At 46.3% G+C, this 143,401-nt stretch overlaps 1 protein-coding gene, 2 non-coding genes and 1 pseudogene across 9 annotated transcripts; 3 read left to right on the top strand and 1 right to left on the bottom strand.

Moving 5' to 3' along the window:
- Window positions 1-35,107: 35,107 nt before the first annotated feature.
- On the top strand, window positions 35,108-35,211 carry LOC126929889 (U6 spliceosomal RNA). Its single transcript, XR_007717326.1, has one exon. It is a non-coding gene; the product is annotated as a U6 spliceosomal RNA (small nuclear RNA).
- Window positions 35,212-52,567: 17,356 nt separating this feature from the next.
- SLC9A8 (solute carrier family 9 member A8) lies at window positions 52,568-137,501 on the top strand. Of its 6 annotated transcripts, XR_007729353.1 has the most exons (17): window positions 52,683-52,798; window positions 54,864-55,045; window positions 63,774-63,854; window positions 79,794-79,852; window positions 86,209-86,292; window positions 90,662-90,763; window positions 91,906-91,940; window positions 96,642-96,785; window positions 104,807-104,945; window positions 106,611-106,716; window positions 119,548-119,664; window positions 123,212-123,294; window positions 126,485-126,596; window positions 129,378-129,598; window positions 132,110-132,256; window positions 133,168-133,356; window positions 134,732-137,501. XR_007729353.1 is itself a non-coding variant. In XM_050807466.1 (16 exons), exons 1-16 carry the CDS (start codon window positions 52,773-52,775, stop codon window positions 133,273-133,275), a joined length of 1,746 nt encoding a protein of 581 aa, XP_050663423.1. In that variant the 5' UTR covers window positions 52,568-52,772; the 3' UTR covers window positions 133,276-137,501. The 6 variants fall into 6 exon arrangements, 5 of the variants coding, with proteins under 5 accessions (XP_050663423.1, XP_050663425.1, XP_050663422.1 ...); XM_050807466.1 differs by having other exon boundaries at window positions 52,568-52,798; window positions 133,168-137,501; XM_050807468.1 differs by having other exon boundaries at window positions 52,569-52,798; window positions 90,662-90,762; window positions 91,863-91,940; window positions 133,168-137,501.
- Window positions 63,863-76,305, top strand: LOC126964382 (cytokine-like nuclear factor N-PAC; annotated as a pseudogene). The gene is made up of 2 exons (XR_007729354.1): window positions 63,863-65,700; window positions 66,009-76,305. The product of XR_007729354.1 is annotated as a cytokine-like nuclear factor N-PAC (transcript).
- Window positions 69,189-69,250, bottom strand: LOC126929906 (U7 small nuclear RNA). Its single transcript, XR_007717339.1, has one exon. It is a non-coding gene; the product is annotated as a U7 small nuclear RNA (small nuclear RNA).
- Window positions 137,502-143,401: the final 5,900 nt, after the last annotated feature.

Raw genomic sequence — 143,401 nt, 5'->3', positions numbered from 1 at the left:
CGGGCCATGATCACTCATATTTGGGTCAGAATAAACTTCTTCAAATATTTTATGGAGTTTGACTTTTTTTCATCAAGAATACTTACCTGTCCCTTGCTTCAAACCCTCCCATGGCTCCCCAGTACTTTTTTAGGTTTTTTTTTAAGACGGAGTTTTGCTCTTTTTGTCCAGGCTGTAGTGTAGTGGTGCGATCTCCGCTCACTGCAACCTCCACCTGCTGGGTTCAAGCGATTCTCCTACCTCAGCCTCCTGAGTAGCTGGGATTACAGGCACCCGCCACCATGCCCAGCTAATTTTTGTATTCTTAGTAGAGATGGGGTTTCAATATGTTGGCCAGGCTGGTCTTGAACTCCTGACCTCAGGTGATCCATCCACCTTGGCCTCCCAAAGTGCTGGGATTATAGGCATGAGCCACTGTGCCTGGCCAGTCCCCCAGTACTCTTAAGACAGAGTTTGAACTCCTCACTGATAAAGATCTGCAAGATCTGGCACCTCCTGGTCCCCTGCCATCACCCACGACCCTTCCCACTTCGTACTTGTTCCCCAGCCAGACTGAACTGTTTTTAGTTACCTAATATTATTTCTAGAAAGGGGTCCTGATCCAGACCCCACGAAATAATTCTCTCACAAGAAAGAATTCAGGATGAGTCCACAAAGTAAAGCAAAAGCAAGTTTATTAACAAAGTAAAGGAATAAAGACCAGGCGCAGTGGCTCACGCCTGTAATCCCAGTACTTTGGGAGGTCGAGGGAGGGGGATCACCTGAGGTTAGGAGTTCAAGACCAGCCTGGCTAAAATGGCGAAACCCCATCTGTACTAAACATACAAAAAATTAACTGGGCCTGGTGGTGCGCCCCTGTAATCCCAGTTACTCGGGAGGCTGAGGCAGCAGAATTGCCTGAACCCAGGAGGCCAAGGTTGCAATGAGCTGAGATCGCACCACTGCACTCCAGCCTGGGCGACAGAGTGAGACTCCATCTCAAAAAAAAAAAAAAAAAAAAAAAAAGAAAAGAAAAAAGAAAGAGAATAAAAGAATGGCTATTCCGTAGGCAGAGCAGCAGCACGGGCTGCTTGACTGAGTATATTTATGGATACTTTCTGATTATGTGCTAAACAAGGGGTGAATTTTTCATGAGTTTTCCAGGGCAGGGTTGGGGAGCTCCTGAAAGTGAGGGTGTCTCCTCTTTTTAGATCGTATAGGATAGCTTCTGGACATCGTCATGATGCTGGGGAGACTGTCTTTTCACATGTTAGTGTATGATGAGCAGTGAAGACAACCAGAGGTCACTTTTGTTGTCATCTTGGTTTGGATGGCTTTTGACCTGCTTCTTTACTACCTCTTGTTTTGTCAGCAGGGTCTTCATGACCTATGTCTTGTGATACCAATCCTGCTGGCCTCTTATCTCAACCTGTGACTAAGAATGCCTAACCTCCTGGGAATGCAGCCCAGCGGGTCTCATCCACATTTTACCCAGCCCCTATTCCAGACGGAGTCACTCTGGTTCTAACACCTCTGATAATATCCTATATTACCTCCAGACATTTGCATATGCTAATTCCTCTCCCTCTTCCCCCATTTCATGTGGCTATCTCCTCCATCCTCAGGTCCCAGCTCAAATGTTTGCTCCTCCAAGAGGCCTTCCTTGATTTCTTTTCTTTTCTTTCCTTTTCTTTTCTCTTTTTTTGAGAAGGAGTCTCACTCTGTCACCCAGGCTGGAGTTCAGTGGTGCGATCTCGGCTCACTGCAACCTCCGTCTCCTGGGTTCAAACAATTCTTCTGCCTCAGCCTCCTGAGTAGCTGAGATTACAGGCGCCCACCACCATGCCCAGATAATTTTTGTATTTTTAGTTGAGACGGGGTTTCACCATGTTTTCCAGGCTGGTTTCAAACTCCTGAGCTCAAGTGATCCACCCGCCTCGGCCTCCCAAAATGCTGGGATTACAGGCATGAGACACCACCACCTTTCTTGATTTCTAGGCTGGATTCTGTAACCCCTTGGGGCTCCCATTGCACTTTGTGTTTTCCCTGTTGAAACACCATCAAACTGGATTATGGTTGTTTTCAGGACTGCTCTCTGCTCTTTCCTATGCTACCTCTAGCTTTTTTTTTTTTTTTTGAGATGTAGTCTTGCTCTGTCACCCAGGCTGGAGGGCAGTGGCACTATCTCAGCTCATTGCAACCTCCGCCTCCCAGGTTCAAGCAATTCTCCTGCCTCAGCCTCCCAAGTAGCTGTGACTACAGGCGCACACCACCATGCCGGCTAATTTTTGTATTTTTAGGAGAGACGGGGTTTCAACATGTTGGCCAGGCTGGTCTCAAACTCTTGACCTCAGGTGACCCACCTGCCTCAGCCTCCCAAAGTGCTGGGATTACAGGCGTGAGCCAATGCACCTGGCCTCTAGCTCTTTTTCCTAATTGCTGGCCTGCTTTCCAAAAGTTGGCTTAGGCCCATGACCCGGTTCTTGGCTGTAGACTCACAAAGAACTGCTTCCCAGAGACCTCTCCACCACCTCCCTTTCGCAGTTTTACTCCAGCAGCTGGATGTGTTTGGTTTCTCAATCTGACTGGTGACTCTTCTCTGATCCTCTAAACCCTTTTTTGAGACAGAGTCTTGCTCTTTCCCCTGCAAATTCCGGGTCTAGGCATTTTTCTTTCTCTTTTTTCTTTTCTTTTTTTTTTTTTTTTGAGATGGAGTCTTGCTCTGTTGCCCAGGCTGGAGTACAGTGGTGTGGTCTGACTCACTGCAGTCTCCGCCTCCTGGGTTCAAGTGATTCTCCCGCCTCAGCCTCCCGAGTAGCTGGGATTACAGGCATGCCCCACCATACCCAGCTAATTTTGTATTTTTAGTCCAGACGGGGTTTCTCCATGTTGGTCAGGCTCGTCTCGAACTCCTAACCTCAGGTGATCCTCCCACCTCGGCCTCCCAAAGTGCTGGGATTACAGGTGTGAGCCACTACACCCCGGGGCCTTTTTTCCTTTTAGAAGAAAATAAAAAAAGAATCTAGAGGATTGGTGAAAAATAAAAAATGACAGTAGAAATCTAGGAAGGGGTTTTAATCGTTACTTAATCCAACCTTTTTTTGTTGTTGCAGAGGGGAAACTGAAACTCAAACAGGGGTATGTAACTTGCTCACGATCATGTGGCCAAGTTGTAGAATCAGGTTGCACTCTAGCCTGGGCAATAGAGGGGGACTCCATCTAAAAAAAAAAGGAAGAAAAGAAAGAAAAAGAAATTATTAACAATGAAAATTAAAACAAATAAAAATGTTAGAGGCCAGACTCCACAACCAGCCCACTCTCACCCTCTGTGTTGTAAATGTTTGCATGAGGCTTCAGGCAACTTTCAGACTGACAAGGAAGTTTACAGCACCCAGTTCATAGTGGGAGTATCCTAATGAATGATGAATGAGAATGCATAATCTGAATCTGATCACAAGAAAACATCAAACAAGCTCAAAAGGAGCATTATTCTTAAAAAAAAAAAAAAAAAAAAAAAAAAAAAAAAAAAAAGATGGTGAGTGGAGAAAGAGCATTCTTCAAAAATGTCATAAAATACAAAGAAATGCTATGAAATGTTCCAGATCAAAGGACACTAAAGAGACATGACAACTGAATGCAATACTTGACACTAAACTGGATTCTGTACTGAAGGAGAAAAAATCCCTTATGACATTATAGACTCAATTAACAAAATTGGAGCCGGGCGTGGTGGCTCACACCTGTAATCTTAGCACTTTGGGAGGCTGAGGCTGGCAGATCACCTGCGCTTAGGAGTTTGAGACCAGCCCGGCCAACATGGCGAAACTCCATCTCTACTAAAAATATAAAAATTAGCCGGGTATGGTGGCAGGCACCTGTAATCCCAGCTACTCAGGAGGCTGAGGCACAATAATTGCTTGAACCCGGGAGATTCTGTCTGGGTGGTGAAGGTTGCATGAGCTGAGATCGCGCCACTGCACTCCAGCCTGGGCAACAGAGTGAGAATCTGTCTCACAAAAAAAAAAAAAAAAAAAAAAAAAAAAAAAAATTGGGCTGGGCACAGTGGCTCACCTGTAATCCCAGCACGTTGGGAGGCTGAGGTAGGCAGATCACGAGGTCAGGAGATCGAGACCATCCTGGCTAACACAGTGAAACCCCGTCTCTACTAAAAATACAAAAAAATTTAGCCGGGCGTGGTGGTGGGCACCTGTAGTCCCAGCTACTCGGGAGGCTGAGGCAGGAGAATGGCATGAACCTGGGAGGCAGAGCTTGCAGCGAGCCAAGATCACGCCACTGCACTGCAGCCTGGGCTACGGAGTGAGACTCCATCTCAAAAAAAAAAAAAAAAAAAAAAAATTGGAATACAAGTGGTAGATTAAATAAACTAATTATAGTAAGATACCAGCCAGGTGTGGTGGCTCACACCTGTAATCCCAGCATTTTGGGAGGCTGAGATGTGAGGATCACCTGAACCCAGGAGTTCGAGACCAACCCGGCTAACATAGCAATAGCTCATCTTTACAAAAAATAGAAAAAAAAATTAACCGGGTTTGTTGGTGCACACCTGTGGTTTCAGCTACTCAGAGGGCTGAGATAGGAGGATCACTTGAGTCCAGGAGATCCAAGCTGCGGTGAGCTGTGATTGTGCCACTGCACTCTAGCCTGAGTGACAGAGTGAGACCGTGTCTCAGAAAAAAAGAAAAAAAAAAAGACACTATGTTGATAACTGTACTTGGGTTGTGTACGATAATAGCCCTATTTTTAGCAAATACACACAGAAGCATATAGTGGTAAGGGGTCATGATATATATAATTTACCTTCAAATGGTTCAAAAAATTATGTACACACACATATACACGTTGCAGGGGGTGGCAAGAAGTGATAAAGAACATGGAATAAAGTATTTACAATAGGTGAGTTTGAGTAAAGGGCGTATAGATATTCTTTTTTTTTTTTTTTTGAGACGGAGTCTCGCTCTGTCACCCAGGCTGGAGTGCAGTGGCCGGATCTCAGCTCACTGCAAGCTCTACCTCCCGGGTTTACGCCATTCTCCTGCCTCAGCCTCCCAAGTAGCTGGGACTACAGGCGCCCGCCACCTCGCCCGGCTAGTTTTTTGTATTTTTTGGTAGAGACGGGGTTTCACCGTGTTAGCCAGGATGGTCTCGATCTCCTGACCTCGTGATCCGCCCGTCTTGGCCTCCCAAAGTGCTGGGATTACAGGCTTGAGCCACCACGCCCGGCCTAGATATTCTTTATCCTATTTTTATTTGTACAACTTTTCCATAAGTTTGAAATTATTGGCTGGGCATAGCGGCTCATGCCTGTAATCCCAGCACTTTGGGAGGCCAAGGCAGGAGGATCACTTGAGGTCACAAGTTCGAGACCAGCCTGGTCAACATGGTGAAACTTGGTCTCTACTAAAAATACAAAAATTAGCCAGACGTCGTGGCGCATGCCTGTAATCCCGGCTACTCAGGAGACTAAGGCACAAGCATTGCTTGAACCCAGGAGGCGGAAGCAGTGAGCCAAGATCATGCCACTGCACTCTAGCCTGGGCAACAGAGGGAGACTCCATCTCCAAAAGACAAACAAACAAACAAAAAAACCCAGAAATTATTAACAAATGAAAATTTTAAAAAAATAAATAAAAATGTTAGAGGCTAGACTCTCCACAGCCAGCCCACTCTCACCCTCTGTATTGTAAACACTTGCATGAGGCTTCAGGCAACTTTCAGACTGACAAGGAAGTTTACAGCACCCAGCCCGTAATGGGAGTGTCCTAATGAGTGATGAACGCTTATGGTGTGCAACAGCTCTTTCTTCTTCTTTTTTTAAATGACCTGGTCAGCAGGAAGTAGCAAGAGCTTCTTAATAGAACATTGAGGGAGCCAAGTGGGAGAGGCTCAACCAGCTTTTGAACCGGAATAGTCTCCAAGAAGTCACAACCTTTTTTGTTCTGCCCTCTTTACCTGCAGGTGGATTCATCAGGGTGCTTTGGGTTGAATGTCACTAGACTGGGTCAAGACGGCCTTAAGTGACTAGAGCACTTAGTATCACCTCAGGTAACAATACACCAATAGGTGGGCTGTTTCAGGGTTGGCTGTTTCAGCGTCTCAGTTCTGGGGTATTGGATTAGCTTGTTACTGGACAGGGGTCCCAATCCAGACCCCAAGAGAGGGTTCTTCGATCTCGTGCAAGAACAAATTCAGGGCGAGTCCGCATAGTAAAGTGAAAGCAAGTTTATTAGGAAAATAAGGGAATAAAGAAAGGCTACTCCATGGACAGAGCAGTCCTGAGAATGACTGGTTGCCCATTTTTATGGTTATTTCTTGATCATATGCTAAACAAGGGGTGGATTATTCATGCCTCTCCTTTTAGACCATATAGGGTAACTTCCTGATGTTGCCATGGCATTTGTAAACTGTCAGGGCGCTGGTGGGTGTGTAGCAGTGAGGATGACCAGAGGTCGCTCTCATCGCCATCTTGGTTTTGGTGGGTTTTAGACGGCTTCTTTACTGCAACCTGTTTTATCAGAAAGATCTTTATGACGTGTATCTTGTGCTGACCTCTTGTCTCATTCTGTGACTTAGAATGCCTAATTGCCTAAGAACATAGCCCAGTAGGTCTCAGCCTTATTTCATGCAGCCCCTACTCAGGATGGAGTTGCTCTGGTTCAAATGCCTCTAAGCTTCTGAAGGATTCCTCATGGTCTCAAAATGGCTGCTGCAACTTCAAATGTCACATTCTAGCACAGCAATTCCAAAGGCTGGAAGAATATGTTTATGAGAGAAAAGAAGTTGGGAGGTGGGAAAGTCTCTCTCTTTTAACAGAAAGGAACATCCTTCCCAGAAACCCTCAGCAGACCTCCACCAAAGCCTCAACTGCCAGGACTGCTTCCAATGCTTACTCCAAGACTGTCCACAGGATTTCCATGGCTGGCTCAGACCAATCGGAATTAATTTCCTGCTCCTGACGTGTTGCGTTTCATTCCAACAAAATTAGGTTCTGTTGGCAGGGGAGAAGGGGAGTGAAGTAATCAACAGAATCTCTTTTAGGACTTTATAGGTTGGTACAAAAGTAGTTGTGGTTTTTACCGTTTCTTTTTAAAAAATGGCAAAAACCACAATTATTTTTGTCCTAACCTACTATTTATTTATTTGTTTATTTTCTGATACAGGGTCTCATTCCATCACCCAAGCTAGAGTATAGTGGCATGATCATAGCTCAGTGCTGCCTCGACCTCCCAGGCTCAATTGATCCTCCCACCTTAGCCTGCTGAGTAGCTGGGACTACAGGCACGTGCCACCACGCCTGGCTAACAGTGGTATTTTCTGTAGAGATGGGGTTTCGATACGTTGCTCAGACTGGTCACAAATTCCTGGGTTCAAGTGATCCTCCATCCTTGGCCTCCCAAAGTTCTGAGATTACAGGCATGAGCCACCACACCCTGCCATATGGCTTTGATGATTTCCTGAGTGGGCACCATGGATCTGTTTTTGTGATCTGGACCAAAAACCAACTTGGACTTCCCAGAGTGCTGAGATGCCCAGAGCACCGAAACATGAGAGGAAGATTTATGGCCTAGACTAGACTATACTGGACACCAATTTCTTTGGGAAACTTCCCCTCCCTCGCTTCCACTCCCTGCAGTTCAGGTGAGGCTGTTTCTACCCCTTGGTTCCACCAATAAGCATGTGACCAGGCCTGGACAATCAAAGCATTGCCTTCTTTGAGTGACAATGATTGGTTCAGAGACGCGCCATGACTTGTGTTCGTCCAATCAGAGTGAATGCTGCAACTTCAGCAGCATTTCCAGGAAGTGACCTCCTTTCCCACCACACTCATACCTGGCAGGATGCAGGCCTGGAGCTAGTGGTTGCCAGCTTGCTATCAAGTAGAGACTAAGACTGGAGCCAACTCACTGAAGAGCAAAGCCAAGAGATGGCGAGAGACTATGTCTGGTAACCTCATTTGAGTTCCTGAATCCAGCCAGGTCTGAAGCCAGTACTTTTCAGTTACTTACTCCAGTACTTTTCAGTTACTTAAGCCAATAAATTGCTTTTTGCATATAAATCAGTTTCAAATGGGGCTTCTGTCATTTACAAATAAAAGAATGCTAGGCTGGGCACAGTGGCTCATGCCTATAATCCCAGCACTTTGAGAGACCAAGGTGGGAGGACTGTTTGAGCTCAGGAGTTTGAGACCAGCAACATAGCGGGACCCCCATCTCTATCTAAAAAAGAAAAAAAAAAGTATACATACAAATAAAAGAATCCCAAGTTTCTCAGTGTTTTGAGAAATATGTTTGAAATACAAATTGAAAATATGTTTGAAAGACAAATTCCCAGGTGACTGAGACACCTGTCCTGGGACCTGAACCTCCACCTTTGGAACAAGCTCCTCCAGGACCCCTAACAAGTAGGTAGTCCTGCCTTTATAGTCTGAGACCCTCTGACGCAGAGTTTGGGGAAGGATGGTCTCTTAATTCTGCATGGGAGACAAAAGAGACCCAGTCCTTTCCATCACAAAGCCCCAACTACCTTCTTGGCAAAGAGTAGGGAAATGCCTTTCATTCTTTCCCAGTGACCCTGGAATTGAGTAAATGAAAGACAGTTGGTTTCCCAATCAGGTTATTCCACCACGTTGAACTTTTGGTAACTGTCCTTGCCCCATCGTGTTGCTAAAGCATTCAGGTTGAACAGTGTTCAGGAAGAACACTCAAGCAAAAACTGGTTTGCAGCCAAATCCAGAGACTGCAAACCCCAGTGGTTTCAGGGGCCAGACAGGGAGAGTAAACATGTGAAACAATAGGGAGTAGTCCTGTCTGCGGGGGACAGAAGAGTTCTCATGCCCCAGCCTAATAAATGAAAAAATTATTTACACTGCAGCGGAACCAAAGATGCACCTAAAGCCATTGGGATGTGGTTTCTCTTTTTCATCTCACTGCTCTGTGTCTGATGTGGCTTCATTCTCAGAGGATTGTGGGCTCACAAGCCAACATCCTGACAGTTTAGAAACCACAGCAGAAATGTTTCTCTTTCTCAATTGTTTCAACATCAATCCTGGATGAAACTGTTATTGGCCTTGTTTGAGTTCAGGTGGTCATCCCTGAACCATCACTGTACCTGAAAGAGGTATGGCGGTGTCGTTGGCCAGACCTGAGTCTGACGCATCCTGGAGTGGAGTTCAGGCCCACTTTAACCACATAGACTGAGAATGGGGAATGGGAAAGTAGGTTTCATGCCTTTGTTTGGGCTCCCTCAGAAGCAGACTCTGAGTTGAGGATTTGAGGTGCAAGTGGATTATTTGGAAGATGATTCCAGAAAGCACCATTAGGTGATTGAGGGAATGAAACAGAGAAAAGAAGCCTGCTGAAACAGGAAGTATTATCAAGCAAGTTACCACTGTGGACAACTGGAGCACAATCCCATCAGTGAACTCTGCCAGCCAGTGTAGAGCATCGTTTTAGTCTATTTTGTGCTGCTATAACAGAATACCACAGACTGGGCAATTTAAAACAATAGAATTTTATTTGGCTCATGGTTATGGAGGCGGGGGAGTCCAAGGGCATAGTGCTGGCATCTGGCAAGGGCCTTCGTGCTGTATCATTCATGATGGAAGGTGAAAAGGTAAGAGAAGGCAAGGGTGAGCAAGAGATTGAACTCGCAGCCTCAAGACCTTTCACAATCGGCATTAATCTGTTCTCATGAGGGCTCCATTAGGCTCCACTCTCCAGCACATTTGAATTGGGGATTAAGTTTCCAATACATGCTTTTGGGGGCACACATTCAAACCATAGCAAACATAGACTTCAGTGTTATCCCATCTTAAGGCTGAGGTAGCTGGGGTATTTATCTACCAACTCTGTCAGTCATTGTCTGACAGTTGCTACCAGGAGTGTTTTTGCCCCGAACTTCCAGCATGGAAGAGCAAAGTGGTCCCTGCTGGTCTGAGAAAGTCCTCAGACAAAGAGATGAAGCTTGGACCAGGGTGCATTGAAGGTTAGGACAATGGCCAGGGCACCAATAGCCTTTGCTTCATTGTCTGAAGGAAAATTGGGGTGCTAGGATCAGAAGAAGGCACTGATGTTGTACAGGTCAAACCAACATACGTTCATCCAAGGAGTGAACTGGTTGGCCCACTCACTGTCTGACTCCATTAACCAAGCAGTGGCAGGGAAGGGTATACTCTGTTGCTTTAAGGAACTGGCATGGAAGCTGCACTTGTCACTTTTGTTCACATCTCATAGGCCAGGATGTGATCAAATGACCATATCTGTATGTGGGGAAATGTAGCTTTTGACTGTCCAGCCAAATCTCAGGGATTATGGCTGGGTGTGGTGGCTCACTCCTGTAATCCCAGCACTTTGAGAGGCTGAGGTGGGAGGATTGCTTGAGCCTAGGGGTTTGAGACCACCCTGGGCAGCAAAATGAGACTCTTGCCTTTACAAAAAAACAAAAAAACAATGTTTAAACTACCTGGGCATGTTGGCACATGCCTGTAGTGCTGGCTACTTGGGAGGCTGAGGCAAGGGAATTGCTTGGGCTCAAGAGTTCGAGGCTGCAATGAACTATAATCATGCCCCTGCACTCTGGCCTGGGTGACAGAGTGAGACCCTGTCTCAAAAAAAAAAAAAAAAAAAAAAAAAAAAAAAAAAATTACAGGGACTCTGCTACTTAAAGAAGGGGAAGGAAGGGCCAAATGTTTTTTCCTGCCAGACTTTGTGTTTATATTTCAGAAGGAATGCCTTCCCAGTGGACTTCAACCTACATCTCATTATCCTGAACCGTGTCTCACTGCCTCCACTGGAGAACCAAGTATTTAGCTTCCTGGTCTCTCTAATAGAAGAAGGCAAGGGGAAGGGGATTGGGAGTGGGCAGTTTGGGCAGGATGATCAATGATCCTAGTTTGCCTGGGACTAAGGATATTCTGGAGACATGGGATTTTCAGTGGTAAAACCAACCTCCAGGATCTGCAGCCATACCCCATGTGGCTTGAGACCTCAACTCCAGTTGGAGAGATGTTATCGTCTCTGTCACCTCCTCCTCCTAACAACCTTCTCTTTCTCTTCACCACTTCCTCTTCAACTGAAAGGTGGCCAGGTCCTCTGCTATGCCCTACATCCACTTACACTCTGTCCTCATGGTTGGACCTCCTTGGCCCTCAACTCTGCCCTGACTTCTGGAAACTTCAGTGGTGACAGAGCCTCTGTCCAGCTCTCAGCATCTCCCTCACCTCCGCCATCTTGTTTCCAGTCATCTTGGGGCCTTGGAGTCCAGAGTTTGCAGAAGTGGAAATGGAGAAGCTGGAGAGAGAAGGTACTTGCTGATCTCACTGAAACAGTCAGGACTCAAGCTCTCAGCCCAAGGTTCTTCGCTCTGCACTCCTCAAAATCTTTGGTGCCTGTTGTTCAACTAGCTTGACATTTCTCCACCTCCGAGGTAATGACCTCCCTCCAAGATGCCTGCAGTCAGAGGGCAGGAAGCTTGGCACATAATGGGGCCTCAAGAAACACTGCAAAATACCACTAGGACCCCCTTCTGGCTCTCAAATGATCTCGGGGACAACTCGGCCTATCCAAACAGAAAGAATTCAGGATTATTTCCCTCCCAAAACCTGTTCCCTTACCACCTCCTGAGCGGTAGGGGTGGTTTGGACCCCAATAATGACATTTTTATATAACTTGGAGTTTATTATTTTTTCTTTCTTTCTTTCTTTCTTTTTTTTTAAAGACAGAGTCTTGCTTTGTCACCCAGGCTGGAGTGCAGTGGCACGATCTCGGCTCAATGAAACCTCCACCTCCCAGGTTCAAGCAATTTTTGTGCCTCAGCTTCCTGAGTAGCTGGGACTACAGGCATGTGCCACTGGGCTGGGCTAATTTTTGTATTTTTAGTAGAGACAGGATTTCGCCATATAATTTGGAGTTTCACAACACCAGCACTATTTACATTTTGGGTCAAATAATTCTTGAATGGGGATGGGGGTGCGGGCTGTCCTGTTCACTATAGGAGGTTTAGGGGCAGGCCTGACCTCCACTCACTAGATGCCCAGAGAACCCTCCTCCCCAATGATGTCAGTGCCTCCAGACATTGCTAAATGTCCACTGGGAGACAAAAATCACTCCTGAACCACTGATCTAGACAGTCAGTATTTTCTTAATATAAAAAGTGGGGCCAGGCGCAGTGGCTCACAAAGTGCTGTAATCCCAGCACTTTGGGAGGCCGAGGCGGGCGGATCACGAGGTCAGGAGATCGAGATCATCCTGGCTAACACGGTGAAACCCCGTCTCTACTAAAAATACAAAAAAAATTTAGCCGGGTGTGGTGGCAGACTCCTCGCGTGAACCCAGAAGGCAGAGGTTGCAGTGAGCCAAGATCACGCCACTGTACTCCAGCCTGGGTGACAGAGCGAGACTCTGTCTCAAAAAAAAAAAAAAAAAAAAAAGGGAGGGGAGCAACAAGCAACTTCAGAAAACGAAGTCCCTTTCATTGAGTGATTGAGTGCCACCTTCTGTGGAAAAACCTCAAGCTCACTACTCAAGTGCAGCTTGGAACGAAGGCCCTGGCAAACCCTGCCATTCAGCTGGCTTCTCTCAGTGGGTCACACTCAGAGATTTCTGGCGCCACTGCCACTCTCCCCACCCCCTCTCATGCAGAACAATGGGACTCTCTCTGCCTCTGACCTTCTTCACACCCAGCACTTTACTCCATTTTCCTGGACCTTTATGTTGTGGGCAACTTTGTTTGTGCTAAGTCAACAGAAAATGCTTCTTGGTCCCTACCCTCCCTGAGAGCACATGGTGCATTAATAAGTTTAACCCAGAGTTTCCCAGCCTTGGTGCTACTGACATTTTGGGCTGGCTCATTCTTTGCTTGGGGGGCTGTCCTGTGTGTTGTCTGATGTGTAGCAACATCCCTGGCCTCCACTCACAGATGCCAGGGGCAACACCACACCTGGTTGTAACCAAAACTTTTTCCAGACATTGTCAAATATTCTCTGGGGAAAAAAAAATCACCCTCAGTCGAGAACCATTGTCAACTCCTAGTAGGAACCACTGAGGTTAGTAATACTATTATTTATTTATTTATTTATTTATTTATTTATTGAGAGAGAGTCTTGCTCTGGTATCCAGGCTGCACTGCAGTGGCACTATCTTGGCTCACTGCAAGTTCTACCTGTCAGGTTCAAGCGATTCTCCTGCCTCATCCTCCCAAGTAGCTGGAGTTACAGACAGCTGCCACCACGCCCGGCTAATTTTTTGTATTTTTAGTACAGACAAGGCATCACCATGTTTCTCCGGCTGGTCTCAAAATTCTGACCTCAAGTGATCTACCTGCCTCGGCCTCCCAAAGTGTTAGGATTACAGGTGTGAGCCACTGTGTCCAACCATATTATTATTACTTTAGAGATGAGGAAATCAGGATTCTAGAAGTGTGATGACTTGTTCAGGTGTATGGGGCAAAGTGAGGAACTGGAATTTCTCCCATGCCAGTGATTTTCTTTTCTTTTCTTTTCTTTTCTTTTTGAGACGGAGTTTTGCTCTTGTTGCCTAGGCTGGAGTGCAGTGGCATGATCTCGGCTCACTGCAACCTCAGCCTCCCGGGTTCAAGCAATTCTCCTGCCTCAGCCTCCCGAGTAGCTGGAATTACAGGTGCCTGGCACCACACCCAGCTAATTTTTTGTATTTTTAGTAGAGACAGGGTTTCACAATGTTGACCAGGCATGTCTGGCACTCCTGACCTCAGGTGATCCACCCGCCTTGGCCTCTCAAAGTGCTGGGATTACAGGCATGAGTCACCGCGCCTGGCCTAACCCGGTGATTTTCAAATTCACTGGCAGATAAACGTCACTGGGGCCTTTGCTAACAGAGGCCTGGCCCCATGCCAGACCCACCGCATCAGAACCTTTAGGAAAGGGACCAGGGGTTCTGTATTCCCTACAAGATCCCTTTCCTGACAACCTGCAAGCATCAATATTTCACAGCCAATATCCTCTGTTTTTACAGCTTTTCTCACATGAACCCCCACTGTTTATTTTTTACTTTTTGTTGTTGTTGTTATAAATGAGACAGGGTCTCATTATGTTGCCCAGGTTGGTCTCCAACTCCTGAGCTCAAGTGATCCTCTCACCTTGGCCTCCCAAAGTACTGGGATTATAGGTGTGAGCCACTGTGTCTGGTCTTTTAACTATTTTTAGAGTTAGGGTGCACTGGCTATTCGTAGGAGTGATCATGGCACACCACAGCCTTGAACTCCTGGCCTTAGCCTCAGAAGCTGGGACTACAGACATGCTCAGGATGTTCAGCTTGCCATTCCCACTTCAGAGAAGAAACTGAAGCACAAAGAGATTGTGACTTACCTGAAGCCATATAGAAAGTGAGAATAGGCCGGGTGCAGTGGCTCAAGCCTGTAATCCCAGCAGTTTGGGAGGTTGAGGTGGGAGGATCGCTTGAGCCCAGGAGTCGGAGCCCAGCCCGGGCAACACGGCAAAACTCCGTCTCTACAAAAAATACAAAAATTAGTCAGGTATGGTGGCACTCACCTGCAGTCCCAGCTATGTGGGAGGCTGAGGTGGGAGGATTGCTTGAGCATGGGAGGTCAAGGCTGCAGTAAGCCATTATTGTACCAGTGCATTCGAACCTAGGTGACAGAGCGAGACCATCTCAAAAAGAAAAAAGAAAAAAAAAAAAAGGCCAGGCAAGGTGGCTTAGGCCTGTAATCCCAGCACTTTAGGAGGCTGAGGCAGGCGGATTGCCTGAGGTCAGGAGTTTGAGACCAGCCTGGCCAACATAGTGAAACCCCGTCACTACTAAAAATACAAAAATTAGCCAGGAGCGGTGGCGCATGCCTGTAACCCCAGCTACTCAGGAGGCTGAGGCAGGAGAATCGCTTGAACCCGGGAGGCGGAGGTTACAGTGAGCCGAGATTGGACCACTGCCCTCCAGCCTGGGTGACAGGGTGAGACTGTGTCTCCAAAACAAAAAAGTGAGAAGAAAAATAAATAAAATTTAAAATAACAAAAAATAAGAAACAGAAACACACACACACACACACACACACGCAAAACCAAACCAAAGAAAACTAGAAAGGGAAAAAATGAAACAAACAAAAATAAACCAGAAAAAGAAAATGAGAAGAATGTAGAATGTCATCTTGTGCCTAGGCCATCCCTCCAGGAAGATGTCTTGGAGCTAGGATTCTCGTAGATAAACAAGATGTACACATTTTCCTGTGTGCTTGCAGCTACACACACACACTCGTGCATGCATTTGGACACACAAACACTGGGGCCGGAGAGAGGCCCAGCCTCCCCTTAGTCACATTGTTGTCCAATGTCCCCCACCCCCAACTGGGGTTCTGTAAGTAAAAAAGAAGGAACAGGATGAGTATTCAACAGGCAACCTTTAGATTTTCCATGGACCTCACCTCATTTGATAGACAGAAAAGTTTATACAGCAAGTTCATTGGCAGGACTAGACTTTCTGGGCCAGCAGACTCCACACCACCTGTTACAACTGGAGATTGAGTGCCTGCCGGAAGCTGTTTCCTGGGGAACTGCAGCCAGCTGCTGACTGCCCAGGAGCTCTTTATCCCTCACCAACCCACCTTCCTGGGATCTACCCAGGACCTGCCTGCTCGAGTAACAGGATGCGACCCTATGTCCCCTGGGCACTTACTGCCCATTGAAAGTCCTTGTGAGTCATTCTCCAAGTTTCCAAGGAAAAAAAAAACTCCTAGATAGGGGCCTATCCCAGAAATAAATAAAACGTTGGCCCAGGGCCCAGACTTTCAGAGAAATCAGCTGGCCCGCTTGTGGGTGGGAGGTGGCGAGGGGGGTCACCTTGAACCGAGGTCTCTCTGGACAGAACTGTTTTCTTATTCAATCATTCATTCATCATCTATTTATAGACATGACATTTATTCATGCATTCAGCTAATATTTATTAGAGGGGCAAAATACCTCTCACTTCTAACCCACACATTTTTGAGTTGTTTATATTCGTTATTACACAAGTATGTGCTGCTTTCATTTTTTTTTAAGCTTTGCTTTTAATTAATTAACTAATTTATTTATTTAGCAATCCCAGGATGGAGACAGATTTGATTATTTTAAAATAACAGGCCAGGCGTGGTGGCGCACACTTGTAATCCCAGCTACTCAGGAGGCTGAGGCAGGAGAATCGCTTGAACCCAGGAGGTGGAGGTTGCAGTGAGCCGAGATCATGCCACTGCACTCCAGCTTCAGCCATAGCCTGTCTCAAAAATTCAAAAGAGAGAGAGAGAGAGATGCTGCTTTCTGATCCAGAGGACATACGTGCCCCACTGGCAAGACAGAAGATCCTCAATTTGGACAGCTACCTGGAGAAGTTGACCTCTAAGCTGAAAACTCAGGGATGAACGTTGCCAGGTGATAGGGAGGAAACGCCCAGAAATGGTGCTCTGGGCAAAGGGAACAGTATGTACAAAGATCAGGAGGTCACGTCTTGTTTCCGAAAATGCAAGTGTTTGAGACGATACTGTAGGAAGTGGAAGAGGAAGTGATGAGGCCAGAGAAAAAGACAGAAAGGCAGGGAGCCCACTTAAAGGAATTGCTAATTAACCACCCCCATTCCACCCTTCCCACCAATCTTCCCACCCTCACCCCACTCCTCGGGCCATGACTCAGTCATGGGGTTTTCACACTGTCTCACTTCAAGCTGGGCACAGTTTCTGTATGTCAGCCAACGTGTCATTCATCCGCAGATCATGTCATCCCCCCAATCCACACCATGGTTCCAGAATGTCAGCTGATTCTCATTAATTGGACCACAAATCTTCCAGAGTTTTTTTTTTTTTTTTTTTTTTTTTGAGACGAGGTCTTGCTCTTGTCCGTCAGGCTGGAGTGCAATGGCGTGATCTCTGCTCACTGCCTCCACCTCCCGGCTTCAAGCAATTCTCCTGCCTCAGCCTCCTGAGTAGCTGGGATTACAGGTGCCTGCCACCCACATCTGGCTAATTTTTGTAGTTTTAGTGGAGATGGGGTTTTGCTATGTTGGCCAGGCTGGTCTCGAATTCCTGAACTTTTGATCTGCCCGGCTTGGCCTCCCAAAGTGCTGAGACTACAGATGTGAGCCACCACTCCTGGCCACTTCCAGAGTTATATATGGCAAAAAAATCTTACACTGAAAATCAAGGGAGCATTAGTAAATATTATACCGCTGGATGCATTGCCCACAGATAGGCAGGCAAGTTTTGTTCAATTGGAGGCACTTTATGACTAGGTCTCAAGTCGCCATTTAGCTGAGAGTGTCCTATCTCTAGCAGCCGGGTCTCATTTCATGCTCAGAGGAAACTTATGAGGAAAATGCTTTTGCTATCCCTACTTCACAGAAGAGAACTGAAGCCTAGAATGTAAGACACTTGCCTCAAATCTCATATACCCGATCACTTTTTTTTCTTTTTTTTTTAGACAGGGTCTCAAGCAGCCACCCCAACTGGAGTGCAGAGGCTGGAACACAGTTCACTGCAGCCTTGACCTCCCCGGGATCAGGTGATCCTCCCACCTCAGCCTCCCAATTAGCTAGGACTACACGTATGCACCAACACACCCAGCTAATTTCTGTATTTTTTTTTTCCCGAGATGGAGTCTTGCTAAGTTGCCCAGGCTGCAGTGCAGGGGTGCAATCTCAGCTCACTGCAATATCCGCCTGCTGAGTTCAAGTGATTCTCTTGCCTCAGCCTCCCAAGTAGCTAGGATTACAGGCATGTTCCACCACACCCGACTAATTTTTGTATTTTTAGGTATTTTTAGGAGAGACGAGTTTTCACCATGTTGGCCAGGCTGTTCTCAAACTCCTAACCTCAGGTGATCCACATGCTTCGGCCTCCCAGAGTGCTGGGATTACAGGTATGAGCCACTGCACCCAGCTGCCTAGCTAGTTTTTAAAAATTATTTGTAGAGATGAGGTCTTACTATGTTGTCTAAGTTGGTCTCTAACTCCTGGGCTCAAGAGATCCTCTCAGCTCAGCCTCCCAAAATGCTAGAGTACAGGCGTGAGCCACTGGGCCCAGTCATGATCTTTGTTTAATCTTTACAATAGAACATCCCCATTTATGATAGGGGAAAACTGAGGCCAGAGAGTTGCAGCAACTTGCCAGAGACACAGTAAAAGTAAGGGAGTGCTCCTACACTGCTGATAGGAATGCAAAGTGGGGCAGTCACTTTGGAAAACAGTGTAGCAGTTCCTCAAAAGGCTAAACAAGCCAGGTGCAGTGACCCAAGAGCCTGTAATTCCAGCACTTTGGGAAGCTGAGACGGGAGGATCACTTGAACTTAGGAATTTGAGACCAGCCTGGGCAACCTTGATACTGAGACCCCCTCTCTGCTGAAAAAAGAAAAGAAGTGTAAACACAGGGTTACCATATCATCCAGCAATTTTCCCCCAGGTATGTACCCAAGAATGGAAAACATACATCCTCACAAAATTTGTACATGAAACTTCACTGCAGTATTATTCATTATAGCTCAAAGTGAAACCAATCCAAATGTCCAACGACTGATAGATGGATATATATATATTTTAGACAGAGTCTCCCTCTGTCACTCAGGCTGGAGTACAGTGGTGCAATCTCAGCTCACTGCAGCCTCCACCTCCTGGGTTCAATCAATTCTCCTGTCTCAGCCTCCCGACTAGCTGGGATTACAGGTGTCCGCCATCAAGCCCAGCTAATTTTTCTATTTTTAGTAGAGATGTGTTTTCACCACGTTGACCAGACCGGTCTTGAACTCCTGACCTCTGGTGATCCGCCTGCCTCAGCTTCCAAAAGTGCTGGGATTACAGGTGTGAGCCACCACGCCTGGCCTATAAATGAATAAATAAATGTATGTATCCATACAATGGAGTCTTATTGAGCAATAAAAAGTAGAGGCTGACACTTACTACAATACAGATTAACTGGAAAAACATGTTAAACAACAAAACTGGCCGGGTGCAGTGGCTCACGCCTGTAATCCTAGCACTTTGGGAGGCAGAGGCAGGCGGATTGCCTGAGCTCAAGAGTTTGAGCCAGCCTGGGCAAGAGGGTGAAACCCCATCTCTACTAAAATACAAAAAATTAGCTGGGCGTGGCAGCACGGGCCTGTAGTACCAGCTAGTTGGGAGGCTGACGCAGGAGAATTGCTTGAACCTGGGAGGCGGAGGTTGCAGTGAGCCGAGATCATGCCACTGCCCTCCAGCCTGGGTGACGGAGCGAGACTCCATCTCCATAAAACAAACAAACAAAACACAAAAAACAAATGAACAGTATAAAGGAGCATATGTTACATGATTTCATTTGTGTGAAATGTCCAGTATAGGTAAATCTGTAGAGGCAGAAAGTAGATTAGTGGTTGCCAGGGCAGGGGGATTTGGGAGAAAATGAGGACTGACTGCTAATGGGGTTTCTTTTGGGAGTGGTGAAAATGCTCTAAAATTGATAGGGGACTTGGTTACCCAACTCCAAATGTATGAAAATGTATGAAAACCCATGGAATCATACACTTTAAACAGGTAAATTATATGGTATCTGAATTATATCTCAGTAAAGCTGTTACAGGAAAAAGTTTTAAAAAGTGATAATAATAGGGGCTGGGCGCAGTGGCTCATGCCTGTAATCCCAGCACTTTTGGAGGCCAAGGCGGGCAGATCACCTGAGGTCAGGAGTTCGAGATCAGCCTGACCAACATGGCAAAACCCCATCTCTACTAAAAATGCAAAATTAGCTGGGCGTGGTGGCACACACCTGTAATCTCTGCTACTTGGGAGGCTGAGGCAGGAGAATTGCTTGAACCCAGGAGGCAGAGGTTACAGTGAGCCAAGATCGCGCCACTGCACTCCAGCCTGGGCAACAGGAGGAAAACTTTGTCTCAAAATAATAGTAACGATAATAGGCCCAGCACAATGGCTCACGCCTGTAATCCCAGCACTTTGGAAGGCCAAGGCAAGTGGATGACTTGAGGTCAGGAGTTCGAGACCAGCCTGGCCAGCATGGCAAAACCCAGTCTCTATTAAAAGTTCAAAAATTAGCCCGGTGTGGTGGTGCATGCCTGTAGTCCCAGCTACTTGGGAGGCTGAGGCAGAAGAATTGCTTGAACCCGGGAGGTGGAGGCCACAGTGAGCCGAGATCACGCCACTGCACTCCGCCCTGGGTGACAGCACAAGACTCCATAATAATAACAACAATAATAATAATAATAATAATAATAATAATGGGGTAGGCTGTGATCATGACCTAAACCATGTCTGTGTTTGAACATCTGCACTTATGTGCTCAACTAGCCTGAGCCAAAAAGAGCAAGGAGGGGAGCAGAATATATTAGCTCATACAATTCAAAAGTCCAGGAGTATTTCAGGCATGGCTGGATCCAGGAACTTAAGTAATGTCAGTGAGACTTTGTCTTGCTCTATTTCTCCAGTTCAGATTTGCCCTGTGCTGCCTTCCTTTTTAAGTAGGTGACAAAGATGGCCTTGCAGCTCTAGACTGCTGAGCTCTTATTATCCTGAGGGAGGATCTTTTTCCTTATAGTGTTTAGTAAAGATCTGATGGAAGGTTCACATTGACCTGACTGGGGTCATCTTTGAATTAATCACCATAGCCAGAATAATTTTCTGCTCTGGTGGGCTAAGACTGGGTGACACAACCCATTCTAGAGCCAGGCTTGTGGTCAGCTTCACCCAAACCATATAGATTATAGCGGTGGGGTGGTTCCCCAAGGAAAAATTAGGATTCTGGGCAGGCTCAAGTCACAAATACCCATAGTATTCGGACACTGTGGACTCTGCTGCCCAGGTTTGACCCTTGCTTTTTCCACGTGCCGGCTATGTGACCTTGGCAAAGTTCTTCTTCTTTTTTTTTTTTTTTTTTTTCCTGAGATGGAGTCTCATTCTGTCACCCAGGCTGGAGTGCAGTTGTGTGATCTTGGCTCACTGCGACGTCTGCCTCCTGGGTTCAAACGATTCTCCCACCTCAACCTCCCAAGTAGCTGGGATTACAGGTGCCTGCCACCACACCTGGCTAATTTTGGTATTTTTAGTAGAGATGGGGTTTCACCATGTTGGCCAGGCTGGTCTCAAACTCCTGACCTCATATGATCTGCCTGCCTCGGCCTCCCAAAGTGCTGAGATTACAGGTGTGAGCTACAGCACCTGGCCAAAGTTCTTAACCTCCCTGTGTTTCAATGTCTTTGTCTGTAAAACGGGATAACTGTACCTCTCTTGTAGAAGGGTTGTTCTGAGGCTAAAATGAGACTCTGAGTAAAGGGCTTAGAATGATGCCTAATGCTCATTACATTGGCTGATATTATCATGCATGTACTATAGAGCCAATGTCAGCTACATCATTTTTGGGACAGCAAAGAAGCAGGTAATAAAAATATTATTTGCTGGTCAAATAGGAGTTTGAAGACAGCTGTGAGGAAAGGGGGAAAGACAGCACTGAAACTCCCTGAATGACAAGACTGGGGCCACCAGTGTTGCCTCTACTTCCCCCATCAGCCTGCACGTCACTGTGGCAATCACTCAACCCCATCAGACTTCCGGCTCATCTTTAACTCTTGGCACCTGATAGAAGGCCTGGCCCAGCCGGGTTGCATCCAGGGTTATAGGTCCTAAAGTTCATGAAATTTTACAAAAAGAATACAAAACTATAAATATGAACTAGATAAGAAAGTATTTATAGACAAAATAATCATTTACTTCAATTTATTGGACACTTGAAGAGTCAGAATCCTTTCATCTGAGATCTCTTTGGGCAATTTGCCAGAGATGTAAACACAAAGGCTGACCCTCCCTCACCCAAGAACACTCTAGAACTCCCAACACCACCCAGTACTGGTAAATTACAGTAAATTTGCCTTTGGAGCCAATATAGATTCTAAATAAATGTCTGTTGGATGACTAACTAAGTCCCTAGCTACACCCTAGATTATCCTTTTTTTTTTTTTGAAGACAAGGTCTCACTCTGTCACCCAGGTTGGAGTGCAGCAGTATCATCTCAGCTCACTGCAACATCTGCCTCCCGGTTCAAGCAATTCTCCCACCTCAGCCTCTGGAGTAGCTGAGATTACAGGCGCGTGCCACCACACCTGGCTAATTTTTGTATTTTTTGGTAGAGACAGTGTTTCACCATGTTGACCAGGCTGGTCTCAAATTCCTGACCTCAGGTAATCTGCCCGCCTCAGCCTCCCGAAGTGCTAGTATTACAGGTGTGAGCCACCGTGCCTGGCCTCCTCAGATTATTCTTTTTTTTTTTTTTTTTTTTTGAGACGTAATCTCACTGTGTCACCCAGGCTGGAATGCAGTGGCACAATCTCGGTTTACTACAACCTCCGCCTCCCAGGTTCAAGCAATTCTCCTGCCTCAGGCTCCTGGGTAGCTGGGATTACAAGTACACCACGCCCGGCTAATTTTTGTATTTTAGTTAAAGACGCGGTTTCACCATGTTGGCCAGGATGGTCGCAATCTCCTGACCTCATGATCTACCTGCCTCGGTCTCCCAAAGTGCTGGAATTACAGGCTTGAGCCACCGCGACTGGTCCCCCAGATTATTCTTTACAATGGACAATCCACACCCACAAAGCTAAGAGCCAGGTGCTTGGTGTTTTGATTTTTGGTTTTTCTCTTTAAACCGTGAAGAGGGTTTCAAGGAATCTCTCCTTAAAGGCAAATATCCTGCCCAACTGGGTGTTGAGGCCTTTGTAGGGGACTGACCCGGGTTAATTTCTGACTCTGGGTTCTGCCTTGGACAAATCAGTTTCCTTCTCTAAGCCTCAGTTTCCTCCTGCATGCAATGGGCAGAGTAGAGGGCAATAAATGAGAATCATCTCAAGTATTGACTAGCTCAGCACAGTGCCTAGAATCTGTGTCTAATACATGAACTTTTATTTTCCCTTTTTTTACTTGTTTGTTTGACTACATGAATATATTCAAAAAGTACAGAGTGAAAGTAAAGAGTGAAAAATGGGTCTCTCTTCCTCCATGTTCCTTTACCCACCCACTTCCCTTTCAGAGATACAATCAAGATTACAGGTTTCAAAACAGTTTTGAATTTATAAGACTATAACAAGAATAATTCAGAGAATTCCATACACCCTTTACCCAGAATCACCTATCTTCACTATTTTGCCATGTTTGTTTTATTATCCTTTCTTTCTTCATGTGACTATGTTTATTATTATTTTTCTGAACTATTACAGTTTTCATACATCACACTGCATTTACCTCTTAATATTTCAGTGTATGTTTACTAAGAACAGGATATTATTTGCTGTAACCACGGCACTGTTACCAAATTCAGGAAATTTACCTTGATGCCCCATTTACCTCATAATATTTCAGCATGTATTTCCTAAGAACAAGATATTATTTGCTATAGGCTGGGCACAGTGGCTCACTTCTGTAATCCCAGCACTTTGGGAGGCTGAGGTGGGTGGATCACCTGGAGGTCAGGAGTTCAAGACCAGCCTGACCAACATGGCAAAACCCGTCTCTACTAAAAATACAAAACTAGCCGGGCGTGGCGGCGCACGCCTGTAACCCCAGCTACTTGGGAGGTTAAGGCAGGAGAATCGCTTGAACCCAGGAGGTGGAGGTTACAGTGAGCCGAGATTGTACCACTGCACTCCAGCCTGGGCAACAGAGTAAGACTCTGCCTCAAAAAAATAAAATAAAATAAAATAAAATAAAATAAAGATATTATTTGCTGTAATCACAGCAGTGTTACCAAAAAATTTAACTTGATTACTCTACCATCCATACTCCAATTTTGTCAGTTGTGGTTAAAAAAAAAAAAATCCCTTACAGCATTTTCCTGCCTAGTGCAGGATTCAGTTCAGGACCATGTTTTGTCTTTCTTTCTTTTTGAGATGGAGTCTTGCTCCGTCACCCATACTGGAGTGCAGTTGCTACAATCTTGGCTTACTGCAACCTCCGCCTCCCGGGTTCAAGCAATTCTGTCTCAGCCTCCCAAGTAGCTAGGACTACAGGCGCCTGCCACCATGCCCAGCTAATTTTTGTATTTTTAGTAGAGACGGGGTTTCACCTTGTTGATCAGGCTGGTCACAAATTCCTGACCTCAGGTGATCCGCCCACCTCGGCCTCCCAAAGTGCTGGGATTACAGGCATGAGTCACCACGCCCGGCCTAATTGTCTTTCATCTGAAATGATGCCTCTGTTTTTCTTTGTCTTTTATGACCTTGACATTTTTTGAAGAATACAGGCCAGTTATTTCATAGAATGTTCCTCATTTGGGGCTTAACAGATTACCCCAAATTCTTGTAGGATAGGAATTCAGGAAGGGCATAGTGGGGAAAAATTCTATCTGCTCTAACATATCTGAGGCCTCAGCTGGAAAACTCAAAGGCTAGAAGCACTCTGTCTGGCAGCTAATGCAGGCTGCTGGGTGGGGCTTAGCTGAGGCCCCACGCACAGCGTCTCTACATATCCAGCGCTTCCTTCCAACTAGGGCGGCTGGGATGGAAGGGCAAGCATCCAAGTTAGAGAGAGAATGCAGAAAGCCATATTGTCTTTTTTTTTTTTTTTTTTTTGAGACGAAGCCTCGCTCTGTCGCCCAGGCTTGAGTGCAGTAGTGAGATCTCAGCTCACTGCAACCTCTGCCCGCAGGGTTCAAGTGATTTATGTGTCTCAGCCTCCCAAGTAGCTGGGATTACAGGCGCCTGTCACCATGACCAGCTGATTTTTTTTTTCGGAGACGGAGTTTTGTTCTTGTCTCCCAGGCTGGAGTGCAGTGGCATCATCTCAGCTCACTGCAACCTCAGCCTTCTGGGTTAAAGTGATTCGCCTGCCTTAGCCTCCCGAGTAGTTGGGATTACAAGTATGTGCCACCACGCCCAGCCCAGCTAATTTTTGTATTATTACTAGAGACAGGGTTTCACCATGTTGGTCAGGCTGGTCTCGAACTCCTGACCTCAGGTGATCCACCCGTCTCAGCCTCCCAAAGTGTTGGGATTACAGGTGTGAGCCACAGCGCCCGGCTGCTAATGTTTGTATTTTTAATAGAGACAGGGTTTCACCATGTTGGTCAGGCTGGTCTCGAACTCCTGACCTCAGGTGATCCACCCGTCTCGGCCTCCCGAAGTGTTGGGATTACAGGGGTGAGCCACAGCGCCCGGCTGCTAATGTTTGTATTTTTAATAGAGACAGGGTTTCGCCATGTTGGCCAGGCTGGTTTTGAACTCCTGGCCTCAGTGATCTGCCCATCTTGGCCTCCAAAGTGTTGGGATTACAGGTGTGAGCCGCCGCACCCGGCCTGTCAATATTGTTTTAATGATGGTTGCTCCTTCTCAGGCTTTCCTCACATACTTATTTTTTTTTAGACAGGTTTTGGTTCTGTCACCTCAGCCTCCTGAGTAGCTGACGTTACAGGTGTGTGCCACTAGGTTGGCTAATTTATTTATTGTTTTGTAGAGATTGGAGTCTCACTGTGTTGCCCAGGCTCATCTCAAATTCGTGACCTCAAGCATTCCTTCCACCTCAGCCTCCCAAATGGCTAGGATTACAGGCGTGAGCCACCGCACCCAGCCCTCCCTCGTACATTCAAATGGCCAACTCCCTTGGCTTCTTCAAGTCTTTGCTTAAAGGCCACCTTCTCAGGAAGTCATTTTCTGAACACTCTATTAAAAATTGCAACCTGCCCCCAAACACGTCTTCCACTCACCATCCCTGTCTCTGCTTAAATTTTCTCCATAGCACTCATACCATCTAACATACTGTGCATTTACTTGTTTATTTTTATCTTTTTGAGACAGGGTCTCACTCTGTTGCCCAGGCTGGAGTGCAGTAGTGTGATCATGGTTCACTGCAACCTCTGTCTCCTGGGCTCAAGCAATCCTCCCACCTTAGCCTCCCAAGCAGCTGGTACCACAAGTGCACATCATCACACCTGGCTAATTTTTGTGTTTTTTGTACAGAAGGGGTTTCACCATGTTGGCCAGTCTGGTCTCAAACTCCTGGGTTCCAGCGACTACCTGTCTCAGCCTCCCAAAGTGCTGGGATTATAAGTGAACCATCGCGCTGGGCAACTTATTTATTTATTTTCTATTTCCCTCCACTAATAAATCAGCTCCAGGAGTGAATGGACCTTGTCTGTTTTCTACACAGATGCATTCCCAGCGCCTAGCACAGTGCCTAGTGGGTACATGAATGAATGAATGAATGAATGAACGAATGAATGAATCCATGCATGCATGAATGAAGTATCTTTGTACAAACCATGAGCCATGTACATGTTAGGTGCCTACAACTTGTCATTTGAATTAACGAATAAAAGAACAGGCAAGGCGCGGTGGCTCACGCCTGCAATCCCAGCACTTTGGGAGGCCGAGGAGGGTGAATCACCTGAGGCTGGGAGTTCAAGACCAGCCTGACTAACATGGAGAAACCCTGTCTCTACTAAAAATACAAAATTAGCCAGGCGTGGTGGCGCATGCCTGTAATCCCAGCTACTTGGGAAGCTGAGACAGGAGAATCGCTTGAACCCGGGAGGCAGAGGTTGCGGTGAGCCGAGATCGTGCCATTGCACTCCAGCCTGGGCAACAAGAGCGAAACTCCATCTTAAAAAGAAAGGAAGGAAGGAAGGAAAGAAGGAAGGAAGGAAGGAAGGAAGGAAGGAAGGAAGGAAGGAGGGAGGGAGGGAGGGAGGGAGGGAGGGAGGGAGGGAGGGAGGAAGAAAAGACAGCACCAACCCTCCTTGTAAGTTCAATCTGAGGTTGATCTGAGCTGCTGTCCAAGGGTACTGATTGAAATTTCCTTCTCAACAAGTCTGTCCTACAGTTCCGGCATCTGATAATAATGGACAGTCAAGCTGGCTGACACCAGACTGGACCCGGATGAAGGAATGGAATCAGGCCACACTACAGGGGCAAGAGGAGCCCTGTGGCCAGAGGCTCTAGGAGTCAGCAGCAAGTCACGCATCTGAGGAGGAAGTTGATTGCTGTACCTCGAGCTGAAACAGAAACTGCGGTGGCTGGCAAGGAAGGGTCCCTACCTGTGCCCCTCAGCCCCTCGGCCATTGCCGGCTTCCAACAGACCACAGAGACTTTTGGGAGGAAGCTTTTTTTATTGAAGTATAGCAGACATACAGAAAAGTGCACAAATAAGGAAAGTGCACAGGGGAGCGATGGCTTGATACATTTTCACAAAGGCAGCACAGCGGGGTAACCAGCCCCCAGCTCAAGGAACAGAACATTCCCCGCCCCGGAGAAGCTCCCTTCAAGTCTTTCCCATCCTCAGTGATAACCGTTATCATGATTCCAACAGCAGTGATGATTTTTGCCGGTTTTTGAACTTGATGGAACGGCAGCACATAACACGAGTTCTTTTGTGTATGACTTACTTGCTACAAACTTCATATGTTCGTAGCAACAGCCTTTTGACCCCGTCTCTTCCTCCATGCCCTCAAAGAGAAAAAGGAACCTAATAATAACACAAAATAAAGCAAAAGAATACTTGCTTGACTGGTTTAAATGTACCATCTGGCCGGGCACGGTGGTTCACGCCCGTAATCCCAACATTTTTAGAGGCCAAGGCAGGTGGATTACTTGAGGTCAGGATTTCGAGACTAGCCTGGCCATCGTGGTGAAACCCCATCTCTACTAAAAATACAAAAATTAGCCGGGCATGGTGGTGGGCACTTATAATCCCAGCTACTGGGGAGGCTGAGGCAGGAGAATCACTTGAACCTGGGAGGTGGAGGTTGCAGTGAGCAGAGATCATGCCACTGCACTCCAGCCTGGACGACAGAGGGAGACTCCATCTCAAAAAAATATAATATAATATAATATAATATAATATAATATAATATAATATAATATAATAAATAAATGTGCCATCCATTCTTTCACGCTTCAACCACCCAGTGGGCTGGAACTGTTACTGCTTCCATTTGAAAGATGGAGAGGCTGAAGCACAGAGAGGTTAAATAATTTGCTCAGCCAGGAAGTGAAGGTCTGTATTTAAAGCCAGGTCTCTCTGATCTCCAAGCTCATGTTCTCACCCAGCATACACTCCTTATCAATAAAATAACCATGTATTGAACACCCTCTTTAGACTGAATACTATACTTCAGCTTTATGTCCATTGTCTTATTTGATTTTCCCAGCCCTTGATGAGTAATATACCATTGTCCTTGCTTAGCAAATGACAAAAGCAGGGTTCAGAGAGGTTAAGGAATTTTCCTAACGTGACACAGCCCAGGAAGGCATGAAATAACAATTTAAACTCTATTTTATTGATTCCAAAGTCCAGTGCAGAACAATATCAGTACCCAGCATATATGTGCATCTTTCAAATATACCTTCTGAGGCCCTGCATGGTGGGTCATGACTGTAATCCCAGCACTTTGGGAGGCCAAGGCAGGAGGATTTATTGAAGCCAGGCATTTGAGACCAGCCTGGGCAATATAGTGAGACCCCTATCTCTACAAAAAGTTAAAAAAAAAATCAGCTGGGAGTGGTGGTACATGTCTGTAGTTCCAGCTTCTTCACATCACTGCACTCCAGCCTGGGCAACAGAGCATAGCCCTGTCTCTCAAAAACAAAAAACAGGAAGATATGTATTAGGGTTACCTTGGGTATGGATTGGGAGAAGGAGCTAGGACAGGAAGGACACTAATGGGTTTGTGATGGGTAAACAAACTCTGTTTATTGGAAGACCACCTGCTCCAGGAGAAAAGACACCACATGAAGACAGGAAGCTGCATGCTGCTCACTGAATGAGCTGGGACAAGGCCCTTCCCCTACCTGAGGATAGATAATAAAAAATATTTCATTGTGTGTGTGTGTATATATATATATATATATATATTTTTTTTTTTTTTTTTTTTTTGAGGCGGAGTCCTCTCTCTGTTGCCCGGGCTGGAGTTCAGTGGCACAATCTCAGCTCACTGCAAGCTCTGCCTCCTGGGTTCACGCCATTCTCCCGCCTCAGCCTCCCAAGCAGCTGGGATTACAGGTGTCCACCACCACACCCAGCTAATTCTTTATATTTTTAGTAGAGATAGGGTTTCACCGTGTTAGCCAGGATGGTCTCGATCTCCTGACCTCATGATCCGCCCATCTCGGCCTCCCAAAGTGTATTGTATATTTTTAAGGTAGTAGTTCCTTGTCTGCAGAGTGGGGATTTAGATTACATCTATCCTTTTGGTTTTGTCTACTCACTATGAATTCCCCCATCATAATAGCGCCCCAATTTCTCTGGGAGCCCCTTTCTTTACTCCCTGTCCTTGTGAAAGTCATGCAGCACTAACTTTATCCTTGGCTCCAGGAAGGCCAAATGCTCCATGCTGGCCAATCAGCACCCCTCATTTCTCTGCCCATAGGGGTTGGCTCAGAAATGGGCACCTGGCCCAAGTGGACCAGTGAGTCCTTCCTCAGGTTTTTGCTGGGATTGTTTTGCTTCTGCTATGCTAGGCCAGTGTGAAGAGGGTCTGAAGCTCAAAGGTAGCCACCACTGTGAGAGTGACAGAAAGACTGAGCCCTGATAACTTATGAGCCCCAGCTGTACCTGAAGGCAGCCACATATTCCTGAACATGTTATTCTCCATGAGTCAATATGGTTCCTCTTTGTTGTTGTTGTTTTTTTTTTTTTTGAAATGGAGTCTCACTGTCACCTAGGCTAGAGTGCAGTGGCACCATCTCGCCTCACTGCAACCTCCACCTCCCAGGTTCAAGCAATTCTCCTGCTTCAGACTCCTGAGTAGCTGGGACTGCAGGCACATATCACCACGCCCAGCTAATTTTTTAAATTTTTGGTAGCAACAGGATTTTGTCATGTTGGCCAGGCTGGTCTTGAACTCCTGACCTCAAGTGATCCACCTGTCTTGGCCTGCCAAAGTGCTGGGATTACAGGCATGAGCCACCACGCCCATCCTCAATATGGTTCCTCTTTGGACTTAAGTCACTGTAGCAGATGACGTGGCTTCTGTGTCCAAATCCCCTTGGCATTCACTCTTTTGACGCACAGTGACTGGATGGCTTCCAGTTTCCACACCTATGCTTGCAGCCTGAGGACTTTGCTCTCATGCACGCTCTGCACACACAGTCTCAGAATGCTGGGTATTCCCCTCCTCTACTAGCAGCCCTTAACCAATGAGTGACAGGGGCTGGTGGACAAATGTCCCCACTCCCTTGCCCTTCACCTGGATAATTCTGAGGTGTATTGCACTCCGTGTCCCAGAGTTCCCCAGCAGGGTTGAGCCCCAGCTGCCCAGAGTGATAACCTGCTCTGTAACTTACCTTCGATTGGCTTCTTTCCCTTCCCTGTCCTACTTCCCTCCCCCACCAGAGCTTCCTGGGATCATTTCTCAAGTAAACAATTTAATATCTGCACACAAATCCTTGTCTCAGATCTGCTTCTGCAGGAAACCAACCTAAACATTTCCTAAGATTGCTTTTCTGTCACACACAGCTAAAGCTGCTCTGGCAGACACATGGTTCAAGCATTCTTTTAAAATATTTTCCTCATAACTGTATTTTTCCAGCCTGCTTTTCAGCTCAAGGGAAGTGTGTGCACCGTGAGTTGACTTATCCGTGTGCATAGCAGAAAGAGACTCGGTGAGAGAGAGGCCCCTGAGTGACCCTGGAACAGCTGAGTGATCCACCCTGGGTGCCTCCTCTCTACCTCATTCTCACACACTAACCCTTTCCCAAGCCTCTCCATCCTGAGGCTCCTACCCAGCTCCCCCGCCCACCCTAGGAGATAACCCCAGTTCCTTCCTCAGATTCTTTCATCTGCAAGGCCTCGGTGTTCTGTCCGGCCAGTGATAAGGGTATTCAACGTCATTTTCCTGTCCCTGACCTTTGAAAGAACCCTATCCAGCCAGGGCCTGTGATGTAGACTCAGACTGAGATATTCCATCTTGGGGGTATAATCATTAGGAAAGAGAGAGATTCCTAAGAGGTCATCATTCATTCATTCATTCATTCAACATTGTTGAATGAGTGCTTGGGCAAGGAATTATAAATTGTAGAGTCAACTAGAGCCAGCTTAAGCAGAAAGGGATTTTTTTTTTTTTTTTTTTTTTTTTTTGAGAGGGAGTCTTGCTCTGTCGCCCAGGCTGGGCTGCAGTGGCGCAATCTCGGCTCACTGCAACCTCTGCCTCCAGGGCTCAAGTGATTCTCCTGCCTCAGCCTCCCGAATAGCTGGAATTACAGGTATGCACCACCACACCTGGCTAATTTTTTGTATTTTCAGTACAGATGGAGTTTTACCATGCTAGCCAGCCTGGTCTTGAACTCCTAGCCTCAAGTGATCTGCCTACCTCAGCCTCCTGAAGTGCTGGAATTACAGGCATAAGCCACTGTGCTTGGCCCACAAAGGGATTTATGAAAAGTAGGAAGTACCCCAGATGTTAAATAGCCACAAACGGTGCAGCCAGGAGCATCAAAGCCAAGAGTAACACTCACCTTCACTGTTGAACTGTTCTAACCAAAATATCACTGCTGCCGCTGCCCACCCCGCCCCCCTCCAACTCAGGACCTAGGGAGCTAGAGACAGGCTGCTAGGACTGCCCCATGCTTCCCCAGAAGGACCAGATACCTCTCCCACTGTGCTTGCTAGAAGACTCCAGCACTTGGCGTCCTTCTGCTTGCTTCTGTCTCCAAGGCTTACTAGGGGAACCCAGATCACATAAGGCACTCTTGCTGCAAAGAAATCTTAGGAATGTAGTTTTCCTCTGTCTGGCCTGTACAGTGCAGGAGGTCACACTAAAGGGGACTGGGATAGGTGAGTGAGCCAATCTGTAGTGCCTGCCATAGGCTCACAACAATGATAAAGTCAGGGCTGGGCACAGCGGCTCATGCCTGTAATCTCAGCACTTTGGGAGACCAATGTGGGAGGCTCCCTTGAAGCCAGGAGTTTGAGACCAGCCTAGGTAACAGAGTGAGACCACCCCAGCTCTACCAAAAAGAAAAAAAAATCAGCAGTGGTGCATGCCTGTAGTCCCAGGCTGAGGAGGGAGGATTGCTTAAGCCCAGGAGTTCGAGGTTACAGTGAGCTACGATCGCACCACTGTACTCCAGCATGAGTGACCGGGCAAGACCCTGTTCTAAAAAAGAAAAATTAAAATTAAAAAAAAAAATTAATGATAAAATCAGAAGAGTCTCTTGCTTTCCAGGAGCTCACCATTGAGAGGGGGATATCAACACCAAGTAATTATAGGAGGGAGAGCATTCCAAAAGGGAAATTACAGGCAGTCACAAACAGACCAAGAAAACTCAACCTATTCTAAGAGGACCCCCTGAAAGAGGTGCCATTGTACATGATGTGTGAAGGTGTTCAGAGGATAACCAGGCAAAAGAAGGGCAGGAGGGAACGGCATTTCAGGCAAGGGAAAAGTTCATGTGCAAAGGTCCAGTGTCAGGGAAGGTGAGGGGTGCAGGAGGAAGTGAGAGAAGGCCACTTCCCTCTGACTGGAGAACAGAGAACAAGGGGAAGAGAGGGAAGGAAGAGGGGCGGTAAGGGAATAGACCATGACCTTGTAGTCCACGGTGTGGAATTCAAACTGTCTCTTAAGGCCAGTGGTGACCACTGAAGGCTTATGACATAATAGAACTGCTAATATTTGTTCATTTATTATCAATATTAATATTATATCAGGCAGTGACATAATAGAACTGCTAATATTTGTTTATTTATTATTTAAAGATGGAGTTTCACTCTTGCTACCCAGGCTGGAGTGCAATGGTGTGATCTCGGCTCACTACAACCTCTGCCTCCCAGGTTCAAGCAATTCTCCTGCCTCAGCCTCCCGAGTAGCTGGGGTTGCAGGATCCCTCCACCACGCCCAGCTAATTTTTTGTATTTTTAGTAGAGTCGGGGTTTCACCACGTTGGCCAGTCTGGCCTTGAACTCCTGAACTCAGGTAATCCCCTCACCTTGGCCTCCCAAAGTGCTGGGATTACAGGCATGAGCCACCATGCCCTGCCTGCTGATATTTATCGACCACTTATTCAGTGCCAGACTTTTTTCTAAGCTGTTAACATGTATCATTTAGTATGTATTTGCAACAACCCTGTAAGTAAGGTTCTCCAGACCATGAGCAAATTACTCAGCCATTCTGTGCCTCAGTTTCCTCATATGCACAATGGGAGTAATCATAGAACCTACCACAGAGAGTTAGTATGAGGGTTACAATGAGGGCTTGGCACATGGGAAATGTTGTGTATGTATTAGCTTTTGGTACTATTATTTCCATTTTATAGATGAAAAAGCTGAAGCCCAGAGAGATGAATCAGTTTGTCTGAGGTCACACTACTAATGCTAATAAGGCATAGAATGAACAGGATAGGTGTGGCGAAGGTGGAAGTGCTGGTGGGCATGGAGAAGCCACACCTTTATCCTAGGAGTGATGGAAGTGTGGACCACCCATTGGGACCCACATGGCCAGCCTCTGTTCTGACTGGTCAGTGCCTAGGTCATGCCAGTTCTTCAGTATTTCATTATCACCCATGCTATTACTACATATATGACATTGTTTTGCAGATTTAATACTTACACAAATGGTATCATACTAAATGTTAACTTCCTTTTCTCACTCAACATTATTGTATGTTTAAGATCTGTTTTGATCTAGTTCATTAATTTTATTTTATTTTTAGACATGGGGTCTCACTGTGTTGGCCAGTCTGGTCTTGAAATCCTGGGCTCAAGTGATCCTCCCATCTTGGCTTCCCAAGGTGTTGGGATGACAGGCGTGAGCCACGGTGCCCAGCCATTCATTCTTTTTTTTTTTTTTTTGAGACAGAGTCTCACTCTGTCACCCAGGCTGAAGTGCAGTGGTGTGAACTCGGCTCACTGCAACCTGTGCCTCCTGGGTTCAAGCAATTCTGCCTCAGCCTCCTGAGTAGCTGGGACTATAGGCACATGGCATCACACCTGGTAAATTTTGCATTTTTAATGGAGACAGGGTTTCGCCATGTTGGCCAGGTTAGTCTCAAACTCCTGACCTCAGGTGATCTACCTGCCTTGGCCTCCCAAAGTGTTGGGATTACAGGCGTGAGCCACACCATTCATTGATTTTAATTGCTCACTAGTATTCCTTTACAGGAACATGTCATGGTCTCTTTGCCCACTATCCCATGGATGCCTATTTAGTCCATTGCACTTTGAGCCCATTAAAGGCAAAGCTGCGACACCCAACTTTGCATATGTTGGAGCTTCTCTAGAGTGAATACCAGGAAGTGGGATCACTGGTCTCAGAGTTCATACGTTTCAATTGCCAAGCAGCAGTGCATGAAGAGTTCTTGTTTCTGCACTTCCTTAACGATGAAAATAATACCACTACCCCACATGACACGTACTATGTGCCAGGCATCTTTCTAAACATCTAACATGAAATAACTCATTTAACCTCTCAAAGGACTTTGAGGTGGGGTACTATCATCATCCCCACTAGACAGATGGAGAATGAAGACACAGAGAGGTCAAATAACTAGCCCAAGGTCACTCAGCTAGGAATAGCAGAGCATGGCATGAACCCAGAGAGGCTGGTTCCAGAGCCTGGGCTGTTCATCACTCTTGTAGGTCTTGGAATTTTCCGGTTTTCAAGTTGCTGCCAGTTCGTGGCTGTGAAATGTCTCTAAGTACTTTAACTTGCATTGCCTGCTTAGAAGGGACCTTGAGGACCTTTCCATCCATTTGTGGGCCAATCAAGCATCCTCTTCAGAAAAATGCCTCTTTCTAGCCTTGGCTGTCCCCGAGTTTCTGATCTTCTCTGCAAGTATGCCTGGAGGCCAGGACTTGGGGCAGGGCCTGGCGCAGTGAGGGCACTTGGTAAAAATGTGCCAAACTCAGCCAGGCATGGTGGCTCGTGCCTGTAATCCCAGCATTTTGGAAGGCCGAAGCAGGCAGATTGCTTAAGCCCAGGAGTTCAAAACCATAATGATCAGGGTAGTGAGACCCTATCTCTACAAAACAAAAATTAAAAATTAGCTGGGTGTGGTGGTGCATGCTTGTACTCCCAGCTACTCAAGAGGCTGCTGAGATAGGAGGATGGCTTGAGCCCAAGAGGTTGAGGCTGCTGTGAGCTATGATGGCACCACAGCACTCCAGCCTGAGTGACAGGGTGAGACCTTGTCTTTGAAAAAAAAAAAAAAGTGCTCACTTGGGCAGCGCATATACTAAAATTGTAACAATACAGAGATTAACATGGCCCCTGTGCGAGAATGACGTATAAATTTGTGAGGTGTTCGATATACAGAAAAAAAAAGGAAAAAAAAAGTACCAGACTGACTGGTGGTGTCTCTCATGTCTCTCAACCTCTCTTCCTCCCAGGAGGCCAATGCTGATTAAAAAAGCTTCTGCTTAAGTCATTGGCCCACATCGGTGCTGTGCTGGGCATGCACAGTGGCTCCCTTGCCTCAAGCTCATTTCCTCCTGTGTGATCTGACTCTAACCTAGTTCATGATCTGACCTCACCTCCTTCGACTCTCCTTGTTCCTTGTTTCTCATGAACCCCACTGGCTGTCCTCCTGTCCCTTCAGTAGCCAAGTTCATTTCTACCTCAGGACTTTTGCATGTGCTGTTCCCTCTGCCTGGAACACTCTTCCTGTGGTGGTTCCAACTCATCCTTCAGGCTCAACTCAAATGCCACCTCCTCAGAGAGACTTTCCTGATCACTCTGTTTAGAAGAAACAGAGGTATGAAGAGACTGAGCATAACTGTCAAAAGTTGTACAGCTGGCTTATTGGTGAGATTTTGAATTATGTTACCTTATTATGTGCTTATACTTCTAAGTGTTTTCTACAATGGTGATGTATTCCCTGTGTGAATTTCTTAAAACTCAATTCAAATTAAAACCAAATTAAAACCAAATGAATTAAAACCAAATTCAGGCTGGGCATTGAGGCTCATGCCTGTAATCCCAGCACTTTGGGAGGCTGAGGCGATAGGATCACTTGAGCTCGGGAGTTCAAGACCAGCCTGGGCAACATAGTGAGACTCTATCTCTACAAACAATTTTAAAATTAGCCAGGAGTGGTGGCATGCACCTATAGTACCAGGTACTCAGGAGGCAGAGGTGAGAGGATGTCTTAAGGCTAAGAGTTGGAGGCTGGAGTGAGCTATGATCACACCACTGCACTCCAGCCAGGACAACAGAGCAAGACTGGACTCTTAAAAAAAACAAAAAACAGGTTGGGTGCAGTGGCTCACGCCTGTAATCCCAGCACTTTGGGAGGCCAAGGTGGGTGGATCACGAGGTCAGGAGATCGAGACCATCCTGGCTAACATGATGAAACCCTGTCTCTACTGAAAATATTTTTAAATTAGCTGGGCTTGGTGGTGGGTGCCTGTAGTCCCAGCTACTTGGGAGGCGGAGTTTGCAGTGAGCCGAGATTGCGCCACTGCACTCCAGCCTGGGTGACAGAGCGAGACTCCATCTCAAAACAAAAACAAAACAAAACAAACAAAAAAATCAAAAAAGAAAGACCTCAATTTTTGTTGTCGTTGTTGTTGTTTTGAGATGGAGCCTCACTCTGTCGCCCAGGCTGGAGTGCAATGGCACAATCTCAGCTTACTGCAACCTCCGCCTCCCAGGTTCAAGCGATTCTTCTGCCTCAGCCTCCTGAGTAGCTGGGATTACAGGTGCCCACCACCACGCCTGGCTAATTTTTGTGTTTTTAGTAGAAACAGGGTTTCTCCCTGTTGGCCAGGCTGGTCTCAAACTCCTGACCTCAGGTGATCCGCCCACCTTGGCCTCGAAAAGTTCTGTGATTACAGGTGTGAGCCACCACACCCAGCCAAGACCTCAAATTTAAAATGAATTAAGAGCCAATTCTGAGAGAATATGAATGAGTGTCTGGGCTCTGTTTCTCAAGCCTCCTGGGTCAGGATAAGATCCTAGCATTCTGCATCCTCCGGGATTTCCTTACTGCCCGCTTTCTCACACCTTTCCGTCTGACCATCGTCCCTCTTGGCTCTGAATCAGAAGCCTGAAAACAAAGCATAGGTCCACAATCCACTCTGATAATCAGCCTCCCCTTCCCTACAGATGTTTCTCATCTGCAAAATGGGAATAATGCCGGGTGCGGTGGCTCACGCCTGTAATCCCAGCACTTTGGGAGGCCGAGGAGGGAGGATCACTTGAGGTCAGGACTTTGAGACCGGCCTGGCCAACATGGTGGAGACCCATCTCTACTAAAAATACAAAAATTAGTTTGGTGTGGTGGCGTGCACCTGTAATCCCAGCTACTTGGAAGGCTGAGGCAGGAGAATCACTTGAACCTGGGAGGCGGAGGTTGCAGTGAGCCAGGGTTGTGCCACTGCACTCCAGCCTGGGTGACAAAATGAGACTCCGTCCCAGAAACAAAAGGGATAATAAAAGACCTACTTCACGGGGATTCAGCATGATGGGACTGAAAAACATTTGGCTGAAGGAAGACTATTGCTGTGTGAGAACTGTACTGCGTGGTGAATTTGGAGTCAGATAAACTCTGGATCAAAGGCCAGCTCACTGTGTGATCTCAGGCAACTCAATCTCTGAGCCTCACCCTCCCTGTAAAATAAAGATAATAAAAATACCTACTGAGCTCTTTAGAATGCCCTTCGCTAGAAAGAAGCGGATAGCCGGGCGTGGTGGCTCACGCCTGTAATCCCAGCACTTTGGGAGGCCGAGGCGGGCGGATCACAAGGTCAGGAGATCGAGACCACGGTGAAACCCCGTCTCTACTAAAAATACAAAAAATTAGCCGGGCGCGGTGGCGGGCGCCTGTAGTCCCAGCTACTCAGGAGGCTGAGGCAGGAGAATGGCGTAAAACCCAGGAGGCGGAGCTTGCAGTGAGCCGAGATCGCGCCACTGCACTCCAGCCTGGGCGACAGAGCGAGACTCCGTCTCAAAAAAAAAAAAAAAAAAAAAGAAAGAAGCGGATAATAAAACTCCAGCGTGCTTTACTGGAACAGGCTCCGTTGACTCCCCACATAAGACATTTCTAGGACTGGGTAGCAGGAGATCCAGCAGCCTAGTGATCTCATCCTGGAGTCAGGCTTTTTCCATGTCTCCGTCCACAGTGTTGGTTTCATCCTCAGGCTGGTCCTCCTCGTGACCGCAGGATGACTGCCAGGAGCTGTCAGGGCCACGGGCATCCTCTTTCATGTCCAGCAGGAAAATGCATTCACTTCCAGGCCATCTTCCTGGAAGACTGAGGAAGAACTTTCCCAGAAGTGTCTGGCAAACTTCTCTCCACTTCACATTAGCCCGGGGTAGCTCAGAGGCCCATTCCGGAACCAAACTCTGGCAAAAAGATGCAAGTCTCATGATTAGCTTAGACTCATTGGTTCCAGTGCCTGTGGCTGGGCTGGGATCGTTGTCAAGGAGTCAGTCAACAACATCGTCCTCTCTATCTGCCTCGAATGGTTACTGGGAGAAGAAAATGAGATCATGCTTGCAGAGTTTAGCACACAGTAGGCGCTCAACAAATAGTAGCTTTTATTACTCTTACAGGCTGAGTATCCCTCATCCAAAATGCTTGGGACAAGAAATGTGTCAGAATTCAGATTGTTTTGGATTTTGGAATATTTGCATTATATTTACCAGTTGAGCATTCCTAATCTGAAAATCTGAAATCCAAAATGCTCCAGTGAGCATTTCTGTTGAGCATCACATCCGTGCTCAAAAAGTTTGGGATTTTGGCACATTTCAGATTTCAGATTTCAGATTTTCAGATTAGGGATACCCAACCATATTATTATTATTTTCTTTTTTGAGGCAGAGTCTTGCTCTGTCTCCCAGGCTGAGTACAGCAGTGTGATCTTGGCTCACTGCAGCCTCTATTTCCCAGGCTGAAGTGATCCTCCTGCCTCAGCCTCCCTAGTAGCTAGCTGGGACCACAGGCGCCACCACACTGGGCTAATTTTGTTTAGTTTTTGTAGAGAGGAGGTCTCACTATGTTTTGTAGAGGGGAAGTCTCACTGTCCTGGACTGAAGCGATCCTCCTGCCCGGGCCTTCCAAAGTGCTGGGATTACAGACATGAGCCACCGCACCCAGCCTTCAACAGTATTCTGGTTATTATCAACATCACCATCATCCTTTGGGGGCTTTGACCTCAGGCAGCCTCTGATCAAATTCCAGTTTCTCCACTTCTTAGCTGTGCGGCCTTATGCAAGTTGCTGAGCTTCAGTTCCACCCTGTAAAATGGGAATGATAAGTGCTCCTATCTCTTGTCATTACTGTGTGGCAATAGTTAATGCTCCGTATGTGCTGATAATGCATTCTTTGGCCTTCCCACTGGGAATTTGGGTGGCCTTTTCCCACCCTCAGTAGATGTGGTTCAGGTGAGGGAGACTCTCCGTTCTGTTCCAGAAGTGGGCACATTCTCCTCACTTGAATTCTTGAATCCCTCAGGTCAATATGATTGGCTCAGGGAACCAGGGAAAGAGAGCCTCTCTATCCTCTAGAATTGCTGGCTGGAACAGTGGAAGCTAGGAGCTGCTGGAAACCATCTTGGGGAGAGCTGGCTTGAAGTGGAGCCAACAAGAGGGGAAGCAGAGATGAGAGATGGAGAGGCAGAGGGCTGTTGACTCTGTTGAGCTCCTGGATCCAGCCATGCCTGAATCGGATTTACCACTGGACTTTTCATTATGTGAGCCGATACGTTCCTTTTTTTTTTTTTTTTTTTGGAATAAGCCAGTTTGAGGCAGGGGTTCTGTCACTTGCAGTGATGTGTGTGGAGTCTAGTCCAGACCAGCCAGGATGGGGAATTAGAAAAGGAGATAGTCCTCTGAGGGCAGAATGATGCCCACCTAAATCAGCTTGGTATTCCAAGAGCTTTGCCCAGGCCAATGCAGAGAATGGAACTCTAGACGCATCAGGAGTTAAAAGCATAAGTAGGCTGGGCCTATTTGTGCCCTATAATCCCAGCACTTTGGGAGGCCTAGGTGGGAGGTTTGCTTCAGCCCAGGAGTTCAAGAGCAACGACAACAGCCTGAACAACATAATGAGACCCCCATCTCTGCAAAAGCAAAAATAAAAAATCAGCTGCGCATGGTGGTGTGCACCTGTAGTCTCAGCTACTGGGGAGGCTGAGGTAGGAGGATCGCTTGAGCCCAGGAGTTTGGCACTGCAGTGAGCCACTGCACTCTAGCCTGGGTGACTGGGCAAAACTTCATCTCTAAAAGTAAAAAAAAATAAAAATAAGAACACAAACAGAGTCTAGTAAGTATCCCTCCAGACTTCTTCTCTGTGCTTATAATAGTCATATACAGACACAGAATAATATTTTTACAAAAATGGAAGCACACTCTACATTTTCAGTTCAAACGCTACCTCTCCAGTGACCACCCCATCTGAAGTGGCTCCACCTCCATCATGCTTTCTTGCATGCTGGCATGTTTCACTCCCTAAATTAACTTATTCAGAGCAGACATTTTTCTCTGTTTGCCATTGCTGTGTCGCCAGTGCCTTTCACAGACTGGCCAAGTATCCAATACACATTTGTTGAGTAAGTATCACTCTGTAGTTTGTGTGTTTGTTTTAACTTGTAGGGAAGTAGACACGAATCTGTTTTGACCTTTCAGACAAATGCATGGAGATCTATTGATTGGATGGGCCACGCTTGTTTCTCACACTTCGTTGAAAAATTGGGGGTGAAAAAAGCTGGGAGTGAAAAAATGGCCAAACAAACCAAAAGAAGGGTGAGTCATTCCTTCCTCCCCCAAAACACAGAGGAGGGGAGGAAGAAGGAGGACCGCCCCTTCCCGCCCCAATAAAGCCTTTAACAGGCCCATCCTGATTCACAGGGAGTGGACTTGGTTTCCTGTTCAAGAATTTCCAAGGCAAAAGCAGCCCTCAAACACATAAAGATGAGGTTGGGAAATAACTCATTGATGGTCTCGACTCTGGAGGGCAAAGTTGTTTATTAAGCTCCCGACCCTCAAAGGGAATGAACTTAAATTTTTGTCTTGATTATAAAAGTAGTATTCCAGCCTGGGCAACAAGAGCGAGACTCCGTCTCAAAAAAAAAAAAAAAAAAAAAAAATTGGCTCATCACTATGAAAAAGCATTTTCAGAGAATACAGAAAAGTGTGAGGAATAGAATAAAAAACAGTAATAATTTTGGAGCATTTTGTAAATTAGCCCATAGATTTTTTTAATGCATACACGTGCACTTAATTCTAAAGTGAATCTGTGCTATCTTTTTATTTAACGGTAACCGTAAGATTTATTGAGTATGTACAATGCATATGCTAGTTGCTCTCTGTGTATTAATCCATTTTATATTTACAGTAGTCCTGTGTGATAAGCACTATTATCAACTCCATTTTATAGATGGGGAAATTGAGGCACAGAGAGTTTAAGTGATTTACCCAAGATCACACAGCTGTAGGTGGCCAAGCTGGAATTCAGAAATAAGTAATGTGGCTTCAAGGCCCATGACCTTAACCACTGCACTACATTGCCAAGGCAGAGCAGAGGCCCCTCCCAAGTTAATACCCATAGATAGGAGTCATCCTTTTTAGTGTCTGCACTTATTCTTTTATTACTAGATAATTGGTTTTTTTTTCTAGTTTCCCCCTACTAGGAAATAGAGAGAAACTTCCCTTTTGGTTTTTAAATTAGACAAGAAAACATGTGGTTAGATGTCACCACAACTTGTACTTTTTTTTTTTTTTTTGAGAAGGGGTTTTGCTCTGTCACCCAGGCTGGAGTGCAGTGGTGCGATCGCAGCTCACTGCAGCTTTGCCCTCCCAGACTCAATCTATTCTCCCACCTCAATCTGTTCCCCCACTTCAGCCTTCTGAGTAGTTGGAACTACAAGCGCTTACCACTGTGCCTGGCTATTTTTCTTTTCTGTAGACACGGGGTCTCACTGTGTTGCCCAGGCTGACAACTGGTATTTCTAACCCAGGAGAAGCAATGAAGGGCTCAGCCCTACTTTGAAGCGATCACCCCATTATGCACATATATATTGACTGGGGGAGGTTATTTTACTTAAGAAACATCCATGAAGTACTTATGTACCAGACATGGCTTCAAGAATTTCTGATAGGCCAGGCACAGTGGCTCACACCTGTAATCCCAACACTTTGGGAGGCTGAGGCGGGCAGATCGTGAGGTCAGGAATTTGAGACCAGCCTGGCCAACGTGGTGAAACCCCATCTCTACTGAAAATACAAAAAATTAGCTGGGTGTGGTGGCGGGCTCCTGTAATTCCAGCTACTTGGGAGGCTGAGGCAGGAGAATTGCTTGAACCCAGGAGGCAGAGGTTGCAGTGCAGTGAACTGAGATCACGCCACTGCACTCCAGACTGGGCAACAAGAGTGAAACACCGTCTCAAAAAAAAAAAAAAAAAAAAAAAAAACAAAACCTTCTGAATATTAGCTCACTTCACCCAAAAATAATACTCTGAAATACATACCAGGGAAACTGAGGTACAAGGAGGTTAACTTGCCCAACATGACAGAGGCGGTAAGTGGCAGTGCTGAGATCTGAACCCTGGAAACTTGGCTCCAGTGTCTGGATTCTTAACTCCTAATCAACCTCTCTGTCTACCCCTTGGCCCAAGAGAGCTGGCCAGCCCTGGGGTACTCAAAGCAAATCCACTTTCAGCTGAGGACTGAAGGCAGCAAAGTGAATATATCTATTTTTCCTTTTAAGTGAGACTCATGTATTAGCTCCCAGTTCTGTAGGTCCTAAGTTCATGCAGGCTCTGCTGTGCTCCATGTTCAGGGCATAACATGGCTGAAGCAGAGATGTCAGCTCACTGGAGTCCTCATCTGGAGGCTCTGGGAGGAACTGGCTTTTCAGATTGTTGACAGAATTCAGTTCCTTGCAGTTGTAGAACTGAAGCCCCCATTTCCTTACTTGCGATTCCCTCTGCAATTAGAAGCTTCCTGCATTCCTTGTCCTGTGGACCCTTCTACATTTTTATTTATGGCAGATATTTTAACTGTCCCACAGATTTGTCTTGAATAAGAAGCAAAGAGATGGGAAAACCCCTTAGCAACAGGTGCGTAATGGGACTTTTTTTTGTTTCCGTTTTGGTTGAGGGCTCCCTGCTGGGGTACTTGGCTCTCTCTAGGGACAGCTGAACCGTCTGCTGAGTTAGAAAAGTGGAGACTTCCCCAAACCAGCCTATGAACCCTTAGCTCATCACCTGTCTTGAGGGTGTACCAGGAAGACTTGAGGATTACTGAGGGGAAAATAGAGGTTATGGAGAAAGTTTCCCCTTCATTGAAAATGCCTGGGCCGGGTGTGGTGGCTCACGCCTGTAATCTCAGAACTTTGGGAGGCCGAGGTGGGTGGATCACCTGAGATTAGGATTTCATGACCAGCCTGGCCAACGTGGTGAAACCCCATCTCTACCAAAAATACAAAAAAATTAGCTGGGCATGGTGGCAGGTGCCTGTAATCTCAGCTACTTGGGAGGCTGAGGCAAGGAGAATCGCTTGAACCCAGGAGGCAGAGATTGCAGTGAGCTGAGATCATGCCATTGCACTCTAGCTTGGGCAACAAGAGCGAAACTCCATCTCAAAAAAAAAAAAAGTCTGCAAAAATAAAAAAATAAAAAATAAATAAAGGGCCAGGGACAGTGGCTCACTCCTGTAGTCCCAGCACTTTGGGAGGCTGAGGCTGGCAGATCCCTTGAGCCAAAGAGTTCAAGACCAGTCTGAACAACATGGTGAAACCCCGTCTCTACAAAAAAAATACAAAAATTAGCCAGGCACAGTGGTGTGCGCCTATAGTCCCAGCTACTCAGGAGGTTGAGGTGGAAGGATCACCTGAGCCTGGGAGGTTGAGGCCAAAGTGAGCAGTGGTCCAGCCTGGGTGACAGTGTGAGACCCTGTCTCAAAAATTAAATTAAATTAAAAAATTAGAATAAGAAATAATTTAAAATTCTGAAAAACATAAAATAAAAAAGATAGTTTCCTTGGGGTTTTCTGTGCTACTGCGGACATAGCACATAGTAGGTGCTTAATCCATACTTAATGATTTATGTCAGGTGCTAGTCTAGGTACTAGACCCCCAGTGAGCCTAATGGGGATGACAGGTCACAAGGAGGTAAATTTGAAAAAGAAACAACATTGTGCTAAGTGAAAGAAGCCAGTCATAAAATGCCACATATTTTATTTCACTTACATGAAATGTTCAGAATTGGTAAATCCATAGAGACAGAAAATAAAGCAATGATTGCCAGGGGATGGGGCAGCGGGGAGTGACTGCTGATAGGTGCAGAGGCTCTTGTTGGGGTGCCGGAAATGTTTGGGAATCAGATAGTTGTGATGGTTGCATAACATAGTGAATACACTAAAGCCACTGAATTGCACGTGTTAAAATGAAGTTTTTGTTATACGAATTATATCTCAATATTAATTTAATTTAATTTAATTAATTTATTTATTTTTTGAGACAGTCTTGCTCTGTCACCCAGACTGGAATGTGGTGGTATGACCTTGGCTCACTGCAATCTCTACCTCCCGAGTTCAAGTGATTCTTGTGCCTTAGACTCCCAAGCAGCTGGGATTATAGGTGTGCACCAATACACCTGGCTAATTTTTGTATTTCTAGCAGAGACGGGGTTTTGCCATGTTGGCCAGGTTGGTCCCGAACTCCCTACCTCAAGTGATCCACTTGCTTTGGCCTCCCAAAGTGTTGGGATCACAGGCATGAGCCACCATTCCCGGGCCATATTTCAATAATAATTTCAAATATGTTTTTTTAAAAACGGACAAAACAGGGTAACTTCACATAATAGGTACCATGAGGACAAGAAAGTGAAATGCTGGAAGACGCAGTGGCTGGCTGGGGCAGGTGGGAGACTGCCTCAGTCAGGGTGCTTCCATTGTATGGGATCTGAATTATGACTAGGAGGCAGCTCTATGTATATCTAGAAGGTGACAGACAAAGGAACAGCAAGTGCAAAGTTCCTGAGGTGGGGACTCAGGAACTCATCCAAGCATGGCATGTTCAAGGAGCAGATAAGTGAGTTGGGACGCAGAGGAAAAGGGACAAGAGACCCCTGCAGGGAAAGGGAGCTGACCAAACAGGGCCTTGCCGACTGCCAAGAGGAATTTGGGTTTTGTCTGCAGTAAAATGGGGAGCCATGGGATGATTTTGAGCAGAAGAGTAACATGAGCTGAAACATACTTCAAAAAGACTGCTTGGGCCAAGCACTGTGGCTCATATCTATAATCCCCGCTCTTTAGGAGGCTGAGGCTGGAGGATCACTTGAGACCAGGAGTTCAAGATCAGCCTAGGCAGCATAGCAAAAATAAAATAAAACAAAAAGTTATTTTATTTTTCTACAAAAAATAAAATAAAACAAAAAATTACCCAGGAATGGTGGCATGCACCTATAATCCCAGTTACTCAGGAGGCTGAGGTAGGAGGATGGCTTGAGCCTGAGAGGTTGAGGCTGCAGCGAGCTGTGATCCCACAACTGCACTGTAGCCTGGGCAACAGAATGAGACCCTGTCTCACAAAAAAAAAAAAAAAAAAAAAAAAAAGAAAGAAAGAAGGAAAGACTGCTTGCACTGTCATTGTAAGGTAAATACAGCTACAGACATACATTTTGGTCAAAGATAGACCACAAATACAATGATGGTCCCATGAGGTTATAATATGGTATTTTTACCGTGCCTTTTTTGTGTTTAGATATGTTTAGACACACAAAAAGTTGTCATTGTGTTACCATTGCCTGCAGTACCCAATACAGTAACATGCCGTATGGGTGTGTAGCCTACAAGCAATAGGCCATACCATAAAAGCCTGGGTGTGTCATAGGCGACACCATCTGGGTTTGAAGAAGTCTGCTCTAGGATGTTCACGTCGAGATCACCTAACGACATATTTCTCACAACGGATTCCTGTCGTTAGGCGATGCATGACTGTGGCAGGCAGGTAGGAGTAGAAGCAGAAAATGTAAGTAAATCCCTTTGACAGTGTGCTTGTGACCTGCAACACTCAGTAATTGCCAGTCATCTTTCATAAGCTAGAAACAGGCCAGCTTGTCATATTTATTTAAACACAGAAAGTCAAGGCCCTGGGTATTTTGATCTTTCTGTCTTGATGCTGCCTCACCTCCCTGTTCTGAGTCACCAGCCCTGTGGATTGTTCCTCTTCCACTCTCACCCCATTGTGTCCACACTGTCCCCACCCTAAAACCTGATGACCGATAGAAACACTTGCTTCCTTGGCTTACCTTTTATCTTTCCCCCTTTAAAAAATATCATCGTTTTGGCCGGGTGCAGTGGCTCATGCCTGTCATTCCAGCACTTTGGGAGGCCGAGGCAGGAGGATCACTTGCACCCAGGAGTCTGAGGCCAGCCTGGGCAACATAGTGAGACCCTGTCTCTATTTTTAATTTTTATTTATTTATTTATTTTTGAGACGGAGTCTCGCTCTATTGCCAGGCTGGAGTGCAGTGGTGCAATCTCGGCTCACTGCAACCTCCGCCTCCCGGATTCGAGCAATTCTCCTTCCTCAGCCTCCCGAGTAGCTGGGACTACAGGTGCGCACCACCACGCCCAGCTAATTTTTGTATTTTTAGTAGAGACGGGGTTTCGCCATATTGGCCAGGATGGTCTCAATCTCTTGACCTCATGATACACCTGCTTCAGCCTCCCAAAGTGCTGGGATTACAGGCGTGAGCCACTACACCTGGCCTATTTTTATGTTTTTTTAATCATATTTTTGCTTATTTCAAATGATATGTCATTTGCAGAAAAAAATTATAAGCAAAAGGAAAAACAATACCCATGACCCACAATTGAGAAATAACCATTATCAAAACAACATTTCAATATGTTATTCCTGTCCTTTTTTATTTTTTGGTTTAAATTTTATTTGTATTGAGGTCATACATGCACATAAGTTGAAGAGTCAAATTTTCTAAAAATAGGAATCCCCACTTCACTCTCTCCTCTCATTTCTGCCTCCCCAGAGACAACCACTTTGAGCTGATTTTTTGGGTATTTAACTCCATGTCTTGGAATAACATGCTTCTATTGCCACTTCTTAATTTTTCTGTTTTCAGTAAAATCTGCTTTCCCACTCTGGGCAATAAGGGTTCTGCCCTCTTTCCCTCCCCTCACCTGCCCAGCACATGCAGAGACCCTTGCCATCCTTTATTCTCTCAATATACTTACATGGTTATTCTTGTGAGATTGATATTTACTGTCTACAATTATTGTGACTATGTAAATGCCATTCACAGCTGAGCTCTATGGTAAACTATGATGACCTTTACTTTTCTCCTTTTCTGCAACTTTTCATTTTTCTTTTCTTCTTCTTCTTCTTCTTTTTTTTTTTTTTTTTTTTTTGAGACGGAGTCTCCCTCTGTCGCCCAGGCTGGAGTGCAGTTGTGCGATCTAGGCTTAATGCAACCTCCACCTCCCAGGTTCAAGTGATCCTTCTGCCTCAGCCCCCCAAGTGGTTGGGATTACAGGTGTGTGCCACCACGTCCAGTCAAAACTATGATTTTTTTTTTAAAGGGAGAAAGAAAAAAAGTAAGCCAAGGAAGCAAGTGTTTCTATCGGTCACCAGGTCTTAGGGTGGGGACAGTGGGGAGGACACAAAGCAGGTGAGGGTGAAGGAGGTTTTGAACTCCTGACCTCAGGTGATCCACCCACCTCGGCCTCCCAAAGTGCTGGGTTTACAGCTGTGAGTCACTATGCACGACCTGGAATCTGCATTTTTTCACAAACTTTCTCAGAGAATTACACCTGACTCCACTGAATTCTACAAGCCCAGATTTTCTATTTTTGCTTAGTAATTCTAGTGCCTGTTATATGCTAAGTGGTCAGGGCCAGATTAAAATGTTAACATCCAAAGGTATTAAAGAAATTACGCCCCACTCTTTCCCATATATAAATCAACATGAAATGATAATAGATAACAAAAATACATGAAGAGGGCTGGGCGTGGTGGCTCACGCCTGTAGTCCCAGCACTATGGGAGGCCAAGGCGAGCAGATCACCTGAGGTCGGGAGTTCGAGACCAGCCTGACCAACATAGAGAAACCCCATCTCTACTAAAAATACAAAATTAGCCGGATGTGGTGGCACATGCCTGTAATCTCAGCTACTCGGGAGTCTGAGGCAGGAGAATCTCTTGAACCCAGAAGGTGGAGGTTGCAGTGAGCCGAGATTGTGCCATTGCACTCCAGCCTGGGCAACAAGAGTGAAACTCTGTCTCAAAAAACAAAAAACAAAAAACCTGAAGAGAAGTCCAACAGATCTTATTTTTCCTATGGTGTGGTGGGTAGGATAATGGCCCTCCAAAGATGGCCATGTGCTAATTGCTGGCCCCTGTGAATATGTTACAGGGCAAGGACGAATTAAGGTTGCAGATGGAATTAGGGTACTAATCAGCTGACTTTGAGATTGGGAGATTATTCTGATTATGTAGGTGGGTCCAATGTAGTCAGAAGGGTCCTAATAAGGGAAAGAGGGCCTGGGCGCAGTGGCTCATGCCTGTCATCCAAGCACTTTGGGAGGCCAAGGCAGGTGGATCACCTGAGATCAGGAGTTCAAGACCAGCCTGGCCAACATGGTGAAACCCCATCTCTACTAAAACTACAAAAATTAGCTGGTGTGGTGGCAGGCGCCTGTAACCCCAGCTACTTGGGAGGCTGAGGCAGGAATCGCTTGAATCCCAGAGGTGGAGGTTGTAGTGAGCCAAGATCATGCCACTGCACTCCAGCCTGGGCGACAGAGCAAGACTCAGTCTCAAAAAAAAAAAAAAGGCAGTGGGGTGGCGGGGAAGAGGAAGAGGAAGACGAGAGTCAGAATCAGAAGTAGAGCATGGGGTGATGCAGTCCTTGGCTTTAAAGATAGGGAGTGGGCTATGAGCCATGGGATGCAAGCAGCCTCTAGGAGCTAGAAAAGGCAAGAAAGTTTATTCTCCCCTAAGGCCTCCAGAATGAATGTGACCCTGCCAACACCTTGATTTTAGGCCAGTGAAAATCTTTATCTTCTAACTTACAGAACTATAAGCTAATACGTTTGTGTTGTCTTAAGCCAATTCTTTGCCATAAAGCTCTTAAAATATATCCCCTTTTGGTTCTGCTTCTCTGATTGAACCCTGACTGATATACCTGGTAACCAATTTGATTCCCTGTTTAATAAAAGCATTAAGGATCAAATTATTGTCCAGGCGCAGTGGCTCATGCCTGTTATCCCAGCACTTTGGGAGGCTGAGGCAGGTGAATCACTTGAGGTCAGGAGTTTGAGACCAGCCTGGCCAATGTGACAAAACCCCGTCTCTATTAAAAATACAAAAATTAGCCGGGCATGGTGGCACACGCCTGTAATTCCAGCTACTTGGGAGGTTGAGGCAGGAATCGTTTGAACCCAGGAGGCAGAGGTTGCAGTGAGCCGAGATTGTGCCACTGCACTCCAGCCTTAGTGAAAGAGTGAGACTCCATCTCAAAAAACAACAACAGACTGGGCCTGGTGGCTCATGCCTGTAATCCCAGCACTTTGGGAGGCTGAGGCAGGAGGATCACGAGGTCAAGAGATCAAGACCATCTTGGCCAACATGGTGAAACCCTGTCTCTACTAAAAATACAAAAATTAGCTGGGTATGGTGGCACATGCCTGTAGTCTCAGCTACTTGGGAGGCTGAGGCAGGAGAATTGCTTGAACTGGGAGGTGGAGGTTGTAATGAGCTGAGATTGCGCCATTGCACTCCAGCCTGGGCGACAGAGACTCTGTCTCAAAAAAAAAAAAAAAAAAAAAAAAAAAAAATCCGAAGAAGAATGGTATTTCATGACATGTGAAAGTAATGCAAAATTCAAATTTCAGTATCCATAAAGTTTTGTTGGAACATAGCTACGCCTATTTATATTTGTATTATTTATGCTGCACGCAAACTAGAGTTGATTTGTTGCTACAGCGATCGTACGGCCCACAAAGACTTCAATATTTACTGTCCAACTCTTTACAGAAACTGGTCAGGGAGGGCTTCCCTGAGGAGGGGGACATTTAAGCTGAGACCTGAATGACGAGAAGACTGGAGGTAGCGGGCAGAGCTGTCTAGGCAGAGAGAAAAGACAGCAAAGGCAGTTTTCTCTCTAATCTTGTAACAGTCTTCTAAAGAAAAGTGTTATTAAGGAAAAAAAAATGAGGGGGCCCTGAGGCTCTGAGTGTGCTGTAGTCTCTCAGGGTCACGGAGACTGTAGGTCCTGAGGAGGGGTTGGGAACTAGCTCTGTCTGGCACCAGAATTTGTGGTGCCATATGCTGGCCCCTTCTTGGCCTGACATAGCACAGGAGCCCAGAAACTGCATATTGAATGGCTTTATTTATCTTCCTCGGGGAAGGACCAGGGATTTTAGATTCATTCTCAGGAATAGGTGAGAAGAGCCAAGGACTCACCCATGGGCATGAAAGCATGTTCTCTGCAGCCTCATGGTTAGTGGTAGTCCCAGAAGAGGCCAAGGTCAGGAACTCCATGACCATCACAAAGCCCTCATCTGGCCTTGACAGCAGAATCTGTGGCAAGGGCAGTAGGCAAGACATAGGCTAGAGAAGAGCAGTGAATTCCAGCTATGTGGGGTTTCCAGCTTGGTGAATTCCAGTCACGTGGGGTTTATTGGTGCTGGTAGAAAACAGTAGCCTCAAGCCCTCAGTTGACAAGTGTGGCCAGAGAGAACCCCACTCTCAATCCTTTGTAGACCAGGTCATTCCCGCCAGGCTCTGTGCTAACAGAGGAGGGTAGGTTATTAGCCCCATTTAAGAGCCAGAGAAATTAAGGCAGTGGAGAGCAGCAGGGCTACTGGTTAAAAACACAGGCTCCGTGCCTGAATCCTAGCCTTGTCATTTGCTAGCTGTGGGAATGCAGGCAAGCGCCTTGATTTCCCTGTGTCTATGGATAATGATGGTATCTACCTCAAAGCTAGGTAAAGAATTAAGGAAACAATAGCCCAACACCACACCCACAGGAAGAAAGCAAGTTTATTATTACTCAAACATTGGTGGATCCTGATGACATTCTCTCAGTTAGCTTTAGCAATCTCAAGAGACCTTAGAGGATGGAGAACTCAAGGTTAGAGCCAGATTTCTTCTCTACCCAGTTCTTCGGGGCCAAAACCCTTACACCATGCTTAAATCCTCTTTCAGACGCCGTAGTCCATCAGCAAACCCTATCTTCAGTTATGCATCCAGGAGTCCAACCATTCCTGCCACCTCCTCAGTATTACTTTCATCCAAACTGCCATCAGCTGTCACCTAGATTATTGCAAAAGCCTCCTCACTGGCTTTGGGGCTTCCATCCTCTCTCTCTCGCCAACACCCAGTCAGCTCCCAGGCAGTAAAGCTCATGTTACTTCTCAGTTCGAAACCCTTCTGTGACTTCCTAACACACCTAGAATTAACTGATTTATGTATTCAATGATTATTTATTATTGAGTGTCTATTATGTGCCAGATACTGTTGTAGGCATTAAAGATAAAATGGAGAACAAAAGACAAAAATTTCTGCATTCATGAAGCTTCCGTTCTCATGGAGGGAGATGGTTAATAAACAAGTGTATAAGTAAAACATACGGTGGGTTAGGTGTCATGTGGAAAAACAGTTTAGGGAAGGCGGGGGGCCTTGGATTTTAAGTAGGGTGGTCAAGGAGGTCTAACACACAAGATAAGGGTTAAATAAAAGGCCAAACTTAGGAGAGGTGGGAGCCAAAGAGCCACCCAGAAGAAGAGCATTCTAGATAAAGGCTCAGCAAGTGCAAGGATGGAAGTATTCCTGGTGAGTCTGTGACAATAGTGGAAAGTGAAAGTGTGTGGGAGGGGAGATATAGAGCCCCATGTCCCCCTCCCACACACTTCAGAGGGGAAAAAGGGGGCAGGGTTGAGTCCTGTACATTCCCCAAGGTTTTTTTCTCTGATGGAGATTGGAAGCCATTGGAGGGTTTAAGCAGAGGAGTGATGAGTTAAGGGATCACTCCAGCTGCTGTGTGGAAATCCATAAGGAACAGGGGTGAGTCAGAGACCCTGAATGGAGCCTTGCAATTATCCAGATGAGATAGAGTGGCTTGGATCAGGAAGGGAGGTAGCAACAGAAGCGGTCAATAAAGTCCAAAGTCCTTACGATAGGGTCCCAGTCCTCCCGATGGGGGTCTCACCTACCCCTCCCACCTCACCTTGTTCCCTCCCCGCATCCCCACCCCACCGGCCACTGCTAGGCACATAGAAGGCATCTACTAAGCATGTGTTGAATCAATGAACTGTTTAAGGAATGGTCCACCCCTAGATCATCAGCATCCATTTTAACGCTAGGCATATAGTCTGAATTCAATCCATGTTTACAGATGGAATGCTGCACTGTCCTGTCAAGTCCAGGCGGTTATTTCTTTCCACAGCCGAAGGAAACTGAGGCTCGGGTTGCGGAAGTGTCCCCCTGGGGTCTCTCAGCTTAGGCTACAGGCTGGGCATCCCTTTTCAAACTCTTTTAGCACAGCGAAGTCGAGAGCACTGGGCGGAGGGTGCTTGCTTGCCCTCAGGGTGAGTCACAGTGACCTCACAGGAGTTTCCTCAAAACGTCCCCGGCCTGTGATGGGGAAAAGCCGGAATCTCTCGGGCCCAGGTGGTCACGTTGCCCAGGCCGGACAAGCTTCCCGAAAGCCCGGGGAGGGACTAAGAAACAGTCCTCCCACGCGCTTTCTCCCACCCTCGGGCCACTGAGACGGAGGCACAGAGGGCCGCCCCCGCGCGGCCGAGGCCCCGCCTCCCGCTCGCCCGCCCGCGCCTCCAGCGGAAGCCGGAAGCAAAAGCGGGTCCTGCTAGCCCCGCAGCTCCGAACTCTGTGGTCCTGGAAGCTCCGCTGGATGGGGGAGAAGATGGCGGAAGAGGAGTGAGTGGGCTTTTTCCCGGGCGGCAGAGGCGGCAGGGCTGGGCCCCGGCGTGTGACAGCGAGCGCCTCAGTCCGCCCTCAGGCTCCGGAAGGCGGAGCTTCTTTTGCTGGTTGGCCAGGACTGACCAAGCTGGTGCCTACGAGGGGGGCGGGATGGGCGGGCCTGGGCCCAGGTGGGCCTTGCGTTCTCTTGGAGGTCGGTCCCTCGAGCTGGGAATCCGCCGCCCAGCGCAGGCCCCCAGAGCGGCCTTGCAGAAAATGCAAACCCATATTTACTTTCCCAGTTTTCGGTTATCTCATGGTTACTGAGCCTCTTCCGCCTCCTCCAGGAAGTCGTCCGGGTTCTCCACACCCACGTCCTACGTAGCCAGTCGTCTCCTCCTCTGTAACGATCAGTTTTCATGTCTTTCTCCTTCACTAAGTTTCGTTCAGTCATTAACTGTTAGCCATCTACTCAATTCCAGGCCCTGGGCACATGGTAGGAAAGGAGGCCGACCAGGAGCCGCTCTCTGGGAGCTTCCATTCTAGTGGGAAAAGAAGACCATAATTAGTCAAGATGGTTTCAGATCGTGATTAATTAACCCTATTTATGCCTAGTGTTCTGTTATTGGAACGCTAAGCATGTGGGAGTTATTTATATCCTACTGCTCAAGGTCATCGCCAAGGTCTGATTTTTCTCACATGTCTGCAATTCTAAAAATTGCAATCTCTGCCATGAATGGGTTAAGTGTTCCTAAGGAAGCAGAATAGAGTTAGGGTTGGGGAGTCCACTCAGGAAAAAGTGACATTCAGCAGAAACTTGAATGACCAGAAGGAGGGGTAGGAGAAGTAACATTAAGTTCAAAAGGTCTGGTTGAAGAAAAGGTTTAGTGCTTTTGAGTGACAGGCAGCATAGCTGGTGTGTAAAGAGGAGGGGGGGTTAGCTGAACAAGGGGAGTTAGGGAAGGACGATCTGTGTCCTCCAGGTACTTTTGAGCAAGTCCAAAAGTCATCTCCATACCTACAGGGCAGAGTCTGTTGCAGATTGTAGATGCCCTATCACTGTTTGTGGAATGAGTACGTGAAGATGAATAAGGAACCCCTTCATTGATACTGGACTCCTTCACCTGATAACTTTTCAAATATATTTCTTGGCCATATGGGGGTCATTTAATGTAATCAGATACTTACTGAGCAACTGCTCCATCCCAGACACTAAACAGGGCCTCAGCAGCACAAAATGAAAGAGGCAATATAGCCCAGCGATTTCAAGTTTGGGTTTTCAGTTTGATTCTGCCACTAACTGAGATATTGGTGAAGCTTTGCAACCTCCCTGAGCCTTAGTTATGCATGGGTAAAAAAGGGAAAGTAATCATACCCAATCAGACATGTTATACCTATTAAATGAGAGGTAGTGTGTTACCTAGTTCCTGAAATGAAGCAGTGCTCAGAAAATATTAACTTTTATAGTCACAATTACAGTTATTATAACAGTATTGCACTAGTTCACAATCCCAGCACGGTGTGAAAGAGCTGTGGGAACATAAGCAGTGGAGTGGGTAAATTCGGGTGAGGTAAGATGGGGTAATAGGAGGTGACATTTGAGCCTTTTGAAATCTAAGAAAGATTTTGTAAAGTAGGGTAGGGCATGCCCAGATCAACCACTGGGCAAATTCAGGTGGCTTCTTCAACTTGCAGAAATAATGCAAGGAAAAGAATGTAAATTGGAGAAGCAAAGGTGCTAAGTAAACAATGTTGGACCTTGGAAAGTGATGAGACTCCAGTTCGCCTCCCTTTTAATCCCCCAGTATTTGCCAAAGAGCAGGCAGCATTTCATGTCTCTACTAGCTCTAATTCCCTACCATTCCTGTCCTCTGTGGCTGCATTCAAAAGCACCAGAGGCCACTAGTAGTGCTGTGCAGCCAGGGATTTTCTTAGTAAGTTTCTCTCCAAGACCTGCCTGTTAGTTACAAGACTTGTGAATCCCATAAAATTCTTGGACAGCTGCTCTTTCTGGTGTGAGGTGTGTGAATTGATGTTCTGGGACCCTTTTCCATTATGTAATTATGCTTTTTATGTCCTCCAGGAGGTTCCCCAATACAACTCATGAGGGTTTCAATGTCACCCTCCACACTACCCTGGTTGTCACGACGAAGCTGGTGCTCCCGACCCCTGGCAAGCCCATCCTCCCCGTGCAGACAGGGGAGCAGGCCCAGCAAGAGGAACAGTCCAGTGGCATGACCATTTTCTTCAGTCTCCTTGTCCTAGGTGAATATGGACACTGTCATCCCCATCATCTGCCATCCCCAGTGTCTGTGTACATGGCGCTTAGCAAGTTCCGAAGAGCTCTTTTTTTTTTTTTTTTTTTTTTTTTGAGATGGAGTCTCGCTCTATCGCCCAGGCTGGAGTGCAGTGGCCAGATCTCAGCTCACTACAAGCTCTGCCTCCCAGGTTTACGCCATTCTCCTGCCTCAGCCTCCCGAGTAGCTGGGACTACAGGCACCCGCCACCTCGCCCGGCTAGTTTTTTGTATTTTTTTTTTAGTAGAGACGGGGTTTCACCGTGTTTGCCAGGATGGTCTCGATCTCCTGACCTTGTGATCCGCCTGTCTCGGCCTCCCAAAGTGCTGGGATTACAGGCTTGAGCCACCGCGCCCGGCCTCCCGAAGAGCTCTTAATGTAGTATCTTAGCCTTTGAAAGAAGGATTTAAAAAATTTTGGCCTAGAAAGAATCTTGAGGCCCGGCGCGGTGGCTCACACCTGACATCTCAGCACTTTGGGAGACTCAGGTGGATCACTTGAGGTTAGGAAATCAAGACCAGCCTGGCCAATGTGGTGAAACCCTGTATCTACTAAAAATACAAAATTAGTTGGGCGTAGTGGCACATGCATGTAATCGCAGTTACTCAGGGGGCTGAGGCACAAGAATCACTTGAACCTGGGAGGCAGAGGTTGCAGTTAGCCGAGATCACGCCACTGCACTCCAGCCTGAATGACAGAGCGAGACTCTGTCTCAAAAAAAAAAAAAAGAATCTTGAACATCTAGTTTAATGAATTTCAGGTTCTGCTCAAAGGAGTATGCGCGTGTGCAGGGGAGGAAGGAGCAGGGGGTAGGGTGGCAGAAAGTGGGAGGAGTCAGATGGGAGAATATCTGACCCTCTGCTCCTAGCTTCAATCAGAGCAGCATTTTGTGTTCATATTTGTTAGACTTCCATGTGAATTTTATTTAACAGTTTTGCTGCTGATTGAAAGAGCAGAAATCCTTGCCCTAGCACCCTGTTTTCCTTAACCTCTGTCATTCTCATTAACCATGGTCATGACTTTTGCCGTATCTGTGCACCACCTGTATTGTTAATTTAGTTATGTGCTATTTTTGTTTAAATGCATTCACTCTCTGAAAACTTCATTTTGGGCCAGGTGCGGTGTATCATGCTGGTAATACCAACACTTTGGGAGGCCGAGGCGGATGGATCACTTGAGGTCAGGAGTTTGAGACCAGCCTGGCCAACATGGTGAAACTCTGTCTCTACTGAAATTACAAAAATTAGCCGGGCATGGTGGTATGTGCCTGTAATCCCAGCTACTCAGGAGGCTGAGGCAGGAGAATTGCTTGAACCTGGGAGGCGGAGGCTGCAGTGAGCCAAGATTGTGCCACTATACTCCAGCCTGGGAGACAGAGTAAGGCACTGTCTTAAAGCAGGAAAAAAAAAAAAAAAAAAAAACTAATTTTGTTCAACCTTCTCTTTTAGTGTGTGAGGAAATTTCAGCATAGAGAAGTCAAGTGATTGTCATACTGGGCTAGTATAAGACTAGAGACTGATAACCAGGTTACCAGATAGCTGTCGAGAGGTTTCGATAAAAGACAAAAACTTAAATGCCTCCCAGAGTGCCTATAACTCCATCTCAAAAAACAAACAAAAAAGAAATCCAGTTGAAACTACACAACCACTTTTGATTAGCTAAGGAATAAATAGCTTTGAGTTTGACCCAAGTTCAAATTGTTTTTTTGTTTTTTTTGTTTTTATTTTTGAGATGGAGTCTTGCTGTTGCCCAGGCTGGAGTGCCATGGCGAGATCTCAGCTCACTGCAAGCTCCGCCTCCCAGATTCACGCCATTCTCCTGCCTCAGCCTCCCAAGTAGCTGGGACTACAGGTGCCCACCACCACGCCCAGCTAATTTTTTGTATTTTTAGTAGAGATGGGGTTTCACAGTGTTGGCCAGGATGGTCTTGATCTGCTGACCTCATGATCTGCCTGCCTCAGCCTCCCAAAGTGCTGGGATTACAGGCGTGAGCCACCGCACCTGGCCTGTAATCCCAGCACTTTGGGAGGCCAAGGTGCGTGGATCATCTAAGGTCAGGAGTTCGAGACCAGCCTGGCCAACATGGTGAAACCCCATCTCTACTAAAAATACAAAAAATTTTAGCAGGACATGGTGGTGTGCCCCTGTAACCTCACCTTCTTGGGAGGCTGAGGCAGGAGAATCACTTGAACCCTGGGAGGCGGAGGTTGCGGTGAGCCGAGATTGCACCACTGCACTCCAGCCTGAGTGACAAGAGGGAAACCATCCTCCACCCCCCAAAAAAACAAAAACAAATTCTTGTTTGAAAGTGAAACAAACATTTCATTTGCTGCTTTTCTTTAATGATACCAAAGTCATATTCCTAATGAGATTAGATCTTTTCAGAAAGTTGAAAGGTGGAGCTGTTTTTTTTTTTTTTTTATTTCTCTGATGTGTATTAGGACTGTTTTTGAAGGAAAAGTATAACTTCTCTTACATTTATCTCTGGTAAGTGGTCAAAAATTTTAATAATACACTTGAGGCCAGCAGTTTGAGACCAGCCCGGGCAACGTAGTGAGACTCTGTCTCTATAAAAAATAAAAGATTTTAATAATACAGTCTTTTTATTTGAAATCTTAGGACTCATCCTTGTCTGTCATAGTTTCAGAAACTTTTAAACCCATACTGAAAAAGTACACAGACCAGAAGTATACAATGTCTCATATAGATTTAATACACCCTGGTAATTTTTTACCCTGTAAATGTAGTTGAATTCTATTTCTAGGGGATTACTTCAACAATGAAGGACTCTTTTTTGTTTTCTTTTTTCTTTTGCGATAGTAGTCGAAGACAAAGAAAAGCATTTCTTTTCTTGATTAAGAAATCTTTAGTAGCTGAAGTCTTCCTTCAGGATTGAGGAGTATTATTAGTCTATTTACATTGCTGTCAATTTGATATGTTAGACAATATAAAAGGCAGACCTGAAAAAAAAGAAAAACAACTTTTGCAGTCACTTTTTTTTAAGGGAAATTGAAAAGTATAATAGGACTTTTAAGTAACTTCCAGGGTGTGGAGCATTTAAGATTAGCTGTACAAAAGACCGCAAAACAGGTTTCTATAATGTACCTTTTATACCAGGCAAAATCCTGCCCAGTGTTAATAGTATTATCTTTGGGGCCAGAAAGGCTGAACTGTATTTAATAGTCCTGTATATTTCTCTTGGATTGTCCTCTCCAAACGGATTATAAACCTAGACTCTAGAGTCACACCAATGTTAGGTGGGTTTCATTTTCACCTAATCAGATTCTTGATAGTTTATGAGTTACTGTCTCTGCTTATGTGGAGGTCAGCATGTATTAGCAGAGTAGAATGATGCTTTCTTTTTAAGTAAATTTGAAGGCATTGTTTCCCTGTTGCATATTATTATTTATTTCTGGTTAGATATCCAAACACTGAAAATCTTTTTTTTTTTTTTTTTTTCCGAGATGGAATCTCGTTCTATTGCCCAGGCTGGAGTACAGTGGTGAGATCTCACCTCACTGCAACTTCCGCCTCCTGAGTTCAAGTGATTTTCCTTCCTCAGGCTCCCAAGTAGCTGTGGTTACAAGTGCCCACAACCACACCCAGCTGATTTTTGTATTTTTAGTAGAGATGGTGTTTCGCCGTGTTGGCCAGGCTGGTCTTGAACTCCTGACCTCAGATGGTCCACCTGCCTCAGCCTCCCAAAGTGCTAGGATTATAGGTGTGAGCCACCACACCCAGTTCAAACAATGTAAATCTGATAATGTTTTTAAAAATTACTGTTATTCGGTAACTTACTAATTCATGAATAAATGAACTCAAATGAATTAAGGTAAATTAGCCTATAGTTTATTCTAGACCTCAGAACTCCTGACCTGGAATTTATTTGCCACATTTGGTTACTCTTTTAGTTAATTCAAATGAAATGGTAACTTTTGTGTCCTCTAAGCACATCACAGGATTACAGTGTGTTCCTCTTTGTTGAGAAGGGATGACAAAACTCTGTAGTTACTTTTGACTTTTAGAAACTTGAAATCAGTCGACTTGCATTTAACTATTGTTGATCTTTGACTCCACAAGAAAAAATGGAGAATCATTGTTATTTACTTACACTAGATAAATAATTAACATTATTTGACACATACATTTTATGGGCCTCGAAACTTAATGGAGTTATTACAATTGATATGTGTTTTATATATTTTCCATAGTCATTACTCTAGGCATGAAAAATTGGAAGCACACCCTCCATACCACACAGTTTTTGCCCTTTCTTGCTCGGTTTTTTTCCAAGTGTACTTGAAAACATGTGCTTGTTTTTGTGTATACAGATGTATGTTCATAAGCACATACACAAACACAAATAATACATGTTTGGAGTTGCGAATTTGTTTCGACAAATGGGGTCCTATAACTTGCCTTTTCATCTCACAGAATGTCTTGGAGATCATTGTGTTGGTGTTTTTTCTGTCTACCTCATTCTTTTTTTTTTTTTTTTGTAGTAAAATGCACATAACATACATTTACAATTTTGAACACTTTAAAATGTACAGTTCAGCAGCATCTAGTACATTCACAATGTTGTGCAGCCATCACTACTATCTACTTTCAGAACATTTTCTTCACCCCAAAAGAAAACCATTAAAAGCAGTCGTTTCCCATCCCTCCCTCTTCTAGTCCTTGGCAACCACTATTCTGCTTTCTGTCTCTAGGAATTTGCCTATTTACAATACTTCGTATAAATGAAACCATTTATATGTGGTCTTTTGTGTCTAGTTTCTATTACTTAGCATAATGTTCTCAAGATTCATGTTATAGCGTATATTAGAATTGCATTTTTTTATGGCTGAGTAATATTCCACTGTATGGATATACCACATGATGTTTATTCATTCATCAGTGAACATTTGGATTGTTTCTACCTTTGGGCTATTGTGAATACTTCTGCAGTGAGCATTTCTGTACAGGCTTTTGTGTGGATAAATGTTTTTATTTCTTTTGGATATATACCTACAAGTGGAATTGCAGAGTCAAATGGTTACTCTGTGTTTAACTTTCTCAGAAACTAGCAAATGTTTTCCATAGGGGCTGCACCATTTTACAAGGGTTCCAATTTCTCCATGTTCTTGCCAACACTTATTTTCTGGTTTAAAAAAAAATGATAGACTGGGTGTGGTGGCTTATACCTGCAATCTCAGCACTTTGGGAGGCTGAGGTGGGCAGATCACTTGAGGCCAGGAGTTCGAGACCAGCCTGGCAATATGGCGAAACCCTGTCTCTACTAAAAATACAAAAAAATTAGGTGGGCGTGGACGTGGTGGCATACACCTGTAGTCCTAGCTATTTGGGAGGCTGAGGCACTAGAATCATTTGAATCTGGGAGGTGGAGGTTGCAGTGAGCTGAGATCGCACCACTGCACTCCAGCCTGGGTGACAGAGCGAGACTCTGTCTCAGGGGAAGAAAAAACGTATAGCTATCCTAGTGGATATGAAATTGGTTTTTGTTTTTGTTTTTGTTTTTGTTTTTTTTTTGAGATGGAGTCTTGCTTTGTCTCCCAGGCTAGAGTGCAGTGGCATGATCTTGGCTCACTGCAGCCTCTGCCTCCTGGGTTCAAGTGATTCTCCTATCTCAGCCTCCCATGTAACTGGGATTATAGGTGTGCACTACCACACCCTGCTAATTTTTGTGTTTTTAGTAGAGATGGCATTTCACCATGTTGGCCAGGCTGGTCTTGAACTCCTGACCTCAGGTGATCTGCTTGCCTCGGCCTCCCAAAGTGCTGGGATTACAGGTGTGAGCCACTGCACTCACTGTATTTTTTTTAAAAATCTTACATGTCGGCCGGGCGCGGTGGCTCAAGCCTGTAATCCCACTTTGGGAGGCCGAGACGGGCGGATCATGAGGTCAGGAGATCGAGACCATCCTGGCTAACACGGTGAAACCCCGTCTCTACTAAAAAATAAAAAAAAAAAAACTAGCCGGGCGCAGTGGCGGGCGCCTGTAGTCCCAACTACTCGGGAGGCTGAGGCAGGAGAATGGCGTGAACCCGGGAGGCAGAGCTTGCAGTGAGCTGAGATCCGGCCACTGCACTCCAGCCTGGGCGGCAGAGCGAGACTCCGTCTCAAAAATAAAATAAAATAAAATAAATAAAAAAAAATAAAAATAAAAATCTTACATGTCCTTCCAGTGAATCATTGTATTTTGATTTTAGTTTCCCTAGTGACTGTTGATGTTGAGCATCTTTTGTCTATTCATGTCCTATGCCCATTTAAAAGCTGTGGTGGTTGGCTGGGCGTGGTGGCTCACACCTGTAATCCCAGCACTTTGGGAGGCCGAGGCGGGCGGATCACGAGGTCAGAAGATCGAGACCATCCTGGCTAATACGGTGAAACCCCGTCTCTACTAAAAAATACAAAAAATTAACCAGGCATGGTGGCAGGTGCCTGTAGTCCCAGCTACTCTGGAGGCTGAGGCGGGAGAATGGCGTGTACCCGGGAGGCAGAACTTGCAGTGAGCCGAGATCGTGCCACTGCACTCAAGCCTGGGCGACAGAGCAAGACTCCGTCTCAAAAAAAAAAAAAAAAAAAAAAAAAAAGCTGTGGTGTTTGTCTCTTGGCTGTTGAGTTTAAGAGTTCTTTATATATTGTGGATACTACACCCTTATCAGATACATGATTTGCAAATATTTTCTCCCCTTCTATGGATTGTCTTTTCTGACTTTATTCTTTTTAATGGCTGAAAGCTATTACTTGGCATTGATGAACCTTATATTTACCTCTTTCTGTAGTAGACAGTTCCCCCCTTTGCTCTTAAAGCTGCAAAGAGTTGTTTGATCTGTGTATGAGAATAACTTAAATTTTTAAAAATCTAGCTTGGTACAAAGGAAGAGCAGAAACTGGTTCAACTCTCTTGGTCTATTTTCTGTCCACTTATGTGCTTATTTGCCTTTTTTTGTTTTGTCTAGACATTGAGCATGTTCATTAGTCACATGTTATGTTTATGCACTGGAACTTTTTTCTTGCCCTTAGTATTTAATGTAGGATTTCTAACTAGGTTAAATATTTCTATAAAAATAACACCACAGATTGATAGTTTAAAGCGCAAAATGAAAAGAGGACAAAATGTCTACATTTACAACACTCTGGCCACCTGGTGCTTTTTGGTGGGATTAAATAAACCTCATTTGTCAGTGCAGCCTCTGAGTGTGACCAGTTAACAGCCATGTGGATTGTTTAAACAGTTCCTTGAAAAAAATAACAAAATTAATTTTAGTCCTGTTAATAAATACTGGGGTTGATGAGCTGGTATACTATCTAGGTGCCCAATAAAAGAAAGAGACATGCATACTAACATTTGGATTAGGAAGTTACATTCAGGAATAATTTTTGTGAAATACCTTATTTTTTTGGGTGGGGGGCAGAAATATCCCTTTCAAATCATTTTATTTTACATCTTCTTATTTTCTTTCATGACAACACCTCTGTGAAGAAAGTTAGACATTATTGTATTTTGGAGGTTGAGGAGTGAAGGCATCCAGCCAGGAGGGAGGTGGTGGGGTACACTGTGGTTAAGAGCACAGATTTGGAATCTGACTCAATACTGCAGCACCTACCAGTGGTGTGACAGGTGCTGTGATGTCTTGAAGCCTCAGTTTTCTGATCTGTAATCAGAGAAGATAGTGGTAATGACAGCTAGTTCAGAGGGGAGCTGGAGGATTAAATGAGAGAGTAGTTGGGGTGTTCAGCCTAGTTCATGGCTCATGGGAAGCCCTCAGCCAATGAGAATGGCAGGACACAGCTGCACCCAGCTGCGGAGCAGGAGTGTTCCATATTCAGATCTCTGATGTTCTTGTCACCAAACCAAAGTGTTTACTTTTTCCTGTTTGTAAAACCCTCACTTCCCTCCATGTTAAGAGCCAGTCACATGGTGGCAAACTAATTTGTGTCAATGCAATCTGTTGTAGTTACATTTATGTAAAAGTGATTGATTTCATTGACTTCCTCTTCACCACATAGAGTGTTCTAGTTGATAATCACTTCCAAAAAGTTGAAGACCATTTCTCAGAATCAGAAAAATTTGAATAATTTTAAATGATTATATAAGGTTTAATAGCTTATGTAAAAAAATAGATTTCTGGCTGGGCACTGTGGCTCACACTTGTAATCCCAGCACTTTGGGAGGCCAAGGTGGATGGATTGCTTGAGCCCAAGAGTTGGAGACCAGCCTGTGCAACGTGGCGAAACCCCGTCTCTACTAAAAGTACAAAAAAAATTAGCTGTGTGTGGTGGCATGTGCCTGTAGTCCCAGCTACTTGGAAGGCTGAGATGGGAGAATCACCTGGGCCCGGGAAGTTGAGACTGCAGTGAGCCTAGATCATACCACTACACTCCAGCTTGGGTGACACAGTGAGACTCTGTCTCAAAAAAAGTAGATTTCTGTTCCTTTTCCAATAACTACTGGAAAACAAAGTAGTTCAGGCAGACAAAGAAGTATGGAGAAAATATAATAAACATTGTAAATGTACCTCCAGTTTAAGAAATGAGACATGAAAAGCACAGCTGAAGTTCACTGTGTTATTCCACTTGTCCATTTCTGTGAGGACCCCCCAGAGATACCACTGACTGGAACTTGGTGTTTATCATTCAAAATTGGGTGTCTTTTTAAAACAATATCTTTTTTTTTTTTTTGTCTACAGCTATCTGCATCATATTGGTGCATTTACTGATCCGATACAGATTACATTTCTTGCCAGAGAGTGTTGCTGTTGTTTCTTTAGGTAAGTATGTATTGGTGATTCCATAATGAAAGCAGTAACAGTAACTACCATTTTTTGAGTGCCTCTTTAGTGCCAGGAACCACAAGAGATGCATCACATCCCTGATCTCATTTAATCCTCGCTGCAACCTGCCCTAAGGGTGTTATGATCCCATTTTACAGATGAGGACACTGGGGTTCAAGAAGGGTAGTGACCTCCTAAAGGTCATGTAGAAGCCTAAAGGCCATACAGCTCTGTACAGCTCAAAGGCCCTTTCTTAGCCTTTTACTTCTGGTAGAACTACCCTTGGGGAACATTGACCTCTACTGCTAGGCTGGGCTGACATCCAACTCAGTAATGACACTTCATAGAATCACTCAATTTTATAGACAGAAGGGACTCTGACTTTACGGTTTAGGAGGAACCTTCAATGGCTCACTTAATGCCAGAGTCAGATCTAAAGTCTTCAGAGAGCATTCCACTCTATCCCACTTACATTTCTGTTTTGTTTCCTGTGCCAATTAACTGTTGAGATCTAGTTGCAGTGAATGAACCCGTGTAATAACAGGTGTGAATGCACACACAAGTTCATTGAAGTGGTTAGTGAAGGAAGAAGGCAGGGAATTTCAGTAAGTGTAAGATCAAGCCTGAAATGGGGTGGAGACATGTAAGGCACAGTAAATAAAGTCTTAGGTCAGCCAAAGCTTTTTATCAGTTTATTATATTATAGTCACTTTTACTAGTTTCCACTTGCCTACTGATGGTATTTAATTTTTCCTGATCACCGCTGATGTTTAGAAGTTAACTTTGATTGCCTGGTAGATCTTTAGCGGAGTAGTAATTCTTTCACAGGATAGTTCTTGTTAAGATTAGCTTTGGAAATGATTGTTCAGACTCTGTTCGCTAGCCTCCCCATCCTCCCATCACCCCAGCAGTCCTACTACCCTGGTTCAGAGTCTCCTGTATTTTCGCTGGACTTCAGTACGAAGTGCCAGATCCTGGCTTGTGAGGCTTCACATTGTCATCTCATTTATGCCTTATGAGCTCCAGGTGATACCATATTTTAAGGAATGAGCACCACTGGATAGTGTTGACCTTCAGTACAGGTTTGGAAACCAGTTTTACTCAAAAAGTTCGTGTTCTCCGGTGAAACCCCGTCTCTACTAAAAATACAAAAAATTAGCCGGGCGCGGTGGCGGGCGCCTGTAGTCCCAGCTACTCAGGAGGCTGAGGCAGGAGAATGGCGTGAACCCCGGAGGCGGAGCTTGCAGTGAGCCGAGATCGCGCCACTGCACTCCAGCCTGGGCGACAGAGCGAGACTCCGTCTCAAAAAAAAAAAAAAAAGTTCGTGTTCTCTTTTTAGCATGCTTTTTAGCAATATATCTTGGTAGATTCTAACAGCCTTAGCTAATAAGATAGTCCTAGAGCTCCAAGAATAGGAGGCTTGCTCGTTAACATTCCTTTCTGGCCAGGTGCGGTGGCTCACGCCTGTAATCCCAGCCCTTTGGGAGGCCGAGGCGGGCGGATCACGAGGTCAGGAGATCGAGACCACCCTGGCTAACACAGTGAAACCCCGTCTCTACTAAAAATAAAAAAAAATTAGCCGGGCATAGTGGCAGGCGCCTGTAGTCCCAGCTACTCGGGAGGCTGAGGCAGGAGAATGGCGTAAACCCGGGAGGCGGAGCTTGCAGTGAGCTGAGATCGCGCCACTGCACTCCAGCCCGGGCGGCACAGCGAGACTCCGTCTCAAAAAAAAAAAAAAAAAAAAGAACATTCGTTTCTGCTATTAGGCATATTGAAAAGAACCTCTGTGACTAATACCCACCATTCTGGGGCATTCGGTAAAGGCTTTAAGAACTACTCCAAGGTGGCCGGGCGCGGTGGCTCAAGCCTGTAATCCCAGCACTTTGGGAGGCCGAGACGGGCGGATCACGAGGTCAGGAAATCGAGACCATCCTGGCTAACACGGTGAAACCCCGTCTCTACTAAAAAATACAAAAAACTAGCCGGGCGCAGTGGCAGGCGCCTGTAGTCCCAACTACTCGGGAGGCTGAGGCAGGAGAATGGCGTGAACCCGGGAGGCGGAGCTTGCAGTGAGCTGAGATCCGGCCACTGCACTCCAGCCTGGGCGGCAGAGCGAGACTCCGACTCAAAAAAAAAAAGAACTACTCCAAGGAATTTACAGTTGTGTGGTCAGTTTTACAGCTTCTTAAGGAAATTTGCTTTGAAAATTATAGTTGGTGTGTATTTAGATATTATACACATGAAAATTAAAATGATAATTCTTACAATTTGGTTTAGAATTTCAAGCTCCTCATGTTTCTTGAATGTTTGGGTAACTGCAGCTTGCTGAACACCAGTGCTTCTATTAGGACTTAGAGCAGACATTGTTGGTTGCTTACCAAAGAGTCATTTCCCCCTTCTTCCTTGAAAATAGAACCCCAATTTTGATCAGGTATCTTGCCAGAGTGTGCTTGAGGAAGGTAGGCCTCTCCAAGTCAGGATTGGTCTTTGCCATCATGTTAATTTCACTCTTCTTTGCCAATGATTGGTTGAGAGGGGTGGAGGTGGCAAGGCAGTGTAAAACCCGTTTCTGGCAAGTGACACCAAGGTGAAGTGTGATGAGGTAGTGGGTACTGGATGGAAAATGTTTTCCTCTCCGATAGTAATGAGAAATTTCCCCTTCATTTCTTTGATGCTGCTGAATGAGGGTGTGATGCCTAGTGGACTGGTAGCCATCTTGCAACTACTGTGGCTCAAACACAAAAGCCAGAGTGCTAAGGATTGCCAGGGGGACAGATGGGAATCCCAGATTATTGATAGCATTGTTGCTTTGTTGAATTGATAGCCCTGAAACTTCCTATCTTAGTGCTACCTTTTATATGAGATAATAAACATCTATTAGCTGTTGTTGACTTAGAATAAAGAAAAAAATCAAAACAAGCATATTGTTTAAGCCATTTTTAGTCTAAATTCTTTTACTTGCAACTAAAAGCATCTTAACTAACATAGAACTCTTTGCATTCAAGGGACAAAACCCAATTCAGAAGAAATTGGCCAGGCACAGTGGCTCACACCTATAATCCCAGCATTTTGGGAGGCCGAGGTGGACGGATCGCCTGAGGCCAGGAGTTTGAGACCAGCCTGGCCAACATGGTGAACCCCCCATCTCCACTAAAAATAGAAAAATTAGCTGGGCATGGTGGCAGGTGCTTGTAATCCCAGCTATCCTGGAGGCTGAAGCAGTAGAACCACTTGAGTCCGGGAGGTGGAAGTTGCACTGAGCCCCGGTCACGCCAGGACACTCCAGCCTGGGTGACAGAGCAAGACTCCGTCTCAAAACAAACAAACAAACAAACAAAAAAATTGGTAAGGGTAGGGGCGCACACCTCTAGACTCAGATAACTGGCAAAACTACGGGTAGTATTAGCTTGAGACAGCTGAATCAGGTCTCCTGGACTCAGTTCTTCTCCATGCCTCAGCAGTGAATCCCTTTTCCCCGGCTTCACTGTCAGGCAGGCTCTCTCGCTGTGGTACTCTGATCCGCTCTCAGACAGGCTCTTGGTGTGGTAAGCCCTTAAAGCAGTAACTGCAGTGTAAGAGAGGACCTCCTCTTCTTTCTGGCACCAAAAGTTGCAGGATGAACTCTGACCACCTGGTGACCTCAGAATTGGGAGTGGGGTGGAATGGTGTTGGGAGTCAGCCAGAGCTCTCCATCTACAAGGTTCATTTCTTCACTGATGTTGCAGAAATAATTGTAGCCTGCATAACCAGGTCTTGGGAGAAGTGATGGAAGGGCAGTGTTGCCTTCAATACTTCCTTGCTAGCTGAGGTCACTGGAAACCCAACAGCACTTCCAGGGAGAGCGCTGAGGTCCAGAAAGTACTTTTTAAAAATTATATTAGAGGACATTTGGTTAGAATTTGCAAATGCTGACTTAGCTATCAAAGTAATTCTGTATTTCATAAAGCTAAAGAAATTGAAGGAAAACTTTTTTCCTCAGCTGGAGCAAAGTCTAACAAAATACTGAGATATCTACCATTTCAAGAATTTCCAACTTTTGTGCCAAAAAAGAATCTAGATGAAGTTGCCAGAGAAAGTAGGGTTTTCATTTTTTGGGGGATACATTTTCCCCTCCTGCCAGAAGTTGCTTTGTAGCTTGCAGTCATTTCGAGACATTATTGGTCTTTTGCTTTATAGTTAGGTGTTCAGCATTCCTAAGAAATTGTCAGGATACAAAAGGACCATCTGCACTCCAAAAGCACATGTCCCCCACTTCTACTTTACTGTATTTTTAAAGGAGCGTCTGTCTGGCCACTTTTCATTCACTATAAAAATATAGTATCAACCTGAAGTTCTAAAGAGTTCCTTGGCCCTTGTTCAAAGCTTTCAGGATACTTTCTATACTTTATGGAATTCTGTAGTTTGGGCCTTTTAAAAACTAATTTCTTTTGCACAGTTAAACAACGACTATACATAGAAAAAAGAAAAATCCTGTTTATTGACAATTGTTTTTATCTTGTTTCATTCTCTTCCAGTCCATGAGTAGACATGTCCATATGTATTAGATGACTTTATATAGTTTAATTTGAGTTTATATCATTTTTTTGTGTTCTTTCCATGTATTAGTTGAGTTCACCTATTTATTTATTTATCTTTTTTTTCAGACAGAGTCTTGTTCTGTCACCCAGGCTGGAGTGCAATGGCGCGATCTCAGCACACTGCAATCTCCGCCCCCAGATTCAAGCGATTCTCCTGCCTCAGCCTCCCAAGTATCTGGGATTACAGGCACATGCCACCATGCGCGGCTAATTTTTGTATTTTTAGTGGAGACAGGGTTTCACTATGTTGGCCAGGCTAGTCTCGAACTCCTAACCTCAAGTGATCTGCCTGCCTCAGCTTCCCAAAGTGCTGGGATTACAGGCATGAGCCACTGTGCCCGGCCCATATTTATTTTTTTACTGGCTGTATAATGCTGATTCATGTATATATTTTAGGCTAAACTTTGTAAGGAATGAAAATGAGGCTGGGTTCAGTGGCTCACGACTGTAATCCCAGCACTTTGGGAGGCCGAGGTGGGCAGATCACCTGAGGTCAAGAGTTCAAGAACAGCCTGGCCAACATGGCGAAACCCCATCTCTACTAAAAATAACAAAAATTAGCCAGGCGTGGTGGTGCGTGCCTATAATCCCCGCTACTCGGGAGGCTGAGGCAGGAGAATCACTTGAACCTGGGAGGCAGAGGTTGCAGTGAGCTGAGATCATGCCATTGCACTCCAGCCTGCGTAACAAAAGTGAAACTCCGTCTCAAAAAAAACCACAAAAAAAGCAATTTTTTTTTTTTTGGTGGGGGTACGGGGGCTTTCCAACAAAAACCGGAAAGCCTGCTAGACAAATTCTGAAAGAGCTGTAACTGGCCAAAAGTACTATCCTTAAAAAACAAAAAAAAAGGGCCGGGCGCGGTGGCTCAAGCCTGTAATCCCAGCACGTTGGGAGGCCGAGGCGGGCAGATCACAAGGTCAGGAGATCGAGACCACAGTGAAACCCCGTCTCTACTAAAAATACAAAAAAAAAATTAGCCGGGCACAGTGGCGGGCGCCTGTAGTCCTAGCTACTCAGGAGGCTGAGGCAGGAGAATGGCGTGAACCCAGGAGGCGGAGCTTGCAGTGAGCCGAGATCGCGCCACTGCACTCCAGCCTGGGCAACAGCGTGAGACTCCGTCTCAAAAAAAAAAAAAAAAAACTTAAAATCTTTTAGTAAAAAACAAGAAGGAATAGAATAGAATTAAATAGCACAAACATGGTTTAAAAAGTTGTGACAGAGGAGCACTTTTGTATATTCTATTTACCCATTGATTCAATCAAATCTAGTTTGTAAGTTAGATCACAGTTTTTCTAATGATCAGCAGTATTAAGGTTAAACTTTGGCAACTGAAAGTCAAACTTCCAGCCCTCCACTTATAACCCTAATCTGGCCTTTTCTCGCTCTAAAATAAAGTGAAGGCTGAGGTAGGAAAATCACTTGAATCCAGTAGACAGAGGTTGCAGTGAGCCAAGATTGTGCCATTGCACTCCAGCATGGGTGACAGAGTGAGACTGTCTGAAATAAATAATAATAATGTATTAATATATTAATATATTTTACACATTAGCACAGTGCGTGGCACACATTATGGACGTGTGTGTGTGCGTGTATGCATTTCTTTCTTTTTTTTTTTTTTTTTTGAGATGGAGTCTTGCTGTGTCGCCCAGCCTGTAGTGCAGTGGTGGGATCTCTGCTCACTGCAAGCTCCGCCTCCCGGGTTCACGTCATTCTCCTGCCTCAGCCTCCAGAGTAGTTGGGACTACAGGTGCCCGCCATGGCGCCCAGCTAATTTTTTGTATTTTTAGTAGAGACGGGGTTTCACTGTGGTCTCAATCTCCTGACCTTGTGATCCACCTGCCTTGGCCTCCCAAAGTGCTGGGATTACAAGCATGAGCCACCACAACCGGCCGCATTTATTTCTTTTTAACACGGTGCAAATACATAGGTGTGTATGCGTGTATATATATATATATATTTTTTTTTTTTTTTTTGAGAGAGAGAACTTGTGTTGGGATTCTACATTTTGTAACCTGATTATTAATACATTTGAGGATGTTTTTGGTGGCCCATGCATCGGGGATGGTTGGGTAGTAAGATGGGGGCTGTGAGTTCGCTGTTCAGCAACTTGATGTGGGGGAAACTCGGCTGGTATCCTCCTTCACCAGGAAAGATCGTTAAGTCACCGAAGGACTTGAAGAAACCTCATGGGACCAGGTGCGGTGGCTCACGCCTGTAATCCCAGCACTTTGGGAGGCTGAGGTCGGTGGATCATGAGATCAGTAAATTGAGACCATCCTGGCTAACATGGTGAAACCCCATCTCTACTAAAAATACAAAAAATGAGCCGGGTGTGGTGGCGGGCACCTGTAGTCCCAGCTACTCGGGAGGCTGAGGCAGGAGAATGGCATGAACCCAGAAGGTAGAGCTTGCAGTGAGCCGAGATCGCGCCACTGCACTCCAGCCTGGGAGACAGAGTGAGACTCTGTCTCAAAAAAAAAAAAAAAAAAAAGGGAACTTCATGGAAAGAAATGCTTCTTTGTGAAATTTTTTTGGAACATAAGATCATGCCTGGATTAAAGTGAAACAGCTGAAGCCATATCATGCTCATAAAGAGGGAATGATAAAGATTAACAAGGGTAAACGATTCCAGCAAGCGGTGGATGCCGCCAAGGAGTTTCTCAGGAGAGCCCAAAGGGAAAGATCAGACGTCATCCCACAATTCTGCTGATGACAAGAATCGGCTTAATTTCAGTGAGGAGAGAAGTAGGCCCAACTCAGGTGATAAGAAGTGCAAACTTAGCCTGTCTGAAGGGAAAGTGAAAAAGATCATGGGAGAAGGGAAAAAGAGGGTGTCTTCGGGCTCTTCAGAGAGAGGCTCCAAATCCCCTCTGAAAAGAACCCAAGAGCAAAGTCCCCAGAAGCGGGGTTAGCCCCCAAAGGATTAGAAGAATGTCACCATCCCGAAGTCCAGTACCCTGAGGTGGATGATGGCCAGACCAATGGCCGCATTTAAATGGACCAGAAGTGAGCCTGTTAAAGATGCAGATCCTCATTTCCATCATTTCCTGCTAAGCCAAACAAAAGCCATCTCTGTCTGTTACCAGGCAATCACAAAGAAGTTGAAAATATGTAAAGAGGAAACTGGTTCCACCTCCATCCAGGCAGCTGACAGCAGGGCTGTGAATGGCAGCATCACAACAAAAAGATAGGATTTGGGGGCCTTGGTCTCATGGGAAGTGGCATCGTCTCCAGCTTGCTAAAAATGGGTCACACGGTGACTGTCTGGAACTGCACTGCCAAGAAATGTGATTTGTTCGTCTAGGAGGGGGCCTACTTGGGAAGAACGCCTGCTGAAGTCCTCTCAACCTGTGACACCACTTTCGCCCATGTGTTGGATCCCAAGGCAGCCAAGGACCTGGTGCTGGGCCCCAGTGGTATGCTGCAAGGGATCCACCCTGGAAAGTGCTACGTGGACATGTCAACATTGGACGCTGACATAGTCACTGAGCTGGCCCAGGTGATTGTGTCCAGGTCAGGGAGCGGGGGCGCTTTCCAGAAGCCTCCATCTCAGGGAATCAGCAGCTTTCTAATCAGGGGATGTTGGTGATCTTAGCAGCTGGAGACAGGGGCCTATATGAGGACTGCAGCAGCTGCATCCAGACAATGGGGAAGACCTCCTTTTTCCTAGGTGAAGTTGGCAACGCAGCCAAGATGATGCTGATCATGAACATGGTCCAAGGGAGCTTCATGGCCATGATCACTGAGGTGCTGACCCTGGCCCAGGTGACAGATCAGTCCCAGCAGACACTCTTGGACATCCTCAATCAGGGACAGTTGGCCAGCATCTTGCTAGACCAGAAGTGCCAAAATATCCTGCAAGGAAACTTTAAGCCTGATTTCTACCTGAAATACATGCAGAAGGATCTCTGCTTAGCCATTGTACTGGGCAACGCGGTTAACCATCCGACTCCCGTGGCAGCTGCAGCCAACAAGGTGTACAAAAGAGCCAAGGCACTAGACCAGTCCGACAATATGTCCACCGTGTCCCAAGCCTACTTACACTAAACTGTCGGACCCCCCGCCCCAGCCCTCTAGTCTCTTTCTTTCTGTCTGTCTGTCCCTTCTTTGGCTCAGACCCAGCCTGACCAACAACACGCATTTCTTAGGCTCAGCTCTTGATACGGAAATGAGTGTCTTCACTCCGGCAGCATCATGGTCTTCCGTGCTTTCTGGACCCAGGGTCTGTCGCGGGGGAAGAGAACTGGGCCTGACCTACCTGAACTGACTGACCCTCTGAGGTGGGTCTGGGACATCCTCGAGGCCCTAGCATTTCTCCTTGGATAGGGGACCAGAGGGTGCTTGGGATGTTGCATAAGAACAGGAAGTCACCCAAGGGATGTCAATTTCTTATCCCTCTGCCTGGGTTGGATTTTCCAAAATCATAACTTGCAGAAGGCCAGCACTTATGGTGGAATATATAATCATAAGACAGCCACACTGGGGCAGGTTCCCTCCCCTCTCCCCACTCATGGCTTTGACCCTTTAACAGTTTAGAACCTGGGTTAGAGAATTGCAGAAGATGAGGTGGGAGGGCAGGGAAGATGCCTGTCAGGTTTTTAGCACAGGTCATTTCACTGAGATTTTGAAACATTTCTGTTTGAACACAAAGCCTGTTCTAGTCCTGGCGGGACACATTCTGAGGGTGGGGGTGGAGAAAGATGTGGTAATGTAACCGGTTAGTCAGTGTTGTCTTAATATTGTTGACAATTCTGTAAAGTTCCTTTTTATAAATATTTGTTAAGCTGTTTCACCTTTGTTTTGAAATCCTTCCCCTTTTATTGGAGACATAGTCTTACTGCGTCCCCCAGGCTGGAGTACAATGGCGTGGTCTCAGCTCACTGCAACCTTCCCCTCCGGGTCTAAGTGATTCTCCCACCTCAGCCTCCCAAGTAGCTGGGACTACAGGCACATGCCACCACATTCGGCTAATTTTTGTGTTTTTAGCAGAAACGGGGTTTCACTTACGTTGGCCAGGCTGGTCTCAAACTCCTGACCTCGTAATCCTCCCGCCTCAGCCTCCCAAAGTGCTGGGATTACAGGTGTGAGCCACCGTGCCCAGCCAACCCTTCCCTTTTAAGCAGAAAATGTGACACTTGTGAAAAAGCTTGTAAGAAAGCACCTCCCTTTTTTTTTTCCTTTAAACCTTTAAATGACAAATAATAGGGTTGTGAATTTTTATTTTTGCTTTGTTTTTAATGGACACTTGTCTTTCAGAACAGGATTGTGTGATAATGTGTAAATGGTGAAAACAAAACATGATTTTGCACAATTAACAAAACTACTGCAAGAAAAATAAAACATTTCTTGGTAACAAAAAAAATTAATACATTTGAAACATTTTTCATGTAACCTTACTGACCAGGAATATTTATGTTTTACAGTCATAATGGTAGCCCTGCAGTGCACTCTGGGAGTGAGCAAGCGAGCATTGGCAGTTCATTGTAGTAGTGTAGGCAGCCTGTGTCTTTAGCATGATGAGGTGGTAGGATGCACCCGAGCCAGCGGGCCAGCATCCTTGGTGGCTCTAAGCTCTCAGAAAAGCTATTTAAACTCTCTGAGCTTTCCTACAATGTTTTTTTGAGGATTAGAAGTAATTGAAAGTGACAAATCCTGAAAGAAGAAGCTCAACAAATAATCATTAATTGCTCCTGATCCTCTGAATGAATTGAGGGGTGTCCTTAATTAGGTGTATGCACAAAGATCAACTGGGAGCAAAGGAAAATGTTAGAACTTGTGTTTCTGTTTATTTTTAACCTCACTCGTTTACAATTTCTGTTTTTTTGTGAATATTTTAAAATATTGGCTGGGTGCAGTGGCTTATGCCTATAATCCCAGCACTTTGGGAGGCTGAGGCAGGCGGATCACCTGAGGTTGGGAGTTCAAGACCAGCTTGGCCAATGTGGTGATGTCTCTACTAAAAATACAAAAATTAGCCGGGCGTGGTGGCGCACGCTTGTAGTATTAGCTTTTCTCTCTCTCTCTCTCTCTCTCTATATATATATATGTATACACACACACACAAAATATATATATACATGCTATATATATACACTGTATATATACTGTATGTATAATATCTGGTGATGAGTTGTGTGATATACATTCATTTTCTCTGTTGAGTAGATTGACCTAACTTTGAACCTAACTTTGAACCTCAATCTTAAGAGGTAAAGTAGTAGTTTGCCAATTTAATGCTGCACAAAGGATTATTTAAGTAATAACAACAATAATAATATCACATCGTATTTGACAAAACTTCCTAGCACATCATAAATAATAATAAGACACAGGCTTGGGCAATAGAATAATTACTGATTTTCAAATGTAACTGCTTCATGTGTGGTTATAAACGAGGTAATCATGGCATTAAGGTTTGGTATACGTTTAGAAAGGAAAAAGAAAGCTGAGGTTTTAGTAAAGCAGAAAAACACTAAGCTTTAAAAATGAAGCCTGAAACCATGGAAAGAGGTTTAACTTCCCTAGTAATCAGGATAATTGCTGAATGCAAATTGAATGCAAATACAAATTGAAACATTAAAGTACAATGTATTGCCCACCATGTTGGCAGAAATGTTAACATCTGATGATTATCCAGCGCGACTGGAGATGTGGGACGCTTTCTTGTGGAAGTGTAAGTCAGTACAACCACTTTGGAGGATAATTTGGCAACATTTTCAGAGTTAAAAATGCTCATGCTTTGTAAACCTGCCATTTGTAGTCTCTGGATCTGCCCTAGGGAGATAGTCTTGGGTTTTTTTTTTTTTTTTTTTTTTTGTGAATGTCTTCCACAGGGAGATACTCTTAACACAAAGTGGCATGTACAAGCGTGTTCAATGCAGCACCACTATTAATAGCAAACAGTTGGAGGCACCCATCAGTGGGGGAATGGTTAAAAAGGTTGTTATTTTTTTTTTAAGTGCAATGTAATTCACATATGATAAATTTCACCATCTTAAAGTGCACAATTCAGAGTTTTTTAGTATATTCACAGAGTTGTACTACTATCACCTCTAAATAATTCCAGAACATTTTCATTACCCCAAAAAGAAACTAATACCCATTAGCAGTCACTCCCCATTTCTCCCTTCTCCCTTCTCCCATCCCCTGGAAACCACCAATCTACTTTCTGTCTCTGAATTTGCGTGTCCTGGACATTTAATATAAAGAAATGGAATCATACAATCTGTGGTACTTTTTATTTGGCAACAGCTTTATTGAGATGTGCTTCACATATCACACAATTCACCTTTTTCTTTTTGCGGGGGATGGAGTCTTGCTCTATGGCCCAGGCTGGAGTGCAGTGCTACAATCTCAGCTCACTACAACCTCCGCCTCCTGGGTTCAAGCGATTCTCCTGCCTCAGCCTCCTGAGTAGCTAGGATTACAGGTACCTGCCACCACGCCCAGCATGTATCATGGGTGGGCATCCTTCACGTTGGCAAAATAAACTTCCAAACTTGACTGAGACTTGTCTCAGATACTCTGGTTTACATAACCATCCTAGTGGGTATGGAGTGGTATCTCATTATAGTTTTTATTTGCATTTCCCTAATGATTTATGATGTTGAACATCTTTTCATGTGTTTCTCAGCCATTTGTACATCTTCTTTTCCGAAATATCTATTCGATTTATTTATGTGTATTTTTATTTTTATTTTATTTTGTTTGATATTTTGAGATGGAGTCTCACTCTGTCCACCAGGCTGGAGTGCAGTGGCATGATCCTAGCTCACTGCAATCTCTGCCTCTTGGGTTCAAGCGATTCTCCTGCCTCAGCCTCCTGAGTAGCTGGGATTAGAGGTGCCCGCCACCACGCCCAGCTAATTTTTGTATTTTTTTAGTAAAGACGGTATTTCACCGTGTTGGCCAGGCTGGTCTCGAACTCCTTAACTCAGGTGATTCGCCCGCCTCGGCCTCCCAAAGTGTTGGGATTACAGGCGTGAGCCACCACATCTGGCCTCAATTTATTTTTAATTAAAAATTTTTAAAAAAATTTTTAGGCCGGGCGCGGTGGCTCAAGCCTGTAATCCCAGCACTTTGGGAGGCCGAGACGGGCGGATCACGAGGTCGGGAGATCGAGACCATCCTGGCTAACACGGTGAAACCCCGTCTCTACAAAAAAAATACAAAAAACTAGCCGGGCGAGGTGGCGGGCGCCTGTAGTCCCAGCTACTCGGGAGGCTGAGGCAGGAGAATGGCGTGAACCCGGGAGGCGGAGCTTGCAGTGAGCTGAGATCCAGCCACTGCACTCCAGCCTGGGCGACAGAGCGAGACTCCGTCTCAAAAAAAAAAAAAAAAAAAAAAAAAAAAAAAATTTTTAGAGCCAGAGTCTTGCCCTGTCACCCAGGCTGGAGTACATTGGTATCATTATAGCTCACTGCAGCCTCCACCCCCTGGGCTCAAGCAGTCTTCCTGTCTCAGCTACCTGAGTAGGACTACAGTTGCCTACCACCACATCTGGCTAAGTTTTTTCTTTTTTTTTTTTTTCTTTTTTTAAGACAAGGTCTCACTCTGTTACCCAGGCTGGAATGTAGTGGCACAATCACAGCTCACTGTAGGTTCCACCTCCGAGGCTTAAGCAGTGCACCCATTTCAGCCTCCCATGTAGCTGGGATTAACAAGCATGAACAACCATACCTAGCTAATTTTTTTTAAATTTTTTAATTTTTTAATTTTTTTTCCTTTTTAAGACGGAGTCTCACTCTGTCGCCCAGGCTGGAATGCAACAGTGCAATCTCAGCTCACTGCAACCTCCGCCTCCCAGGTCAAGCAACTCTCCTGCCTCAGCCTTCAGGGTAGCTGGGATTACAGGCACTTGCCACCACGCCCAGCTAATTTTTGTATTTTTAGTAGAGACCAGGTTGATGCCTTTACATCTGAGTTTTTGCAAAAGTAGAGACCAGTGTTTTACCATGTTGGCCAAGCTGGTCTTGAACTCCTGACCTCAGGTAATCCACCTGTCTTGGCCGCCTAAAGTGCTGGGATTACAGGTGTGAGCCACTACACCTGGCTCCTAGCTAATTTTTAAATTTTTTTGTAGAGGCAGGGTTTTCCTGTGATGCTTAGGCTAGTCTCGAACTCCTGGGTCCAGGTAATCCTCTCTCCTCAGCCTCCCAAAGTGCTGGAATTACACATGTGAGCTACTGTGCCTGGTCAGAAATATCTATTCAATTTGTGGCTTCTTTTCTTTCCTTCTTCTTCTTTTTTTTTTTTTTTTAACAGGGATGGGGTCTTGCACAGCCTGGAGTGCAGTGGCTGTTTACAGGTGCAACCATGGTGCACTACAATCTTGAACTCCTAGGCTCAAGCAATCCCCCTGCCTCAGCCTCCTGAGTAGCTAAGATATAAGCAGGTGCCACTGCGCTTGGTTCTGTGGCATTTTTTGTTGTTGTTTTTGTTTGTTTGAGATGGAGTTTCACTCTTGTTGCCCAGGCTGGGGCGCAGTGGCACCATCTCAGCTCACTGCAACCTTCACCTCCCGGATTCAAACGATTCTCCTGCCTCAGCCTCCCTAGTAGCTGGGATTACAGGTGCCCACCAACACACCCAGCTAATTTTTTGTGTTTTTAGTAGAGACGGGGGTTTCACTATGTTGACCAGGCTGGTCTCGAACTCCTAACCTCAGGCGATCCACCCGCTTCGGCCTCCTGTGCTGGGATTACAGGGGTGAGCCACCGCACCTGGTTGGTGCTGTGACATTTTTATACTATGCTGCCCAGCTGTTAAAAGGAATGAAGCAAATCTGTACATAATAATCCCTGACTAGATCTCTAAGACTTAATGCTAAGCAAAATAGCAAGTAGTAGGATGATATATTATACTACCATAAATTTTATATAAATAAAAACACTCAGGTGTGCCATGCATACACTTACACACACACACACACACACACACTCTCACACCCTGTTACTGTTCAGTTAAATATATATATATATATGTAAGAGGATAGAGAAGGGCCTGATACAATATTTCCCAACCTTTCCAAGATAGTTTGTTACCTTGGGCCAGGAAGAGAGAGAACGAAGATGGGGGTGGAAGTGGGGTATGATCTAAAGGGACTTTTGTCTTATTTATGACATTTTACATAGTATCCATGTACTGTTTGGCTAACAAAAGTGTAAAAGCTCCTTAAAATGTAATTACAACCTGAAAAAATAAGAACATGGGAGCTCTTGGGGAACTGTAGCAGGAGATGGGTTAGAATCCATGCTCCATGCGCCCTGGCAAAGGAATGTGTATTCATTGACTCCTTTTATAGCTCAGCTTTATTTTGTCTGGGGTCCTTCCTCTTTTTCAAAATAATTTTATTATTTTTTAATACTTTGTATCAATTCAAATAGCATGGAGGTTTATAAAGTGAAAATGAACTTACCTCCCCTCTTCACCTGAAACTACCTACCCTAAGGTAGTGTTAGTGCACATCCTTTTCCTGCGGAAATTCTGTGTTTTGGTATTATCTCCCACCCACCCAGTAAGCTGTGCTTCCATCTTCTTGTGGTGAAAGCTCCTTCCTTTCTGGGAGAGGGAGGTCTTCATTTTGAAGCATCCGTGGAATGGTCTGCAGGCTTGCTTTGTGTCACCTCCTACCCAAGATTGTGATGTAGTAGGTCTGAAGTTCTACTTGGGCATCTTCATTTTATAAAAAGTTCCCGTGGTGATTCTGGTGAACCAACAGAGGGTTAAGAGTCATTTATCTAGGGAGTAGCAGGGCAATCATAAATTGTGCCCATGCTGCTGCTTTGGGAATTATTTTTGGTAGCTGCTTTATGAGAATGATGAGCCTGTCAGCTTTATGGAAACATGCCTGAACTTAGATGGTCTGTTTTCTTCCAGGAATTTCACAGGACTTTTACTTTAGGTTATTTTCAGCATTTGTGTTTTTGTAACTAAATATTCAACATGGAACTGCTGTTTGAGTCTGAGAAAGTGATCATGGATTCTTTTTTGAAAATGATGGAAATAAACAGTACATGGCAAACTTAGCTTGTAAACTCTGCCATTTCACATTGAAAATGGGTGGATATAGTAAAAATGACAGGTGATAAATCTTCACCAGTCAGAGTATCCTTGGGTCTTGATTTAAAATGCTTTTCCTCCCCCACAGCCTGACTTTTGTGCTTCATTTTAGTGTGTTTGCCTGAGATGTGAGTGAGAAATTCATGTGATAGATGTCTCACATCTCCCTAAAATGTGTAAAACGAAGCTGTGCCCCGACCACCTAGGGCACATGTCAGGACCTCCTGAGGCTGTGTCATATCTTAAATTTGAGTAATCTTTCTCATATCTTAAATTTATGTTAAATTTTCTCTTATAGGTATTCTCATGGGAGCAGTTATAAAAATTATAGAGTTTAAAAAACTGGCGAATTGGAAGGTAGGTTTGCCCTTTGGTTGTTCTTAATTTTAGTAACATTGATGGTTATGCTGGCTTTTTTTTGGTAATTACTTGGCTATCAGTGGAGTTATTTATATTATTATATTATATACCCCATTAATTTAAAATTTTTTTTATTAGATACAGGCTGATGCCTTTACATCCGAGTTTTTGCAAAAGCATAAGTCTCATACTGTTTCAAGTGCACGTGGGAGCACCAATGTCATTTTGTTGTTGTTGTTATTATACTTGCATTTTTGTAATCCTAGGCTAACCTACTTTATTAGGCAGGAAAATTCTCTAATTAGCATTAAACATTAAATACTGTTTATTGCTCCCAATTCCATTCTGACAACTGAGGATAATAAAACATACTTGTCTGGTACTGTGAGACACAGTACTTCATATATTGTGGCTCATATTATCCTCATGACAGTCATGTGAGGTGGATTGTCTGGGTATTGTAATATCATCACCCCATTTTTACACATGAAAAAGGTGACACTCAGGGAGATTGGGATGTATTCAGTGTCACAGAGCTAGAAAGAAAGTGGCTGAGTGGAGTCTTGTGTCCAAACCCTCTGGCCTGAATATGCAGTGTTTTCTCCACCATACCACCCCGTCCTCAGTTTGCTAATATACATACCCTTGTGTTAAAGAGGTTATTAGAGTATGAACATCATCCTGGGATGCAAGTACTCATTGAAACTGGAATTTCAATATCAACTTGAACATCCATGTTGAGTAGGGTGAGATTAACAAGTATGCTACAAAATTTATTTTGTGGAGGGAAATAAGATTCATTTCAAAATAGTAAAGAATTATGTGGCTAAAATTGATCACATTTGAGCCCTTCCTACTTTGATGAAGCTCCTAGGTCCTAGGATTATTTGACCTGTGAAACTATAGAGTATAAAATTAGCGGCCGGGCGCGGTGGCTCAAGCCTGTAATCCCAGCACTCTGGGAGGCCGAGGCGGGCGGATCACGAGGTCAGGAGATCGAGACCATCCTGGCTAACATGGTGAAACCCCGTCTCTACTAAAAAAAGTACAAAAAACTAGCCGGGCGAGGTGGCGGGTGCCTGTAGTTCCAGCTATTCGGGAGGCTGAGGCAGGAGAATGGCGTAAACCCGGGAGGCAGAGATCCGGCCACTGCACTCCAGCCCGGGCGACAGAGCGAGACTCCGTCTCAAAAAAAAAAATAATAATAAAAAAATAAAATAAAATAAAATAAAATTAGCAAGACAAACCTTATAGCCTAACATAAAACACAATTTGAAGCTGTTATAAATAGTAGTAATGAAATATTTTATATATTAAATAAATTTTCAAAATGTGTATTGAACTTCGAAGAGTGATAGGACACACCTCTGCTGGGGAGGCCCCAATGGAGCACATTACATGTGAGATCTCTGCCTTCCTGCGACTTGGTTACATTTAACCACTCTAAGAGTGGGTCATGACTGAAGAGCCTTTTTCTACTCCTAGGCTGGATATAGCCTGATGTGTAGATTTTGCCCACTAACCCATTTTGTTTGATCTGATTTAAAAATCATTTGATCAAGACTGGACATGGTGGTTCATGCCTATAATCCCAGCACTTTGGGAGGCCAAGGTGGGTGGATCGCCTGAGCCCAGGAGCTTGAGGCCAGCCTGGGCAACATGGTGAAACTGTGTCTCTACAAAAATACAAAAAAATAAAAAATAAAAAATAAATGATCAAAATTTGAATTGACTGTAAAACAATTAAAAATTGTTAGATTTTGGCCAGGTGTGGTGGCTCATGCCTGTAAACCCAGAACTTTGAGAGGCCAAATCGTGTGGATCATCTGAGGTCAGGAGTTTGAGACCAGCCTGTCCAACACGGTGAAACCTTGTCTCTACTAAAAATACAAAAAATTAGCTGGGCGTGGTGGCACATACCTGTAGTCCCAGCTACTTGGGAGGCTGAGGCACAAGAATCACTTGAACCCGGGAGGTGGAGGTTGCAGTGAGCCAAGATTGAGCCACCGCACTCCAGCCTGGGTGACAGAGTGAGGCTCCATCTCAAAAAAAAAAAAAAAGTTAGATTTTAAAATATTACCAGTTTATATAAAATTCTGGAAATTTTACATAAAATTCAGAACTTCTAGCTTCTCTTGGAAAAGCAGAAGCTCTCTTAACACTAGGTCCAGCAGTGTTCAGAGACACTGAGCAGAGGGGCTTATCTTCCGGGTCATGCAGTGTGGCCCCAAGAAACCTTTGCTTGTGACCCCTGCTGTAAGCAGTGGGAGTAGGGGAATGGGAGGTGATCTTTCACTTCTAGTTTTATATGCATCATTGTTACTGAATTTTTGTTTTCCAACAGATGTTACTTTACAAGATAAAATAATAGAATGTATTTAACAGTATAGACCATGAAACAAGTTAGGTGATGGATGTGATAAAGTGCCTGAAGTGTCATCCAGATAACCAGTGCTTGACCTCAGAAAAGAAGGCTAGATTGGGGATGCCAGCATGTACCAGTGGTCCCACCTACTTGGGAGGCTGAGGCAGGAGGATTGCTTGAGCCCAGAAGTTTGAGGCTGCAGTGAGTTATAATTGCACCACTGCAGTCCAGCCTGGGTAACAGAGCAAGGCCCTGTCTCTAAAAAAAAAAAAAAAAAAAAAAATTGGGGCAGGCTTCCTTTAGGAGCCTGCATTTGTGGAGAGTCAGAGTGAGAAGCAGGATATCTGCCTGGAAACCAGATGTACAGGGAGCAGTCGGAAGTCAGAAAAACAAGAGGAGCTGGTAGTTTCTTTCCCTGAAGTTCTGATTCCAAACTGACCTGCTGGGTCTGCATTCTACCTGTATTATCATGTGCTTAATATTTTTCTATTAACTTGCTTTTTAAATATATATATATATTATTTATTTGTTTATTACTTTCTTTTTTTGACACAGAGTCTCGCTCAGTTGTCCAGGCTAGAGTGCAGTGGTGCAATCTCGGCTCACGGCAACCTCTGCCTCCCGGGTTCAAATGATTCTTCTGTCTCAGCCTTCTGAGTAGCTATGCAGGAGAACGGGCATGTGCTACCGTGCCCGGCTAATTTTTGTATTTTTAGTAGAGACAGGGTCTCACCTTGTTAGCCAGGCTGGTCTCAAACTCCTGACCTTAAGTGATCTACCCACGTTTTCCTCCCAAAGTGCTGGGATCACAGGTGTGAGCCACTGTGCCTGGGTGTGGCTAATTTTCTTAAAAAAATTTTGTAGAGACACGATGTCACTATGCTGCTCAGACTGATCTCGAACTCCTGAGCTCATGTGATCCTCCCACCTTGGCCTCCCAAAGTTTTAGGATTACAGGATTGAGCCACCGTGCCTGGCCTATATATTTATTTTCTTATTTTGTTTTCTTTTTTTTTTTTTTTTTTTTTTTGCGGGGGCTTGGCGGGGAGTGGACAGAGTCTCACTGTGTTACCCAGGCTGGAGTGCAATGTCGTGGTCTCAGCTCACTGCAACCTCCGCCTCCCAGGTTCAAGCAGTTCTCCTGCCTCAGCTTCCTGAGTAGGTAGGATTACAGGTGCCTGTCACCACGCCCAGCTAATTTTTGTATTTTTAGTAGAGACAAGGTTTCACCAAGTTGGCCAGGCTGGTCTCGAACTCCTGACCTCGTGATCCATCCACCTTGGCCTCCCAAAGTGCTGGGATTACAGGCATGGGCCCCCACGCCTGGCCATGTTTATTTTCAAGGCAATGTTACAGTACTATTTCCATTCAGAAACTAATATTGTTTTGTAAACATGATAAAAATGAAGTAGTACAGATGCCTGCTGAAGCATCAAAGGTCAAGTCTGCTCTCTGTGGAGGGAGATCAGCACGTTAGAGCCCTTAGAGGCGGTATTGCCATCCTAAGGTGTCTTGGATTTATTTGGACCTGAAGAAATAATCAAAAGGGGCTTTCTCAATCCGTGAGGTCAGTGGTAATTGACACACACTGCTCAAGTGCCACCTAAAATCACCTCAGACCATTTTGTGGGAGCCATTGCCAAAAGGAACTATAACACTATTTCCCTGAAAGGCCGTGTGTTCATAAGGGCTGCAGTAACAAATTACCACAAACTAAGTGGCTTAAGATAACAGAGATTCGTTGTCTCACAGTTCTGGAGGCCAGAAGTGAGAAGTCAAGGCATCAGCAGGACCGGGTTCCCTCCCAAAGACTCTAGAAAATAATTCTTCATTGCATCTCCCAGCTTCTGGTGGCCCAGGTTTTCCTTGGCTTGTGGCCGCATCGCTCCTGTCTTTGTCTCTGTGCTCACGTGGGCTTCTTCTACACGTCTCTGTGTGCCTCGTTCTGTCTCTTACAAGTTGATGTTTGCTGCCTTTGGCCTTCCCTTATCCAGCGTAAGGTCATCTAGATCCTTACCTTCATTAGATCTGCAGAGACCCTATTTCCAAGTAAGGTCACATTCTGAGATTCCTAGTGGACAGGAATTGGGGTTGGGGTTGGGGGACACTATGTAACCCCACTATAGGTAGATTCTCCTTTTTCCCGGGTGGGAGGGGTAGTTTTTGTACCTCCAAAAGGCTGTATATAGTGGTCCTGCTGCACAGATCCTGAGAATAGGTTGCCCCACAAAACACAGAGCTCGGCTCATTTCTTTTCACATAGTCCCAGGCTGAATCATGAGCTTGTTGTACATGCTGCTATTTTAAGACTTAATAAGGCATTTCAGAAGTCATCATTTGCTTCTATTTTGAGCCTTTTTTGAATTTTTTTTAGTCTTTGTGGTAACAGCTGTACATTTGTAAGAATACATTTAGGCATTCTTGGGAATAGGGATTTTGACAAGAAATCAGACTGTCAAAATTGTGACATGGGAAAATATTCATATGAAAAAGGGCCTGATTTTGCATTTTTAAAAAGACTATGTATTACACATAACCATTTTGGGCTTGAGGACCAATATATATTTCCCCCAAATTCTGCCAACAACTAGAGAGATATTCTAATAATATAGAAAATGAAATTGTTATTGTTTCATCCCTCCAAAGTTGGCTGTATTCTGCAAACACCATTCATAATGGCACTTAATAATCAAATCTGGAAGCAAGGTGCAATGGTTTGGGCGTTTGTCTCCCTAAACCTCATGTTGAAGTTTGATTCCAGTGTTGGAAGTGTTTGGGTCATGGGGGTGGACCCTCATGGATAGACTGATGCCCTTGCTGGGGGAGGGAGGTGCATGAGTTCTTGCTGTGTTCGTTCCCTATACAGCTGATTGTTAAAAAGAGCCTGGTCCCACCCCCACCCCCCCTTTCTTCCTCTCTTGCCATGGATCTCTGAACACTCTGGCTCCCCTTCTCTTCCCCCGTGAGTAGAAGCAGCCTAAGGTTCTTATCAGATACCCAGTCTTGAACTTTTCCAGACGGCAGAATCATGAGCCAAATAAATGTTTTTCCTTTGTAAATTACCCAGCCTCAGGTGTTCTTTTATAGCAAGACACATGGTAAGGGGCTGTCTTTGTAGCCAAGTCTCAAGTCGAAAGAGCATCCAGTGGGGACTGTTTCATCACATCAGACTTTGGAAAACAGCACAGTTGTCTCTGATAAGCAGAAAGAAGGCAGAGCTATTTTAACCATGTGTAGGGTTTCCTGTTCCTCTGAGTGGATTGTTTTAGGATTTGCCGTTACCTTTTTCCCGTAGGAATTCTAGCTTGTAGACTTGTTTTTGAAAGTATGCAACCAGAATTGAAATTTTCTAGATTCAGATTAATTTTCTTTCTGTACTAAGGAATAAAAAACATACTACTCTGTGTTTGGAAGCAGTTTGTTGTGCTATTTCTTTTCGCCGATCACCTTTAAAATCCTTGTCTTGACCAGGTGTGGTGGCTCATGCCTGTAATCCCAGCATTTTGGGAAACTGAGGTGGGAGGATTGCTTGAGGTTAGGACTTTGAGACCAGCCTGGGCAACACAGCAGACCCTATATCTAAAAAAAAGAAAAAAAAAAAAATAGCCTGGCATGGTAGCACGCACATGTAGTCCCAGCTACTCAGGAGGCTGAAGTGAGAGGATCACTGGAGTCCAGGAGGTTGAGGCTGCAGGGAGCTCTGATTGCACCACTGCACTTCAGCCTGGGCAACAGAGCAAGACTCTGTCTCAAAATAATAATAATAATGATAAAAATAATAAAATGCAGTTTCATTTTTTTTTTTTTTTTTTTTTGGTGGGGGAATCTCTCATTCTGCTTGATTTTATTATCAGGTAGTTATTTAAACATTATACATTTCCATTAGGCCAGGCCCTGAAAGAAGAATTATTTTGGCTCTTTATTGATGAATTTATTTCTTAATTACACAAATTCCATGCCTCTTAAGATTCCCATTTTCTATTTACAGGAAGAAGAAATGTTTCGTCCAAACATGTTTTTCCTCCTCCTGCTTCCCCCTATTATCTTTGAGTCTGGATATTCATTACACAAGGTGAGACTCAGGCCCACATTGGTGCTTTGGTCTGGACAGTTTCTCGTGTTTGTAAAGCAAGTTCCTTAAAAGCTTGGGTGTTAGCTCTGCTTCTTCCTGGTTGTGCTCAGTGGAAGCTGGACTGCAGTGCCTGAATTCTGGAGAGGACCAGACGTGATCAATTGGCTGCTTTATTGGTTTCAGGCAGTGTGGCTCACTGAGCCAGTGTTTGCCATAAATGGGTGCTTTGCCCAGAAAGATGGCTGAAGTGATGTTAAGTGGCTCACAGATGATGCATTGACTCGTCTTCCTGGACACAGACTGATAGATGTAAAGAGGGTAGACTGTGTCCTGGGATGACAGGGACATGTGCCTCAGGGCTTTTGTTTCTTTCAGCTCCCCCACTGGCGCGTTTCTAACCTTCTCAGGCCCATCCATCCTTTCTTGTCTCCCTCTCCGTGTCCTCCCCTGGCCTCAGACCCCAGCTTGATATTCCCCTTCATCCCTCAACCTCTATCTCTTCTCGCCCACTCCCTGGTCCAGCCTTCCTAGTCCCACAGTTGCCTGCCCATCCTTGCCTCCCTGCCTTGGCGAGCAGTGGCACTGGCCCCTACCCACTTCTCTGCTTTGGCTTGGCCTTGATGGCCATTGCCTTGCAACTCCCAGTGTGAGGTGCTGTTTTTGTTTTTGTTTTTGTTTTTTGAAATGGAGTCTCGCTCTGTCACCCAGGCTGGAGTGCAGTGGCATGATCTCGGCTCACTGCAACCTCCGCCTCGCGGGTTCAATCAATTCTTCTGCCTCAGACTCCTGAGTAGCTGGGATTACAGGCACACGCCACCATGTCCAGCTAATTTTTGTGTTTTCAGTGGACACGAGGTTTTACCATGTTGGCCAGGCTGGTCTCAAAACTCCTGTCCTCAAGTGATCTGCCCACCTCAGCCTCCCAAAGTGCTGGGATTACAGGCGTGAGCCACCGCGCCCGGCCCCTAGTGTGAGTCTTTCTGCCTGGGCGGGAGCTTCTCACTTTTAAGCCTGTTTGTGTCTGTGCGTGGTATTTTCCTTGTCTGTGAGTTTTCTTTAAACATAAATATATTTAAGTTTTAAAATAAAGTGATTCAACTTAAAATACTAGTATTAATAATACAACAGCTATTTTGTGAATGTGATTTTTTAAAAACCTGAAGATTGGAAAGTTTAGGCCAGCCCTTGGAGAGAGGAAAGCCAGAGACACAATACAGATCTAATCATGCGCTGCCCCCTGCAGGTTTCTTTTTGGTAAAGTAAAAACCAAAAACCCCAAAACCCTACCTCCCGGGGTGCTTTGAGATTCACACTAGATGAAAGAATGTAGGCAAAGCACCACCCACCACACTAAATAAATGGAGTGCTGCTGCTTGTTATTAATGATAAAAATGTTATCTATTATTAATAACAATACCACCTCCAGTAGTAGTAATAATAATTTATTAAACTTAATAGGTCAGGCCCAGTGGCTCATGCCTGTAATCCCAGCAATTTGAGAGGCCGAGGTGAGTGGATCACTTGAGGCCAGGAATTCAAGACCAGTCTGGCGAACATGGCGAAACCCCATCTCTACTAAAAATACAAAAACTAGTTGGTCGTGGTGGTGCGTGCCTGTAATCCCAGCTACTCCGGAGGCTGAAGCATGAGAATCATGAGAATCCTTTGAACTCAGGAGGTGGAGCTTGCAGTGAGCTGAGATCACGCCACTGCACTCCAGCCTGGGTGATAGAGGGAGACTTTGTCTCAAAAATAAGTAAATAAAAAGAAACTTAATTTGTTGTTAACATGGTATAAAATAAATAAATAAACAATTTTTTTAAAATGGGTTAGATTTGTCTAGAAATTTTTGGTAAAAACATAGAATGTTCAGCCCAGATTTTTTTAAAGTTATTATTTTATTGTACATCTATCCAAAGAAAAAGTGAAAAGGAAGTTTAATGCAAAAAATATTCCCAAGTTTTAGAAACTGTTACTGACATCAGATAATTTTTAACAAGGAAACATAAGTTGAAGGTCACCATGTCTTTCTTTCACTTTGTAAACAAATCTTAACTGTAAGCAGATTATGAAAATATTTCAAAACATGCTGAGGAAATTGACTTGATTTTGACTTAAAAACATGACATTTTGAATATTAGAGAATGTAAAGTTTTTATTATCTATTTTTTTTTAGAGGGAAGGGAGAGAAACTTATTCAAAATTTGAGGAAAGTAATAGTTTTTTAGAAAAACATTTTGTTGAAGATGACTTTCCAGCAGATAATGTGACAATTTATATGAAAGGGACTTATAGGATTATGAAATGCTAATTCTGAAACTTCTGTCTACTTTCTACCCTGCCCCAAAGATGATAGGAAGTAAAGTTGGAATATTTTATTTTAATATTGTGATATTTGCTAATGTAAATTTGGACTTAGAATACAGATTTCAGTAAGATTATCATCATTTGATATGCATTAGCTAGGCAGCAACTGGTTCTTTGAATTGTAAATATTACACAAATCATAGGATGTTAATTATGTCAAAGAGAAACAGTAAATTTGCTTTATCTAGCAGAGGGAAGTTCTTGTAGTGTGGTAACTTTAATTTGGGTAAATTTCAAGATCCAGATTAATATTAACCAAGTATATAAATTATATCAACATTAGATCTCTGCAAACAGGTCAAAACTGATTAATCTTTTTGTTTGTTTGTTTGAGATGGAGTTTTGCTCATTACCCAGGCTGGAGTGCAATGGCGCGATCTCGGCTCACTGCAACCGTGGCCTCCCGGGTTCAAGCGATTCTTCTGCCTCAGCCTCCCGAGTAGCTGGGATTACAGGTGCCCACCAGCACACCGGCTAATTTTGTATTTTTAGTAGAAATGGGGTTTCTCCATGTTGGTCAGGTTGGTCTCGAACTCCTGACCTTAGGTGATCCACCCGCCTTGGCCTCTCAAAGTGCTGGGATTACAGGGTTGGCCACTGAGCCCAGCCTAATCTGTTTTTAAATAACAAAAGAAAACAGCGATTTGCAAAGAGAAACTCATAGATTGAAAGCCCTTTGTTTTGAAAAACCAAATCATTGTGTTTGCCTTGAGTTATTTTAAATTCTTTGTGCAGTAAAGATTGATATGCCAAATAAAGGAATTGAGTGTCAAATTATAGGCAGCCAAGTCAAAATTGCAGCTTCTAGGAGGTAGGCTTAGTGGGGCAGTCAGTGTTCAGCTGAGGACACTCTTTCACGAGTGGGCTTTAAAATAGCAGGTCCTAATGTCCCTGGTTTGGCGATTTCTGAGCTGAAAACAAGAATCTTGTTCACACCCACAATCGGGAGTGATTAAAGCCTCTTGGTAACTCCTAAGTGGGGTCCACAGGGTTATGATAACTAGCTTAATTTCCTTAATTTTATGGAAATTTGAAAGATGTTACCATGCTGCTTGGACTTGAATATTTTCTCTTAAATGGTGTGAAGTATAGATAGAAACATTTTATCTGTCATAGTTAATGATGATACTAACAGAGTGAAGTAAAATTGTTTAAAAGACCTAGCCAGGAAAAAGGAATATCTGATAGTGTATCTTGGTATCCTAATTGTGTGGACTTTGGACGTGAAACACAGTTAATTCCGTCAGTGCCTGTCTGTTGGGCATCCTCCATCTGAGGGACATTATGTCAGGGACTGTGTTGTGCAAAAGCAGATGTGGTCATTGCCCAGAATGAGCCTGCAGCCTCATGGGAAAATCAGACATCAGTTACATAAATAAGTGCAAAATTGCAGTCTTGTCAACCACTACAAGGGAGGGTGACTGTGCACTGAGAGCATAGACTAGGATCTGAGCTGGGAGCTGGCTGAGGGATCAGGAAGAGTTGAAATGTCCCAAGATCTTGGGATGATGAAAGCTTAACAAGCAAAGAGGGAGCACAACCCGCTCGAAGCCACCAGTGGGACTGGAACCCAGAGAACAAAGGCGAGCATGGTGCCAGATGAGCCCAGAGGCCTCCCCAGGGGTCGAGTCATCCAGGGTGGGGGCTAGCTGCATTTTAAGTGGAAGTAGGGGTCCAGGTGAAGGCAGTACAATCAGATTTGTCTTTTGGGAGGACCATTCTGGAAGGACTGGAGAGTGGAGGGAAAGGGGCCCGGAGGGGTTGAGGAGACTTGTGTGAAGCTCTGCAGTGTTCCAGATGAAAGATGATGTGAGTGACGGGACACTGCAGTAGGTGCAGGGGTGCAGGAAGACTCCCAGGCTCCCAGCTTGCCACACAGAATGGGCAGTGGTACCTTTCACAGAGAGTCAAGTCAGCCGAGAGGGCCAGGTGTGCAGGCCATGACTTCACTGACAGGAATGGCTTTTCTAATCGTTTCCCTGATTTCTGCTCTTTCAAACAGGGTAACTTCTTTCAAAATATTGGTTCCATCACCCTGTTTGCTGTTTTTGGGACGGCAATATCTGCTTTTGTAGTAGGTGGAGGAATTTATTTTCTGGGTCAGGTAAGAAAATCATCTTTGAAACACTTTGAAAGTCTTACATTCTTAGAGCTAGTGCAGGGAGGTGGGAAGGTGAAATGGGGCCACTTGGTGGGGCCTGGGTTTCACCCTTAGGGTAAATTCCTTCTGGAAGGAAATCCTAGCTTCATATGAGGCACAGTAGAGGCATGCTAAATTGTTTCAAAGTGTCCTGCAAGACCTTTGGTATCTGGAATTGAGTAAATCTTTTCCATAATCCCCCCCCCAAAGTATTTTATTTTATTTGCAAACCAATACTGTCTTAAATTAGAATATCTAAAAATAAAGCCAAATATATGCCATCAAGAACTTCAAACAGTTGTCAGGTAGACTGAATTGGGATTGAATGCTGTTTTTTGATAAAAATTTGCATTTTAAAAATCAGAGATGTGCTTTTCTGCTGGCATTGGAGAAATAATAAAATCAAAGGTGATTCTGAATCTGTTCACTCAATTCTAAGCTGTCTACCTGTAGAATTATATACTCTGGATTTTCCACAATTGCTAAACCACTTCCCAGTGACATCAGTTGGATGGTCTCTACTTTAGACTTCAAATTAATTCAAATTAATTTAGACCAAACATCCCTAGGAAGGTAGTATCTGTAGTTTTGTACTGTGCATGTCCATGCATGTCACATTCTTTTCCTTTATTGTCAGTTGCAGAAAGTTTGCCTGTCCCAGTTCTGAAAATTAAGTTGAGGGTCAGGTGTCTGGGTGACAGGCAGATTTCTTTAACCCATGTCAGCTGCTTTCTTCTCTCGATAGCCAAAGCCCATTCCATCGAATTTTCACCTATATTGCAGCTTTGATGGCACCAGAGTAAATCTGTCTGTCATGCAGCTGTCTTCATTGCTCAGTTTCTAGTATTAAATAAGAATAAACTTAAGGAAACTACAGTTAATTGGGCTTGAAGAATGTAGCATTCTTTTCCATACTTTCATTGCATGCTGATGGAATGCATGTTTCAACTAAAGCTTAGGAGCCTTCTTTATTTTTCAAGTGGTTTGGGAACTGAAGATTAATGTCCTTATTAGTTTTAACAAAGCACTAATGGACATTTAAATCTTCTTGGCTGTTCTCCAGGGGTTTTTTTTGTGTCTGTGTGTTTGTGTGTTTTATTTTACAGGCTGATGTAATCTCTAAACTCAACATGACAGACAGGTAAATCCTTCATACTGTAACACCCATGCGACTGCTTTTCAGACAGGGGAAATTTTTCTCCACATTGCTTCCTGGGTGTGGTACTGTTCTATTCTCTCTCTGTGTATTTATTTTTGGTAAGGATTTCTGCCATAGAATCTTACTCTGAATTGATTTGTATCTCTGAAATGAATCAAAACTATACTAAAGACTTTTGAAGATCCCTAGTCGGGCATTGCTGATTGGAATGATATAGTTTAAGCTTGGGAGGGAGTAACTCTGCTCAGCTAACTGCCCTGCCCATGTGCACATATACATTGTACCATTGTCTTCTTATTATTTCCAAGACTTCAGTCGCCATAACAAAAAGTTGTCTTCTTGATAGTTTAGAGATGGAGCGGGAGTGACGGAGAAACTTTCCTCTAGGATTGCCACCAAACCTGCGGTGGGGGAAGCAGGGCCAAGACCTCTGTTGTGGATATTGTGGAAAGCCCTTCCATCTGAAGCCACTCCCGTGAGCACGTCCCATGAGCCCTGTCCAGAAATTCCCAGAATTGCATAGTGAGAAGCAGCCTCACTAGGTTGAGGCAGGTGTCTCTCAGAAGGTACCAGATCTAGTGCTGAAAAAGCACCCATGCAGAGCATCATCTGGATTCGCCCTTCTGAGAGTAGACAGCCTTGCTCAGTGTGTCTGTGTTTGGTCTTGCAGCATGGCTGAGGAGCTGGGCAGCAGGGCCACATGTTCGTCCCCAGATCCTTGCCATCTGGCCAGTCAGAGCTTTCAGGATTTAGCAGCAGTTTAGCAACTTAGGACTAGAATCTGGGAACCCTTTTCATGGAAACTGTGTCTCTGATAACAAGTCCAATCCTATTTCCACCTCCACTCACCACCCACCCCAGCCCAGGACAACAATTTTGGAGCTTATGTTGAAAGACAGTTTTGATACATAAACAAGTAGTCCTATTCCATGGGAGCTGGAAATAAAGCAGAACTGATGTCCTGTGTTTGGTAGGTGTTTTGCAAATAAAAAGAAATGCCCAGTAAAGGAAGGTATCACAGTATTCAAATCTTCCACTTGTTTTGGGGACAGCTGGTTAGAGATACAGACAATGCTGGATAACTTCCTGTGAAGTTGAATTGAATCAGTGGTTGGAATGTTCAGGTGAAGGACAGGAAAATAATTGCCCTGTAGACACACTGACTTAGAGCCAGGTAGTGTTTTCCTCTCCATGTGCAGAAGCTTCCTTGGCTGTTAGAAAGTGACAGTCCCACGGATGGGGACTGCTCTGGGGTCGCAAACCCGCACAGCTGCAGGGCCTGGCAGAGCACTTAAGAGAGGGAAGCTGGCCAGCTGTGAGTCTAGCGGTGGGGCAGCAGCCAGTGGGAGAACACACCCTGTATGAAGGGACAGCCACTTCTCAGTGCCAACTCATGATTACCATGTGGAAATCTGGGCCCAGAATTGGTGGCTATTTTAAATAATTTTTCTTTCAAAACGAGGCTAGGTTTCTAGATTTTGTAGGGAATTTTCCAGTTTTCAAATGTTGACAACTTGCTCAATTTTTCACAAACACCATGCAGATCAAACATGAGAGCCACAGACTATCTTTTGCAACCTCTGCACTGTAGAAAACACAAAAGTAACTTTGTTGCACATGTTTCGTTTTGTTCTGATGATATCTTGCTGGAGAGAGATTTCACTCTTAGAGATCCTGAATTTTTTCACTGCCTTTGTCCATTTCTTTTTCATTTTGTTGATGTTGCTATCTTTTGGGGTTATGGAATAAAGAAAGTACATTTTTAAGTTGAACTTCTGGCATTTAAAAGGCAAGGTCCTAAAGAAGTGAAGTGGAACAGCTGACAGCCAGGTGAAGGGATCCTCTTTCCATACAGACCTCTCAATGATTGAACAGTTTGTATTTCAGACTTTTCATCTTCACTGTCAGAAATACTCTGCCTCAATTTAGATTCCCAAGCAAACTAAATGTGTAACGTGATTTATACAAAGCATTTCCCCCAACCTTTTGTTTGTTTTGTTTTTTCAGTTAATTTAGAAAGTTTATTTTGCCAAGGTTGAGGACACGCACCCGTGACACAGCCTCAGGAGGTTCTGATGACATGTACCCAAGATGGTCAGAGCAGTTTGGTTCTATACATTTTAGGGACACATGAGACATCATTCGACTTACATAAGATGAACGTTGCCCCAACCTTTCACTATGAAACATTTTAAACATACAGAAAAGGTGAAGCATTGTACAATGAATACCCATAAACAAATTTTTAAAAAAATAAAATAAAAAGTATATCCTGCAGGGGTAGGAGAGTCATAGGACAGGGAACCTGGGAGCCTGGGCTGGGCCTGCACGTCACTGAGGCTGGAGTATAGTGGCATGATCACAGCTCGCTGTAGTCTCAAACTCCTGAGCTCAAGCTATCCTCCTGCCTCAGCCTCCCGAGTAGCTCGGACTACAGGTGTGTGGTACCACTTCCAGCTAATTTGTGTGTGTGGAGGTGGGGTTCTCTATATTGCCCAGGCTGGTCCTGAACTCCTGAGCTCAAGCCATCCTCCCACCTCAGCCTCCCAAAGTGTTGGGATTACAGACGTGAGCCACTGTGCCCGGCCCAGGATACACTTTTTAGACATTGTCCTCCTTCCTTCACGGCCTCTGGTGATGTGGCTGTGGTTGATGAGAGTGGGAATAAAAGAGCAACCAGAAGCTCTGTCTGGGTTGTGGTGCACGGGCCTGGGGACCAGCTACCAACAAAATAGGATCTCCCAGATGGGCAGTTGTTTAGTGGAGTTACCTTCCCTTTCCTGCTTCCCTCCCTTCTTCCCGCCTGCCTGCCTGCTTGCCTTCTGCAAGTGTCTCTGGGCCATACCCAGTACAGACCCTGGGAATTCACCCATGATGAAAACCCAGCGTCTACTTCCTTGGAGCTCACAGGCCTGTGATGACCTCTGTGAGGACAGGCAAAGTCTGGGAACTGAATCCTCAGCCTGGGATCCGGAGGCACTCTGGTTTAATGCACATGAATCACATTCACAGGCAGCTACCATGGAAACCAGAGGCCAAATGATTGACTTCTGAAGAGACCTGTACCTGGCAAGGCAGCCAGGCATTTCCTCAGTCAGCTCTCCTCTCCCTGACCCTGCAGCCAAAAGATCACCCATCGAAGGCTGCTCAGGCCGAGCATCCTCTTCCCCCTAGACCCAGGCTTGGTGAGGGTGGGTCATCTCTGGCTAATGACTGACACAGGCTGGGAACCTGGGAGCCTGGGCTGGGCCTGCACTTCACTGAGGCTGGAGTATAGTGCTCAGGCAGTCGTCTCTGGCTAATGACTGACACAGACTGGCCCTTGGGGGCTCCATGTTTTGGCTGGTGTTGTGGAAGGGGGCAGACCCACCATTCTGCTGCCCTGGAAAGAAAGTTGCACCAGGCATGGCACAGAGGCTTGTGGGAAAATCACCAAAGGGCAGGGAGAGTGAATTGTCCAGGCTCATGTGGCCCACGAGGCCCCTTGAGGGAGCTGGTCCTGCCTCCCTTGCCAGCTTCCTATGGCTCCTGCCACTCGCCCCACCCCCGCCACCACACGCACCTTCCTTCTGTTCCTCAGGCAGCAGGCTTTCTCTCACCTCAGGAGTCACTTGCTGTCACCTCTGCCTGCAGCTCTTGGCCTGGCCAACTGCTGCTTAACATGTAGGTTCTTGCTTACATGTGTCATCCTTTCAGAGAGGCCTCTCCAGAACCCCCCCATCTAAGTGGCTCCCACACGCACACCCACACCCACACCCACACCCCACCTTCTCACGTCACCTCAATTGATTTCCCAGGTCACACTTGCTGTTGTCTGAATTTGCCTTCATCTCTAGGTATTGCTGTATCTACTATTGGGGGGAGGAGTACCAACTCTGGGCAGATAGCCTGGCTCTGCCACTTGTTAGCTGAGTGACCTTGAACAAGTTACTTCATCATCCCGTTGTCCCTCGGTTTTCTCCTCTGTCATCGGGGCAGTAGTAGCAGTCTCTCATACAGTCACTGACTGGATTGTTGAGTCACCGTATGTGACGTGCTTAGAACAGTGCCGGCTGTGGTAGCCTCCGTGCCGGAAACATGTTAGACAATCAGCACACATCTGCTGGGGGTGATAAGCTCTTCATGGGGACTGTCAGTGAGGTCACTGGCCCAGTTAGGAGATGGCCTCAGTGTTTCTATCGGCTGTCCACGCCACTCACCCCCAAAGCACACTGGGGTTACTCCTGGTTTTTGACACTTTCTTAGATGTTGCAAATCTGAGTGCAGGCTGGGATTGGTCACAGACAGCACTCCAAGGGGCTGGTGGCAAGGGGCAGAGCAGAGGTCAGATGCAGGAGTTAATGGGCCATTTGACTCCAGCTGCTCTGACCTGTGGAACTGGGCGGTATATAATAAATATATCTAAGCGAAAGTCTCTCTTCCGTCATTGGTCAAAGTCAAGTCTCTGTGTTGACAGTAGAAAACCAGGCCATTCCTAACAACTCAACTTAGAGTGGGCCTTTCACACTCCACCCACAATGTCAACAGCAGATAAGTGGGAAAAAATATGCTACCTTCTATAGTTACTTCAGCTCTAGTGTGTAGTTTTGCTTTCTGTTAAATATGACCTTTGACTTTAATGCTTTAATATGTGGACTGGGTGACACACATTACAGAATCTCCCCTTCCCTCTGTCTCTTACAGTTTTGCGTTTGGCTCCCTAATATCTGCTGTTGATCCAGTGGCCACTATTGCTATTTTCAATGCACTTCATGTGGACCCAGTGCTCAACATGCTGGTCTTTGGAGAAAGTATTCTCAACGATGCAGTCTCCATTGTTCTGACCAAGTAAGTATGGGGCAGAGAACAGACTTTGTTCATGTGACAGAACTAAAGATCCTTGTAATGAAGGGGCAGATATTTCCCCGCAGCATGTGTACAGTTGCTTGTCCTCTGGGTGATCAGTTCACCCACTGTCTTTCTCCATCTTTCTGTCCTGACAAGCCTTGATGTGCTGCAAGAATATGGTCAGGTTCCAGGGGTGGTTAAAAGAGCAGAGTCCCCCTTTTTTTTTGAGACAGGGTCTGGCTCTGTCACCCAAGCTGGAGTGCAGTGGCTCCATCACAGCTCACCGCAGCCTCAACCTCCTGGGTTCGAGTGATCCTCCCACCTCAGCCTCCCGAGTAGCTGGGACTTACAGGCACCTGCCACCATGCCCAGCTAATTTTTAAAAAAGTTTTTGTAGAGACAGGGTTTCACCATGTTGCCCAGGCTGGTCTTGAACCCCTGGGCTCAAGCAGTTTACCCACCTCAGCCTCCCAAGGTGCTAGGATTATAGGTGTGAACCATTGCTCCTGGCTGTGCCCACCTTTTTTGGCCTACCTTTTAGTAGCAGTTTCTGAGCCCAGGTTCTCTTTTTTTTTTTTTTTTTTTTTTTTTTGAGACGGAGTCTCACTCTGTCGCCCAGGCTGGAGTGCTGTGGCCGGATCTCAGCTCACCGCAAGCTCCGCCTCCCGGGTTCCCGCCATTCTCCTGCCTCAGCCTCCCGAGTAGCTGGGACTACAGGCGCCCGCCACCTCGCCCGGCTAGTTTTTTGTATTTTTTAGTAGAGATGGGGTTTCACCGTGTTAGCCAGGATGGTCTCGATCTCCTGACCTCGTGATCCACCCGTCTCGGCCTCCCAAAGTGCTGGGATTACAGGCTTGAGCCACCGCGCCCAGCCAGAGCCCAGGTTCTCAACATCACTGAGGGTGCTTATTAAGTGTGACATTCCTCGGCCCCACCCTCAGAGCCTTCTGATTCATTTGGTCTGGGGTGAGTCCCAAGACCATGGGTTTTTAATAAGTTCCCCAGATATGATGAAGTGGCCTGTTGAGGGGTCAATGTTCAGGCAACATCATTGGAGACAAAAGGAGTAGACAGGGGCCCCACTAGCTGTTGCATGTCACCTTCCTTTTCACAACTTTAAAATAAGGTAGGAATGCTGATAGGTGCCCTGCCTTAAGATGCTATTGTGTAAACGCTGCTTTGGAAACTGTTTGTTTTCAAATAGTTGTTGGTATTACTGCCCTAATTGATGGGATCTGAGAAGTTAATGATGAATAATAAAATGTCAAGAAGTCACTGGGGGCCAGGCGCAGTGGCTCAGTCCTGTAATCCCAGCACTTTGGAAGGCCGAGGTGGGTGGATCCTCTGAGGTCAGGAGTTCAAGACCAGCCTGGCCAACATGGTGAAACCCTGTTTCTACTAAAAATACAAAAATTAGCTGGGCATGGTGGCAGGTGCCTGTAATCACAGCTACTCCGGAGGCTGAGGCAGGAGAATCACTTGAAACTGGGAGGCGGAGGTTGCAGTGAGCTGAGATCACACCACTGGATTCCAGCCTGGTGACAGAGCGAGACTCCGTCTCAAAAAAAAAAAAAAAAAAAAAAATTTTAGCTGGGTGTCATATCACATGCCTGAGCTATGATGGAGCCATTGCAGTCCAACCTGGGCAACAGAGTGAGACCCTGTCTTAAAAACAAAACAAAACAAAATCATTGGGAAAAGGAAATACATTTAAGATAATCTCAAATATATTTTTCTGATGCAGGGATATTTCCTTGAACTCTGCATTTTTTGGTGGTTGTTAACATGCAGTCAAGAAACCCAAACAATTTTGCCAAAACACAGAAAAGGCAAAGACAAAGCAGTTGAAGGAAGCCAGGCATGGTGGCTCATGCCTGTAATTCCAGCTACTCCAAAGGCTGAGGTTAGAGGATCATTTGAACCCAGATGTTTGAGCTCAGTCTGGACAACATAGCAAGACCCCATTCTCCCACCTCCCTGCAAAAAACTCCAAAGCAAGTGGAGAAAAGAGCCCTGGATAGTGTATCAAAAATGAGCTAAGAGAACGTTAGAGGCCAGACAATAACTGTTAGATAATAGAATTTCCATTTAGCTGAATACTGACTTACTGCCTTTGCTAAAGCATAACCACTCTGTGTAGTTGGCATTTTCTTAAAAGTTTTTTTACAGACTATATTCAGAATTTTTATGTTGGAATAAAATGCCTCAGCCTAGGACTAAAATTGAGGACTGAATAGTTAAATAAGATATTACAGGGCTGGGCACAGTGGCTCACGCCTGTAATCCCATCACTTTGGGAAGCTGAGGCAGATAGATCACTTGAGGCCAAGAGTTCAAGACCAGCCTGGCCAACATGGTGAAACCCCATATCTACTAAAAATACAAAAATTAGCCAGGCGTGGTGGCTCACGCCTGTAATCCCAGCTACTCGAGAGGCTGAGGCAGGAGAATCGCTTGAACCTGGGAGGCAGAGGTTGAAGTGAGCCAAATTGATGCCCCTGCACTCCAGCCTGGGCGTCAGAGTGAGACTCTGTGTCAAAAAAAAAAAGAAAAGAAAAGATACTACGAGAAAATCATCCAGCATCAGGTAACGTGACATCCTTTCCTTTTCTTTCCCTGCCCCAGTTATTGTTTTCACCATGTTTGCTCAGTTTTTGCCCTGTTTTTGCCCTTCCTTTGCAGGAGGAGCTTACCAAATACTGCCTGATGGCAAGAGATGCTCAACAGGCCTTAAAAAAAACCCAAACTTAGAAGTGTTTTTGTTATTCTAAGCGTAGTACATATATTCTTATAAAATTTAGGAAATACACAAGCAAAAAAGGGAGAAATATCACACACATTGCTACTACCTAGAGATATAGTTAACAATTTGGTGTAAATATATATACATTTTATTTAAATAGGCTTATACCCCAAATACTGTATTCTATTTTCCATTGAACACAGTTGATAAAACAGTCTTCTGGAACATCATTTTACTGGTACGGAGTATTCCTTTTTCTGGGTTTACTGTGATCTACTTAACCAATTTCCTACTATTGGCTTTTTCATGTTTCTCTTGGCAGAAATTTCTATAGCTTTATTAGGATATTATCATACAGCATGCTGCAAGACCTTTAAAAAATCCGATGGTAATATTTTTTCTTATTTAAGATCTACTCTGAAAGCTGCTTAGCGTTCTGGTTTTTACTTTTATCTCGTATCCTGGCTACACATATTGAACATTTGTGACAAGGAATTTTGTCCAACTTGGAGGTGACATCATGAGTTATTTTTATGCATTGGGAGCTAAACTCAATTGCTTTGTCTCTGATTTTTTTAAAGAAAAATAATTTTTCAGAGGTAGGATCTTTTCTGAGCTTTTCCAGTTCTGTTATAAAAGCCAAAGATTAGGAGACTTTTTCTATTTAAGATGGGAAATGATGGAGTCATTGTCTGTAGCCAGAGGTTCTTCCTGGAAAAGTGCTTTGGAAACCCAAGATTGGTCTGGGCACAGTGGCTCATGCCTGTGATCCCAGCACTTTGGAAGGCCAAGGCCCGTGGATCACCTGAGGTCAGGAGTTTGAGACCAGCCTAGCCAACATGGTGAAACCCTGTCTCTACTAATAATATAAAAATTAGCCGGGCATGGTGGTGGGTCCCTGTAATCTTGTCTACTTGGGAGGCTGAGGCAGGACAATCTCTTGAACCTGGGAGGTGGAGGTTGCAGTGAGCTGAGATCACACCACTGCACTCCAGCCAGAGCAACAGAGTGAGACTCCATCTCAAAAAAAAAAGAATCCCAAGATCGCCTATGATAACAGTTCCCACGGTTGGATCTGTGGAGCATGCATGTATAGTTTCCGGCCGCCTCCCTCCACCAGCAGCACTGCCACTGCTGAGACCCAAGCTGACTGGAGAATCAGCCTCATGAACTCTCCAGCCACGGCTGGTCATCTGCCATCAGCATTTGGTGAGGGACCTTTATGTGCCAGATACTGCTGAGAGCCAGGTGGATTTGATGAACTCGGTCCATGATGGGCAAAAGATGCCCATAGAGAAGTGAACATGGTGCCGTAAGCCAGAGGGGCTCAATGACCAGACCATTAAGGATATGAGGAAGGCTTCTCAGAAGGAATGTCTTGTGAGCCAGACCTGGGAGGCTCATTTTCAGACAGAAGAGAGAGAAAAGGGGCATGTCAGACTTCCCCTGCCCTTTTTTTTTTTTTTTTAGTTCAAAAGAAAATATGCTTCTGGGAGCTTTTGTCACTTTTCCTTGGTTATCAGCTAGAATCACATCTGGTTTTGAAGAGGTATGCTTCATAAACGATCATCTCCAAAGTGAGCTGACACATTTATCTTTGCAACTGAATATGTGAATGAATTACCCCCTTTTTAAAAATGTTGTTACCTTCATGAGTGCCGGAAAGAAAATGTCTTCTGTTTCTTCAGTAACTTGAATTCATTTTCAACTTTGATTCGTTGCTATGATAGTGTGTTCTTAAAGTCACTGCTATAGAGGAAACCTTTTGTTTTCTCCAGCTACAGTTTAAGCTCATGAAATGGACCCTGAAGCAATACTCCCTTTTATTATTTAAGGTATGAGAAACATGACCTTAAGAAACAAAACATAGAAAATTACTAGGCCAGAAAGAGTCCAAATTCTACTTTCATTACCTGGAGTTCAGAAACCATTGCCTCAGTCCTGGATCTGCTGTTAACCCTTTGTGTGACCTTACCCCGTGACTCACTCTCTTTGGGCCTCAGGCTACTCTGTATAAAAAGAAAGCAGTGAAACCAGCCTGGGTGCCTGCCATGGTAGAGACGTGGGCTGAGGCCGGGCACTGTATGTGTGTGGCCTGCAGATCCATTTTTGGGAACTGCGGGTGATCATGGCCTTCAAAAGCACTTTTCCAGTATGAGCCCTTGTTGGCTGCCACATTCTTCAAGGTGGGATGTTAACCTGTGATCTGCTAGAAAGAAGGGGGATTGGGGAGATTGTGTGTTCAGATGAGTCTGCAAAGCTTTCACATGAAGAAAGTTAGATTTCTTTTTTGCAAGACGTCTCAGACCTTAATTATGTTATTTTGTGCTGTAAATTTCCTCGAAAGGCTTTCTGAGGTTATTTGACCAAGCTACCTTTTCATCTTACTCTGCTTTAAAATGATACCAATCCTGGGGCCTGGCACGGTGGCTCATGTCTGTAATCCCAGCATTTTGGGAGGCCAAGGCAGGCGGGTCACTTGAGGTTAGGAGCTCCACACCAGCCTGGCCAATATGGTGAAACCCCATCTCTACTAAAAATACAAAAAAAAAAAAAAAAAAAGTTGGATGTGGTGGTGCGCATCTGTAATCCCAGCTACTTGAGAGGCTGATGCAGGAGAATCGCTTGAACTTGGAGGCAGAGGTTGCAGTGAGTCGAGATCGCACCACTGCACTCCAGCCTGAGCAACAGAGCGAGACTCCATCTCAATAATAATAATAATAATAATAATAATAATAATAGGCCGGGCGCGGTGGCTCAAGCCTGTAATCCCAGCACTTTGGGAGGCCGAGACGGGCGGATCACGAGGTCAGGAGATCGAGACCATCCTGGCTAACACGGTGAAACCCCGTCTCTACTAAAAAAAAAATACAAAAAACTAGCAGGGCGAGGTGGCGGGCGTCTGTAGTCCCAGCTACTCGGGAGGCTGAGGCAGGAGAATGGCGTAAACCCGGGAGGCGGAGCTTGCAGTGAGCTGAGATCCGGCCACTGCACTCCAGCCCGGGCTACAGAGCAAGACTCCGTCTCAAAAAAAAAAAAATAATAATAATAATAATAATCATAAAACGATACCAATTCATGACATGGTGATTGATGAAGCTGAGTATTACTGTTGAGTATTCTTTGTTTCATTTGCTGAGTCAATAAAAAGGTATTGACTGTCTTTTGTGTGCGAGGCTCTGCTTTAAGCCCCGGACATAAGGCAGCAAACAAGATGGACACAGGCTTCATCCTCGTGGAATGAGGCACTACAGTTTCCCATGCTGTGAAGGAGAAGTCAGGCACCATGACAAACATTACATGGGCAGGCCTGCGTGAAGGGATCAGGGCAGGTGTCCCTGAGGGAGTGGCACTGATCCTGGGTTCTGAGGGATGAATAGGGAGTTAGCTGGGGCAGGGAAAGGTGAATGGTGACCACCTGGGAGGTGCTAGTGACAGTGTCGCCCAGATGTTTAGATCTGGGGAGGAGGAGGTAAGGTCAGAGAGGTATGGCAGGTGGGAGCCAGGTCAGACTAAGACTGGGCTTCCTGGTGATGTCAGGAAACTCTGAGTTCTGAACAGGCTGGTAACCCGATCAGGTGTGCCTTTGAAAAGGATCAGTTAGGCCCTGTATTTCTAGCACTTTGGGATGTTGAGGCAAGTGAACTGCTTGAGCCCAGGAGTTCAAGACCAGCCTGGGCAACATGGTGAAATCCCATCTTTACAGAAAATACAAAAACTAGCCGAGTGTGGTGATGTGTACCTGTGGTCTCAGCTACTCTGGAGCTGACGTGGGAGGATCACTTGAGCCTCGGGAAGCAGAGGATGCAGTGAGCTGAGGTCACGCCACTGCACTTTGCCTAGGTGACAGAGTGAGACCCTGTCTCAAAAACAAAAAGAGGGGGATCATTTAGGCCACTGAGTGGAGAACGGGGTTGGTCTGTAGGAAGACAAGGATGTTGAGAGAGAGCTCAGTGAGACTTATCCCTGGTAGTAAAGGGCAGTAGGGGAGGGAGAAAAGGGGATGGATTTGAGAGACAGGAGGAGGATATTTAATGAGAATAACTCCATGTTAATGGTGTAATGCTTTTACCTTTGAGAACAAAACCAACAATTAAATTTAATAACATCTGACATTTTACTTTGTTCTGTTACAGTAAAAGGAAAGTTCTTTGATTTCTTCCTCCTTAATGTCTCCTATATCTTCCCTCTCAGCCTGAAACCTCGGGCATTTTTTCTTTGGGTAGCTCCATTCTAATCTGACTTCTTGCCGTAGCCTCAATTTCAGGTTTTATCACAAGATTTCTGTACTGAAATCCTTCCCATTGACTTCCGAGGCCTTCAAGCTGAAATACCAGTGCGTTTCCCGGGCTGTGCCCTGTTCCTCTGCCACTACTGTCACCTTGCCTCCTGCCACTGTCCCACCCCCACCTCCCCCGCCCCACCACTCCCCCTGCCACGTTTTAGCTGCATTAATCTCGGTACTTGAAAGTTCCTACAATGGGCTGCATATGCATGGGCTCCCTTCCTTTGCAGATGCTGTTCCCTCACTGGGTGCCTTCCCCCATTTCTTCACCTGGGCAAGTCGTTTTTATCCCAAATCTAAACCCACCCCTCCCCCCGCCTTTTTTATTTTTTATTTTTTTGAGACAGAGTCTTGCTCTGTTGCCCACGCTGGAGTGTAGTGGTGCAATCTTGGCTCACTGCAACCTCTGCCTCCTGGGTTCAAGCAATTCTCCTGCCTCAGCCTCCTGAGTAGCTGGGATTACAGGCACACGTGTGCCACCACACCCGGATACTTTTTGTATTTTTAGTAGAGTTAGGGTTTCACCATGTTGGCCAGGCTGATCTGAACTCCTGCCCTCAAGTGATCCGCTTACCTCGGCCTCCCAAAGTGCTGGGATTACAGGTGTGAGCCACCACGCCTGGCATCAGCCCACATTTTCTCAAGCACCTTCCTTGAGCCCAGCCAGTCTGAGTTAGTTACCCGCCCATCCTGTGTTTCTACAGCCCTCTACTCTTCCTGCAGATTGTCTTTAGTGTTCATCTTGTTTTCTCCCTTGTTAGCCGGAAGGGAGGAGCTCCTTAAGGACAGCAATTTGCTCTCATCTCTGAACCCCAGAAAGTAACAGTACCTGGGACAAAGTAGGTGAACAGTAGACGTTTGGCTGACTGAATGAATGATGGTATGAATGAATGAATGAATGAATGAGGGAATAAGCAAGAGATAAGTTTTAAGTTAATTTCTAAGACCTTTGTATATATAACATTTTAACTTCTGTTTTCTTTCATTTCCTAGCACAGCTGAAGGTTTAACAAGAAAAAATATGTCAGATGTCAGTGGGTGGCAAACATTTTTACAAGCCCTTGACTACTTCCTCAAAATGTTCTTTGGCTCTGCAGCGCTCGGCACTCTCACTGGCTTAATTTCTGCATTAATATCCTTTTAATGTGATGAGCATACAGGGTTGAGATTATTCTTGATGGCTTCTGTCTCTAGCCAGTTTCTCCTGTTTTTTAAGGGGGCCAATTTTAGATGAAGGTTTTGCTTAAAGGAGGATTTTTTGCTTAGTTTTTGTTTGAGAAACACTCTAACTCAAGGATTTTTTAATTTAACATGTGAAATTTAGAATGTCACTTTTCAAAGTTTAAAAAACATATACACTGTTGGATATCAGATATGATTTTGGGGACCTCTCAGTTCCCAGAGTATGATAACCACACTCAGATGATTTTCATTTTCTGCCATCTTACTTTTCACATTTGGAAAATTAGAAATTAATTTTCTTTGAAAATGTCAAATAGACCAGGTGCAGTGGCTCACGCCTGTAATCCCAGCACTTTAAGAGGCTAAGGCTGGAGAATTGCTTTCGCCCAGGAGTTCAAGACCAGCCTGAGCAATGGAATATAGTGAGACCTCGTCTCTAAAAAATACATAAATAAAAATAAAATGTTAAACAGAGAAAATTTTTATCCCACTGAAAGTGTTTATCCAGAAGGATTGAAAAAGGGGCTTTCAAAATGTGTTCCATTGAGTTATTTGCACTGATTTTGTTATTTAACAACCAATAAGCTTTTCTAGCTGGAGATGGAAAGAGTCTTGTTAAGGCCAACGACACCTTTATTGCTGTAGAAATTTCATTATGTTTAAAATAGTAACAGGCAGTAGACCACTTTGGTGCACGCCTAAGCCTATGTCTCAGGGAGATGGCCACCTGGCCCGCCTCCATGAGCAGTTTGTTTCACAGATGGCCGGAAGAGACTCTTTTGCCTGGTTACAGGCATATTTTTCTGCCATCCTGTTGAATTTTCCCATCAACTCCTTTATCTAGAAGTCTAAAGGCTCTATTGAGTTGGCTGACAGCTTCTCATATTGTACCAATAAACAGAATGGAAAAGAAAATTTTTTCCATTTCAGTATTTTCCTCTATATCTTTTTCTTTTAAAAAAAAAAAAAAAAAGTATCTATCAAAATGAAGTGGAGCAAATGGGTACTGTGAGCTCCAGTATAGGCATTGTGAATGATACTTCAATATATACAAGGCTCTCTCCTTTTACAGGGGCATGAGTTTGGAAATCTCCAGGAATAGGAAAGACTGCACTTCAACAGGGCCTGGAACCCCAGTTAGAACAGCAATTCACACTAGTTGTCTTTGACTCAAAACTGATGGGGAAAGCAAGATGGGTAGCATTAGTGATCTCATCTGATGTTGTTGGAGGAGTCGGGGTGATATGGCCCTGGGAGGAACCTGGCAGAGTGAACTGACCTTGGTGTGTCTGCAGCTCCAGCTTCGTGCCATGGCCCAGCACATCCCCAGCCCTCTAAGTCAGCATTTTTAAATGAGTTGACTTAGGTTGATTTTCATCTTCCACCACCATTTATCTCCGGAATTTACATTTCTTAGTGTTTTGTTTCTTATAGCAACAGTCTCCCTACAAAGGAAAAAAATCCATAATGACAAATTTTCATTTGTAACCTTGGGACGTTCCAAAATCTTCTGTACCTGTTTACTTCATATATTTGGAAAGCAGCAGTTTTGTGACTTCTCCACATCTCCCATCAACTCTCCCTCGATTCTCCTTCCTTGACAGTTGTCATTTACGTGCTGAAGCATATTGACTTGAGGAAAACACCTTCCTTGGAGTTTGGCATGATGATCATTTTTGCTTATCTGCCTTATGGGCTTGCAGAAGGAATCTCACTCTCAGGTAAGTGACAGAGAGCCTGAAAGTGCTGTGGTGATGGCATTTTGTCCTGCCTGATGAAAGAGGCTTTGTCAGTTGGGTCACCTTTAGTCACAAGAGACAGTCACAACTCAGAAGAGCTTAAGTGATAAAGGGAATCTATTGGCTCCCTAGACACACATCTGGATTTAGGTCTGCCTGGATCCAGTAGCTCAAACAGTCACATTGGTGTCACAGTCACATTTTCTCTTAACTTGCCTTCTCTTATTTAGCCCATCAGTCCTATGAGGCTCCCTCAGAGGAGGGTAGCCTGTGGGAGGGAGGTACTGTGAAGGTCCTTATTTTACTGATGAGAAAACTTGAGGTTGAGTGAAATTAAGTAAATTACTCAAGGTCACAGCTGGGATTGGTGGAACAACGATTCAAACTAGTTGTCTTTTGAGTCAAGAACCAGTGCTTAGAACCCTCCTCTAATACAACTCCCTCCAAAACAGATCATCATGAAACCATGTACTCAGTGCTACATAGAGGGACAAGCAAAGTGTGGCGGTGACGTAATGTTGGGCGTTTTTGGACACACTTTACCAGTATTCAGTTTTTTTATGCTGCTACCGCCCATGTGGCGTAGGCACTAAGGTTGTCATTAGCCCAAAGCTGCACTGCACAGGCAGTGGTGGTAGTGAGATTGACAGCGGAGGCCCAGAGCCTTTTCCCTGCACCCCATTGGAGGAGGGCACACAGCTCCCAGCAGCAGGGACGACTCTGATGTGGCCCTAGAAGATGATACTCACCAGCTGGAGGAGGGGTGGCCACTTACAGAGTGATGGTCTTGGTAATGGTCACCTGGTAATCAGTCAGCAGCCCCTGTTGGCAAAGCTTGGCTTAGTTGGGCTTTCTGCCTACAAGTGGCAGTCAAGTTTGTGTCCCCAGCTTGTTACATTGTAAGGGTGTTGACCTGAAAATGGAACATGACTCACTCCTGTTCCTGTGTGAGGGGGCAGCCAGGTGGGAAGGACTCTGCCCCGGAAGTCTGATCCCATCCTTTGAGTGAAGTCCCTTCAGAGGCCTTGTTCTGGAAATGAGGCACTATTGCAGGAATGTTTTGATCTATGCCACAGGATGGCAGAGATTTTCTTTTTTATTAACTTTGTTGAGGTATAATTTACACACAATACATGGACCTGTTCTAAGTATATAATTCCATGAATTTTGGCAAATGTGGGCAGTCATAACTACCCCTACAGTCAAGGTGTGGCATATTCTTATCGATAGCCCAACGTGGCTCCCCTGTGCCCTTCTGCAGTCAATCCCCCATGCCTGTCCTGAGCCCTGGCACCCACTGATCTGCACTGTCATTGTAGTTTTGCCTTTTCCCGAATGTCATTTAAATGAAATCATGGGGTACATAGTCTTTTGTGTCTCCTCTCTTTCAGTTGTCATGTTTTTGAGAGACATCCATGTTTTTGCATGTGGCAGTAGTTTATCATTCTTATTGCACCACACTTTGTTTGTCTGTTCACCATTTGAAGGACATTTGGGGTTTTCCAGATTTGGGCTAAGAACAGTTTGCATGTGTTTTCATTTTTCTTGGGTAAATACCTAGGATTAAGGCTGCTAGTTCATATGGTAAGTACATTTTTACTTTTTTAGAAACTGCCCAGTGTTTTTCGAAGTGACTGTATCATTTTACATTCCCATCAGAATGTATGAGAGAGTGCCAGTTGCTTCATATTGCCACCACACTTATTTTAATTTCAAAAAGTTTAGCTGTCCTGATAGGTGTGTAGCAACTGGATTTATATGTGCCTTGGTGTGGTTCTTTTTATATTCACCTTTGGTTCATTGAGCTTCTTGGGTTTATAGTTTATATGAGTTTATAGCTTTCATCAAATTTGGTAAGCTTTTGCCTATTTCTTTATAAACATTTTTTTGTTCCTCCTTCCTCTTCCCCTTGAGACTTCAATTTACGCATTATGAGAGGTAGCATGCTATTGGCCCACAATATGCTTTGCCTTTTTTTTTTCTGTCTTTTTTTCCCTATGTGCTTTATTTTGGTTTTTTCCTTTTGCCGTGTCTTCAAAGTCACTGATCTTTTCTTCTGCCATGTGGAATCTCCTGCTAATCCTACCCAGTGTATTTCTCATTTACATATTCTATAATTCATCTACAGAAGATCCCTTTGGGTTATTTTCATTTCTTGCATTTCTCTCTTGATATTCATGTTTTCTTCTATGTTCTGGAGCATATGAAACATTTCTAATTGCTGTTTTAATGTCCTTGTTTGCTGATTGCATCGTCTCTGTCAACTCTAGGTCTGTTTTGTTGTTGATTTTTCTCATGCTTATAGGTCACATCTTCTTGCTCTTTGCTTGCTAGTAAGCTTTGATTGGATGTCAGTCATTGTGAACTTTATGTTGTTGAGTACAATATTTTATTGCATTCCTTTATGGAGTTCTGGACTTTTTAAAAAATATATATATTTTTTGTTTTTTGTGTGTTATTTCTGGACTTTTCTTCTGGCATGTATCTAAGTCTCTTGGCATCAGTTTAATCCTTTTTGAGGCTTACATTTAAACTTTGTTAGGACTGGTGCACAGTAGCAGGGCCCTAACTAAGGTGTCTCAGGTATTGGGAGCTCTCTCCACTCTGGCTGGTGGGAATACAAATCCCAGCCCCATGTCAGCTTCTGGAATTGTTCCGTCTACTTCTTTTTAATGATTCTTTCCCCAGCCTCTTGTTTCATCCCACATATATACTGATCAGTATCAGTCAAAGACTCAAGGGGACTTCACAGTAGGTGTCCAAGAGCTCTCTTTCTGTGCGGCTTCCCCGACTCAACAGGACAGCCTCTAAATCCCCAGCCTCAGACCGCCAGCTCAGCCCCGACTCAACAGGACAGCCTCTAAATCCCCAGCCTCAGACCGCCAGCTCAGCCCCGACTCAACAGGACAGCCTCTAAATCCCCAGCCTCAGACCGCCAGCTCAGCCCCGACTCAACAGGACAGCCTCTAAATCCCCAGCCTCAGACCGCCAGCTCAGCCCCGACTCAACAGGACAGCCCTCTAAATCCTCAGCCTCAGACCGCCAGCTCAGCCCCGACTCAACAGGACAGCCTCTAAATCCCCAGCCTCAGACCGCCAGCTCAGCCCCGACTCAACAGGACAGCCTCTAAATCCCCAGCCTCAGACCGCCAGCTCAGCCCCGACTCAACAGGACAGCCTCTAAATCCCCAGCCTCAGACCGCCAGCTCAGCCCCGACTCAACAGGACAGCCCTCTAAATCCTCAGCCTCAGACCGCCAGCTCAGCCCCGACTCAACAGGACAGCCTCTAAATCCCCAGCCTCAGACCGCCAGCTCAGCCCCGACTCAACAGGACAGCCTCTAAATCCCCAGCCTCAGACCGCCAGCTCAGCCCCGACTCAACAGGACAGCCCTCTAAATCCTCAGCCTCAGACCGCCAGCTCAGCCCCGACTCAACAGGACAGCCCTCTAAATCCTCAGCCTCAGACCGCCAGCTCAGCCCCGACTCAACAGGACAGCCCTCTAAATCCTCAGCCTCAGACCGCCAGCTCAGCCCCGACTCAACAGGACAGCCCTCTAAATCCTCAGCCTCAGACCGCCAGCTCAGCCCCGACTCAACAGGACAGCCTCTAAATCCCCAGCCTCAGACCGCCAGCTCAGCCCCGACTCAACAGGACAGCCTCTAAATCCCCAGCCTCAGACCGTCAGCTCAGCCCCGACTCAACAGGACAGCCCTCTAAATCCCCAGCCTCAGACCGCCAGCTCAGCCCCGACTCAACAGGACAGCCCTCTAAATCCCCAGCCTCAGACCGCCAGCTCAGCCCCGACTCAACAGGACAGCCCTCTAAATCCTCAGCCTCAGACCGTCAGCTCAGCCCCGACTCAACAGGACAGCCCTCTAAAGCCCCAGCCTCAGACCGCCAGCTCAGCCCCGACTCAACAGGACAGCCCTCTAAAGCCCCAGCCTCAGACCGCCAGCTCAGCCCCGACTCAACAGGACAGCCCTCTAAAGCCCCAGCCTCAGACCGCCAGCTCAGCCCCGACTCAACAGGACAGCCCTCTAAAGCCCCAGCCTCAGACCGCCAGCTCAGCCCCGACTCAACAGGACAGCCCTCTAAAGCCCCAGCCTCAGACCGTCAGCTCAGCCCCGACTCAACAGGACAGCCCTCTAAAGCCCCAGCCTCAGACCGTCAGCTCAGCCCCGACTCAACAGGACAGCCCTCTAAAGCCCCAGCCTCAGACCGCCAGCTCAGCCCCGACTCAACAGGACAGCCCTCTAAAGCCCCAGCCTCAGACCGTCACCTCAGCCCCGACTCAACAGGACAGCCCTCTAAATCCTCAGCCTCAGACCGTCAGCTCAGCCCCGACTCAACAGGACAGCCCTCTAAAGCCCCAGCCTCAGACCGCCAGCTCAGCCCCGACTCAACAGGACAGCCCTCTAAAGCCCCAGCCTCAGACCGCCAGCTCAGCCCCGACTCAACAGGACAGCCCTCTAAAGCCCCAGCCTCAGACCGTCAGCTCAGCCCCGACTCAACAGGACAGCCCTCTAAAGCCCCAGCCTCAGACCGTCAGCTCAGCCCCGACTCAACAGGACAGCCCTCTAAAGCCCCAGCCTCAGACCGTCAGCTCAGCCCCGACTCAACAGGACAGCCCTCTAAAGCCCCAGCCTCAGACCGCCAGCTCAGCCCCGACTCAACAGGACAGCCCTCTAAAGCCCCAGCCTCAGACCGCCAGCTCAGCCCCGACTCAACAGGACAGCCCTCTAAAGCCCCAGCCTCAGACCGCCAGCTCAGCCCCGACTCAACAGGACAGCCCTCTAAAGCCCCAGCCTCAGACCGCCAGCTCAGCCCCGACTCAACAGGACAGCCCTCTAAAGCCCCAGCCTCAGACCGCCAGCTCAGCCCCGACTCAACAGGACAGCCCTCTAAAGCCCCAGCCTCAGACCGTCAGCTCAGCCCCGACTCAACAGGACAGCCCTCTAAATCCCCAGCCTCAGACCGTCAGCTCAGCCCCGACTCAACAGGACAGCCCTCTAAATCCTCAGCCTCAGACCGTCAGCTCAGCCCCGACTCAACAGGACAGCCCTCTAAAGCCCCAGCCTCAGACCGCCAGCTCAGCCCCGACTCAACAGGACAGCCCTCTAAAGCCCCAGCCTCAGACCGCCAGCTCAGCCCCGACTCAACAGGACAGCCTCTAAATCCCCAGCCTCAGACCGTCAGCTCAGCAGGGGGCCTGGGGAAAGAGTGGCCGCCTTGCTTGTTTCCCTTCTGGCAGGAATCACAGTCCTACCCTATCTTTTGTCCCATGTCAGAAAAGAGTTTTGTTTCATATCTTGTATCAGGTTTTGTAGTTATGTAGAGCAGGACAGTGTTCTGTGTAGCAGTAATTTCTTCAGACACAAAGCGGAAGTCCCAGTGGTCTTTAGTGACTCAGTTGACAGAATTTTTCTACCCAGTCGCTATCTGCAGTCGCACGTGGGTGCTGCGTGAGCAGCACAAGGAGGAAGCAGAGTGGACTCGCCATTTTCAGGGTTTTGTTTTTCATCGCAAACCAGTTCACCAGGGTAATTCCATCCTGGTGTCCGCCCTCAGGTTCCCTTTCTTGACTGAATGTTGGCACTTACAAAAAGGTTACCTGTGAGTCATTTGGCTCTAGCCTAGCTATTTTTTTTTTTTTTTTTTTTTTTGAGACGGAGTCTCGCTCTGTTGCCCAGGCTGGAGTGTAGTGGCCGGATCTCAGCTCACTGCAAGCTCCGCTTCCCAGATTTACGCCATTCTCCTGCCTCAGCCTCCCGAGTAGCTGGGACTATAGGCGCTCGCCACCTCGCCCGGCTAGTTTTTTGTATTTTTTTAGTAGAGACGGGGTTTCACCGTGTTAGCCAGGATGGTCTCGATCTCCTGACCTCGTGATCCGCCCGTCTCGGCCTCCCAAAGTGCTGGGATTACAGGCTTGAGCCACCGCGCCCGGCTAGCCTAGCTATTTTTACATCTTTTTTTTTTTTTTTTTTTTTTTTTTTTTTTTTTTTTTGAGACGGAGTCTCACTCTGTCGCCCAGGCTGGAGTGCAGTGGCCGGATCTCAGCTCACTGCAAGCTCCGCCTCCCGGGTTCACGCCATTCTCCTGCCTCAGCCTCCCGAGTAGCTGGGACTACAGGCGCCCGCCACCTCGCCCGGCTAGTTTTTTGTACTTTTTAGTAGAGACGGGGTTTCACCGTGTTAGCCAGGATGGTCTCGATCTCCCGACCTCGTGATCCGCCCATCTCGGCCTCCCAAAGTGCTGGGATTACAGGCTTGAGCCACCGCGCCCGGCCTACATCTATTTTTTTAAATTGTTCCTCTACCCCCTTGAGATGATCACTAGGTACCTGTTGGCAAAGATGTGTTTCATGCATCTGTTTGGAATCTGTGATTAAAATCAGGGAGTGTTTTTCTTACCTTCTTTTCAGAGTGGCAGTGTTTCCTGTGGAGAGGGGTTTCGTTTCCTTAGGGACCTTGCTCCACACACAGCAGTGCCAGCCAGGAACACCAGATCTGCCTCTGGGTGAGGGAACCTGCCCTGCCTGTGCTTTGCCTTTTGGGTATTTGTCCCACAGGGTTTTCAGAGAGGGGCAGGATGGCCCTGTGTGGTGTGTGGATGCTCTGCGCCGCACTGTGAAAGCACAGATGGAAAGCGTGGTGTTTCTGCTGTCTTCACCTTCCTTTGTGTGCTCCCCTTTTCCTGACTGTCACAAAGGACTGATCTCAAGTGGTTCCCAAGACTGTCGAGCAGGACATTCTCTTCCTAGGAAGTGGGAATTATTTATGTAAATCTACATGTAGGGAACACGGTTGTTAAGAACTGGAGCTGGATAACAGACAGTCTTGGATTTGAATCCCAGCTCCACCTCTCATTGGCTGTGTAACCTCAGATTACAGACTTAACCACCTCATGCTCTACTTCCTCATCATAAAATAGACAAGTAAAAGGGCCAGCCTGACGCCTTTGCTGAGGACGAAGGGAGCAATGCAAGTGAGAGTCCTGATGGGGCATCTGTGCCACTACTGGGGTGGCCACAAGTCCTGGTTTGCCCTCTGTCTCAACATGATGAATTAATAATATCCCCTTCTATTCTAAAAAATTCCTGGTATCCACAGCAAATCAAATAGTCTCCCTATTACTCAGCAAACGTTAGCTATTCTCAGAATATTCATTCTAATTGTACCCATGTTAACTATTTTTGTTGTTCAGTCAAGCCAGTTTTGAGGGCCACTTTGGCCTCTGACACTAAAGATTCAAAGATGAATAGACCCTACTTAGGCAGAGTGGTTAGCAAACACTGGGCTTGGAGGGGATGGGACAGAGTGACATTGTCAGGGTGAGTCACAGAGGAGGGGACTTAGGGCTCGAAGGATGAGTTTGCAGGATTAATTATAACATAACTCTTTCTTTCTTTCTTTCTTTGAGATGGAGTTTTGCTCTGTAGCCCAGGCTGGAGTACAGTGGCGCCATCTCGGCTCACTGCAACCTCTGCCTCCCGGGTTCAGGCAGCTCTCTGCCTCAGCATCCCGAGTAGCTGGGATTACAGGCGCCCACCACCACACCTGGCTAATTTTTTTTTTTTTTTTTTTCTGTATTTTTAGTAGAGATGGGGTTTCACCATTTGGCCAGGCTGATCTTGAAATCCTGACCTTGTGATCTACCCGCCTCGGCCTCCCAAAGTGCTGGGATTACAGGCATGAGCCACCACGCCCAGCCGACATAACGCTTTAAGATGTTGGCATGGGCCAGGTGCGGTGGCTTACACCTATAATCCCAGCACTTTGGGAGACCAAGGCAGGCGGATCACGTGGTCAAGAGATGGAGATCATCCTGGCTAACATGGTGAAACCCCATCTCTACTAAAAATACAAAAATTAACTGGGCATGGTGGCACGTGCGGTAGTCCCAGCTACTTGGGAGGCTGACACAGGAGAATCGCTTGAACCTGGGAAGCAGAGGTTGCAGTGAGCCGAGATCCCGCCACTGTACTCCAGCCTGGGTGACAGAGTGAGACTCCATCTCAAAAAAAAAGATACTGGCATGAAGTTGGCCAAAGATAGAATGTATGGTGCAGTGCTCTTATGCACAGATATCTAAGGAATTCCACTGCAGCACTGCTTGGGAGAGAAAAATTGGAAGGAACTCTATGTTCATCAGTAATGGAAAAGATCAAATTCCAGTCCATGTGCACTATGGAATCCTGTGCAGCCTCTTAAAAAATGAACTTGACCTGTCTGTACTGCCATGGGAAGAATTTGACATATTGTTAAATTCTTTAAGTTGAAAAATCAATCTCTCACCCATTCAAGAAATATTTATTAAATGTCCACCCTATGCTGAGAACTATCCTTGCTGTTGGGGCTACATTTATAAACACCTCAAGATCAGTTTCCTTTTCCTGCAGAAGAAAGCCAGAATTTAAGCAAACCCATAAGACAATTCCAGGTGGCAAGAAATTACAAGAAGAAAAATTAAAGACAGAGAGTGGCACGCGGTAGAGAATGGATTGGGAGCTCAGGCAATCAGGGAGGTGTCTCCTGGAGGTGGCACTGGAGCTCAGACCTGTGTGGTGAGAGGAACCAGCCCAGGGACGCTCTAGGGAAGGAGGGTTTTGGCAGCAGAAACTGCAGGAGCCACGGGTCTGAAGATAGATGTGCGGGAGTGTGGCATGCTCCAGGAAGAGAAGGAAGACCAGTGTGGCCAGGACACTGCCTCACAGGTTCTGTAGGCCTGAAAAGGAGCTGGGGTTCTAGTATATGCACCAAGAAAAGAGAGTTGGAAGCCCTTGAAAAGAAATTGCTCTGCTGGTATAGGCACTATATATGTGATAGGATCCTGTTTATTACTTTATTTTTATTTTATTTTAATGTTATTTTTTGAGACAGGATCATGCTCTGTTGCCCAGGCTGGAGTGCAGTGGCACAATCACGGCTTACTGCAGCCTTGACCTCCCCAGGTTTAGGTGATCCTTCCACCTCAGCCTCCTGAGTAGCTGGGTCCATAGGCACGTGCCACCACACCCGACTAGTTTTGTAATTTTTGTAGAGACAGAGCCTCACTCTGTTGCTCAGGCTGGTCTCAAACTCCTGGGCTCAAGCAGTCCACCCACCTTGGCCTCCCAAAGTCCTGAGATTACAAGTATGAGTCACCGTGCCCAGCCTGTTACTTTAAAGATAAACTTTATAATCACATGGTGAAAGAACTGGCAGTCTGCGTGTTGAAGTGTTAATAGTAGTTAAGAGTAGTTACCTCTGAGCGGGCAGTGTGAATAGAGATTCTCTTTTACTCTATACCTCAGTGAGTCTGAATGTTTTATGGCAAAATATGTTTATTATTGAGTAATTAACATAGCATACTCATTATGGTTTCACTCAGCCCTCAAGAAGTATGTCATATTTTACACACAGTAAGGCACAGTACAGTGGAAATTGTACCATGATACCTTTTCACTGCCTTTTGGATTTGAATCCCATACTGTCTTCCTTTATTACATCTGAAACAGTGGATGTAACCATAAACAGAAGTGGATTTCCTCTCTCCCTTTCTTCTTTTCTGCCATTCTTCCTTCAGGAGGCTGAATGCTTTTGCTGCATTATCTGCTTGCTTAAATGATTTTGCCTTCTTAAAGGAGATTCTTCCATAAGTGTATTTTTAAAAATACCGTGCCTTTTACCTCACTTAAAAATGTTAGCCTGGTTTGCACGAACCCCCCTGTTGTGTTTCTATAGTCTGCTCCAGTGGCTGCAGACGAGGGTGGTGTGGGTGGTGGAGAGTCCCCTTAGCTTCTGGAGGGCATATGAAGCAGATACTTGAGCCATCCCTCTGGCTTTTGTGCCTGCTGCTGACCCTCTTTCCTTTTGCCTAGAACTCAAGGTGCCCTGACCCCACACTAGCCCAGGGTAAAGCCCTCTGGGATTGTCCAGATGGCCCCGTGCCAACAGTGGGTCAAGTGCATAGGTGGCAGCTGTGGTCCAGACTCAGCCCCCAGACAGGGCTTACTTATCCATGCAGAAAAATCCAAAATGTTTGAATTTGGTGACGTCCTTAAAGATGGAGATTTCCTGTAGGGAAAACCAGCGGGAAGACTGGTCCATGTTAGATCCTCAATCCCACAGGGCTACCGTCGGCCTTTGTAGCCAGGCTGAGCCAAGACTGTGCCTGTAATCCCAGCTACTTGGGAGGTTGAGACAGGAGAATTGCTTGAACCCGGGAGGCGGAAGTTGCAGTGAGCTGAGATTGTGCCACTGCACTCCAGCCTGGGCAACAAGAGTGAAACTCCATCTCAAAGAAAAACAACAGCAGCAAAAACAATCTTGAGCTCCAAAGAGCCCTAAAGGAGCAGGTAAAGAAGTCTCCTACCCTCTCATTTTCCTTTGCCCACCATGTCGGGTGTGTCTTACAGGAAGCATGGCTGGAATCTCACTGTAGGGGAAAATGAAGAGCGAAGGCACTTGCTGTTTCCTAAAGGGGTTAGGAGATCAAATGTCCAGCTCCTGCTGTCACTCAGCCAGCCCACACCTGCTGGGAAATACAAAAAAGTAGGTTTCCTATATTTTGTAGGGTATTGTGTTACAGTAAGCTTAGCAGTTGACATGTCTGTAATACAGTGCTCTGTGATTTTTTTTGTTTTTTTTTTTTGAGACAGAGTCTCACTCTGTCGCCCAGGCTGGAGTGCAGTGGCACGATCTCGGCTCATGCAACCTCCGCTCCTCCAAATTTAAGCAGTTCTCTGCCTCAGCCTCTGGAGTAGCTGGGATTACAGGCGTGTGCCACCATGCCCGGTTAATTTTTGTATTTTTAGTAGAGACGGGGTTTCACCATCTTGGCCAGGCTGGTCTTGAACTCCTGACCTCATGATCCACCTGCCTCGGCCTCCCAAAGTGCTGGGATTACAGGCATCAGCCACCACGCCCGGCCAATTTTCACCCTTTTATACATGGAAAGTTTGCCAGATAAGCCCTATTTCCACAAAATGGCAGAAGTGAATTAAAACTTTGCTTATGAAGTTTGACTTGCAATTAGTATATCTTGGCAGCTTATTTGATGACTTTTTAAGACAATCTCAGCTTCCTTACATGAAATACAGACCCCTTTCCTGCTGCCTACACAGGGAGATGCTGAGAAGAGAACTGTGAGTGCCGCAGGAGTGACTGAGGGCAGCGGACAAATGTCGAGGCTCGAATCCTGCATAAGCACAGAAGGTTGTAGACACCCTGGTGCAGGGCTCTGAAGAAAAGATGCATTACCTTTTTAAATGACAGTAGTTCAGGATTATGGGAAAATTCAAAGTTAAGGAAAAGTATTTTAAAAGTCCATCAAAATCCACATTTGGCCAGGTGAGGTGACTCACACCTATAATCCCAGCACTTTGGGAGGCCGATGCAGGTTGGATTGCTTGAGCTCAGGAGTTTGAGACCAGCCTGGGCAACATAGTGAAACCCATCTCTACAAAAACACAAAAAATTAGCCGGGTGTGGTGGTATGTGCCTGTGGTCCCAGCTACTTAGGAGGCTGAGGTGGGAGGATTGCTTGAGCCCAGAAGCCGGAGGTTGCAGTGAGCTGATACCACGCCATTGCACTCCAGCCTGGGCGACAAAGCGAAACCCTGTCTCAAAAAAAAAAAAAAAAAAAAAGAGGCCGGGTGCGGTGGCTCATGCCTGTAATCCCAGCATGTTGGGAGGCTAAGGCAGGTAGATCACCTGAAGTCAGGAGTTCGAGACCAGCCTGACCAACATGGAGAAACCTCATCTCTACTAAAAATACAAAAATAAGCTGGGCCTGGTGGTGGATGCCTGTAATCCCAGCTACTTGGGAGGCTGAAGCAGGAGAATCGCTTGAACCCAGGAGGTGGAGGTTGCAGTGAGTCGAGTTCATGCCATTGCACTCCAGCCTGGGCAGCAAGAGTGAGGCTCCGTCTAAAAAAAAAAAAAAAAAAAAAAAAAATCCACACATTATCCTTACACAGATTCTTAGGCTCCTTTCTGCCCCCCCAGAGTGGTTTGCTTGCTTGTACTCCTTATATAGTCATCCCTCAGCATCTGTGGAGGATCAGCTCTAGGACTCCCCACATATAGAAAATTCATAGGTGCTCAAGCTCCTTATGCAAAACGGTGCAGTTGGCCAGGCACGGTGGGCTCACACCTGTAATCCCAGCACTTCGGGAGGCCAAGGCGGGCAGATCACCCGAGGTCAGGAGTTCGAGACCAGCCTGGCCAACATGGTGAAACTTTATTTCTACTAAAAAGTAGTTGTCCCAACTACTCAGGAGGCTGAGGCAGGAGGATCACATAAACCTGGGAGGCAGAGGTTGCAGTGAGCCAAGATCGCACTATTGCCCTCCAGCCTGGGTGACAAGAGCAAAACTCTGTCTCAAAAAAAAAAAAAAAAAAAAAAAAGGTTGGGGGCAGTGCAGTGGGCCCTCGATAGCCACAGGTTCCACATCTGCCAGTGCTATCCCTGGATGTCAGTGATAGTCCATACCTTTTTAGCTCTGGTACTGTGAAGGGGACTTCATGTGGCTTATTTTCACTCACCCTCCTAACAGTTCTGTGAGTGGCTACTATTAGTCCCACTGTACAGAAGTGAAAACTGAGGCTCTGAGTAATGTGGCTCAAGGTCACCCAGCTAGTAATGAGGCTGCCAGAGTGAAGGGACCCATGGTATTTTTTCTGAAGCCTGTGGGAGGCTTCAGGTATTAGTTTATTTTCCTTTTTCTTAAATCCTCTAATGCTTTAGGCCCCAGGGCCTTGCAGGCATTGTGAGATCTGAGTTGGGCATCACACGGCAGTGCTTTCTGTTCTGTTCTTTCCCTGTCTAGGCATCATGGCCATCCTGTTCTCAGGCATTGTGATGTCCCACTACACGCACCATAATCTCTCCCCAGTCACCCAGATCCTCATGCAGCAGACCCTCCGCACCGTGGCCTTCTTGTGTGGTGAGTTCTGCGTCTGTGTGGCCATGCACAGGCCCACCCAGAGCTGATCTTTCTTCCTTACCCTGTTTTAGAGTCAGTTGAGACTTTCCTTGGCAGCAGGGCAGCAGCTCCTCAGAGCCAGATCCCGTACTTGCTTATCTTTTGTTTGTTCCTCTGGCTTTGAAATTTCATAAAGTAAACCAAACACCTAATAAATGAACATCTGGTGCCTACGATTTAAAGACCAAAAATAGTGAGAACCAATTATGAACATTTGAGACATGAATTTTTAATGTATTAATGTGACATTTCCAAAAATGTAGTCTTTGGAAATAATATTAATGATGGTTAGATGAAAATGGCTCCATAGTCAAGCAAGGCGTGGGGCTCATGCCTGTAATCCCAACTGTTTGGGAGGCTGAGAGGATCACTTGAGCCCAGCAGTTCGAGGCTGCAGTGGGCTATGATCTTCAACAAAAAAAAAGAAAGATAGAAAAAGATAAATTTTGTAGTCAAGAGTTTAGGAAATCCTGGTTAAATAAAATTTAACATTTATGAATTGCCAGACTTTTCAGCAAATGTGCATTGTAAAATCCTTAACGGGGGATATAGTTACAGAATTTTCCAAACTTGTCCACAGAATCTTTTATTCACAGAGCAGCCTGAGGGACATCACTCGGGGACAGTTTGCAGTAGAGGTGTCATTTGTTGGGCTGGGATAAACCATGATGGCTTTGTCTTTAAGCAGTTTGTTCGAGCTTATTTTCCCCACGCTCAGACATACCCATGTATCTCCCCACCAACTTTATACTTGGAAGTGGTTGGAGTCGGGGAACAACTCTCACCATGTCTCCCTAAGCTGGTCCCCAAGTGGCTCCTGCCCTAGTTGTCATCATCAAAGTCACTCCTGGCATTTTGGGGGATTTGTCTCTCTCTTTTTTTTTTGAGACGGAGTCTCGCTCTGTCGCCCAGGCTGGCGTGCAGTGGCGCGATCTCGGCTCACTGCAAGCTCCGCCTCCCGGTTTCACGCCATTCTCTCACCTCAGCCTTCCCAGTAGCTAGGACTACAGGTGCCCGTCACCACACCCGGCTAATTTTGTTTTTTGTATTTTTAGTATAGATGGGGTTTCACCGTGTTAGCCAGGATGGTCTTGATCTCCTGACCTTGTGATCCACCTGCCTCAGCCTCCCAAAGTGCTGGGATTACAGGCAAGAGCCACCACGCCCAGTCATTTGTCTCATTTTTAATTGCTACTTCCACACTGTTAGCATGCTAGAAGGCAGGGGCAGGCCAGGCAGAAACTTAGCAGATAGGGAGGCTCAGGTGAGGAGTAGTCACGTGACTTGCCCATGGTCTCACGGCCAAGAAGTGGGTATGCAGGCCAGGTCTCTTTATTCCTGGGCCAGTTCTCTCTCTTCCTGGGCCAGGTCTCTCTCTTCCTGGGCCAGAGGGTATTATTTGTACAGCACCTCTCTCAGAAAGTGAGACTACAGATTCTGACTCTTACCCTCCCAGTTAAAGACACATAAAGCAAATCATCCATCCAAAAAGATTCTGGTTTTTACCCAGCAGACTGGCAAATGTTAAGCTTGATAATACCCACTTCTGGCCTTGGTGTGTGGAAAACAGGCCTACTGGAATCTTTTCTGGAGAGTCATTTGCCATGTCTGTCTGAATTTAAAAGGCACGTACTCTTTGGCCCAACAGTTCAACCGTGTGGAATTTAGCCTGTACTGGGGTGTTTGCTGAACGTCTCAGAAATAGAAACAATCTAAATATCCATCCATAGAGGATTGGTCATTAGAAAAATTGTCAAATTTTGACAGTTTGTCAAGTGTGACTGAAAGACCGTCAAATACTCTGCAGATAAACATGATCCCACCCAGGGAAGAGGATAAACATGATTCTGCCTGCTGGCTGAACACTGTCACTAGCAAGGGTCCCAACTGTGGCAAAGTGGCAAAAATTCAGAGCAAATGACTGCGACGCCACATGACAAATGTGAAGGGGCTTTGGTTAACCATGATATATCCAGACCTTGGAGTTGATGCTGCCAGGAAAAAGCATCCACTAGATCTGAATGTCTTCTAAATGTGCTCATTTGGAAAGATCACACAAATATTAGATAAGAAAAAATTTCAAAGAGAGGAGGGTGGGTAAACTCTCCAGCTTGTGGACTTTTTTAAATTTGGGTACCATTCAAAGGAAAAACATTGTTAGAATGTAAAACAGCCTTGCTCTTTATGATCAGCTATTTTAAAATACAGTTTTAGACCAGGCGCAGTGGCTCACGCTTGTAATCCCAGCACTTTGGGAGGCCCAGGTGTGCGGATCACAAGGTCAGGAGTTCGAGACCAGCCTGGCCAACACAGTGAAACCCTGTCTCTACTAAAAAAAAAAAAAAAAAATTATCTGGGTGTGGTGGCGGGCACCTACAGTCCCAGCTACTCGGGAGGCTGAGGCAGGAGAATTGCTTGAACCCGGGAGGCGGAGGTTGTAGTGAGCCGAGATCATGCCACTGTACTCCAGCCTGGGAGAGAGAGTGAGACTCTGTCTCTAAAAATATATATATATACAGTTTTAATCTCTTTAGTCGTTATGCTATTCTTTTTTTTTTTTTTTTTTTTTTTTGAGACGGAGTCTCGCTCTGTTGCCCAGGCTGGAGTGCAGTGGCCGAATATCAGCTCACTGCAAGCTCTACCTCCTGGGTTTACGCCATTCTCCTGCCTCAGCCTCCCGAGTAGCTGGGACTATAGGTGCCTGCCACCTCGCCCGGCTATTTTTTTGTATTTTTTAGTAGAGACGGGGTTTCATCGTGTTAGCCAGGATGGTCTCGATCTCCTGACCTCGTGATCCTCCCGTCTCGGCCTCCCAAAGTGCTGGGATTACAGGCTTGAGCCACCGCGCCCGGCCTAGTCGTTATGCTATTCTGAGGGACATCACAGTTTAAGCAGAGAGCCTAGTGTGAGAAATTTATAAGGTGCTTTTTCTTAAAATATACAAGTTTGTGTGACAGAGAGTAAATATTGGGCTCTTTTTGGCTTGCAGAGTGGAGCCAAGAGTTAGCAATGAGTCTCACTCTGCAAATCCTGCTGGTTGTGAGCTGTGTTCTAAACCTTGTGGCAATGTTAAATATATTAAGCTAATCATGTGGAAGTTAACTAAAGACCCCTTCACGTTTGTCATGTGGCGTCGCAGTCATTTGCTCTGAATTTTGGCCACGTTGCCACAGTTGGGACCCTAGCTAGTGACAGTGTTCAGCAGATCGGCAGATTCATGTGTTTCCATCTTCCCTGGGCGGGATTGCGTTTATTTGCAGAAGTATTTGACAGTTGACTCATTACATTAAGAGATTTCTGAATACCAGGGACATATTGCTTATATAGTAGAAAAGAATAAGAGAATTTAAGCACAAGTTTGGCCAAGATATTGGCTGCAGGGTTTTCAAGAAAATAAGGAAAGTGTTGTATTGGATTCTGCCTGTGAATGTTTGCTTGCTTAACAGTTTAGTACCATATTGGAATGAAATCATTGGGGTTGAATAATCCATTCTTTGGTTTGTTTCAGAAACATGTGTGTTTGCATTTCTTGGCCTGTCCATTTTTAGTTTTCCTCACAAGTTTGAAATTTCCTTTGTCATCTGGTGCATAGTAAGTATTTTCCTTGTTTTTTTTATTTAATTACTTATTTGTAGATCAATAAACACATGTTCCGGATTCGTTTATGTAACTGTTAACTGTTCAAAGTCAACAGCTACATAGACAGTCTTTTGTTTAAAGTTTCTTTTGTTAAAAAAAAAAAAATCACAAACATACACTAAGGGGGCAGGGGTAGAATTAAGTGAATAAATATCCCCAGCAAGGACTTTTTTAAAGTTTTTTGTTTTTTTGTTTTCTGAGATGGAGTCTCGCTCTGTCGCCCAGACTGGAGTGCAGTAGTGCGATCTCAGCTCACTGCAACCTCCACCTCCCAGGTTCAAGTGATTCTCCTGCCTCAGCCTCCCAAGTAGCTGGGATTACAGGCACACATCACGATGCCCGGCTAATTTTTGTATTTTTAGTAGACATGGGGTTTCATCATACTGGTCAGACTGGTCTTGAACTCCTGACCTCGTGATCTACCTGCCTCAGCCTCCCAAAGTGCTGGGATTACAGGCATGAGCCACCGCGCTCAGTCTTGTTTTTTAAGATTTTTAATGGCCTTGAATATTATGGTCTTTAAATAAAAGTACAGGTTTGTAGGTTTTTGTGTGAGGAGGTAAAAGCAGATTTCAAAATTTAATATGTAATTGATCATAACCATGTAAAACTATTATGCACAGAAAAAAAGAAAGTATGTAAAGAAAATGTAGCCACATGTTCACAGTGGTTATAGAGCTGGGATTTCTTTCTCTTTCCTAATTTTTCTGGATAGTTTATTATGTACTTCTTACTGCAGTTTTCTTCAAATTTGTCTATTTATATTTGTCTGTTTATAAGATAGTCTGCCTGCAACCTGGGTACTTCCACCTGTCACTCAGCAAGAGCTCATTGCTCTTGGTCACTGTTATTCGTCCTCCAAACTCAGGTTTCAGGGCAAAAAAAAAAGCAGCAAAAGTAGCAAAAGTCCTTTACAGAAAGTATAATAGCCTAGGCTGGACGCAGTGGCTCACACCTGTAATCTCAGCACTTTGGGAGGCCGAGGCTGGTGGATCATGAGGTCAGCAGTTCGAAACCAGTCTGGCCAACATGGTGAAACCCTGTCTCTACTAAAAATGCAAAATTAGCTGGGCGTGGTGGTCTGCGCCTGTAATTCCACCTACTCGGGGGACTGAGGCAGGAGAATTGCTTGAACGCGGGAGGTGGAGGTTGCAGTGCAGTGAGCCGAGACCTCGCCATTTGCACCCCAGCCTGGGCAAAAAGAGCGAAACTCCGTCTCAAAAAAAAGTATAATAGCCTTTAGTGTGGCCACTGGATAAAAGGGGACACATTTAATCAAACCTGAAACACCAGTGTAGGCATGGAAGATTGGATTTCAGTGGGTGAAACAGGGAGGTGACTATTTCAGCCACAGGTTGGGAGGAAAATGAGAGGATGCCCTGGGGTGACAACTCAGTTTTCTCTAAGCAGTTAGGCCCAGGTTGGCCCTGCAGCTAGTGGAGATGGCCTGTGCTGTTCAGATGGGTTACAGTTCCTACCCTGTAAGCTCCGCTTAGTGGTCAAGAGCATGGGCTTTGGGGTCTGAACCAGATTTGAGGCTTGAATCCATTACTTCCTGCCTTGTCAACTTGGACCAATTCATCTCTCTATACCTCAGTTCCTTTGCCTATAAACTGGAGATAATAATACCTACTTTATAAGACCTTTGCAGGGATTTAAATTTAGCAGGATAATGCATGTAAAATGATCAGCATGTTGTCTGGCATAGAAATGTTTGATGATTGGAAACATTTACTCTTGACCAGGCATGGTGGCTCACACCTATTATCCCAGCACTTTGGGAGTCTGAGGCGGGCAGATTACTTGAGGTCAGGAGTTTGAGACCAGCCTGGCCAACTTGGCGAAACCCAGTCTCTACTAAAAATACAAAAATCAGCTGGGCATGGTAGCACACGCCTGTAATCCCAGCTACTAGGGAGACTGAGGCAGGACAATTGCTTGAACCTGGGGGCCAGATGTTGCAGTAAGCCAAGATCGCACCACAGCACTCCATCTCAAAAAAAAAAAAAAAAAAAAATACTGTAAAATTCATGCTTGTTAAAGGAATAAACTGAAAGCCTAAAGAATGTGCTGTATATGTCTGTGTCATCCTTTTCAAGTAATTATGGTAAGAACCAAAATGAAGAAAATGAAAGTAAAGTAATAAATGTCCTAAGAATCCACTTGGATAAGATTTAAACTTTAGGCTGGGTGCAGTGACTCACACCTGTAATCCTAGCACTTTGGGAGGCAAAGGAAGGATGATTGCTTGAGACCAGGAGTTTGAGACCAGCCTGGGCAACATAGCAAGACCTCATCTTTAACTAAAAAGTTTAAAAAATTAGCCAGGCATAGTGGTGCATGCCTGTAGTTCTAGCTACTTGGGAGGTTAAGGTGGGAGGATCACTTGAGCCCAGGAGGTTGAGGTTGCATTGAGCCACAATCGCGTCACTGTACTCCAGCATGGGAGACAGAGCGAGACCTTGTCTCAAAAAAAAAAAAAAAAACAACAAAAGATGTGAACTTTACATAAAGCTGTACTTTGCCAAGACTAACATGCCTTTGGAGTTGGAGAGGAACCAAAAGCCACAGCAAGAAGCTGGCCGGCTAAGCCAGGGCATATGGCCTCCTTGTAGACCCTACCTCTGCGTTCCTCTTGCTCAGACAGCAGTGTTTCCACGCATGGGTAGGTCCTTCACAGCTGCCCTCCTTTCCCTGAGGGAGAGGCAGAAACACCTTGTCTGTCCCCTTGGGGCTGGAATGATCAATGCAGGCCTGTCCCAAGGAGGAGCGCCTTTGGAGTCAGGTTTTCCTTAAACTAATCTGTGAATACTTCTGTACAGCCTCTTGGCATTCAGTTTTGTTCTGCTGTCATTACTAATGCCCTTCCTGATACCTCGTCGGTTCTCTTTTCTGGCTACTGAGAAAGGTAACGTACAAAGCTTTATCCTTTCCTAGATGCATAGAATCCCGCAGCTCCGGCAGCACGCCCATGCTGGGTCTCTCACGAGCATGGTGTTGCTCGTGTCTTTTGTGGCTGAGGGGAATGAGGGGAATGCTGCATTTGTACTGGATGTGTTACACAGTCTGCAACAGCTTCAAGAAGCTTCAGCGTGAAGAGCCAGATGTTTTCACCTAAGACTTAGTTTGTTGCTATCAACAGGTGCTTGTACTATTTGGCAGAGCGGTAAACATTTTCCCTCTTTCCTACCTCCTGAATTTCTTCCGGGATCATAAAATCACACCGAAGATGATGTTCATCATGTGGTTTAGTGGTAAGTCAAATCTTGAATAAATGGAGTGGGGAAATACCTGTTAAAAGCACGCCCCACACAGAGAGAGCCATGGTTCTCTGCTAGCGCCCTTGGCAAAGCCACAAGTAATCAATACTCCCATCTAATGGCACCTACTGCAACCAAGATGGTGCCCCTCACCATGGTGCTATGAAGTGGGTGTGGCTAGGTTGGAAGAGGGCAAAGGACATGCCCAGGGTCACGTGACCACTGGAGGCAGAGCCGGGATTTCTGCCACTCTCCGCTGGACAGGACAGTGCAGTCCAGGACGCAGCTGGGCGTGGCTCAGTGCCTCCCTGTGGGTTTTCTAGGCTGAAGTAATAATGGACTCAAGGTAGAAAAGGTGAAAGTTGAAACTGTTTCATACCTTATGTTAGTTTTGGATATTTTTCCTTTAAGTCACAAAGTTCTGGTAGTTTAATTTGAATGTTTCAGTTGCTATTTAATCGCTTTTTAAAGGATGGAAATGATTTCATAAATCTTTGCTTCTAAAGAACTGGATCCATAGGCATCCTTAAATTTATTTTTGAGCAATACATACTGTTCTTTATGCTTTCTTGCTTAAATATTATAATTAAAGTATTTTCCGTGTGGGTTGAGTTATAGCAACATACTTTATAATGTTCTTTATCCAAAGGCATATCTGCAAGTTTGTCTCAGATTTCTCTTCTTTCTAAAGGCCATGTTTAAAAATGTATATGTTTCATATATATGTACGTATATGTCTATGTATGTATACATATATATATGGTGAGAAAAACTCATTTTTTTCCTAATCTCTTTTTCTAGTGAGGCAAACTACTTTGTAAAGTGGTTGCAGAAGTGTGTCAGAGGTTTTTGAAGTGATGTGAGCTATTTGGGAAGGGGGGCATGAGGATGAGAGAGCGTTACAGGGAAGGTTGGAGTGTATTTGAAATGGCGGGGGCTGTCAGCTCCTGTTCTCTCCCAAGCTCCCCGGGCTCTTGCTCCGTGGGTTTCCATCCAGGCTTTCCTGGATCTTCAACGAGGGGCACCGAACAAGCGTCTGCTTCCGGCCCCTCCTATCATCATTTAAGCAATCAGAGCTTCTCCTTCCTACAAAACACCAGGAACTTCAGCCAGAGTTCCTCCTCACGTCCCCCGCCGCTGCATCCACGCCTCTTTCGCCATGGCCAGACCCCTGCGAGTGAGCCATGCTCGCTCATTTTCCCCACTTCTTCACCGTCTGTCCACGGGGCAGGAATTGGCCTTGGCAGGTCACCAGTGACCTCCCGCAGCCAGACCTGGAGGGGAGGGATCCGCCCCCATCCTAGTCCACCTCCTTCCCACCGCCCCTGCCTCTGATGAGGACCGTTTCACCCTCTTCCCCGGCCTCTGGGGCAAGCTCCTCCTTTCTCCTCTTTGGTGTCTCCTTGGGCTCGTCCCCCTTCACTAACCCCTCAAATAGCAGCTTCTTCAGGAGTTGGCCCCAGCCCCGCTTCTGTTTGTGTGTTCTGCACTTCACTGAGTGTGCTCACGCATCCACTGGCCTTCACTTCCACCTAGTCCAAAGCTGTTCCCGCAAACCCAGACCTCCCTCTGGGATCCATACTCCTGTTTCCAGCTGCCTGTTTGGATGCCATGGAGATGCCGCCATCCCTATGCCTTTGCATCTCCCTTGCCCAAGAAATCTTTGAATTGCCCCATGGCCTGGCTAACTGGTACTAAGCACTTGCTGGGTACATACCCTGTTAAAGCACATGACATGTGCCATGCCACTGAACCCTCTGGCCCATGACAGGTTTAGAGAGGCTGAGAGTCCTTCGTCCTTGCCATGTCTCTGTATTATGTGCCCTTTGCTCTTGCCCTGCCATCTCCCCATCTGGGTCTGGCCTGCAGCAGTCTGGCTGTCCTACCCCCTGGTGATGTGAGCCTCCCTGCCTTCCTGTCTGGGGCAGGTCCTGGTGCTGTCTACACCCCACCCTCCCACCTTCTCTTCCAGGTACCATTTCACAACCCTCATTTGCTGTGTCTCCTCCCAGCTGCTCTAGGAGCTCCCCAAGGGTGGGGCTAGGACTGCCTGTCCCCTCAGTACGGCGCCAAGGAAGCCAGGAAGCTTCTAAGAGAGGAAAGTGCTGTTTCCCAGCTCAGTCCATGCCCCTCAGTTGTTTCCTAGTAGCCTCACAGGGGACCAGCCAGCCTCATTACCACCTAAGCAGCCCACAGCCCCATCAGTGCCACCAGGGGCCTCCACAGGGGCAGCATCTCGAGATAGGAGGGGTACTGGACACACTGCATCCTGTGCTGTTGTGGGTATTAGATGAGTGGCCCTGGGTGGGCCATGCTGCTCTTGGCCTCCATCCCTCATCTGTGTGTTGTGGACAAGAGTATCGCTGCTCGGTAAGGATTCCTGTGAAGATCCAGTGATGCTCTACACGCTGAACACCTGCCCGGGCCTGGTGCACACACAGGAAGGGCTCAGCCCACAGCAGCTGTCCTGCAGTTTCCAGGACACGAGCGTCAGGCTTGATAAGTCCTCCTGCACCCACACCTGGGGCTCTGTAGCTGGGGCAGGCCACCTCATTTGATCTGCCCAAGTGGGCATGGAGGTGAGTCTGTGGTCCCCACATCTCTGCCACCTGCTCTTTACACCCCAAAGCCTCACAGGGCGAGCACACGCCCTTTAGCAGGGCCATTAGAATAATCGGCTGGTCGCAGTGTTGGGCTGGTGGATTTCCAGGGAAGCCAGCCCATGAAGCTGCTGCCTCCTCACTGTGTCCTCTCATGCTGTTTGCTGTCCCCCAGGCCTGCGGGGGGCCATCCCCTATGCCCTGAGCCTGCACCTGGACCTGGAGCCCATGGAGAAGCGACAGCTCATCGGCACCACCACCATCGTCATTGTGCTCTTCACCATCCTGCTGCTGGGCGGCAGCACCATGCCCCTCATTCGCCTCATGGACATCGAGGACGCCAAGGCACGCCGCAGGAACAAGAAGGACGTCAACCTCAGCAAGACGGAGAAGATGGTCAGTATCACGCACCTGCGGGGTGGGGCAGGGGGCTGGCCTGCTGCACAGCTGATGGTCCCCACTGTCAGGAGATGGGGAGATGAGCCTTGCTTTGAGGACGCCCAGCACCTCCACACACACGCACACACACTGGTCCCCCACTGAGAAGGAGGTGACAGAACTTGAGTTCTGAAGCATGGCTCTTGTTGGGGGGGTGTCTGGCAACTTTGTGACCTGCCGCAGCCAGGGAAGCTGTGGGCGACCCCATCTGCTCCCTCTCTGAAGCTCCATAGGGCACCACAGGAGTCTGGGCCTATGCCACTCTCCTAGCAGTGCCTCTGCCCTGCCAGCAGCTGAGACACCTGTCAGGGCCCAGGTTTGAGGGTTTCAAAATCCCATCATTCCCCAGTATGGTTTTACTAAAAACCACCTGTTGGGGGCCCGAGGAGGGGAGGACGGCTTGTGGTGGCTGTGAGGGCCGTGAGGGGTACTCCCCCAAGGACAGACATGGTGTGGGGTTGGAGGTACCCAGGCCCCAGCTGTAGGGAGAGCTGAGGCTCTGCAGCCTGCCCACCTCTTCTTCCTACAAGCCGCTGCCCCTGCCACCAAGCTGCCTTCCTGCCCTGTCTTCACCCTCAGGACCCCTATGCAAAGCTAGGCCCTCTGACCAAAGCAGAGGCTGCTGTAGGCTCCAGCCCAGAGCATCCCCTGCCAATCGTGCATTTCTGGACATGCATCTCTTTCTAGTTTCCATATGCTAGGCCTCAGTAATTTTAATCAGTCATCAGAGGCCCAGGAGTCCTCACGTAGCCATCCACGGCTAACATTGGAGTCAGGGCTGGCAAGACCATGGCCTCCAGTCTCCAAACTGGGCCCCTCAGCCAGTGCAGTGCTGCTGGGAGGAAAGTTCCAGATGGCTGTGAGGCCTGGCTCTGCAGAACTTCCATCACACTAAGAGGCCCTTTGCCCCCAACCCCTATCTACCAACTTTTTTGGTTTTCACAAAAGCTCTAGCTTAGGTCTTTCTGGGTATCAGAATTGGTGGGGGGTTGCTACACACAGGCTGCTGGGTCTGTCACCAGCATCTCATAGGTCTGGCATGGGGTCCGAAAGAATTTGTGTTTCTTCTTTATTTCCGAGACAGGGTCTCACTCTGTTGCATAGGCTGAAGTGCAGTGGCGCGATCGTGGCCACCCACTGCAGCCCGGACCTCTTGGGCTCAAGCGATCCTCTCACCTCAGCCTCTGGAGTAGCTGGGACTCCAGACAGGCGTGACCCCACCCAGCTAATTTTTTTCTTATTTTTAGTAGAGACAGGGTCTCACTATGTGGCCCAGGCTAAGAATTTGCGTTTCTAACAAGTTGCCAGGTAGTACTGCTGCAGCCAATCCTGTGAACACGCTTGGCGAAGCACAGCACTAGCAGAAACAGGACAGCTCCTCTGAGGATGAACCGCTGAGTTTCTGGAATGTTTTCTGTGGCAGTCAATGTGCTTGCATTTTCCTTGGACTATCTCAGATTGTCCCAATAGCCTGCATGGAAACTGGTGCTTTCATTATACCCATTTTGCAGATGAGAATGCTGAGGCACCAAGAGAATCAGATCAGACAGCTGCGGGCAGACTCCCAAGCCTGCGTTCTTCACCACCACACTGATCAGCAGTCCTCAAAATGGGGTCCCCAGACTAGCAGCATCATTGGAAACCTGTTAGATCTGCAGATTCCCAAGCCCACTCAGATCTACTGAATTAGCACCTCTGCAGGTGGCTCCGGTGGGCTCCGTATTTTGTGGTTTCACAAGCCCCCCAGGTAGATTCTAATACAGACCAGTGTTTGACAACCACTGCTTCACAGCATCTAAATGCCCTCCCCTCCCCTGCCGTCATCTCCCCTCCCTGCTCCTGCCCCGCACCCATTTCCCCCCCCACCCCCGCCACCACCTGCACCTGTGGCCCCACCAAGGCTCCTGCAGCAGAACGGGCACTGCACTCAGAGCCTGTCTGCTTTGCTCCTGCCTCTTCACCTCTGGCCCTCCCCTCCACATGGGGCCCTTTTCTCATCCCTCTCCAATGCCTACAGGATGTGTCCCTCTCCCCTCTCCTCTCCTGACTTGATTGGCAAAAGCCTGTCCATGGTGGAGTCCTAGCTAATAGACCCACAGGCAAAGACACAAAAAGCCTCCCTGTGCAATTTGCTGCTAATGAAAAGCCCAGAACAGCAGTTCCGGTCCTGGTTGCATGATAGAATCACCCAAAAAGCTTGAAAAGCTTAAAAACCAAGCCCCAGCCCAGCCCAGTCCTTCTGTTTTAGCTGTCCTAGGTGGGGTCCTGGGCATCCATTGTGCCCTGAGGGACCTTCCTGCCTCCCTGCGGGCTCCCAGGAGGCCGTCTGCTGCCCATCGTCACCCTGCACTGATGGTCAAGTGGAGTTAGGATTGGGGACACTGGCGGCCTGGGTGGTGTGGGGGCTTCCAGAGGTGCCCCCGATGGTGCCTGCTGATGGCCGTCGGGCCGCCTTTCTTCCCTGCTCAGGGCAACACTGTGGAGTCGGAGCACCTGTCGGAGCTCACGGAGGAGGAGTACGAGGCCCACTACATCAGGCGGCAGGACCTCAAAGGCTTCATGTGGCTGGACGCCAAGTACCTAAACCCCTTCTTCACTCGGAGGCTGACGCAGGAGGTGGGATACCGGCCAGGCCACACTTTCTGGGGGTCCCTTGCCTGCCTCCTTCAGGACCTGCGGTGGCCCAGGGTGGGGTGGAGGAAGAGTGGGGAGGCAGAAAGTCTCACGTGGGCCCGCCAGGCTGCGGCCTCCTGATCTGCAGGCTGGACATGCTTGTGGAACTCGGCATCTGCTGTTTTTCCTTCGCTGCCACGTTTAGTGCGAGGTTAATAATAGATTTGTTAACACAGTTTGGTTTTCCTGGATGACAGACACGGGGTATCGATCAGCTACTGAATCAGAGCTGAGGAATTTCAGACATACCAGGACCTCAGGCTGTGGCCCAAGGCTGCCCCCAGCTCAGGCCTCTGGTTCTGTCCCTCGGGGCACTGCTGGCCTCTCTTTAGTTGGAGGCCTTGCGTAGGGGTGGGGCTCTTCCTGCGGCTGCCTGCTTTGTTTCTATGCAGGCCCATTTTCCATTCTGATAGCTGCCGGTGTGTGCGCTCTTCCAGGAGCCAGGCAGCTCCAGTGACTGTGACCACAACTGCTTCCTTCTCCAGCATCCTGTGCAGTGGATGCAGCTGTCTCCCTGACAGCTGAGGAGATGGAGGCCCAAGGGGGTGCAGTAACCCCGCGAGATCACAGCCAATACGGGCATAATTGGGAGCAGAGCTAAGTGTGTCTGACTCCAGAGACCACATTTTCAACCTCACGCCATGCTACCTCCTTCTTTCTGAATGACACCTCCCGTGATCTCCACCCCCACAAAGAACAATCCCAGCTCAGTTTGTTCAATTGAAACTGAAGTTGCCTGTGGCCATCACCCTACCTCCTACCTCCTCCCCAGACACCCCACCCAAGGCACCCAGCAGCCTCCCCTCCCTTCCTTGGCCCTGCCCCTGACGGCTTGGTTGTGTCTCTGGACCCAGGACCTGCACCACGGGCGCATCCAGATGAAAACTCTCACCAACAAGTGGTACGAGGAGGTACGCCAGGGCCCCTCCGGCTCCGAGGACGACGAGCAGGAGCTGCTCTGACGCCAGGTGCCAAGGCTTCAGGCAGGCAGGCCCAGGATGGGCGTTTGCTGCCCACAGACACTCAGCAGGGGCCTCGCAGAGGTGTGTGCATCCAGCAGCCCCTTCAGGACTCCAGACATAGAGGGCGGGGCGAGGTACTGGCTGCAGAGTCACCTTAGTCCAGAACTTGCCAGGCCTTTGGAGCCAGGTGACTTCTTGGGAAACTGTCATCTCCCCACTCCTCCCTGAGCCAGCCTCTGCTCAGTGTGGCTCGTCCGCCCACAGAGGGGAGGGAGCACGGGGCCAAGTGCCAGTCATCTGTGAAGCTGGGGCACCTACCCCGCCACCTGGAGGACCCCTGTGGCCCCCTGCCTAGACCACCATCTACAGGTGTGCCATTCCCCAGCCACTGCCTTCATCCTGCCCCTGCCGGACTGGCAGAGCCAGGGGTGAGCCACCTGCCTTTGAGTCATCAAGATGCCTCCGCAGCCACAATTCTGACCTAAGTGGCAGGGCCCAGAAATCTTGAAAACCTCCCGCTGCCCTTTGTGGCACTTCCTGTGCTCCCTCAGAGAGAGGGAAAGAAACGGAGTGACCTTTTTCCCTTTGCCTGATTGGCACTTCTCAGCCTGTCTCCCTGGACAGCAGGTGGCTGCTGCCTTTCTCTGGGCATCTTCTGAATGTTTACACTGGTACCTTCTGGTATCTTCTTTAGAGCCCCCTGCAAGCTGCAACCCAAGGCTTTTATCTTGCAGGGTCAGAGCGCCCTCTAGAGGGAAAAGCTAGAGGCACAGGGTTCCTGCTGGCCCACAACTGCTGTCTTAATTAGGTTTAAATTCATGCATTTTACAGCAAAGTGCTGAGAGCCTCGTAGTCACCTCCTGCCATCTGATCTCCCTCCCCACCATTCCCATACTCAGTTGTTCTTTTGTCTAACCGGAGGCCACTGTGCCGAGGCCCTGCAGTGTCTGCTCACTGCTGCCATCTTCGCTGCTAATCAGGGTTCCATCCTCTTTCCCCTCTCCCAGTTCCCCACCACGTTGGATCCCATTTGTCACCCATGCTAGGGTCCCCAAAGCACTGGGGCAGGGGCCAGAGCAGCAGCACCCAGTGCTCCCCTCTCCCACCCCGACCTGGAGTCAGAAGCAGATGCTCCACGCACACACACCCCAGCCCTGTCCCAGGGGCCCGGCCTCCTCAGCCATCTCAGGGTGAGGAGCTGTCAGTCATGTCCAGACGGAATGGAGTCACTGACTCGCATCCTCTCCTCACCTCCCCTTTGACAAGCCTCAAACTGCTCAGCTCATCGAAGGGCCATTGCCAACTTCCGTATGTGGTTCTGGGTCCCAGGGAGCCTTGGAACCTGGCCCCCTGGGGTGGTTTAATTCACCATGTGCATTCCTGCTTCTCTGGGGACACGGTGGGCCAGCATGGTCCCTGGGCTGGAGCAAACGCATCTCCATCTCTTCCACCTCAGACGGTGTGGCTCCGGATATCAGGAGGGACTGACCTCAGGACCTGTGCCAGGAACAAGAGGCCAGGCCCGATGCTGCCACCTCGCCTTGCCCCTGAAGTGAGAGCAGGCCAGCCGGGCAGGAAGCATGCTGTTTACTTTTTGCATGAAAAGTAAATTTGTACTTGATAGAGCTAAAATATGATCTTTTTAAATTTCTCAACCCTATCATTTGAGCCATTGCCTTGCTTAATTTTGGTCTCCACCATTTCCTTCTAGTGGAGAAGAGAGGAAGTCAGAGGGTGGGGACCTTTGCCTGCCCCTGGGCGAGTGGGGGCAGGGATCTGAGACCAGATTGTTCTTGCGCCCCTGCCAGAACTCACTCTCGCCTGAAGTTTAGGGTCCCGTCTCCCAGATGTCAGTTGCTTTGCAATCAGTTGTTTGCCAGGATTTATTTCTTTCCTAATCTTAAATTCACAGATAAAGCAATGAAGAGAGTCAGATCCCATTTCCGTCTGCCCCCTCGCCGCCAGGTCTGATAGCCCCAACCACGCCACACCTGGCCTCATGCTTTCAGCTGAGACCTGAAAAGGATGCTGTGGCGGAAGAGCATGTGGGGCTTGGTGGGGGGGCCCTAGAATTTGTGGGGGGCAGAGGGGGTGGCGGGACCTTTCCCAGGAGGTACCAGCACCTGCCTCGATCTCCTGTGAGCCTTGTCTGCCCCCAGGCGGCCAGGTGAGGTCAGCAGCCTGGGAGAGTGCCCCCAAGAGATGAGGGCACCCCGTGTTCCTTGGCAGTCTTGACTCGCCTTGGTAACAAAAGGCCATAGAAGTCTGTTTTTCTGGGTCAGTTTTTTTCAAATGTCTTTGCCTGAGAATAACAAATTGCTGCTGTCTACCTTTAGCACACCCGATAATTCTATTTGGGGCAGTGAATGCGCAGAAGATATAAAAATATGCAGCTTAACTATATCTTCCTGCATGTGTATTTATTTTCTTCTGGGTCTAGGCCGTGGGACAGGAGAGCTGTGGCATGTAGGAGGAATACTTCAGGGTGAGTGAAGGCTGGAGCCAGGGAGCGCTGGGGAAACCAGCCTTTAGCCAGCAGTCCCTCCACCACAGGCGCTGCCGTGTGGAACCAGTTCTTGGAGTAAATCCCACGCTTTCTGCAGCCTGTAGTTGTTATGACCCCTCGGAACAACCACCCCATGACTTGTGTGTGGTCTCGCAGGGAAAGGGGCTGGCTTCTAGGTTCCCGAGATAAGTTTGCAGGGGGCTGGGCCAGGGCCAGGCTAAGGGTGGCTCAGTTCCATCATCTAGAGCTCAGACACTCTGCCCAGAGGCAGAACTGAAGCCCTCTCGGCCCCTACCCTAAGCCAGCCACCCCTCTTCACAGTGGGTGGACTGGGCTGGGCCAGCCGGGCTGGCTGGCATGAGGCCAAGGGGCAGGCCTGAGCGCCAGAGTCACCCAGGTTAGCCCACAGGATTCCTTTGTGTGCCATGGAATGCCGAAAGATGGGTGACTGGGGACCCTTCTTAAAACCCTTGGCAAGGGTGCCATCGGCACGGCTTGGCCTCATGAAGTCTCGGGTCCATGTACCCACGGGGCGCATATGCTTACAGAGTCCTCAGCAGGGTGGCCGAGGCCAGGCCTCTTCTGCTGAGGAGGGTGCAGGCTGGGGTGTAGGTGTGGCCGGGGGTGGCTCAGGGCTGGAACTGCTGCCTGATTCCTGTGTGGGGAGAAGCTCAGTGGCCGTTGGCTGCCACTGACAAGGATTTCACATGCAGAAGAGAAAAGGTCCCCCTCTGCCCCCCAGATTCCCTGCCGAGTGAGTGCCAGTGTGTGCTGCCCTTGCTGGGGGCAGGTAGGAAACCCTGAGCTTCCTGATGAGTCATGAAGCAGTGTCCTTGGGAAGGCGTCTCCAGAGCTCCGGGCCCTCTGCCTAACGCCCTCCATCTCAGTCAGATAAAGGCTTCAAGAGAATAAAGAGCCAGCCCCCTTCCATTTAGGCTCCTGCCATTTCCCCAACAGTTCCCCAACAGTTAGACATTGAGGGGCTTCACTGTTAGCGGGCACGTAACAGAAGGAAGACTAATACACGCCCCTGCCCTGTCCCATCCCCCTCCCCCGAGCCATTTTCTTGCTGTGCTCTCTGGTGCCCTTGAGTTGGTCTCCCTGGCTGCTCTGCGGGGGCTTCACTGGCTTTGGGGTGAATGCGAAGTGCTGGTGAGCAGTGGGCCTGTGACTGAATAGGAAGATATGCATCCGTGGTCAAAAGTCACCTGCCAGCCCTCTGGAGACAGAGCCTCAGGCCGGGATGGGGAGGCCCCACTACTCCCACCTGCATGGTGGGCACGGCCTGGCTTATACCAAAGGCATTGACGGTTTCTCCAAGTAGGGATCTGCAAAGCTTGAATTGTCCTCAAGATGGCAAAGCTTGAATTGTCAAGATGGATGTGAATCTTACATTCCTTTTCATCATTTCCTATGTAAAAATGAAGAGTGCTGGGTTTTTGTTTTAAGAAGCATTATGAAGGCCAGACGTACTCATTTTTCTCCTGCAAGTGAGCTGGGAGAGGCCCCTGTTAGGCCCGTTTCCTGAGCAGTGCTGTGCTGCTCTTCTTGATGGGGCTTCGGGCTGGGGGGGAAAGCGGGTCAGAGGTGGGGGGCCTGTGGCTGCCATGCGGGAGCCCCTGCGCCATCTCTGACTCTTTAAGGGAGTCAGGAATAGATGTGTGAACAGTCATGTCACTGGATGCCTATTTAGAAATAAAGTGTATGCTGCTGAATCGGAGCCAGTGTCTGTTCATGTTCAGGTGGCTTTGCAGATGCACAGGTCACACCTAGACTGGGCTCTGTGGCACACAGCTACCCAGCCCCTGGGCCGGTAGCAGCCATGTCACCAGGAAGTGCAGTGTTTAGGAGCAGGGCTGGGTCAGGGCAGCCTGTGTCTGGTTCCCACCTTTGGCCCTCAGTGAGGAGCATGTGAGGCTCAGCCCCCAGCCAGGCTCAGCTTCTCCTCACAATGCTGGGAGCCCTTCCTCCCTGGGTTCGCTGGCTGTCCGCCCAGGCTGCAGGGCCGCCTGGCCTCCTGCTCGGGGCTTGTAGATCAGTGCCCCACAGGCATTTGCCTGATGGTGAAATGGGGAACTTCTGTCACTGAACCTGCCCTCCCGCAGGAGTGGGGGCGTCCATAGCCTCTGATCAGAGGTGGTGGCGAGTGGGGGAAGAAGGGTCACGAGTTCATCTATACCCCCACGTACTTCCAAAGGCATCCAAGCTGCTGATGGTAACAGGCACGAACCAAAAATGCATGTGATATAAAATGAAACCAGTCAGGAGCAGCTGTCCTGGCCCCGGCCACGGGGCAAGAGCTGAGTTTCCTGGTTCTTCCCACCCTGTGCTTCAGCCCACCCTAGGGGAGACTCCCAAGGCCACAGTGGGCTCGCCTTGGTCCGCTTTTGGTGGAAACCCAGATTCAGAGAAATATTTCTCCAGCATAATAAAAACTGCAAGTGTGATGACAAGTGGTAGCTGACACTTGGCCTCAGTGTCAGGGAGGCACCATGAGAATGATGAGGACTCTGGCTGACAGAAAGCAGAATTTTCCAGGCCAGGCCTGCCTGTGAGGGCGGCTGGGAAGTGGGGCTGTGCCGTGCTGAGCCGTGTCAGCTGGGACAGAACGCAGTGCTGGCAGCAAAGGTAGGCGGTGGTCCTGAGTGGGCACCTCGCTCCCATGAAGGGAACAGGGCATGTTTCATTTGTATTTCAACCTTCTCAACTCCTAGAAAAAGCTCTTAGGGTAGAGGGGAGCAATCGAGGCAAGAAATATTTTCCTTAGAGGCTAGAAAGCTGGCGGGGGGCTGGAGGGTCACGCACAAACTTGAGGGCCCTGTAACCCCCGCTTATTATTCCACAGGGCACTAGGGGAATGAAGCTGGCCTGAAGCGGGGCCCCACTGCCTCCTGGAGGCAACCCCCCACCCCAGGCAAGGGACAACACAGCCCTCTGGCTCTAGCTAGAGCAGATGGGAGACATGAAGGGCAGTGGGGGTCAGGGGCCAGTATAGTCATCTCAAGGCCCTGAGTGACAGGAAGTGCCCCATAAATGGGGATCCTCTTTGTATCTGTGGACCTGCAGGAGAGCAGGCAGGCGTCAGCCACACTCCCCCTGCCTGGGGAGACCGCCTGGCAGACCTGGGGGTCTTAGCATCAGTCGGGACCAGTCCGGTGCTGGGGACAGAAGGAACTTCTGCGCATACAAGCAGCTGCCAGCTGATAGCCTGATGTAAATGAGGAAGAAAATAAGTCTTTGCTTAGAAAAAAAAAGACCACAAAAATGTAGTTGGTTCATTTTGTAGCGAAGATGAGCCATATACTCCTATCTGCTGATGAGAGGGCAGCTAGCTCACACTCTCCAGAGGACACTGTGGTGACAGCTCTCCAAAGCCTGAAAACGGCCCAGCAGTTCCACTCATGGGGCAAAAGGAAAGTGCATGAAAATTGCACTCCAAGAATGGCCATCCTGGCAATATGTGAATGAGGAAAAATGGAAAACAACTTCTTTGTCCATGAATGGGGGATTGGTGAGATAAATAACGATAGAATATTTACCAACAATTCAAGATTCTAAGGATGTGGAAAAACGTTTAGAATGTTATCAGGCCAGCATTTTACCACCTTTAGAGAGAGAAGTATTTCACCCTCTCCTTAAATGCTGTTCAAGATTTCAAAATGACTAAAAATGAAAGTAGAAATTTTAGTACATCCTTTTATAAAAATACACATACTGGTACTCCAGCACACACCCATTCATCCCTAATATGGAAGACCTGGTGGTTGGGCCCTGTTGTCTTTGCTAAGAGAACCCATGTGGTTCATGTAATGAGTGACTGTATGCTTCAAGGGGAAACAGAGCCGGTTCTCAGTTCAGGCTATTCCTGGTCCTTCCCTCTACTTGTCTGAGATTGGCTGAGGTATGGGTCTATGACCTTATTTGGCAGGAGAATAAAGCGATTAAAAACACACACACACACAAAACGGAGTCTCACTCTGTTGCCCAGGCTGGAGTGCAGTGGCACGATCTCAGCTCATGGCCACTGCAATCTTTGCCTCGTGGGTTCAAGCGATTCTCCTGTCTCAGCCTTCCAAGTAGCTGGGACTATCGGCCCCCGCCACCACGCCCGGCTAATTTTGTATTTTTAGTAGAGATGGGGTTTCACCATGTTGGCCAGGCTGGTCTTGAACTCCTGACCTCAAGGGATCCACCTACCTCGGCCTCCCAAAGTGCTGGGATTATAGACTTGAGCTACTGCATCCGGCCGATTATAGGTAACTTTTAAAATCTTGCTGTTTGCATATATTTTCTATTTCTCTCATAAAGAATATTAATTCAATAATAAGGAACACACATGTTCTTTGACCAGAACTAGAGGAGCAGCGCATTGGATGGAGTGACGTGAAGGCCCCTAGGGAAACAGGTGAGGGTCCAAACTGATGCAGTCACCACGGGGAGGGTGGCAGCCCTTCCACCCACGATTCCTCTCCTGGCCCTGGGGCAAAGATTGGCAAATTACTGCCTGTGGCCCAAATCCAGCCTGCCTCCTGTGTCTGTACTACCTAAGAGCTAAAAATGGTGTTAACATTTTTTAAAGGTTGGGGGAAAAAACAGAAGAATAAGGCCAGGTGTGGTGGCTCACACCTGTAATCCCAACACTTTGGGATGCCAAGGCGGGAAGACTGCTTGAGCAGGAATTTGAGACCAGCCTGGGCAACATAGGGAGACCCTGTCTCTATATGTAATTGAAAAAAACTAGCCGGCATGTTGGTGTACACCTGTGGTCCCAATTACTCAGAAGGCTGAGGCAGGAGGACCACCTGAACCCAGGAGGTCAAAGCTAAAGTGAACTATGATCGTGCTACTGCACTGTAGCCTGGGTGATAGAATGAGACCGTGTCTCAAGGAAAAAAAAAAATCATAGATTCACAAGAAGTTGCAAAAAAAAAGTACAGAAAGGTCCCATGTACCCTTCACCCCATTACCCCCAGTGGTAACATCTTGCACAACTACAGAATAGTTTCACAACCAAGAAACTGGCATTGCCACAGTCCACAGATCTTGTTCTTCAAAGATCTTAAAAAAAAAAAAAACTGTAAAACTTCACTAGTTTTACAGGCACTCGCATGTGTATGTTTAGTTCTATGCGATTTTATATTGTGTAGATTCGCATAACCACCATCACAGGGAAGTTTCTTTTTATAGAAGTATTCCAGCTGCCAAAGAAGAAATCATTGAATTGGAATATCTCTATTTTGTAACTTCCAGTGAAATAATGGATCTAAGTGGGAAGTAACAGCCTTAATAGCTAATTCCCCAAAGGGAGAGAACTCGACATCATATGCCTCCGGATGAGAGAATATGCATCAAGTATTCTTACCACAGAGATCAAACCCAAACCCAAGCAAACCCCAAGAGCCAACTACCATGCAATGCATGCACACGTTCAACACCCTTTCATCATAAAAACACTCAACAAGCTAGGAATAGAGGGAAACTACCTCAACACAATACAGGCCATCTAGGATAACAGCTGACATCATACTCAATGGTGAATGACTGGAAGCTTATCCTCTAAGATCAGGAACAAGGCAAGGACGCCTGCATTCACCACTTCAATTTGATGTAGTACTGGAAGTTCTAGCCAGAGCAATTAAGCAAGAAAAAGAAATAAAATATACCCCAGTTGGTAAGGAAGAAGTTAAATTTATCTCACAGATGACATGATCTTATATGTAGACAACCCTAAAGATTCCACAAGAAAAAAAACTGTTCAAACTAATAAATTCAGCAAAGTTGCAGGATACAAAGTCAACACACAAAAGTCAGCTGCATTTCTATAAACAATGAACAATCAGAAAAGGAAAGAAAAAAATCCCATTTATAATAGCATCAAAAAGAATTAAATAGGAATAAATTTAACCAAGCAGCAAGAAAGACTTGTACACTGAACACTATAAAACATTGCTGAAAGAAATTTTAAAAGATACAAATGGGGCCAGGCATGGTGTCTCATGCCTGTAATCCCAGCACTTTGGGAGGTCAACACAGGGGGATCACTTGAGGCCAGGAATTCAAGACCGGCCTGGGCAACACAGTGAAACCCTGTTTCTACCAAAAAAAAATTAAGAATTAGCCATGCATGGCACATACCTGTGGTGCCAGTTACTTAGGAGGTTGAGGTGGGAGGATCTCTTGAGCCAAGAGTTCAAGGCTGCAATGAGCCATGATTGCACCACTGCACTCCAGCCTGGGTGATAGAGTGAGACCCTGTCTCAAAAAAAAAAAAAAAAAAAAAAAAAAAATCTATACTGCTGAAAGTGGATCTACAGATTCAATGCAATCCCTATAAATGGCATTTTTTACAGAAATAGAAAAATAAAACCATCCTAAAACTCATATGGGATCTCAAGGGACCCTGAATAGCCAAAACAATCTTAAAAAAGAACAAAGTTGGAACCTTACACTTCATGGTTTCAAAACATATTACAGAGCTACAGTAATCAAACTAGTGTGGTACTGGCATGAAAACAGGTATACACTCATAAACCAATGGAATAGAGAGCCCAAAAATAAACCCTCACATATATGGTCAAATGATGTTCTACAAAAGTACCAAAACCACTCAATGGGGAAAGGACTATCTCTTCACCAGATAGTGTTGGGAAAACTGGACATTCATAAGGAAAAGAATGAAGTTAGACCCCTACCCTATTCTGTATACAAAAATTACCTCAAAATAGATTAAAGACCTAAATGTATGACCCAAAACCAACTAAGGGGAAACTTCATGACATTGGATTTGGCAATTATGTCTTAGATATTATACCAAAAGCATAGGCAGTAAAAGCAAAAATAGACAAATGGGATTACATCAAACTTTTTTTTTTTTTTTTTTTTTTTTTTTTTGAGACAGTCTCGCTCTGTTATCCAGGCTAGAGTGCAGTGGCACAATCTTGGCTCACTGCAGTCTCTGCCTTCTGGGTTCAAGTGATTCCTCTGCCTCAGCCTCCTGAGCAGCTGGGATTACAGGGGTTTCACCATGCTGGCCAGGCTAGCCTCAAACTCCTGACCTTAGGTGATCTGCCAGCCTCAGCCTCCCAAACTGCTAAGATTACAGGTGTGAGCCAGCCGACTACATCAAACTTTTAAACTTTTGCACATCAAAAGAAACAACAGAATGAAAAAGATAACCTATGGAATGGGAGGAAATATTTGTAAATCATGTATCTGATAAGGGATCAATATCCAGACTATATAAAGAACTGCAAATAAAAAACAAAAAATTTACCCTAAAGTGGGCAAAGGGCTGGGCACAGTGGCTCATGCCTGCAGTCCCAGCACTTTAGGAGGCCGAGATAGGAGGATAATTTGAGCCCAGGAGTTTGAGACAAGCCTGGGCAACATAGAGAGATCCCGTCTCTATTTTTAAAATAACAAAAATTAAAAGTGAGCAAAGGACTTGAATAGACATTTCTCGAAAGAAGATATATAAATGGCCAAAAAGCATATGAAAAGATGCTCAACATCACTAATCATTAGAGAAATATGAATCAAAACAATAAGATATCATCTCACCCCATTAGGAAGGCTGCTATAAAAACAAACCCCAGAAAATAACAAGTGTTAGCAAAGATG

This window comes from Macaca thibetana, chromosome 10 (assembly GCF_024542745.1).
Source record: "Macaca thibetana thibetana isolate TM-01 chromosome 10, ASM2454274v1, whole genome shotgun sequence".
NCBI classification, from domain to species: domain Eukaryota; kingdom Metazoa; phylum Chordata; class Mammalia; order Primates; family Cercopithecidae; genus Macaca; species Macaca thibetana.
The sequence above is the reverse complement of the archived record's forward strand: the minus strand, read 5'-3'. Positions and strand labels throughout refer to the sequence as shown.

Coding starts and splice junctions, on each gene's coding strand:
- SLC9A8 (XM_050807468.1), top strand. CDS start 52,773: ATGGGGGAGAAGATGGCGGAAGAGGA. Junction 96,786..104,806: donor GTCTCCATTGTTCTGACCAA/GTAAGTATGGGG, acceptor TTCATTTCCTAG/CACAGCTGAAGGTTTAACAA. Junction 126,597..129,377: donor GTTCATCATGTGGTTTAGTG/GTAAGTCAAATC, acceptor GCTGTCCCCCAG/GCCTGCGGGGGGCCATCCCC.